Source organism: Eublepharis macularius, chromosome 5 (assembly GCF_028583425.1).
Source record: "Eublepharis macularius isolate TG4126 chromosome 5, MPM_Emac_v1.0, whole genome shotgun sequence".
NCBI classification, from domain to species: Eukaryota; Metazoa; Chordata; class Lepidosauria; order Squamata; family Eublepharidae; genus Eublepharis; species Eublepharis macularius.
The window spans coordinates 143,411,783-143,533,678 of NC_072794.1; the positions used below are offsets into that span (position 1 = coordinate 143,411,783).

The 121,896-nt window shown below is 44.5% G+C and overlaps 2 protein-coding genes across 2 annotated transcripts in view; one reads left to right on the top strand and one right to left on the bottom strand.

Annotated features, from left to right (window-relative positions):
• Window positions 1-3,856, bottom strand: part of LOC129330411 (waprin-Enh1-like) — a 4,078-nt gene extending 222 nt beyond the window's left edge. Inside the window, exons 1-3 of the mRNA XM_054980439.1 lie at window positions 3,781-3,856; window positions 2,602-2,739; window positions 509-642 (exon numbers count right to left, since the gene is read on the bottom strand). Coding sequence (XP_054836414.1) covers window positions 509-642; window positions 2,602-2,739; window positions 3,781-3,856 — 348 coding nt within the window. The remainder of the gene's footprint in view (window positions 1-508; window positions 643-2,601; window positions 2,740-3,780) is intronic.
• Window positions 3,857-26,764: 22,908 nt separating this feature from the next.
• Window positions 26,765-100,558, top strand: KCNS1 (potassium voltage-gated channel modifier subfamily S member 1). Its single transcript, XM_054980440.1, has 5 exons — window positions 26,765-26,839; window positions 59,954-60,069; window positions 66,291-66,825; window positions 88,863-89,855; window positions 100,109-100,558. The coding sequence occupies exons 1-5, from the start codon at window positions 26,765-26,767 to the stop codon at window positions 100,556-100,558; spliced, it is 2,169 nt and encodes a 722-aa protein (XP_054836415.1).
• The last annotated feature ends 21,338 nt before the right edge of the window (window positions 100,559-121,896 follow it).

A 121,896-nucleotide genomic window follows, 5' to 3' on the forward strand; every position in this document is an offset into this window, starting at 1 on the left:
TAAAGGAGGGTGTGAGCAAGCACAAAATGGCTGCCTCAATAGGTGGAGCCAGCCACAAAATATAAAGAAGTGAGGTTATGCATAATTCTGAGAGTAACATTTCAGCATTTTAGTCCAAAGCTTTGCTCAACATGATGCTTTTTAAAATAAATATACTTTTTAAAAATATGTCCTTCCTTCCTTCAGTCTCACAGTGGCAGCTGCTGCCAAACCATTTTTTAAAAAAATCTATACTACCAAATCTCTAATGGCCAGTCAGAAGCTCTGCTGGGCAAAAGCCCCACCTGGCCCTGCTCACTTTCTAAAAACATTTGGCAAGCACCACAAAAGATGTCAGTGGGCACCATTGTTCCCAAAAGCACCATGTTGGGGGGCCCTGACATACATCACTGGCTTTGTTAATGTGCTAAAGCAACACATACCTTAAAAAGACAGCTCAACGCACGTTCAGAGTATGTGAGCCTCTTTACTGTATATTTGAATTCGGCCTATGGGGCACACCTTTTACAGGTAGGCAGATCTTATTCTTTCCACAAGTGGAGGCACAGCACTTTTCTGTTCTTGGACAGTCATAGTCATTAGTGCAAAGATCACCACCTTGTTTACAGAAATATTCATATGTGGGGCAGCTCCCAGGTTTCTCTGCAACAAAAATATGATAGAATGATTAATATCCAGAAACCATTTGTATATTTATTTTTGACTACATTGCAAATGTGCATGCCCAAAGCAATATCTGAATGGTGGTCTTTGAACATCTCAGTTCTCTTTTCATATATATATTGTGTAGGCTCCATTCCTCCTAAAATATGCTGTACAGCAGACTCCTTGGGGCATGCTCTTTCTTACAAAAAGGCCACTGGTTGTCACGACTGGATGTTACTATTGTGGAGAAGGGGAAGAGCATTGTTCTTGGGCTGGGAAGATCTGAATTCACTTCAGTCTCCAAGAGTCTCTCTACACAAGACATCTTAGATGGGAATGTTCAAGTGACATTTTCAGTGTGGTCTTATATTCAAGTGTACTCTATCTCTCTAGCAGTGTGTGTGTATCCACAATGGGAGGACAAGTGTAAGATCTTTCACTTGAGCGTCCCTATGTAAGATGCCTTGTGTAGAGAAACTCTTAGATGTTACGATGAGGAATTCCTAGAACCAGGGCTTTTTTTCAGCTGGAACGTGGTGGAACGGAGTTCCGGAACCTCTTGAAAATGGTCACATGGGCGGGTGGCCCTGCCCCCTGATCTCCAGAGGGGAGTTGAGATTGCCCTCAGTGTCACACAGCGCGGAGAGCAATCTCAACTCCCCACTGTCTGGAGATCAGGGGGTGGGGCCACCAGCCCATGTGACCATTTTCACCGAGGGCAACCCACTGAGTTCCACCACCTCTTTCCCCAGAAAAAAAGCCCTGCCTAGAACAGGTTTATTCCAACCCCCCTAACTTTCTGCTCATGTAAAAAGATGGTCCTGAATATCGGAGGATGGGATGTGGCCTAGGAGGGCTGTACCAAGAGGGAAGATGGCTAAATTTGTTCCCCCAACACTTTTTTGCACACATTGTCATGGATGCCCACCAGTCTGGCAACCTTTGACTCTAACATTTGCTGTGATCATTTACTCAGCCTCGTGAAGATACAGAAAAACACTAGTATCTGCACTATGCAATGCTGAATCACACTGGTGTCTGAGCTGTTTGCATTAGTTATGGTTGTATAAAGCCCAAGTGTCCTGTTGTCTGACATCATCTTGTTCTCCTGAGAATCAAGGCTGAACAGGACACCATGGAATTGGAAGATAAGAGTGAACTTTGTATATGAAAGAAAAAGAAGGGTTTTTTGAGAAGGAGAAAGAAGTATGCACTAGAATAGGAGACAACATGGGATGCTATGCCCCTCTTTATTTTGTATGTAGACTTGCACTGCCTGTCAGTAAATACTTTACAGACATATCTTTCTTGAACCCAATCTTTTAAAGGTTTGAACAAACGTTAAATTGGGAACAGTTCCCTTTTTTGCAGAAACTGGCCCAGATCACTGAGACTTCTCCAAGAGGGTTCTTAGGTCTAACATCTGCACCTTCTCTATTGGGTATATGTCATAATATCCTTGCTCCTTTAATGGAAGAGCTCATGCAAGAGAGGAAGGGGATGATTCCTACTGATTTAAGCAGCAACCTTACTAATTGCATCCAACTCTGGTCCTTCTTCATCTCTCAGGAGAGTTGGGAGGTGGTTAGAGCTACATGGAGGCACCCATTCTGTGAATTCCTTCCAATCACACCCTGTTTGGCCACAAAGTGCATTTGGTGGCCTTTAACAAGTTGCTGCCTCCTTGTAGAGTTACTGCAAGATTAAGATGGGGTAGCCCCAGGTCTTCTATTATGGTGTCCTTGCAGAATGGATGGATGAAACCCAAAGTTATAAACATGCCTGAAAATGTTTCAGTTGTGCCAATTCTATTATAGATTGCAAAGGGGAGATAGATAACTTTCAGCTTGCTCGTTTAATTGATTAAAATGCCACAGTAAAAGAAGAATTTAAAATGCTGACAAAGAATTACAGGAGCTGATGGGCTCCTGTAATGTACTTAATCATATACAGTACCTCGTGGATCTCTGCAAACTTTATGACAATTGAAGTAACAGCACTTTTGGTCTCCTGGGCAGTCATAATCAATACTGCACAGATCAACTTTTGGTATAACACACTTAAAAAGAGCTGGGGGACAATAACCAGGTTTGTCTGGAACAAAAATAAAAAGAACAACACTGTTAGCACCTTTCCAAATGCCATAATGAGGGTGAATGAGACACAAATGGTAAGCATTGGGTGAATCAAACACAAAAATCCTTGAGACATTATTTTAAAAAAATGGTCACAGTTATTGTTGGGCTTTGGAACTTTTTACCTAAGCAGTCAAAGGCTGCAGGATCAGAAACTGAACTGAGATGCCAGTATATGCTAAGAGTGGCACAAAGACCTAAGAAAGGCCATCCAACAGAGACAGCTGGACCACTTCCAGATGCCCACGGAGACTCCAATGACTGAGTGCTCCTCCAAACAAACAAAACATTCTGCACATTGGAAAGGAGGGGAAATTAGCTACAGTCCTTCCACTGCTAACTTCTTATGAGAATGCTTATTCTATTTCCAGGACGGATCATGGAAAAGAGATGTTAGCCTAACCTCCTCTCTAACTTGCCAGTTTTCCAAATGTGGAAGTCTCAGTTAGGGAACATACCACCATGTGAGCACTCACCTGCAGTCTGAAGTGGTACAATCGAGAATTCAGATTCGGGGTGAACATATGAAGGTATATCATAGTGAGTCAGAATATTGGCCCATTAGTATTTTATAGTCCAATGAGAGACTCTTTTTGTGGCCTCAGCCACAGATGGGTTTTTCTCAGCACTTGCAACCTTTAACAAAAGATGCCCAGGACTGAAGCTAGCATCTCCTCGTGATGCAACACATGCGCTCTAGCACTGAGCCATATTATTTAGTGTTGTGCATTGGAAGAAGATGATGCATCCATTAAAAACGCATTTATCATGCAATACTATTCAGGTCCAAGCCGATTGAAACCAATTGTTTGTACACTGGAAGAAGCAGGTGCATAAGCATCCATTAAAAGTCTTTAAGCCTAGTAAGTCACAGTAGGTTGCATCTCTCTTCCTCCCTTAATAGAACTATAACTTAAAGCAACTTCTCAAACGGAACCAGTGCCGAAACGATGACCTTTCCTAAAAGATGAAAGGGGAGGACGTTTCCTACAGAACTTACCACTTGGAGGCACAGAACATGTAAAGGCCATCTGGGTCCAAAGGGCCAGGAGACCCGCCAGGAAGAGGGTACTCATGGTCTTCATGGAGTTTCAGAATCTACTTCTGAACGTGGCAGATTTATATTTTAAGTTCTCACAAAGGGCGGAGTTGGATCACAAAAGGGAGGAGCCCTAATTCACCATTGTTAATGAGGACTTTGTTTGAAGGATGCATCCTTCTAAGTTCACTGAAGTCAGTGGTTGCAACTCTTCTTAGGATTGCGCTGTTAATCTTGTATTCTGATACTGATCACTGACCTACAATGCAATTCAGTCAGGGTTGATGGTCATCTTTCAATGACTTTTAGAATGCTATTTCTACAAAGGGGGGAAACCCCACATATTTCCTTGACTGCTTTCTGGGTACATTCCTTTCCATCTGTTCCTTTTCTTGTCAGAACTGGTAGCCGCACACCTGAGCAGGACAGAATGGGGTGAGGAAATCATCTACTTGATGTGTCATCCAACTCACACGTGACAATGGGGATACTTTGATTGCCTGTATCTAATTCTGAATCTGGCCCGATGCGGATCGATAGACTCAGAGAACTGGGCCTGGTTCAGATAACGGGTATTCTTCTGCACATCTGGGAGGCTCCCCCCCAGGATTGCAGAAAAATGTGAAAACTCCTCAAAATGGAAGGGGGTTTAATCCACCCCCCAAAAGAGGAATGTTGTCTGCTTGAGCACCAGCTACATAATGGAGCATCTCTCTTGGGGTGATTGTGGGGCAGATGGAAGAGCAGGAGCTGCTGCCACCCCCTAAGCTGGTGGGCAAAGGACAGAGAGAGGCAGAACTGCTATCACATGTGCCAGGTAGGAAGGCAGGCAGGCGGGAGGAGCAGAGAGCTGCAGCCGCTGTGCCACGTGTATAAGGCAGACTGAGGTGGCAGCACAGTGGATGGACAGGGAGGGGCGGAGGAGTTCGAGCTGCCCCCACTGCATGAGCCAGGCAGCTGTTCGAGGCAGCTCTGCAGGTAGGCATCTGGCTGGCAAGCGGTGGCCCAGCCGGTGGGACGAAAAGGATGGGATCCCCTTGTGCAAGTCATGCCCATCCTTGCTGGTTTATAACATTCTCACTGCCTGGATTCTCACAGACTTTCACAGTTCTGCTCAGCAGCATCATGGGGTGCTAAATGGTATGAAAGGTTTGTATTAGAATTACATTCAATCAAGGATGAATGAAAATGGCACAATGAGCGATGAGGACTTTGTGTTGTGTAAATCAGCCATTCAGACATTGAGACAAGATGAAAATGGAAGTTTGTATTGAGCCAGAATTAACACCCCTGAAACAGGAGATCAGACTACAGAGTTGGCTTCTTTGCTTCCATCACTGAAACAGAGGAGAGGATCTGTGCTATTCTAGGTTGGTTAAATGGTTTTCCTCTGTTTTCCATTTAATCCTGTATCTGCATCCTGATAGGAACACCAATTTCCCATCTAAAACTTCCATTCTTCTTCCAGCTACCAAACTTCCATTACATTCAATGATAGCTGAATGTGATTATGGGAAGTAGTAGCTGAACATAGAAAGCTACATCATCCTGCCATTTGTCCATCAAGCTCAGTTCTGTTCACACAGAGAAGGTCTTTCCCAACACCTATTCTGAGATCATTCAGCTGGAAATGCCAGGTCTGACCCACTCCCTCCAGCAGACAAACCTCTGCCATTGCACACTCACCCTCCGCGTTCATATTTGCATCTGGTCAAGGAAATAAATGGAGGCTTCAGACCTGTCCTTTTTCTCTGGGAACTCCTGTGGGGCTTTCTAGACTTGCAGAAGAGGTGCCCTGAGGGACCAGTTGTTATATTGGTTTAGAATGCCGGGGGGGCAGGGGCTTGTTGTATACCACCTCCAGGTCAAAGGACACTCAGTGAATATAAGGATTCAAGGCCACACCATCTTGTCTGAGGAAAGGACATACCTTTCCCTCTGGCAATCTAGCCCTGTCTGAGTTTAAAATCCAGCCTGGAACAGTCTTGGCTATTCAAACTGATTACTTTGGAGCATCATCATGAAGACACTGGTTGGCTTCCTCCATGTGGGACTCCTTGTCTTCTGGTTAGGATCACCAGGTGCAGCAGGAAACTCTGTACCAATAGGTAAGTTCAGAAAATGGCAAGCCTATGACATCCTATTCCAACTGGCAGCAAATGGCCAGAGTAAAAGCTAATGGGAAAGAACTAATGTCTTACAGAAAGCTGCTGAAAGGAAAGGGGTGGTGGAGAGTGCCCTCAAGTCATAGCTGATTTATGGTGACCCCTGGCAGTGTTTTCATGGCAATAGACTAACAGAGGTGGTTTGCCACTGCCTGGCTCAGCAACCCACGTCTTTGTTGAAGATCTCCCATCAAATTACTAACCAAGGCCTGCACCAAACTGAATGTCTAAGGATAAAGACGAGTCAAATTGATTGACTATATGATGAGAGTTATATTGAATTATATTGAATTATTATAAGAAGATAGCAATATATGGAGCATAAGTTAAATTGTTTGACTTAAATGAATGTATGATTTACATGGTTTATGGTTTATAGAAATATTTGAATTATAGAAATTGGGATAAATTGTCTATCCAAGATGGAAATAAGGACTTACAGTTTGGGTATAGAATATTAAAAATAGTTAAGGATGTACTGCTTAGAATAAAGGAGAATATATATTTGTTTTAGATAGAGGAATCAAATAGAAGTAAGGGAAAAGGGACAAGGGGTTGGAAAGCTGTTGGAAGTCAATAAAAGGGGGGGAAAGGGAGGGGGTTAGAAATGAAAAATTGGGGAAAATTGAATGTAATGTAAAAATAATGGATTCTAACCCAATAAAAAAATTTTCAAAAAAAAAAAATTACTAACCAAGGCCAACCCTGCTTAGCTTCTGAGACCGACAAAGATCAGACTTATTTGGGCTATCCAGGTCAGGGTGAAAGTGTTAATGTATTATTAATGTTGTATTTTTATTATAAAACAGGGAGACGCACAAGAGCTCGAGGATGCTGTCACCCATTTTCCTTCTCCACTCATCTGGTCACCTTTTTATTTTCTCCCCAATCTACATAATCATCCATTTTTCTCCTCCCCTCCTCAGTCCAACCAACTGACCAGTTTGTCCCACTCTGCCTCAGATTTATTAAGGACATTTATTCCCTGCCTTTCTCCCCAAAGGGGACCGAAAGAGACATACATCATTCTCCTCTCCTTCATTTTATCCTTACAACAATCCTGTGAGGTTGGCTAGTCTGAGAATGTGTGACTGGTCCAAAATCACCCAGCAAGCTTCCATGTCACAGTGAGATTTAAACCTGATTCTCCCAGACCCTAATCACTGTACCATGCTGGCTCTATCTTTGTTACTTGTTTTCTCACAACTTTGTTTATGTGATAGCTACATGTGCTCAGACATTGCAGGTTGCTTTTAAAACTGTTTTAAGTCCTGCTAAATACTAATTACCCAGCCCTGGGTTGATCCCACCATTGTGAATTTTTTATCCACGCATGAGGGCAATCCAATGTTGTTAGATATTTGATTGTAGATTGTTTATGCAAGGTGATGTCCTTCTGCCCTTCTGGGGGAACTAACCCTGATATGAGTACATCAGCAGCCACTGGTACTGATGCTCTGATATGCCCATTATTTCAGGGCAGAATTCAGGCTACCGATGTAATCAGCCGTAAATCATTCATTTCCTTAGTTTATTGCTTTCAGATGTTTAAAACTGTTCTAACACCACAATAAAAGTCATTAGTCAGATATTATCTGCAAAAAAAAAGGTTGCTTAGATCTTTTCAGGTCAGCCATATGCAAAAGTATAAATAAAGACAGACAATAAGCTTCAAGAAGTACGAATGTTAATAACTTCAATCCTAATCGAGTTTTCATCTTGCGGATGATTATCATCATTCTTATTCTGCGGCAGAGAAACCAGGCTTGTGTCCAGTAGCTCCATATTTCTGTCCGTTACATGAACGCTATTGCCACGAGGATTCTGACTGCCCAGGAGAGAAAAAATGCTGTCTCTGGTGCGGAATGGTCTGCAAAACACCCAAAAAAGGTGCTTACTAGAGTACTTCTATTAATTTTTGATCATTATTTTATCGGGATGACTTCCTAGTCACTCTGTTTTTCTCATCCTGATCAATGCAGTTACGCAGCATGAATTTCTCTTGTATAAAATGTAATGCAAGCATCGCTCTTGGTCTATAGTAAAACTGTGAAAGGATACTTTATATCAAAGACTACTTTTTCCACTATGAAGAGGTAGGAGGGAAATTTTTATTATTTGTACAAAATTCTATTTCTAAGGGTGGTATTTTATCCTTTCAAAGGCAGTTTAAAAGCTTCTATAATAGTCGTCATAAGTCAGTTATGACTTGAGGGCACTCTCCACCACTTCATAATACTTGAAACAAAGGCTGTTAATAACTTGCAAGTTATCCAAGACTCACAGATCTGCAGACAAGATGAGAACTTGCAAAGGGTTCCTCAAGACAGAACGACAAGACAAGACAGTCGCCCTCCGCAAGTCCTCTACATACAAGGACCCCCTCTGAATATTTACTGAATATGTGGAGAATGACAGCAGGCACAAGTGCACTGGCCCTGCCCTCACCACTTTGTAAGCACTGGCTTGAGAGCACAGCGTATGTGTGGACACAGCGTAGAGGCAGTGTCCGCACATATGCTCTCTCTTCAGGGCAGATCTCTGCTCTCCGAATGTTGCCAATCATGGGAGGGAGTCAATGCATTCATGTTCAGTCAATGTGTGGAGGGGTTCTGTGTAGAGAGCTACTGAACATAAATTAAGCTGTAAGGAAATAGAATAACACCACCTACTGGTTGTAGGTGCTGCTTATGCAATCATTAAATTAAAAAAGGTAAAGGTAGTCCATTGTGCAAGCACCAAGTCATTACTGACCCATGGAGGACGTCGCATCACGACGTTTTCTTGGCAGACTTTTTGTTATGGGGTGGTTTGCCATTACCTTCCCCAGTCATCTACACTTTAACCCCAGGAAACTGGGTACTCATTTTACCGACCTTGGAAGGATGGAAGGCTGAGTCAACCTTGAGCCGGTTATCTGAACCTGGCTTCCGCCAGGATCAAACTCAGGTTGTGAGCAGAGCTTATACTTTGTTTTTCAATCTTCTTTTGGTATTTCAGTTTGTTTGTTTTTTGCGGGGGTGGGGGTTAACCATGTTTCTGCTGTTTAGGTAACTATGTTAAAATTTTAGGGGTTTGACTTTGAACTAGTTTTTGTAAATTGCATTGTGACTTGGAGAACCAGTTTGGTGTAGCGGTTAAGAGTGTGGGACTCTAATCTGGACAACCAGGTTTGATTCCCCACTCCTCCGCTTGAATCCAGCTGGGTGACCTTGGGTCAGTCACTCACAGCTCTCTGGAGCTCTCTCAGACCCACCCGCCTCACAGGGTGATCATTGTTGTGGGAATAATAATAATAACATACTTTGTAAACCACTCTGAGTGGGTGTTAAGCTGTCGTGAAGAGCAATATATAAATCAAATGTTGTTGTTGTTCTTGATATTATAAAAACCATGTTAATGAATGCATTTTTTAAAAAAATGACATTTAGAAATAGCATAAAAATTGAATAATAGTATAAAATTTAGAAACAGTATAAAATTTAGAAATAGTATACCAATTGAAGAAATAAATAAAAATAAATAAATAAAACAAATCAAAAGCATGGGATGGCCAGTTTCTTATTCCAGAATTAAACACATATTCTGCCCTTTTCTTTGTTGCAGTGAAACCAGGGGTATGCCCAGTGGATGATCTCATTGTCTGCTTGAAACCAAGGCCTCGTCATCTGTGCAAAAATGACTTTGACTGCCCAGGATATCAGAAGTGCTGTTTCAACAAGTGTGGGAAATCCTGTGAGGATCCCTGAGAAAGGCACCAATTATAATTAAAGAAGTGACATGTTTTATGCAGTTCTTTCTCTCTCACAGCCTGTGACATCTCTCAGCTCAAGTGCAAGCCACGTACAAACAAGCCATTTTCACTTGAACAGATTCTACAACTCACTTCTTCTAAGTCTTCCTTTACTCAGAAAGGCTTTATCCAATGGAGAAAAACTTATTCTTGAGGGAGAAAGACCTAATCTGTTTATACACATGATAATAACTGGCTGTTAGTTTTAACACTGTGATTTTTCATCTCCATTAAAAGATGGCATTTGATTCAGAAATCCATTTCCAAACACTTCACAACTAAGTGGGGAGTGTTACCATTATCACTTTGGAATTTAACAATGTGGAGAGAACACTATGTGTAATACCAGCTACAACCAGTGCTGTCTCTCTTCTCTTGGACTCAGGGAGAAAGGACTCAAGGAACATCATAGTCATAACTGGTGCCACATATTAAATTCTCTGCATATAGTATAAGATCTGCAGCATTTTTTAATGATGTGTATCATCAGTCTTCTAATACCTTCTAAAGGGGCTTCAACATCACCCCCTCCCCTCCACTGAGAGAATATTTTCACAGCTATTTACGAAACTTCAAAAGTAACTAGTCTGATCCAACCATCCTCTTATTTTATTCTTTAAACATGGCACTGAGAACATATTCACAGCCACAGTAAATAGTGGCCAGGCGTTCTTGAGGGGCATATAATCTTTCAGCATGCCCAAATTTGTAGTATAAACGTAGCCCAAATCTGTTGTGTTAAGAAAGCAGTAATAGATTTGAACGGAACTTCAGGTCTGTGCCAGAAGATTTTTCTAATGTTCACTGATAACAATTCTTTTCTCCATGGAAAAGAAAATAACTTCCAGATTAGCTCACAAAATGTGGCATAATTGCCTTGGAAAACAAGGCAGTGGCCCCCTCTGCTGGCTCAGAGAAGATTCAGCCATCATTCTAAGTACTCTTGTTTATGCTACAGTTTTGTCAGGAGTAATTACTGAGTCTCTTTGTCCTTTTTCTAATTGAACACATTAGTAAGATATCACAGAGACTAGGAGTGCTGCTGAGTGGAGATATGCCTGGAAGATAAACCGGCATCATTATCCCCAGCCACAATTCATTATTTGGACTGAATAACAATTCTGAATTCAATCACCTCGGTGCAACATGGCTAGTGTTGGTTAGTCTGGGAAGAACCAGATTCATACCCCTTCTCAGCTGTGAAGCCTGGGCTACTCCCTCTGTTTCAGCTCAATGTGTTTCAAGGGGTTGTTGTTAAGATAAAATGGGAGGCGGGAGGCAATGACTGCAGCCTCACGATCCTCGGGAGGGGATTAATAGAGCGGAGATCAACTGCTGGCTCCAGACATGTTCCAATTTTTTTAAAGGGTATAATGATAGGCTAGACTGGGCTGGGCTGTCACTCCATAGTCATTTAGCTTTTATAATAAATACACTATGCAAAATCCTAATAGAACAGCCTCTTTCTTAACCAGTCCCCTTCTCCTCAAGATTCAACTATACAACAGTGCTCCCTTTGAGGAAGAGAGTATTGGAGGTTATTTTTCCCATTATCGGTTTCATCACTGTATAAAATATGAAATCAAAAAGCACACACACACACACACACACAATTGGTAGGTGCAACACACATGAAAACGGCATTCACACAAGGCCTGCATCAATCTCTCACTGTAGTAGTAAGTGCCATGATACCAAAATTTACATAGGTTTATACAGGGAATATCAACTGTGAAAGAGCATAGAGCTGGCCCAAGAATTTTGGGTGCCATAGACGTGAGTGCCCAAGTTCCCCCAAGTTCCCCCCCCCCCATGTTAGGAGAGCAAGATTTTCTTCATCAACTTTCCCTACAGAGAACTAGCAGTGTGGGGTTCTAAGATCGTCTGTAACCACATGTGGAAAGCTCCATGCCAATCTTGCCAATCTTTTCTCAGAGCTGCTGCCCTCAGTTTTATTTTTACAAGCAACACTACCAAATTTCATAGCCTGTGGTTGACACTTGAAAATGAGCATTTTGTTTGCCTTTGTACAAACTGAACATATGAGTCATTGCTTTTATAGCATTTCCCATTTCATTGTACTGAAAAAAGGGGAAAGCTGGGGGGGACGGGACTTCTAGGCAGTGTTCTAAAATATATTCTAGACATTTTTTATTTTCCTAAATAAAGGCAATAATCACTTGTTCTCAGACTTATAGTGTCGTATCAGAGACAGCAGGTGGAGTGTTCATTAGTAATATAGAAAATTAATCTTATAGCCATTATTTTTTTCCTATAAAATGAAAGGTTATGATGTAATTCACCAATTCTTTTTATTTTCTTCAATAATCCCGCATAAACCATACTTTTCCTACAGATGCTGGGCTGCTACATTGCCACCAGGGGGCGGTATGTGTCTGAAATATACAAGTAATTATAGTTTTTTAAAATATATATATATTTGTGTTTTCCTAAAGACTCTCAATTAAAGTTTCTGGCCAGTGGTAGCTAGTGCCCAGTAGGGCAGGTAGGGCAGAGGTCAGGGCAGTAAAAGTTGTGTGAAATCAGAGCACAGTTGTGTGAAGCCAGGGTGCACAGTGGAGAGAGTCAAAGCAAAATAACTCTGCTTTTATTCCTTGTCCTTTGCAATACTAAGAACATTCAAGCATCAATATATCAAATGTATACAAATCAAAGATGGAGTGCTCAGCTTCTAGTTTAAGGAGATCTGTGGGCAAAGGAAGAACTTTAATCTGGATGTATCGCCCATATTGCATTTTACTCTGTTCTGTGGGAAGATTTGAATGAATTTACTCAACACTCTTTTATACATCTGACTAATGTATTCACTCCCATTCACTCTCCCCACTGTGAAGCAGATTTTCCTGCCTAAATTCTCTTTGCCTGCTTTGGTTGAGCAGTCCCAAATAGCATGTTAATATTTGTTGTTTGAAAGTCTGTTTGACCTACCCTGACAGTCAAATATAATTTTGGCTTCTTAGCCCAGCCCAGGAACTTGATGGGGAAAAGCAAGAGCCCTCTTCCTTTTTGTGGGAAATGGCACTGGAGAGTGTATAATGTTCAAAAAGAAAATAACTTTATTTAACAGGCAGAGATTAAGTGTAGTCAGGGAATGAGAGTGCTGAGTACAGTAGTACAGAATATAGTATTCTGTACTAGTAGTACAGAATATACTTTGAGTAACAGGCAAAATAGTTTCCTTGAAGCTTAGTTTCTTATAATTTTGGTTCTTAGCAGTGAAAGGTGTTTTACTTAATATTTTAGTTACAGCAACAATGTTTCTTCCCAGAGATTCCTATGATAGCTCAGGTTTCCTGGAATTAGTTTAAAAGTTTTCCCTTCACAACAAACCTGGGGTCCTCCTCAGAGCAAAACCCCCTTTAGAAAGGGGGCAGGAATTAATCTTCTTCTCCTAAGAATATATAACCTTTTTTCTCTTGGCTTGAAAGGGAGTCTAAGCTACTTCCAAATCCCTCTTGCCAAAACACACTCCCAGTTCTATGGTGTCTGTGTCAAACAGGTTTCAGCTTCCATGCTACCTTTCTGACACTTATACCAAGAATTCTTAAACTAAATTTTCCTTCAGGACAGTGCTGTTACAGTAAAGGCAAAAATTTCCTCTGCCCTTACTCCAGAGGAGAACCTGTCTGACCTTCCCTGTCAGACTCACACACAAACTCTCTCTGAACAACCTTCAGCCCTTCATCCAGGTTCTAACTGATCAATCAGAGAGGAAGAACCAGCCTGTCACTCAAGCTCTCCATTCCAAGCAAGAATTAACTCTTTCCCTCCCGGATCTCTGATTGCAGCAGTTAGGAAACCTGCTTTCAAGTGCAGTCTGTCACAATGTTTTTGTGTCTATTTTGTGCTGGGTCAGGTATTTTTGATTTATTAGCTATATTGATGGGGCACTTTGTATGAGATATATATAGCACCGAGGAAGGCCCTGGAGCCAAAATGCATCTGGTTCTAGTTCTATTCATATGTGGATAAAATGTACAAATATACTTGTATATATATTAATTTACTAGAAGCTAAAATGACAAAACTGAGGCTATCGTACTTTGGTCACATCAAGAGAAGACAAGATTCTCTGGAAAAGTCAATAATGCTAGGAAAAGTGGAAGACAGTAGGAAAAGAGGAAGACTCAAAATGAGATGGCTTGACTCAATAAAAGAAGCCATGTCCTTCAGTTTGCAGGATCTGAACAAGTCTGTTAATGATAGGACATTTTGGAGGTCTTTCATTCATAGGATTGCCATAGGTTGGAGGTGACTGGACAGCACATAACACATAACAAATACAAGGGTACAGTATAAGGACTGTATATGTTGAACCACACTGTTGATGTTTTTAATCATACTTATGCACTTTTATTAGTTGTATTAAATTACGTACCGGTGGTTAAATCATTTGTATTATGTTTTTAGTTATAATTAATTCACATTTTTTGTTCCAGCCTCTTTGGAAGCCTTTATGACACCTGAGTGGATCAGGTGATACTCCATACTTCTTGTCTAACCGTCAGGTTAGGTCAGACAGACAGATTCATTTATTGTATGTGGCCATAGGCCTTAACAAGTTAAAAATGAATTTACAGTTCTGAAATTTTAAAATTTCTAAAAATTACATCTTTCTCAAGAAATTCACATCCGGACACAGAAATTACCTTTCATTTCAACGGACTGCTTTCTTAAGAACCACATTTGCACCAATTTTTCTGGCAGCTAGAGCAAAATTTCCATCCTGTTGGAAACACTGGATTCCACATTTGACAGTGTGGCAGAACGGGACCTTTCCTCCCACTGGTAGATCCCGCTCTGTCTACCTCTCCCTTTCTGCCTCTGGCCAGGCACCTGAAGGGGCTGTCTCCCTTCCCTGTCTCCGGGTATTCGCTGCCACCACTGTCCCTGTATGGGGTCCTGGTTAGGTGGGACAGCCTCCTAACCCCCCTCTTCTGCTAGTGGGCCCAAGTGCTTGGGGGACTATGTGGAACAGAAGAGCTTTCCTCTGTCTATCTCCCTCATGCCCTAATTAGATATTGTGTAGGGCAGGCCCAATCCTTTGATACCTGGGGTTATGCTAGATCTGCCTCTTCCCTCAGAGCCATCTCTCCCTCAACTCTCCAGCCACCAACTGTCAACTTCCTCTGACTCGCTCTCCCTCCAATCACATTCCACTCCAGAACTTGCCCCTCCCCTCTGCAGCCCATAGAAAGGTAACTCCAGAAACCACAAGGGCGTTTCTCCATAGACAGCATAAATTTTAATTTGTTGGAATCAGAAAGGGAATGTAAGCTCTCTAATGTCTTTGCCAGAAATTTATTTCTGGACTCCAAGTATAACGGGCAAACCAAAACATAGTAGGGGAGATCTTCCACCAAATTTCCACATATACAAATGTGTTATTCCTGGGGTGTTTTTAAATATCGACCAGTGAGTAGCTCTATTGGCATAGTTTGGAAACACAGCAATGTAAATGCTGTCCTGAGGTTGTGTACTATTATAGTGGCCAAGTGTGAGGCTCTAGAATGATATTTTTAAATAGTTTTATACCATGGAGCAAATTTTGATTGAACTACTAACGAATAGTGGATTAAAGTGTCCCCATTATACACCTATTCCCTCAAATTGAGATTATTCCCTGAGGGCTGTAGCAAATCATCTGGAATGGTATAGCAGGAGATAATATTGTTGAAAAATTCAGTGCGGGCTTTGTTCTTACTTTGCAGCAGATTAAAACTACCAGGCCAGGTAGGATCAGCAGTTTAGGCTACCCAAAAGCCTCTGCTCCTTGTTATGGATTGTCTCTTCCCATTCTCACAGTAAGTAAATAAATAAATAAATAAAGTTTGGATTAAAGTGCTTCTTGTGCAGCTGGAAGAATGAATTCCCATTAGAAAGAGACAGAATGGATGAGTAGAATGTGAAATCAGCCATTCACTAGTTGAATAGTTCACTTCCTTATCAAGGGGAACTATTATCAGCTATTAAGCTGACATCTTCATATTGCCGCTTGATTTCATAATAATGCCATTATGGTGGCTCTTAACAAGATTAAATTGCTAATTGGTTTGATTAGGTTCAAGCCTCCAAGCGTAGGATGTAACACAGTTTATGTCGTTAGACAATTGGAAATGGCTAGAAATGGGAGGGAAATAAGGGGTTTTTTTCTGTATCAAAAATAATACGTAATGAACGCTATTCACTTTTTGCTGATTTCTTGCAAGCTCTTCAGATTGAATCCAAAGCTAATGTTTAAAAAATATTATGGGCTTTCCTTACCAGTTTTGTAGTACAAACGATGCAGAGCTATTAACTAGATTGCTCTGGAGGGAAATTCCATACTTTCTCCTGGTGTTTCTTATGTGGGGAAATCATACTTAAGAACTTTTTATTTAGTCATTTAGGAAATTTCTACACTGCCTCTCCAGAGAATCTGCTCACAGCAGCTTCCTAAGCAAAACATAATAATACATAAAACACCACAAAAATAATTAAAATTATCAAATATTAAAAACTAGCAAGGGCATAAAAGCAGCAACCCCCTCCCACTCATACACATTTAGCAGCTTAGAATAAGTCTCATAAAACAGTTCTCAGGCTACAAGCAGACTGTAAAAACCATTTAAAAAATTTCAGCTCCTTAACCGAAAGCATGGGTAAAAGAAATGTTTATGGCTGGTGCCTAAAAGAGAGCAGAGCAGGTGACAGATGAGTAAGGATGCCAGCCCTCCTTGGAACAATGCGGGGGGCAAAGGCTTCTTGAATATCACTTCCTGTTTTGAAACAGGAAGTAGCATCATGACAGTCTATGAATTTTAAATTCCTAGAGCATCATGATGTCACTTTATGGTCTGAAACATGGTACTCCCACCCCCATTACCCTCCCTGCTGCTTCTCTGAATGTAGGCAGGGGACAGGGAGCATCACCCCCACCCTTCATTGGTCCCCCACCATTTCCAGGAAAGTGGCAAACCTACAGATGAGCGTCAAGGGGAAGGCCACCACTGACGATGCTTCTCTCTGGTTACTACTTGTCTGACCTCTCAAGGCAGAGGACACAGAGAGCAGTGCTTGTGAGGAGGATCCTCACTGGTGGCCTGGGCAGTACAGGGTGCATCAGAAGGAGAAGTGATACAGGGACAATCTCCCACACTGGCCTACCTGGGACCATGGTCCACATGACTCATGATGACCTGTTCCCATACCAGAATAATCATGTCTGTTCTTCTGCACATGGTGTCCAAAATAAGCTTCTATGCCCATATTTATCATGGGTATACCTCTATGGGGAGAGTGATGGCCACAATCTCCCTTTGATGTGCCAGAGCTATTCAAAATCAGAAGGCCACTTGGGGAAAGTGAATCTTCCCAAAATCACAGAGTTAAAAATGAGATATGCTGGATTTAGTCTCCATGATACAGGATGAAGACTGAATTGCTTTATTTTTTTTTTGAGCCTCATGCTGAATTCTTGCATAACAAAACCGACATATACCCAAATGGCACTGAGTTTGGCACACCCCAGGCCAGCCCACACTCCAGCCAGTTCTTAAAGCTGGCTGAAATCCAGTACATGTATGAAGCAAAACATTCACAGGACCACATCTGTGTATTACAGAAACTGGTTGTGAGAATAGGCTCTGATGATATTATGTCCATTTTCTTGGAAGTAACACCCATTGATCTTAGTGGGTCTTATTTCCAAATAAATGCCCACAGTTTTGAGCTATTGTCGTCCAAACATTTGTTTTTCATTCTTGCTCCAACCAGAGGAGGGTTCCTCTGTCCCTCCTCTGGTTGGGACCTGGGAATGGCTCTACCATTGAGTTTTTCATTGCTATTATCGTTGCCATTTCAACCATGGCCGATTCCAGATGGCCAGAAATAGCGTTTTGCCCGCGCTATTAATCGCTTACCGGCCACGCGGGTATTTTCGCCTCCATCCGCTTTGTCTCGTCTTCATCCGTTCTGTGCCGTGCCGTTCCGCCTCCGCATGTTCGCATGGCCAAGAGAGCGACCCCGGGATTGGTTCTCTCCTCCCCGGCACAACTGACGTGGGGGGCCTTCATTTGTTCGCATCTCGGGGTTTTTTTTTAATTTCTTTCCCCCCGTTTTGCGCAAACGCGCAAACGCGCACATGCGCGAATCCGCGGCATCGACGATGCGGTCAATGATTGGTCCGGGAGATTCTCGCGAAGTACATTGGTCGATGGTTCCACTCTAGATTCTCAATTGCTAATCTGGTACGTGCTGACTGTTGGACCCTGAAATGGCGCCCGGGAGAGAGCTTTTCCTCGTGATGGCGCAGGTGGTGATTCTCCTGCTGCAGAACACGGTCTCACTTTGCCATGCGCATCTGCGGCACATTTTGAGGAGGAGAAGGGCTGCCCAGCTGATTTTCCACAGCGAAAAATTGGGTACAGCTTCACGTAGGTCCACTTTGCGAGGGATCCGTCTGCGGCAGCGATGGTATGTGCTGGCGGACATCAGAGAGCACAGAGACTGCTGGGTATACCCCCGGAGCCAGGACTGGTGGGAGCGCATAGCCCTGCGTGTATGGGACGACACACATTGGATTCAGTGTTTCTGGATGAGCAGGGGGACCTTCAATGAGCTGGTGGATGCCCTGAGGCCGACCCTGGCACGCCAGTCCACCAACATGCGTGAGCCCGTGTCCGTGGAGAAGAGGGTGGCGGTGACGTTGTGGTGCCTTGCCACCGGTGCATGCTACCACGTTGCAGCAGATCACTTCGGTCTGGGGCTGTCCACCGTTTCGGATGCTGTGCTGGAGGTCTGCTTCGCAATTGAGAAGGAGCTACTCTCGAAGACAGTGTGCCTCGGGGACGAGGTCGGGAAGGTGAGTGATGGCTGCAGGAAGGGCAGGGGGTTTGCGCAGGCTGGAACAAAGGTGGTTTGTGTTGTTTTCCGTGTTCCGATGGTGCGCTACTGCGCATTTCCAATCATGCGTGTTTCTGGTCTCTGTTTCAGATAATGGATGGGTTTACAGCGCTGGGGTTCCCTCATTGTGTTGGGGCGATCGATGGCACTCACATCCGCATCGGTCAGCCCCGTGGGAAGCCGGACCAATACGGTAACCGAAAGAACTACTCCTCCATCTTGCTGCAGGGGACAGTGGATCACACCGGCCGTTTTGTTGATGCAGAGGTGGGTTGGAGTGGCAAGAACCACGACGCCTTCGTCTTCCGCAACTCGGCTCTCTGTGCTGCAATGGACAATGGGGCTTTTGTGCCTGGGAATCCTTCCCTGACAGTGAATGGTGTTTCAGTGCCACCGCTGATGATCTCGGATGGTGCTTATCCAATGCGCCGGTGGCTGATGAAGCCGTACGGAAAATTTGCTGTCACACCGCAACAGAAATACTTCGACCGCTGCCTGGCACGGGCCAGGAACAAGGTGGAATGCAGTTTTGGTCGTCTGAAGGGACGCTGGCAGTGCCTCCTCCATCGGCTGAAGGCCAGAGAGGAGAACGTGGTGACCATTGTTACCGCGTGTGTGATCCTGCACAACTTGTGCGAGGCCAAGGGACATGCAGTGCTTGGTTCACTGACGGATCCCATGCCCTTGACAATGCCCGGGGATGGACTGGAGTATGGGGAGAACGACAGGGGGATGCTTGATGAGGGGAAGAGGGTTCGTGACGCAATGGCTGCATTCATGTATTCCAGGTGCGGACGGTGATGCTCTGGCTTTCTTTGGGGGGAGGGAAAACCCGTATCCCAAAAGTGCCAATATTGCAAGGAAAAGTTTGTCCTGCCAATAAATGGTTGTTATTGCAGTCGAACATTTTTCGCTTTCCTTGTCCGTTCCTGGGTGCGGGGGGAATGCAGACCCGGCAGGTTTTGGGATTGCCGCCTTTGCGCACTAAGTTGCATCCCCCCGCAAATGCGCAATCGCGCGCCAGCAGGCGAATGTGCGCTCCGTGCCACCACACATTTTCTGGTGGCCCCCGCCATGACCATTCCTCCTTTGGGGGTAGTGTTGAGGCGTGCTGGGAGGGCAGACAAATACGCAGTGCTAACTGGGATCCCTCCATTACTTTATGCGGGTCACCGGCACATCTAAGCCGGTGACTACAGAAAGTGGCATAGCCGTATCGGTTACCCCGTTATTTGAGTCGCTTGCATGTTCCGGTTTGCAGAAATGCGCAAATGCGGCGATACACTCATGCTGTCAACCCTTGGGTGAAAATTCTCGGGGAGTGAGGGGGTGATCGAGAAAACAGTTAGCGAAAAATACTGCGTGCTGCTGCACTATGGGGGCGGGGCGCTGCCGCGGACCTCGGTGGAGGAGAATGCTGGGGGGCCGGTGGCAGCTGCTCGGCAAAGCAGGGCAACGGGCACCTGCACGGATTGCCGCTTCCAAAGTCGCGCATGCGCAGTTGCGCATATCCTTACAGTAGCAGCTAAAAAAATGGCCGCCAGCAAGGGCCGCTACTGGCGGGATCTGGAGGTCGAGGCCCTGCTTGACCTCCTTCTGCAGAGTGGGCGTGCCAGCCGCATCATGGGCAGCCACCACCTGCCCACAAAGGCTATTTTCTCCAGGGTTGCCCGACAGCTGGGTGCGAAGGGTTGGCCCAGGACCGCGGACCAGTGCCGGTCCAAGTTTAAGCGCGTTAAGGCCGACTTCTTCGCAGCCCTGGAGCAGTGGCAGGGCATCCCAAGAATGAGCGCCAGGCCGCCGTTCTTTGAGGAGATGCGACGGCTCTGGGAGGCGGCTGGCAGGCCTAGCTGGGAGGACCAGAGGCAAGCAGGTAGGTGGAAGGGGGGTGGTGAGTGGCAGGCGGCAGGGCCCGTTTTGGTGGCTGGTGAATTGATCTCGGCCTGGTTGCAGTCTTGCCCTCCCGTTGGCGTTCTTTGCCCTGCCACATATTAGGGTGTCAGTGGTGCTCTGTTGAGGCCCCCAGCACTGCCATCAATCCCCGGTGGCCATTCCAGACAGGCCAATGATGCCCAGGTGGCACACAGACTTCCAGGTGGCATGCAGACAAAGTCACAACCCCTCCCCCCCGTCTGCCAAAGCGGAATTTCCCAATTTGGAGCAGGCAACCCTATTCTTGGCTCACCTGGGAGCTGTAGTTTCCATACTAAGTGGATGCCCAAATAAAATAACGGGCTGGGGAAAAGTTAGACATAGAAATGTTGATGGTCAGGGCTATAACTTGGAGAACAAAGCTTCGCTGGTCTATTGACCTTCACTTTCACTGAAGACCCACGTTTGTGCATCTCTTGCTGGATACACAGCCACACAGGCCCTGTGAAGAGTGCTCCTAAGAATGTTTTTTTAAGAAATAGCTGCCCCTGGGTCAAGTAGTTCTTATTTCTAGTAAGCATTTTTAGGACTGCACCTGCTGTTCTGTGCACACATACTTGGAATTAGGACCCATTGAACTCAGTAAGACTTCAGCAAACATGCACACAACTGCAGTCTGAAGACTAGGTCACAACCCCCTCCCCCCCCCCGTCTGCCACAGCGACAAGGTGCCTTGAGGTGCGGAAGACCATTGTGCCATTGCATGCCAGCTGTGCACCAGAGATACCAACAACCCACCCCAATCTCTTGCAGCTGCGATGAGGGCGAGGGCACGCCCCAGAACTGCAGGGCAACCCGAGGAGGCGGCAGAGGCGGAGGAGGAGGAGGCAGGAGAGGCCGAGGAGGAGGAGGGTGCTGAGCGTGGGCCCAGGATCCGTGAGGAAGAGGCGGAAACTATGGAGGAGGCGCATGGAGGTGAGAGGTGCTGCACAGATGATGGCAGTGAGTGCAGCAAGGTTGGGGGGGTGGGGACTCTGGCCCGTTCGCTGATCCATCACGCCCCAATCTCTTGCAACAGGCCAGGGGGAGCAAGGGATTCCGCCAGCCGAGCCACCAGCAGGCGAGGAGCTCGTGGGTCATGAGGAGGAGGAACAGGAATGGGAGGTGCCACCTCCACAGGGAGAGGAGTGGCTGGTGGAGGTGGAGTTGGAGGGACCTCAAGGTGAGCGGTGAGCAGTCGTGCCGACATCGCCACAGCTGTCCTGCGGCACGGCACAGTGCTGCGGCAAAACGTGCGCCAAGATGGGGTGGTGGGGGTTGAATGGGGGGAAAGGAGAGGAAAGCTTGTGTGGTGTGGGGGTTGGGGCCCACGTTCTCACCCTCACAATGCCTCCTTTCCCATCTTGATTGCAGATGCACGGGGGCACGAAGGCCGTGGTGTACCTGAGGAAGCAATGGAGGGGGCGGCCAGGGGCTCAGTCGTTGCTGGGCAGAGCGGGCAACCACCTTCCGCTGCGAGGCGGCCGACAGAAGAACTGGGTAAGAGCAGGTCCCGGCGCACCCTACAGCCACCTGCGCAGCACCACAAATGGCCGTAAGGTGCATTGTGCGCATTTGTGCGCAGCTGTTGTGAACCAACTGTTTTTATGTATTGTTAACAACAACATGTTTCAAATCTATTTATTTAAACGAAAGATCACTTGAGCACAGAGGCCCGCCCCCAATGCTGGATTAACAGCTGTTACCATCTTCTCGCTGTCCACAGTGTCGGCCCCTGGCGAGGGGACTCCCGCCACCATGGAGGAGCCAACGACGAGCCGAGCGGCGGCCCATACACCGGGTACCCAAGAGGGGAACAGCAGCATCCTTGAAGCCATCAAGGGCCTGGAGGGGCGGATGATGCTCTCCCGTGAGTGAGTCCATGACTGCCTTTCTGGGAGGCCTGAGCTCACACTGAGGCAGTCCTCACCTCTATCACCGAGCGACAGAGAATTCCACACGCAGCTCTCTCCAAACCCTGGTGGTGTTAAAGGAGCGGCCACAGGCTGGCAGGTTCCTCCCGGCATCTGCCAACTCCACTTGTGTCGGCAAGGGACAGACCGCTCCCTGACAGTGTGTGGCTTTGTTAACCACTGGGGAACAAATTAGACACATGTGGCTGCATCTGTCCATGTGCTTCGCTTGTTTGCAATCTTAGGTTTTCCCCGGCTCCCACTTCAATTTAAATAACCCCCCCCCCTTGGATGGGAGGCCTTCACCTATGAAGAGAGGGGCAAGGAATTCTAGGCATGATGGGGATGTGGGGGGGGGATGCGGGAGAGTCCCAGGCATAAGAGGCAGAGATGGAGTGTGGCGGGAACTAAGGACAGCAAGGGAGAATGGCCGGGAGTTCCAGGCATCAGGGGCAGTGGGGAGCATGGGAGGGAGGCCAAGACATGAGGGGCTGTGAGGAGAACGGTGGGGAGTTCCAGACGTGAGGGGCAGAGAGGGGCATGTGCGAGAGTCCCATGCAGATAAAGGAGTGAGATTTGAACTGATACATATCTTTGTTTTGTCCACAGTGAACACGCTGCAGGGCAGGATGGACACCGTCGAGCGCCTCCTGCTCTACCAGGGTCGGAAACACCGGGCGCTCGAGAGACGTGTGTGGGCCTTGGAGGGACAACTGTCCGCACTAATGCCAGCGGCCACCGAGCAATGATGGGACTTTGGGGGGCGGGGGGGGATCTGTTAAGGTTGAGTTTTTTCCTGTTAAGTAAAAGTTAGAGTTGAAAACAATGGTCTGATTGTCCGTGTTTTCTCGATAGGTGGTGGTGTGTCTGGGGTGGTGGGGTTTTGCGGTCTTCTGTCCGTGGGGGGGGGGCTGGGGGAAGGTTGGGCAGAGCTGAGGGAAAAGGCGAGACTCGTCTACAGGGTTAGCCGATCCCTGGACCTGCCCACACAGGACCGCTTGGGGACACCCTGCCTTGGCTGAGGACGGGGGGAAGGTGGCCGGATGATCACCCCCTCATCCACCTCCCCCTCATTCAGCGCTGGAGCTGTGAGGGCGTTGGATTCAATCACCAGGGGTGGCCGCTCTGGAGCTGCTACCAGCGGTTGCTGCATCTGGAGCATGGCCTCTCCAAGTGTTTGCAGCGTGCTGATGGCGGCACGCATCACCTCCAGGTTCTGGCCCCAAGCATTCTGAAACATCGCCTGCTCCTGACGGGTCACCTCCATGAACTCTTGGCGCCACCTCTGTGCCTCGGAATGCTGCCTCTGCCGCTCGGCGATATCCTCGCGGTGCTGAGTGTCTGCCTGGCTCATCATCCTGTCCGTGGCCTCAGCGCCACCGTGGGCCCTCCGCTTGCGGTTCCTTATTGCTGAAAGTCGTGTCCCAGGGGACAGCTGGGCCGGATTTGGCGGAGGGCTGCCTGGGGGGGGGGGGGTGGAGAAACAGCCCAGAGGTGAACACAAGGCCCCACCATTCCCCGGCCATGGTCCCCCCATCAAGCCCTCGGACCCCAACTTCCCAGGCGTGCGGCATTGCAAGTGTGCGGTACCTGAGACGCCGCCGCCTGGCGAGGGCGGGCTGTTCTCCTTATCCAGATTGTCCTCCGTGCTGCTTCCCGAGGCGGACTCGTTCTCATCTGCGAAAAAGGCAACATTGTCAGAACGCACTTTGGGTTACCGGCAGAGGGCATGGCTGCACTGATTGCTTCCCACCAACATTTGGGTGGGTGCCTGATGAAAAACACCATCGCTTTGGAAGAAGAAGTGCAGCCGCCACCGTTCCCTCAGAGCCCCAAGCAAGCTGATGCCACAATTCAGGCCCACAGCGGGAAACGCATTCAAAGTACATGCCTCGAAAGAGCACCACAGTGCTCTTTCTTGCCGTTCCATTTGCAGAAATAAATGATCAGCCCCGAGGATGAAGCACACTCAGATAAACAGCCACTTGGGGGGGGGGGTTAACTGGAAAGTGTTTGGCCATGAGGCTGACGCATTAGCAATTCTCACGCCATTATCTATTGTGGGCCACAGATTGAGGTATTGCTCCGGTGGCCACACTATCCTGTGCTGGATGGGCTACTCTTGGACATGTTGAGAAGAATCAGCATCCCAAGCATTAATTTGGCACATCCACAACATGGAGGCAGCTTTGCATGACACTGCATGGCTGTCCCCCCGACACCCACTTGCCTCTCCTTAGCCCTGGTGCACCTGACCTTGCCACAACTCAGGCAATTGAAAACCAACACCGGTGGTCTGCACAATGTGGACTTTCAACGTACTCCCTGGGAGCAATCCAGAACAAGCCAAACAAGCCCACATCATTGCTCCTGGGATTGCAGCCGCTTTTATTGGCCATGTACTGCCTGGCCTGCGCTTAGAGCCGACTCTCAGTGCACCACCGCCCCAGAAACTTCCAACTGCTTTTGCCATCCCAGCGGGGTTTTTGGTGCCATCCCCCCCCCTAGGACCCCCTGCAATGGTCTCCCGACAAGCCGGCAGCAGCACGAGCACAAGCGTGTGTACCTGTGCCTGCGTGCTGTGGTGTCTTGGCTGACGAGATTCCCCCCCCCCCAAACAGCCGTCCAATCGGGACACAAGTCTGCGGGGCCAAGGTCAGCGACACCTCCCGGGGTTGGATTCTCTGGGAGACAAAATGGCGGTCGATAACAAGGCCTCAAGTATTCAGTTCAGGAGGGTCGCACCAATGCAATTGCGCAAATGCGCAACATGGGGCCGGACACTGCTGCATGCCTTGAAGCTGATTATGCATCTGCATGCATTTGCGCATTGGCGCGGTTGCGCAAATGGCGCCAGCCCCTTTTTTAAGGCTACATTGTGGCTTCAGAGAATCCAAGGGCTGTGTGCCTGACCGGCGGACTTCCCGGGCCCCCCCCCGGACCACCAGCAAGGGACTGCCCAGCCTGTGCCCTGAGCCAATAAACAGAGCACCCACGCCCCACAGAATCCCAGGGTGCATAACTCGACCCAGCAGAGCTGCTGGTGCGCCCCCCCGCCCCCCTGCCCGGCAAAGCACGGACCATTATTGCGGCGGATTCCCAGACCAGCCCAAGCGATTCCCGCGCCCCCCCTCGCCTGTTCCCCCCCCCACGTACCCGTTCCCGCCAGTCCACTCAGGGTCGCATCAGGATCTCCACCGCTGTGCAAGTGGTCATCGTCCACGAAGCCACCATGCCCTGGGAACAGAAGTAGGGCCAGCCTCGTCATATTGCATGCTTTGATCACACCCCCAAAGCACCACCCCCGCAGAAACCGCGCTTGGACCCGGGCCCCCACCTACCTGATGGAAAGGGGGTCGATGTCCTGAGATCGTCCGCATTGATGGTGACGAGGTCATGGCTGAAGAGCTCCTCCGAGCCCTCCTGAAGCTCCAGAGGGCCTTCCCGGGCCCTGCCCTCCACCTCCAGCACTATACTCCGAGCCAGCCTCTTGGGGTTAACGCTTGCATCCCCCCTCAAAATGCTGTCCAGCTCTCTGAAGTACGGACAGGTTGGTGGCGCGTTCCCTGAACGGCCATTGTGGGCCATAACCTTTTTGTACTCCAGCCGCATGGTTTTGGTCTTGGAGCGGCACTCTGTAGCCGACCGCTTGTGGCCCCGCTCAGCCATCTGCCTCGAGATTTTTTGGAAGTAGTCCATGTTCCTGTGGGTGCTTCGGAGAGCTTCCTGTATCTTCTCCTCCCCCCAGAAGTGTAGCAGATCCACAATCTCTCTATGCCGCCAGGACACCCCCCGCTTCCCAGCCACGTCCCCCCCACCGGCCATACTGCTCCCGACAAGGCGATATTGCTCTAGCACAAGTGTGTGTGACTGTGCTCGAGTGCTGTGGTTTCTCAGCCACCGAGATTCCCCCCACCCCCCCGGATCACCCGTCCAATCGGCACGCAAGTCTGCGGGGCAAAGGTCAGCGACACTTCCCAGGGTTAGATTCTCTGGCAGACAAAATGCCGGCCGGTAATGAACCCTCAGGTGCGCATTTCATGAGGGTCGCACTAATGCAATTGCGCAGATGCGCAAAATGAATCGAAAAACCACGCACCCTGATCATGGTTATACTTTTGCGCATTTGTGCAAATTCATGTCCGCAGACGCGCGATTGCGCAAATGGCTCCTGCTTTTTTTTAAAAAATGGCGATATTGTGGCCGGCCACCCGGCCACCCGGAAAAGGGGAGTTCCTTTCCCCCCATGATGGATCGCCATGAAGCGGCAAAACCCGCCATGCCGTGTTCCCACTGTCCGCTTATATAGCGCGACGGAGCGCCATGGACCGCAGGTAAGCGGGGACGGCAACTTGCGGGTTTTAACGGGTCTTAACGCTTGAAAAGCGAAATCACTCGCTTTAATTTTGCCCGTCTGGAATCGGCCCATCTCTGATGCTCTTCCATGCTACCTTTCTGGCTTCCTATCACTGTGATGAGAATCATGAAATTGTTCAAGGTTCCATGACAATGACTTGCAAAGGCAGCCATATCACCTTATCAGTCTCTTTTGCTGTTCTCTACCTTTTCCAGCAGGATGTTGAGGGTCTGGCAGAGGACCCAAATTCAGAGAAGCTCTGGAAGCAGCTATTCAGGCTTTTGTGTTTTGCTGCAATGTTGCCAAAGCTATTTGTAGCCTTTGTTGTGTCTGGCAGAAGGACGTGGGTGCTGCAACCAGAAGAAGATGTACTAAAATGATGTTTTTAATAGGTGAGACGCTGAAATGTGTCCAGACATAGCAGCCGTGTTTTTTTGCAGCCCAGAAGCTCCTGGAGCACTGAGCATCAGAGCAGTAAGAGGCCCGCTGCTGATTTTTGTTGGCAAAGCGCACACAGCTCAAAGGCTCTACAGAATGCAAACCCAAACCTTAGAAACACAAACAAGAATGGTTGTTGGGGGTTTTCCGGGCTGTATTGCCGTGGTCTTGGCATTGTAGTTCCTGACGTTTCGCCAGCAGCTGTGGCTGGCATCTTCAGAGGTGTAGCACCAAAAGACAGAGATCTCTCAGTGTCACAGTGTGGAAAAGATGTAGGTCATTTGTATCTACTCAGGAGGGGTGGGGTTGAGCTGAGTCATTCTGTAAGAATGACTCAGCTCAACCCCACCCCTCCTGAGTAGATACAAATGACCTACATCTTTTCCACACTGTGACACTGAGAGATCTCTGTCTTTTGGTGCTACACCTCTGAAGATGCCAGCCACAGCTGCTGGCGAAACGTCAGGAACTACAATGCCAAGACCACGGCAATACAGCCCGGAAAACCCCCAACAACCATCGTTCTCCGGCCGTGAAAGCCTTCGACAATACAACAAACAAGAATGCTAGTGATTGTTCCACCATTTGACAAAATCCAGAGTTTATGGGGCTGTGTGGTGTAGTAGCTAAAGTGCTGGACAAGGAGAAGAGAGACACAGGTCCACCTCCCTATTCTGACCTTTGGGGGCAGGAAAAGGGGCAAAGTTGACACCGTGTGTGATGCTTCATCAGCTCATCAGCCAACACTCTGAACTCCCCCCCCACAACTGAGCATCAGCTGATGCACTAATGTCAATCTGGGCTTTCACCCAGATGGAACGTCAAGATGTCACATGATGTCGTTTCCACCACCAACACCAACACCCTGGAGTTTTCCAGCTTGCCCAGATGTGTGGACGGGTGAGAGGGCAGTCCCAGCGAGGGATTGCCTGCACAAAATGGGCAAAGTGCAAGTCTTGGCAGTGTGGTGTAGTAGTTAGAGTGCTGGATTGGAATCTGGGAGACCCTGGTATGGAACATCCCTGCTCTGCCATGGAAGTTTGCTGGGTGACTTTCAGTGCAATCCTATGCAGAGTTACTCCAGTCTAAGCCCATTGAAGTCAATGGCCTTAGATTGGAGTGACTCTCCATAGGATTGCACTGTTGGTGCCAGTCACTCTCTCTCAGCCTAACCCACTTCACGGGGTGGCCATTTTGTGGATAAAACAGAGTAAAGAAGAATGATGTTGTAGATCATTTTGGGGAGAAAAACAGAATATATATATCAAAATCAATTAATTAAAATATGTATATCTCACCTTTCTCCTCAGACTCAAGGGCACTTATATATGCAGCAACAAGTTGCAATGGAAAAATAAAATAATATACAAAGATTACCATTACAAGCAAACATTAAATCAGAATCAAAGCAGAACCTTCCCCAAGCAATGATTTAATTCTTCATAAAAAGCTCTCTTTGTTGCTGTTAGTAATAAAATCTATTGCAGGCCATTATAATCTTAAGGTAAATTAAAAACATAAAATGCAAGAGTTAACATAACAAAATAATAAAAACAGATCAGATGAAAATTAATAAGGAGCAAAATAAAGATATCTTGTCCCCAAAATACTGATTGAAATGCAACAAATTAGACCCCAAGAATGACTTTAGCTCAATATTTCATAGCAGTCTATGCAAACAATGAAGCCATGAGTGTGATGTGCAGGTCTATATCAGCTAGAAGAAAAATCAGGCTGGCTAATATTGCCATGAGATATTTAAATCTAGACTCCAGACAGAGAGAGCAAGATAAAACATAGCAAGGAAGATCCTCTATTTCTGGGGCTCTGTACAGGGCTGGTGCCAGAGTTTCTGGCGCCTGAGGCCAGGGACAGCTTCAGGGCTGTTGCTGCCCCCACACATGAATGCGCGCACCTGGACTGTGTGAAGATGTCACTGCATGTGATGTCATCACACAGCATGCCGCTGCAAGCCGGCCCCATTGGAGCAGCAGGCAGCTGGGATGGCGCACAGGTGGCCTCCCAGCCCTCCTGCTCAATTGCCCCGTGCTGCCCCAGCCGCCTGCTGTGCTGGGCCCGCAGCTGTGTCCAGGCGGCGGTAGCAGCACAGAGCAACTGAGCAGGAGGGCTGGGAGGCTGCCCGCTCAGACTTCCCTGTGCTGCCACCGCCAGCACGCACTCCCGGCCAGGCACAGCAGCTGCGGGCAAGGCGCAGCAGGCGGCTGGGGTGGCGTGCGGGTGGCTTCCCAGCCCTCCCGCGCATCCGTCAGCGCTGCCGCCACCAGCTCCTCAGCACAAGTCACCACCCCCAGCGCCCCCTCCAGCACCTCAGCGCTCAAGGCGGCTGCCGGACTCGCCTCCATGGATGCACTTGTCCCTGGCTCAATAGCAACATTAAGATATAATGGGATAGCCCAATGTGTGTCTCCTCGAGTGTGAGCATATCTGCACTTCTTACTCACAGTAGCAGCCCGATTAACCATCAGTACTCTTCTGTTGTCACATTCGATGATTCTGCTCCCATATAAACTGAAGTGCATCTTCTACATCTCCGGCAGTTGCAGCAAACTCCATCCAGGACACGAACAAGCATATTAGTCTCATCGTATGAAATATATTACGCAGATTCCACTCTGGTTCACTGCATTTGTATTAGGGATCAGGAGGTTCAATCCAGCCTCCTAATGGTCTTGCTTGGCAATCTTCAGTTGTCAATCCAGCAATGAGATATATATGTAAAGAGAATGGCACCTGTTTCAATAGGAGTCCTCAGCAGGCCACTTTGGCAGGTCTGAGCCATGGTCTTGATCCACCCCTAAAGCTAATCACACAGAAATTGAGGTGCTGGCCTGGAAATACTACGTACCAACTAGCATGGGACTTACTGATTGCACGGTTGGATGAATGCCCAATATCAGAGCTTTCATGCAGTTGTAATGTTCTTTGCTCCATCCCTTTTAAGACACGTAGTTACGTGCCCTTGACTGCTGTCCAAAGGCTTGTAGATAGCATACTAAACAGGCTGAAAAGTATTACATCTAAGGCTTGACCCAGACAGCCCCACGTGAAGTCTGCCTTTGAATTCCATCTCTGCCTGTGCATGATTCACGTCTTAATTATTATGCATTCCTGTGGTATTTTGAAGGTAACTGTGCAGTCTGCCAACAGAATGAAAAGTAGACCAGTGGACTCATTGAGAATGGAAATTCAGAAAAATATAAAGGTGGCCCTTGAAGACAGATATTACAGGCACTCACAAATCCATCTTTGTGTGGCATAAGTGCAATGCAGGTAGCAAAAGCCTTCAGAATAATTATAGCTTTGATCATGGATCTCTCATCATTTCCTTGCTCCTCACTTCAGTTTGTTGGCTGCCACTTGTGGCAGGGTAATGCTTTCCTCAATGATGCCATGATCTGAAACTTCTTCCTTTAAATGTGATCAGGGAAATGCAAGAGAAGACATGGGCTGGCAGCAGTCACACAACCACCAGCACCCTATCACCCCATTGCAAAGACTGTGAGAAGGGTGAGTGTGCCCCAAGCACAATACGACAAATCAAGATGGAAAGGTTTTCGCTGGGCAAATAAATATGCACATAAACAGCGATTGGAAACAATTAAAAGCTGATTAATGTGGGAGGAGAGGAGGCAGGAATCTAGCTGGAGAAGAAGAAACTGTGAATTGTACATCCCTGGGCATATTGCTAGTGCTACCACAGAAGGATCCCTGAAATAATTTTTATATTAGGGCCAAAACCACCTGGTTGCATCCAAGGGAGAACTGCCATTTCTATGCCTACCTTGGACCTATGGCCACATGACTCCCTCCTTCCAAGCCACTTCCATTAACAGCTCTCAAACCTGAGTGCACTGGAGAGAGAACTAAGTCCCTCTTCAACAGCCTTGCTTGGATCTACGGCTATTTGGCTCCACACCAGCCCAGAATGGCCCAGGCATTTCATCTTGTTGTCAATGAACAGTCATATAAGTTGCTGAGGGCTGCTCCCACACTTCATCAGATATTGCATTATCATTGATCCAGAGGAGTTAGCCGTGTTAGTCTATAGTAGCAAAATAGTAAAGAGTCCAGTAGCACCTTTAAGACTAACCTAACCAACTTTACTGTGGCATTATCATTGTATTCCAGCAGTCATCCTCAAGACAATGAACAGGACAATAAGCTACGATTCTTGCTGCAGCACAACAACAGTGCCATACCCAACATTAAGTTGATGCAGCCTGAGAGTTACAACTAGGTCGCTGTGTTGGTCTGCAGTAGAACAGCAGGATTTGAGTCCAATGGCACCTTATAGATCAACAAGATTTTCAGGTTATGATCTTTTGGGAGTCAAGCTTATACCCTGAAAATCTTGTTGGTCTGTACTCAAATCCAGCTAGCCTAAGAGTTAGTTCCTGAACTTGTGCATTTGCTTCTTCCCTTTGTGTTCCCATTTCCTTTTACATGGTGTGTATCAGACTATAGGATCCTGAACAGGAAACCACCCTGAATACAATGGAAGAAAGACAATATTGTAGGTTAGCTTTGTGGCCTGCTTCAGCCCCCCTGATCTCCAGACAATAGAGACCAGTTCCCCTGGAGAAAGTGGCAGCTTTGGATGAGGGACTCTATGGCATTTTATTATCCCACTGAGGTCCCTTCCCAAACCCCACTGTATCCAGACTCCACCCCAAAATCTCCAGGAATTTTGCAACCTGGAGTTGGCAACCCTAACATCAAGAGCTCAGCCAGGCAGATTGTTACTCACAGATGATGATCACTGGTTGATAAAAACTAGAAAAGAAAACTAGACACAGGCCAAACACTCCATAACTGGTCCTGTTCCTAGGACTCTCCCTCCTTTAAAACTTGCCTCTTACTTCTACTGCTGTAGCCTAGTGGTTAAGTGGTTGGGTTGCAAATCAGCACTCTGCTGGTTCAAATCCTTGGGTAAGCCACTCCTCTCAGGCCCCTGCTCCCTAGTTATACTGTGGGGATAATAAGAACACTGACTTTGTTTACTGCTCTGGGTAGGGCATAAATCTGTCCAGAAGGGCAATATATAGGCACATTGTTGTTGTTAGCTACTCCTGTAGGGGCATAAGGTAGATACTAAACCTTACTATTAACAAACAAAAAATTAATAGACCAGATAAGACACTAGAAGACTGTGACCAGATCTCTGCAGCTTTTTAAAAAGATCTATTTCAATCATAGTTTAGAGGGAAAGTAGCTAATCTGGACTGAGGCCATGGCAAGAGAACAGGGTTAAGCCTCCAGAAGCCAACCCACTCCCTATGCTGATACGCTGGTTGAAATTGATCACTTCTTCAGGGGCTTATTAGCCCTGAAAGGGGGCAAGACAGCGTGGGTTTATTTTGTCCATTCCAGGCTAATAACTGCATGGGTAGTCAGCAAGATGATGCCGCAAAACAGCAAAATGATACATGAGACTGAATTAAACCCTTTCCTTGCACTGTGGTCCTGATGTGCTTAGAAAATCTGTTCATGGAGCTCCCAGTATCACATTTATTTTGATTAGGGTTGCCAGGCCTTGAGGCAAAGATGAGGAACACACAAAGCTGCCTTAGATTGAATCAGACGATTGGTGCATCAAGGTCAGTTCTGGAGAAAGGGGGAGAAAAAGGAAAAAATCAACCAAACTATTTGGATCATTAGATGTATACTGTACATGCGGCTACATTTAAACAGATCATGAAAGAAATTGCCAGTGTGGACTTTTCATTTATGTACAGTGAAATCAAAATGAGTTCACATACTTCCTTCTTTGGAGGTTTTTAAGCAGAGGCTAGATGGCCATCTGACAGCAATGCTGATTCTGTGAACCTGGGCAGATCATGCAAGGGAGGGCAGGAAGGGTTACATCTGTGCTTAGTTCTCGCAGCCCCTTCTTACATTCTCAGGGGTCACGTAGCAATTTTCCCCAGGCCAGTTTGGCTAGGGATCCTAATGGTGTTTTGCCATCTTCTGGGCATGCAGCAAGGGTCTCTGAGTACGTGGGGGGAGGGAGGTAACTATGCATTTCCTGCACTGTGCAGGTTGGACTAGATGACCCTAGAGGTCCCTTCCAATCCTATGATTCTATGATTTCTGCCTGCAGAGAGTGCTTGCAACACCAAGATGGTGGCTGAAGGGGGGGGGGGGTTGAATTGGCAGAGTACTTTAAAATAAATCCCACTTCAGATTGCATAGATAATTAAACATTATCTAAACAGGAATATGAGTTACTAGCAACAAAGCCTGTTGTGGGAAAAATACAATGGGGTCTAGAAAGGTCAGGGCAGGTGGGCTGGGCATTGCTGCCTCCCTCGTGTCCCGATCTGGATGGGAGGAAAGCAGGGTGGCCTGGCTGGGCACTGCCGCCTCCCCCGCTCCATGATCTGGGAAGAGGGAGGGCAGGGAGGCCAGGCCTGTGCCACATAAAAAGTGAGTCATCGCCAATAGACTCCCCTTTTATGTTGTAGTAGATTCGTTAACAAATATGATGTGAAGGAGTGGAGAGAGACTCAAACTATAAATAAATGATTGCATCACTATAATCAGTGAGTCAAGTGAATTATAAATGACAACTATCTTAAAAATCAGTGAATCAAGCAGACTATAAAACATCTTCAATAAACCTGGACTTCCGGTTTGGGATTCATGGAGGTCTAACGCAGCTCCATTTGTGGAGCTGACCGGATTGCCGTTTTAACCGGCCGGAGGGGTGAAAATAACCCGCGGCCGACTGCTCTCAGGCGGGGAGCAGGCAAAGAACGCTCAAGACCCTAGGGTGAGTTAGATCTCGGACGAGGGGGGGCTCTACACAAGGAGTCTCCCCCCTGATCCTTGAGGTCCCACCTTGCGACGGGTCGGCTATAATCTCTGCGGCAATTTTGGGGCCAATTCGGCTGGCATAAGACCTACATACCCAAGCTTCGATCGGGGAGGGAAGTCGAGAGGAGAATTTAAGATCGAAACAGCGATTACAACCCGAGAAAGCTGGAGAGAAGGTAAAGATCGCTATCTCTTGAAACGGGACAGATTGACAAAAACAGAGAGGAAAGAAAGTAGACTTTTAAACTGCAACAGACTAGTGAAAAGGAGGTGAAGACTCGGCAGGAGTTGTATTTTAAAAGAGACTAAGTTTAAAGAAGTTATTACAAAAATCGGACTATTGTTTTGAATACCTGTGGTTTTGGAGCTGTGGGAAAAAGACACCATCGCGAGACCTGCTGTGGGAAGACGGGAGACAGGAAGTGCGTAACAACAATAGAGTGGCTGGAGGGAAGCGGCCCTTGCCAAAGGACAGGAAGTGGGGAATCGCCATCTTTGAAAGTGGAAGGGTCGTGGCTTCAGCGGAAGAGGAAGTAGGCCATCTTGGATTATAATAACATAGAGAAACCATAGAGAAAAGACGCCCGACATTTTGGATATAAAAAATTAATTTTGGCAAAGATTGGGACATTTAAAAAAAAAGGAAAACGTTTAATTATACGCCACGGAGCTGAGGAAGAGAGCAGATTCGTGGGAGCGAGCTAAAGCAAGCCCCACGATGTCGAAAAAAGAGTGGCAATCGGCAATAGAAAACTTGGACAAAAAACTTATAGACATGATGAAAGAACTAAAGGACACGAAATTGGAGCTTATTAAAGAGGTCAAGGAAGTTACACAGACAGTAAAGTCGGAGCTGTCAGAAGTGAAAAAAGGTGTGGAAACGATTAGCAGTGAATTACAAGGAACGCAGCAGAGAGTTAAAACAGTAGAAGACGCGATGGAGAATTTAATAGACACGCAACAAACAGAGATGAGGCTGGTGAAGGGGAGGATGTCAGTTGCAGAAACTAAACACATGGAGAAGCAGCTTCGTTTTCGTGGTCTGCCAGAAGTGGAAGGGAAGTCAGCGCAAGAACAGATGACTGAGGTGTTGGCTGATTACCTGGGGAAGGAGGAGGAGGAAATTGTGGCTATCCTAGATGTGGCGTATCGTGTGAACTCGAGAATTGCAACCCAGAGGAAACTACCAAGGGATGTGATTGTGCAGTTTACAACTAGAAATATGAAAGAGAGGATTGTGACCAAACAATTTCAAGATCCATTGGAGATTGATGGCAAGACGATTATTATAATGAAGGAACTGCCCAGATCAGTGTTATTGGACAGGAAAAAATATAGAGTGCTAATTCAGACTTTGAAGGACATGAATATCAGATACAGATGGGAGTTACCGGAAGGAGTGTCCTTTGAGTTTGGAGGGGCAAAAAAACGTATCAGATCTGAGCGGGAGATGGAGAGATTTATCAAGGACAATGAAAAAGACTTACCAACAAAACCATGAATATGGAGTGTAAAGTATTATCTTGGAATATAAATGGACTAAACTCACCGAATAAGAGAAAAAATATTTTTCATTGGCTACTAAAACAAAAATGTGATATTGTTTGTTTGCAGGAGACCCACATTAGAAAACAGGATGTAAAATATTTAAAATCTGGAAAATTGGGCAAAGAATTTGTAGCGGCTTCCAATAAGAAAAAAAGAGGAGTGGTGTTGTATATAAAAGAGGAGCTGCAGCCAAAATTTGTTATGAGAGATGTGGAAGCTAGATTTGTAGCAGTGGAATGTAATTGGAACTTAAAGAGAGTGTTGGTAGTCGGACTTTATGCACCTAACGGTGCAAAGGAAAGCTTCTTTGAGGACTTAAGGAAGCACCTAGACGATCTTGTATATGACCAGATAATTCTTGCTGGAGATTTCAATGGAGTGACAGATTTGGAATTAGACAAAAAGACTACAAAAGCACAAAAGAAAAGAGGACTATTGCCAAAGCTTTTTTTTGAGTTGATTCAACAAGAGACTCTCGAAGACGTATGGAGGAGAGAATATCCTAAAACCAAACAGTTTACTTTTTATTCTGCAAGGCATCTTACATTATCAAGAATTGATATGATCTGGGCCTCAAAGGACTTAGCGCTATGGACTAAGGAGGTAGAAATAATGCCGATGGTAGGCTCAGATCACAACCCAATTATGTGGAAATTTGGAAAAAGGAGAAAAAGGAAAGCCTGGAGAATAAATGAGGACCTGTTACAGGAAAGTGAGAATATGGAAACATTGAGAAGAGAGACTAAGTTTTTTATACAATACAACGTGAATAAAGAAGTACCAACCAGTAAAGTTTGGGATGCGTACAAGGCGGTTGTAAGGGGCATACTAATGGACTTAAATGGTAGAGCAAGGAAAAAGAAAGAGGAGAAAAGACAAGAGATTGAGGAGAAAATAAAGGCCAAAGAAGTACAGTTAAAAAAGAGACCAGGGAAAAAGAAAATACATCAGGAAATCAAAATTCTTCAAGAACAGTTAACAGCAATGAGTAACAAAGAATTGGAGTGGAACCTTAAAGGACTGAATCAAAAAGCTTTTGAGGGTGCTAATAAACCTGGGAAATATTTGGCATGGCAATTAAAGAAGAAAAGGGAAAAGAAAATAATAAATAAAATTTGTGAAGAAAACAAAACGTATTTGGAGCAGACTACCATTAGCAGAGCCTTTTATAAATTTTACGCTAAGCTGTATAATAAAAAAGAAGTAAACAAAGAATCAATAGCATCATATTTGGAGAAAACCAAACTTCCAGAGATCTCGGAAGCTTGGAGAAATAAGTTGAACAGTGAAGTAACTGATGAGGAAATAAATATGGCAATACAATCCGCAAATCTAGGAAAGGCGCCAGGGCCAGATGGACTTACGGCTAAATTTTATAAGACAATGGCCAATGAACTGGCACCATTCCTAAAAGAGGTGATGAACGGAGTTTTTAGGGATCAAAGAATTCCAGACACTTGGAGCGAAGCGAATATATCATTGATCCCAAAAGAGGGCCAAGATCTGACTAGCGTGAAAAATTACAGGCCTATATCACTACTCAATAATGACTATAAAATTTTTGCGAAGATATTGGCGGAGAGATTGAAGGGGTGGCTCTCGGAAGTCATAGAGGAGGAACAAGCAGGCTTTTTGCCAGACAGACAAATAAGAGACAACTTAAGGACAGTGATCAATGCTATTGAATACTATGACAAGCGTTGTGACAAAGAGGTTGGTTTCTTCTTTGTAGACGCTGAAAAAGCGTTTGACAATTTAAACTGGGATTTTATGTTTGCCACTATGGAAAAGCTACAACTGGGAGATAGATTCGTCAGAGCAATCAAGGAAATCTATAGAGACCAGACTGCAGCAATTGTAGTGAATGATGAATTGACCAAAAAATTGACGATTAGTAAAGGAACAAGACAAGGTTGCCCGTTATCTCCATTGTTGTTCATTTTAGTATTGGAGATTCTGATGATACAAATTCGACAAGATGAGGAAATACGAGGAATAAAAATAAAGGACTACTCATATAAGGTCAGAGCATTTGCAGACGACATAATGTTAATTGTAGAAGACCCATTGGAGAACATGCCAAAAGTGATAGGCAAGATCAAGGAGTTTGGAGATTTGGCAGGTTTCTTCATTAACAAAAAGAAGTCAAAGATATTATGCAAAAACATGACTAAGCAGAAACAACAATTGTTAATGGAAACAACGGATTGTGAAGTAACTAGTAAGGTGAAATACTTGGGAGTTGAGCTGACTGCAAAAAATATAGATTTGTTCAAGAATAATTATGAAAAATTATGGACTCAGATAGAGAGAGACTTGATCAAATGGAATAGATTGAACCTGTCATGGTTGGGCAGGATTGCAGCAGTTAAGATGAATGTGTTACCAAGAGTAATGTTTTTGTTACAGACAATACCAATCATCAGAGACTCTAAACAATTTGAAAAATGGCAGAGGAAAATATCAGATTTTGTTTGGGCAGGCAAGAAGCCTCGAGTGAAAGTAAAAGTTTTACAAGATGCAAAGGAGAGAGGCGGAATGCAACTGCCCAATCTGAGACTTTACCATGATGCAATCTGCCTAGTTTGGCTAAAAGAGTGGATGACATTAAAGAATAAGAAACTATTAGCCCTAGAGGGATATAAAAAATTTTTTGGATGGCACGCATACCTATGGCATGACAAAGTAAAGGTCAACTCGATGTTCCTGCATCATTTTGTAAGGAGAAGTCTATTTACAATCTGGAAGAAGTATAGAACTTACTTACAAGAAGGAACCCCCTTGTGGGTGGTTCCATATGAGGTGATAGATCCGAGAGCTGTGGATAATGAACAACAATGTTTAACGTATAAAGAAATAACTAAGATTGAAGTATCTAAACTTAGAATAAAGACGCAAGAGGAACTATCACCTAACTATGACTGGTTTCAGTATAGACAGATTAGAGACTTATACAACTCAGACTTTGCAAAAGGGGGCATACGAACAGAGAACTCGGAACTAGAGCAGACCCTTCTTAAAGAAGACAAGAAAAGAATATCCAAGGTATACCAAGTATTGCTGAAATGGTATACTGAGGATGAGATAGTTAAAACACAGATGGTGAAATGGGCTATAAATTTCAATAAAGAAATAACAATGGAGGCATGGGAATACTTGTGGAAAACTACAATGAAGACAACGACATGTATTAATATTAAAGAGAACATTTTCAAAATGATCTATCGTTGGTACATGACACCAAAGAAGATTGCGCTAGGGAATTTGAATACTTCTAATAAATGCTGGAAATGTAAGAAACATGAGGGCTCCCTCTATCATATGTGGTGGTCGTGTGAGGTAGCTAGGCAGTTCTGGGGGGAAATAATAAGAGAAATGAGTGAAATTTTACAGTTTCAAATAAATAAGAACCCAGAACTCCTGCTGCTAAACTTGGGAATGGAGGGAATTCCAGCCCATCATAGGACGTTGATTTTTTATATGACTGCAGCAGCTAGACTTTTGTATGCGCAGAAATGGAAAGTACAAGAAGTACCAACTATTGAAGATTGGATCTACAAATTGCTGTATATGGCTGAAATGGACAAGATGACAAGAAAACTGAGAGATCTGGACTCAGGGCAGTTCAATACAGACTGGGAGAAGCTGAAACAATACCTGGAGAAGAAATGGGAGGTGGGAGGAAAACTGTGGCAGTTTGAGAACTACTGAAATATAATAAAAGTATAAAAGAGAGGGGTGACTTTACCGGGGGAGGAAGAGAAATGTGAATTTATAAGCAGTTAGATTAATTGATTGAGATATATATAGATATGTATAGGTCAACTGATAGAGAATAATTAATGATAAGGTTTAAACATGAGGATTGACTAACAAGATTTATATGCACCAAACTGAATGTATAGAAGAGTTAAATTGATTGAGTATCTGAGGAGTTATATAGAATTACCATAAAAAGTTGAAATGAGTAATATATAGAGAACAAATCAAATTGTTTGATTTAAATGTGGGAAATTTTTATGGTTTATGATATATAGGTTTATATAGAATTATTCAAAACTGGAAAATGGGATAAATTGTTTATCTAAAGACGTATAGTTTGGGTGTATAATAATTAAAGGAGTTAATGATGTACTGCTTAATATAATGGAGAATGTATATCTGTTTTAGACAGAGGAATTTAATAGAAGTAAGGGAAAAGGGACAGAGGGTGGGAAAGCTGTTGGAAGTCAACAAAAGGGGGGGAAAGGGAGGGGGTTAGAAACGAAAAATTAGGGGAAAATTGATTGTAATGTAAAAATAAAAATGTTCTAACCCAATAAAAAATTTTTCAAAAAAAAAAAAAAAAAAAACATCTTCAATAAACCTAATAAAGGTAAAGGCAGTCCCTTGTGCAAGCACCGAGTCATTACTGACCCATAGGGGGACGTTATATTCTTGGCAGACTTTTTACGGGGTGGTTTGCCATTGCCTTCCCCAGTCATCTACACTTTACCCCCAGGAAACTGGGTACTCATTTTACCAACCTCGGAAGAATGGAAGGTTGAGTCAACCTTGAGCTGGCTACCTGAACCCAGCTTCTGCCAGGATCGAACTCAGGTCGTGAGCAGAGCTTGGGCTGCAGTACTGCAGCTTATCACTCTGCGCCACGGAGCTCTTAAACCTAATATACCTCCTAGATTTCTATTTTTAAAAAAAGATTCAAGGAAAATTTATCTAGATCTTCTCCAAATATGTAATTGTCACCATTTAAAAGAAGAATATATTTTCCTAAAAAGAATTTATTAAAAGCATTCAAACAATAGTATCTTATTATTATTAATCCCCAAAAGTCTTTGCTGTTAGATTCAAATGTTATCATATCGTGTATTTCAGTGATTGACTGAAAAGTTTTTTAAAATGAGGCTTGTAATCTGCCTAGGCTTGCCCCCCCCCCCCGCGGCCCCACCTACTTGGCTGGGAGTGGGGAGGTACAGAGGTGGAGAGAAGTGTGTGCAGTGCTCCCCCACTCCCCCACACTGGAGCTACGCACTGAAGCCAAGTGCTGCAAAAACTGCCCCTCTGGAGGCAGTGTTTACTGAGCTCCACTTCAGCATGCTCAACGACTCCACTGTCATGCTCATTTTCCAACGTGACAGAAGTGGAACTCAGTGAAAACAGCCTCCAAGGGGCAGTTTTCACAAAACTCAGCTTCAGCGTGCACCATGAGTTCTCCATTGTACCAGAAAATGATGGGGGAGCACTGGACTGCACTCATGTCATGAGTGCACATGGGAGGTGGCTATTCCACTATCCCATCTGAACCCCTGCTTTGGCCCCAGGGGCCCTGGCAACCCTAAATCTGCCTTGAGAGCCAGCTTGGTGTAAGAGCAGCAGGACTCTAATCTGGAGAACCTATTCATCTGCAGGACCTATTACAGTTCCTGTAAAATGGAAATTTTCCGCCAGGCCTTTGGCTGAGGACCAGCGGGTGTCCCTTCTTATCCTATCTAAGATCGCTGCCTCTTCTATGACTGCCCTCGGCTATGCGTTCTACCCACAGCTACTTATACAGGTCTTTTATTAGTATCCAAAGTCGCCTATGTATAATGTCGCCGGAGTATTTTAATATAAGTTTTAAAGTGTGTTTTTAAAGGACTATTAATTTATTGTGTTTTAATGATGATGTGAGCCACCCTGAGCCCATTCGTGGGGAGGGTGGGATATAAGTTAAATAAAATAAATAAATAAACAAACCGTATTTGATTCCCCACTCCTCTTCTTGAAGCCAGCAGGGTGACACAGGGTGGGTCAGTCTCAGCTCTCTCCGAGCTCTCTCATCCTCACCCACTTCACAGGGTGATTGTCATGAGGATAATAACATACTTTGTAAACCACTCTGAGTGGGCATTAAGCTGTCCTGAAGAGCTGTATATAAATCAAAAGTTATTATTATTATTAATCCCCCAAAATGTGATATAAATCTGCACAAGGAAATGGACACCTTCTGCATAAATCAATTGGTATATCATAAATCCTACCAAGTTTATGTAGAGTTATGTACCAGCCAAATAATATTCTGGAAAAAATGTCTTTACACCTACAGATTTTTTTTTTTAGTACTCCTTCCCAAATCCATTGCCAAGTTTTTAAATTAGTGGTTTTTGTCTTGTGTATGTCTTACGTATTTCCTTTTTTTTTTTCTACCTTGATTATCAGGGAGAAGAGATTGTAGTTCTGCTGCTTAAGAGTTGGTTTTACAGATTTACTTCCCACTGTATTTCTACATTTTCTTTTTATGCTTCTACAGTTTTATATTTCCATATTAAAACTGTATTTTATGGTCATTTTCATATGTTGTCAGCCCTTCAACAAACCCCCTATCTAGTTGAAAGAGGGAAGATGTTTAAAATAATAATCTCATCATCTTTATTGCATTAGCAAAAAGCCATAGCAACAATACAAAGGGAAATTAAATGTCCACCAAGATCATTTTAAAAATAAAATAAATTTTCTGGGCATTTTCACAGAAAAGATTAAGATACAAAGTCATCATTTAAATATCTAATAATAAAAAACTATATAATCCAAAGGCCAGTGACCCAGAGTAGAGCAATTACTGATCAACCATGCTTGGATCAGCATGCCTTATTGTCTTTTTTTCCTTTACGATGGTGATGGCAAACATTGCCATTTGGAGAGTAATGGATTTGTTCCTATCTGCCAATAATAAAATTAATTTCTTCTGGTCTGACCTTCCTGCTAGATAAGATATAATGGTCCTCAGATATCTGCTCCGCTCAGCCACAAATCTTGGACACACTGAAATATGACATGGGACAAATCCTCAATGGACCTATAATCACATGAGCATACTCTTTCACTATATGGAATCCCATTAAAGCGGCCTTCCAAGACTGTGAGTGGTAGAATATCTTGGCGTCTTAGTGAAGGCCTTTCTGCATTTATAAGGGGAGAAAGATGTAACTTCCTATAAAGTTAGGTTGTTCTCAAGGTGCCTACTAGTCTGGCATCAAGTTTGAGCACTCTGGTCTAACCAGAGATCATTTCGTAGAATAAGAGTAGTACAAACTCATTAGTATAATTAGCATATGCCATGCCCCTTGATTGGGCCGAAATGGCCAGGATTTGGCTGCTGCCAGACGGGGGAGTGTTCCCCCACCTGGCAGTGGCTCGATCAGGGCCATTTTGGCCCCAATCCAGGCCGAAACGGGCCCAAAATGGCTCAAAATGGCCATTTTGGGCCCGTTTTGGCCTGGATTGTGGCCAAAACAGCTGGGATCAGGTCAGCACCAGGCAGGGAAGGGTTCCCCTGCCCGGTACCAACCGGATCTGGGCTGTTTTGGCCCCAATCCGGGCCATTTTGGCCCCAATTGAGGCTGAAAAGGCCCAAAATGGCCAAAAGTCAGGTGGGCAGGGCCACCTGACTGTTGGGGGAACTGCTGGAACAGCATTCCAGTGCGTTTCCCCTCCAAATGAGCCCTGGGTCTAACAATCTTTGCTTTACTAAGAGTTTGGCTGCATAGAATTCAAGGGTCCTCAAATATTCTTCTGAGAACTCTAGGCTAGCCATCTCAATACAAAGCAGCACCAATTAATAAACAATTCCTGCCATTGGTTCTATCAGCATGCACACACTTGAGAATCTTCTTCTGGTACTGTAGGCCATATGCCTAAAGAGACAAAACCTAAGATAATTCCCCAGTCATCTCCTTTCAAGCTCAAATCCCCATAGGAAGATCAGAAACTTGCCCCTAAAGGGATTATGCAGGACAAAACAATAAATACCTCTCACAATAAAAGTCCTACAGGAGTTATTGCCAGAAATTACCACTCATAATAATGGGTGTTTGTCCTTCTAAAGAGCTTTGTATATAGTTCTAGTTACCTTCACTCCCATTAGAAAGCTCAGTATGTTTATACCAACTCTCAGCAGGCTAAAAAGGGAACGCTTATAACAGAAACAAATTATGACCAATAAATAAATAATCTTGAAGTTTGCGCAGAGAAGGGCATTTCTATATTTGACTTAGCAAATTCCATACTTAAAAAAGCAACTTCTCGGCAAGTTCTTCCTTTCACAGAACTCAGTTTGAAGCTCCAAACAGACAAGAAGAAGGGACTAAACCCAACAGCATTGTATGCTTAATTACAACTGAGCAAGGCCCCAGTTCAGATAGAACCACATGTGGGGAGTCTAACTCGTTCACCACTGCATAGTTTTATGAATCACAGCTGGGCCCCTTGCACTGTTAGAGAGAACAAAGATGGCAAAATATGGGACCCGTCTTTGTTCCTTTAAAATGTTTAATAACAGCATAAGAAGAATGGCATCAGAAAAAATGCAGGGGGGGGAGTTAATGCCCCTCTCTTCTCTCCAAATGGCCACAACCACAGCTTTCTTTAAGAGACAGAGAGTCATCGTCTCTGTCAAATCTAGCTCAGCTCTTGCAGGAAAATCATGTGTTTACTGGAACGTGTCTTTTATCTTGCCATTCCACCAAGGACCTCAGAGTTGAATGCATATTTCCCCCCTTTTCTATTTAACGTTCACCACAACCCTAGGTGGAGAGAGAGTGAGCAAAGTAGCCCAATGTCACCTAGTGGTGGAGTGAGGAGTTGAACTTATGTCTGTCTCCAGTCCCAGTCCAACACTGTAACCTCAAGACTAGATCTCGATGCAGCTGCTTTCATTGCTGAATACCAACATGCCTAATTTGACAAGACACTGGGAATACCACAAGCAAGTTTTCCAAACATGTTAGCTCAAGCAAGCTGAGATCATTAGATCTCAGAAGCCAAGCAGGGGCAGCCTTGGTTAGTAATTGGATGGGAGACTTCCAATGAAGACCAGAGTTGCAGAGGCAGGCAATGGCAACACCCCTGTTAGTCTCTTGCCTTGAAAATTCCAGCAGGGGTGGCCATAAGACGGCTACAACTTGATGTCACATTCCACCAGCTGTGAATTTTTAAAACCCACCCTTCCTCCAAGAAGCTCTATCCTCAGACAACTCTGTGAGATAGTTTTGACTGAGAGAGCATGATTGGCCCAGGATCACCCAGTAAATTTCATGGTAAGTGGGAATTTGAAAATGGGTTTCTTCAGTCCTAGCCCCACACTCTCACAGCTACACCAAACTGGTATAAATAGCAGCCGTATAGAGTCTGATCTGGAACAACACCAAAGTAAACCCTTCCCCCAGCATCATTGTCCTAGCTTGAAATGGCTTAGCGAGCTTCTGTTTGCCATGTTGAAGGGAATGTTCAGGCAGTATGAGGGAATCTGTATGTTTCCTAAAGAGGCAAAAAAGCAGATTTGTAAGGATATTTCAGGCTGGGGAAATAGCATGTATGGGAAGACCCTCCCCAGGGATTAACTCTGCATGGCTCCAATTTACAAAGAAAAATACGGAGGAGAATGATGAAGGCTGCTTTGGGTCCCCACTTCCCACTTAGGAGAAAAGCAGGGTATAAATGAAATAAAGCAACAACAAAAAAAAAACCGCTTGGAAGCTCTGATCACACAACTCCCAGAAACACATCCAGTTAGCCTCATGACAATGAGTAGCCAGTCTAACCATTGACCCGTTTGTCTTCTGTCAAAGAAAACATGGGCCATTTTCACACAGCTAAAACCTCCAGAAATTCGTGCAAAACTCATGGCACAACGGTGTTTTCATAGTGCAATTTCCCATTTAATGGCACAATTTCTGATGTCATCGTGCCATTAAACAGGAAATTGCACTATGAAGATGCTGCCCCGTTGCAAGTTTTGCACGATTTTCCAAAGGCATTAACTGGCATGTGAAAACGGCCCTGGTATGTTCTTGAGTATGTATATGCTACAGCGTAAAAGGGTTAGTAGGGATGCTGCTGTAACACTTCACAAACAAGTCATATTGTCAGTCATAAACAACAACATGGTAATCTCACTGGCAGCTTCCCTGACAATCAAGTTTTCACTGTTGTAAAAGTCCAGCCCACAATCACAGAGACAAAGGACCAGCTGTAGCTATAAGACAAGTCTGTCAGCAACAGTTTGATAGCTTCATTCAGGAAAGCAATAGGCAGTTTAATGTGTCTATCACTCTACAAGCTGATGTCTCAAAAGCTTTTAAAGACAGGTCAAAAACAACATTTCAGTAGTATAAACAGTTTTTAAAATCTGAAACATGTCAATAGCTCATTTCTGACCCATCAAGAATTGTATTTCAAAACTTTGAGGGGCAATGTCAATTTTTAAGTTGAATATTTTTATTAAAATTAGGCTGTTAAAAATACAGAGGATTTTGAGCTAGTTTCTCTCTCTCTCTCTCTCTCTCTCTCTCTCTCTCTCTCTCTCTCTCACACACACACACACACACACACACACACACACAGATCTATCACTGCATATGCATATGTATGTTGTTTTGATAATAAAGATAGTAGTGATTGTCTCCAAATAAACCAATCATTGCTTTGAAGTATTTCTATATTTTATTGAGTGTAGTTTGTAGCACTCAGAAGCCTGGTTCAAAATAGGTTGTCTGCTGGTGAAAAAGAAAGGAAGAGGTTCACTTTGACCAACAAAAAAAGAGTGCTGATGATTGTGGGACTTGCATGGATTAAAACTATATGAGAGTGGGAGATATAATGAAGGCAATTGGGTAAGATTGTGTGGAAAAGCTGACTGGATCTAGCCCAAAATTAAAACCCCACTTTCCTTTCATGACCATTCTAGGCATACTGGTGGTGATTCCTTTTTGACAAGTAACTACAGGAGGGTCTCTGCATAATATCATAAGATATTTTCACCCCTCACATTGTAAGGCTATTCCAGATAGTCAACAGTTTCAGTTTTTGCCTCAAAACTAGCAATTGGGTGAAATAGATTGTGTGAAGCTATTCTCCTTTTCCTCCCAGTACTGATAGCGCTGTTACTTTCCTTGGCTGCTTCTTCCTCTTCCTCATTTAATCACATGGGTGATTCCATCCAGTTGGGTTTACCCAACTGAATGAATGGAACAGTGCATAACATGTAATATGAAGTGAAAATTAGGTTACCTGTCACCAGTAGAAGCCCTGACCTGGCTAGCTGATCTCATCAGATCTCAGAAGCTAAGCAGGGTCGGCCTTGGTTAGTAATTGGAAGGGAGACCTCCAACAAAGACCAAGGTTGCAGAGGCAAGAAATGGCAAACCACTACTGATAGTCTCTTGCCACGAAAACCCTGCTGGGGGTCGTCATAAGTCAGCTATGACTTGAGGGTACCACATATACACACACCAGAAGAGAAAATCATGTGGGTCAATACAACCAATCAGATTTGACTATATAATGTCAATGGGGACAAATGAGAGAAGAGGGCAAGCAGTTAGGAAGAATAAACAAACCTTTCCCACAAGGACGACAAAATCACCAAAAAAGGAAGGCACCGCTTGAACATATTGATTTTAAAAAAATGTGTTCTGAAGTAGTCCTATTTATGGGCATGACCCTTGGAAAGAACATTTCTTCCCTCTTGTGTGTGTGTGGGGGGGTGGATGTTTGAAAAGTAAAGGAGAAAATACATGTTGACCAGTTAATATAATTTCAAGCAGAAATAAGAAATAGGTACAAATGCTGTGAATTAATTTCTACATGTATTCAAGAGCTATAATATTATGCCTAAAATAATTCCATTGTAACATTCCACGGTTTCCTTTCTTTCTTTCTTTCTTTCTTTCTTTCTTTCTTTCTTTCTTTCTTTCTTTCTTTCCTTCCATCACCCAGTGGATTCAGTGTTGTAGCGTATGTGTTTTCTCTCCATGGGAAATGACCAAACCCCAAAGGGAGGGCAGGGAAATCCCATGAATTTGGGATGGTTGAAACACAGCTCTGAGTTTCAGCGCAAGGAACTCTTCAAACAAACCTGACTGAAATGTCAGTCTGTGCTCTAGCTGATTCCAGGTGCATCACCGTGCCAAAGAGCTACACCCTTCCACTGCCATCCCAGAGCCGATGGAGAAAAGAGTTTCAATGCAAACTCCCAGGAAGGGCACTGTGCCATTGGACAGTGGAGTAGACAACGGATTGCAGCAACACATTGTGGGATTGCCTCACTCCTGGCCAGGCCAATCTACCACCCCTTTTTTTTCATTTGCAGGCTTTATGTGGATTTCCAAGAGACATGGAGCAACCACCAGGAATGCCTGGGTGATCATACACAGAAGGCATCTTTCCATAGTCTTGTTCAGCCATCAACCATTGAAAAAGTGAGTTTCACAACTTTGGAGCATCCGCAAAGAGTGCCTATGTGAGCATGTGCAGGTGGCGCCTTCCCAAACTCCTGGCTGAACAGCAGAGGACACAGCACAATGCAAGATCAGGTTGTAACTGAAATCATGTTACTGCCTGGCAGGCTGACAGCATAGTCCATTAAGCACAACTTGAATGCAGTGCAGTAATGAAAATGGCACAAGGCAGCAACTAGAGAGTTTGCACAAATTGAAAATGGTATCCATTCAAAGCAACTGATTAGTTTACTCAGCACCGAAAAGCAGTGAAGTCAAACGGAACAGTGAAACAAGAGGAAGGCATGAGGTCAAGATGCAATTAGTGCTCTTTTGGGGTAGCTCCCCTTTCTGAATAAATGCTGCTCATGTAACATGGCAGAAACAATAAAGGCAAATACAGAATTTGTCTTTGGAACTTGGGAACCGAAGGATGCTCTTGCACTAGACTTTTAGTTCTCCTGGACACTCTCACTCTCTTGGATTCATCCTAGCGGCCCTAAAAGAGCTTGAAAGAGTTTTTTCTGTTTGTTTATTCATTCATGGATTGGGGCACATAACAAAAGCAAAAACAAACATATCTGAAAATATTTAATCACATTCATAGAACTTTCTTTGGCCTTTAAAAAACAGCACAAACAGTGAAGTCCTATGTTGCTTCAAAAAATGCTCAAGCATGGATTCTGGTCAGTATGTGGCTGGAGGGTGCAGCTGCCAAGAACTCCGATCTGTGCATCAATGTCCTCTAACCCTGACAGACAGAAGTATTATAAAGATGCCTTCAATAATTACTCATCATATTTCAATCCTGCCCTTCCTCCAGAGAACTAAGGGCAGCATACCTGTTTCTTCTTCCTCACCTCTCCTTTTTATCCTTATAACAATCCTGTGAGGTAAGTTAGGCTGAGAAAGAGAGAGTGATTGGCCCAAAGTCAACCAGTGAGTGTCAAGGCGGAGTAAGGATTTGAACCCACATTTTACTGCTCTAACTACTGCACCACAGTGGCTCTCAAAGAAGTGGCTTCATTGATCTCTGATATGGGACAAATGGGAGGAGGCAGGCAGTGTCTTTGGAGGGGGTGCTTGAATATGGAAGTTGCACCTGTTGAACCTTTATGCCATCCAGGACCAACTTACTTGCATTGAACTTTCAGGACTAGCTCCCTGTGTCTGCACTGCAGTGCTGATGCTTTGGTCTTGAGCTTGTGGCTGTTCCAAGCCTTTCCATGCAATGAATCCATAAGAATTTTGTGCAGGGCATCCCAAATGCCTTTACATTCTGATTCCCCTGCCCAGCCAGCCTTTCTACTAGAACCAGCTGGGTGAGGATATACAGGAAATAGAATCCTGCAGATGCATTAACAACATTCTTTAACCACCACCCCCAGACTTAGCAGCTACATCACTGAAGATGGTGCCAGCAGCCATTGTACAGGTAATTGAAAACTACGGGAAATAAGATGCTGTTGTTGCTGGAGAGAGAGAGCACACGCCAAGCTCTCTGCTGAGTTCAGAGCTAGGATCGTGCCATGGGAAAAAAGATAAGGCCTGCCTTGATTATGGGAGTATCAACATCTGGAATGGAAAGCTTGCTTGGTCTCTCCCCTCCCCAGGAGCCTCCATGCCTGCAAGGCAGCTCTGATAAAGCTGATTCCAGCAGGAGCGCAGGTCCTTTTATGGTGCTCCCACCAAAGCTTGTTTTGTTTTCTAAAACTGAAGCCTGTGACTGAGGCAATCCCATCTGAACAGTCATGCAACACAAAGTAAGATTAGCAAGAGCATGGCCCTTGCTGAAGGATGCTGGCAGCCTCTGAGGCACTGAACTTTGCAGACTGAAGCTGGCAGTGCTAAGTATCAACACTGGCCCTACATACCCCCATAAAAATCCTTGGTGTCTGTTCTGCCTCGCCTAGTATGAATATGCTAGTATGACCCAATGCACAGAACAGCACGGGGCGGGGTGGAGGTGGGGGTCAAATTATCTGAGAACAAGGATGAGATATTGCTGACATTTGCATCTCTAAACTGGGTGCTGAACTTTAGAGAATGCAGGCTCAGGTGGCTGAACCACTGATAGCCTGGATTGTTTCCATTCTCTCCCCTGCCTCTGTTTTCCATTTGGGAATATTTGGGTTCTTCACAGTGCAACCCTAAGCAGATTTACACCCAATGAGTAAACTCTACAAGTACCAAACCTCATCCCCTAGCTGCTATTTACATTTTTAAGAGAAGCGTGTGGTAGATTAACAACAGCAATAACAATAATATCAATGATAATAATAATCACCCTTTTGGGCAACTTAATGCCACACTCAGAGTGGTTTACAAAGAGAGCTCTGAGAGGGCTGTGACTGATCCAAGGTCACTCATCTGGCTTCACATGGAAGAGTGGGGAATCAAACCTGGCTCTCCAGATTAGAGTCCTGCTGCTCTTAACCACTACACAAAACTGGCTCTCAGGCACTTCCTAATATCTCTGAATCTTAGCTGGCTGGCTCTAGGTGTGAAAGTAACTTAAATTTCTTACCAGTCAGGGAGCTTGGAGCAAAAGATCAGAGGTACCATTTTGGCCATTTTCTTATTGGTCCTTTGAATTAGCCCTTTGTAGATGAGCCAATATTATTATCATCCACATACTGCTGATGCAGGGTTGAGGCTCAAATACAGTGCCTGCTGGGGGCAGGAGATCTCCCATCCCTCCCTGAGGCCTTTGCCCACCAGCACTCCAGTGGCCACTGAAAGAAAAAAAATTGTAAGAAGTGTCTGTGAGTGATGTTGTGAGCGACATTATGCCTCTTAAGTTTCCAGCAGTTCCAAGAGGACTGATGTTGCTTCTGGGTTTCCCTGGAGATGATGTTATGGCTTCAGTGATAGACAATTGTCCCTTCCCATGGCTCCACTCCACCTGGTGTCCTGCCAGTTGCCAGGCCAAGCATGACAACCTTACTTGCCTAAGACTGTCGAGTAAATTTGTGGGTCAAGTGAAATATGAATCAACAAACCTAGGCTCGCAGATGGTCAACAACTATATCACATAAGCTCAACCAACTAAGAATTCTTTTTCTTCCTTCTGAAAATGTTGATCCTTATGATTTTTTAAAAAAAACTAACTTTATTACCACTGTGGCGAAACGGGGCCTTTCCTCCCACTGGTAGACCTCGCTCTTCCTACCCCTCCCTTTTAGCCTCTGGCCAGGCACCTGAAGAGGCTGTCTCCCTTTCCTGTCTCCAGGTAGTTGCTGCCACCACTGTCCCTGTATGGGGTCCTGGTTAGGCGGGACAGCCTCCTAACCTCCCTCCTCTGCTAGTGGGCCCAAACAGTTGGGGGACTATGTGGAACAGAAGAGCTTTCTTCCTTCATACATTCCAAAACTCATTTATTTAACTTCTAACTATACACAGGCAAATATACAGTGAATGGAAGGAATAATAAAACAGAAACGGAAACCCCTACTCTATCTCCCTCATGCCCTAATTAGATGTTGTGTAGGGCAGGCCCAATCCTTTGATACCTGGGGTTACATTAGATCTACATCTCCCCTCAGAGCCATCTCTCCCTCCACTCTTCAACCACCAACTGTCAACTTCCAACTCCCCTCCACCAACTGACTCACTCTCCCTCCAATCACGTTCTACTCCATAACTGGCCCCTCCCCTCTGCACCCCATAGAAAGTTAACTCCACAAAGCAAAAGGGTGTTTCTCCACAACCACGATCCAGTTAAAAGATGTCTTGCCATCCAGTCTTTATTAGATGGCCTGGAGCTTCTGAATGAGCTCATTGATGGCCAGCTCATTTTCTTTGGTAAAACAATAGATTCCTCTTCAGAAATGTATAAATGGATGCAGAACAAGCGGAGAACTCCTCTGCAACATCATCTCAATGTCTCCATACTGTTTGAACAGCCCAAACATTAGTCAGCCCAGCCAATGAGGTTTTGCAATTGATTCTATGGCACTCATTGAAGGCTCTGGTTTCATTTCAGCTGCCTTTCGTTTCCTGTCTATTTAGGCTTGTGGGCTATTTACTTATTCATGATAATTACTCTTTGCCACTTCCAAGTCTCAAGGTCACCTAGTCAAGGCTTCAGGCTTGTCCAGATAACTTTTTTAAGCACTAATATGTCTTAGCGTTTTTTCTCTCCCGTTATTCACCACTGAGGTACCCTCTTGTCTCTCAAGTTTCCAAGTTCCAGCAAAAGAGGACAATCCACCATTTTGGACCAACTCTGAAACAAGGGCGTTTCAAGCATCTTTCCTTGATGAGGGAGGTCAAATTGCTTGGCATCTGACCTGGTTGCCATGCAAAGTTTCCCTTTTTAGCTACAACAGCATGAGTCTTGGAGGGTGGGGGTATTTTCTCATCTGCCCATTGTTTTGTTTCACTCCTTATTGTCAAGGCCACCCATTTCACTGCAACTAGAGCTTATTTCAGCCTAGGATTTCATCAGGGCTACAAAACAGAAAGTGGAAGAATGGACATAGAGAGCATAGCCTGGCTGAGTGTGGCAACTGATGGGAAGGCTGGGGGCAGGGACAAGGGGGCATGCATGTGACATGAGCAACCTGGAATTGACAAAGAGTAGCTCTAGGAATCACTGGAAACTCTATGGTAAAGCCACAGAGTTTCTGGCAATTCCTAGAGCTATCCTATTTCAATTCTGAGTTGTACCCAGAACTGACATAGCAGGATTGGCAATGTTGCTGCTTTTAATGTTATTTTTCTCGTGCATGCTCAGAATAGCAGGAGTCAATAGAACTTGCTGGCAGGAGGTCTCCCACCATATCAGGAGGCCTGGCAAGCAGAAATGAGATGTGGGAGATGGAATTTCACTTCTATGCCTGTCAAAAGAGAAACCCAATGGTAAGGGAAAGAGGTGGAAAGGAGAGCAATAGATGAAATAAACAGAAAACCAGTGACACCTTAAAGATGAACAACATTTATTCACCTTAAAAACGAACAATTTTTCAAGCATTAGCTTTTGTAAGTCACTCACTTCTCCAGATGCTATGAAGACAAAATCATATCCCACATTTATCAAGAGATAATTACCAAAGAGGGCCAGGGAAGAGTTGGGGCAGAGAGACGCTTAGTGTGAATCCTGTCATAAGTCTTTCAGGTTTAGGGTTAGGGTGATTCTCTGCGTAAGAGACTGGAACTGACTGCATTGTTACACATAATGGATGATGAGGGGGTCAGAGGTTTCAGCCTCTCGCTCAAAAGTGTAATCAAATAGGATAAAAACAATTAATTGAAGCATAAGAAACTTAATTAGTATCAGTAAAAGCTTATATGACACGTGTTAGGAAGAGCCAGTTAAGGTTTCTAAAAAGGGAATTCTGTTGAGGTAACAGATATTATAGCAGTAAGTTTCAATGCTTTCCCATCATGGCCTGCAATATTGCCCAGGCAAAGTGGATGAACATCAGCTTCAAGACTCCCAATGATTTTTCCATTTCTTTCCAACTGGAGAAGATGGCCCAGAAGGAACCCTGGTAGGTGCCTGTCCCAGCCAGCTGGGGAACAAGCAGAGCAATCTCCGGGCATTGTTTCTCCTGAGATTGTTCAAGAATTAGAACTAAGGAATATCCTGCTGACCCTGAAGATGTTCTCAGCCTAGTGACCTGAGAGCTCTAAATAAATATCTAAACACATCTATTTAAGGGTAGTTCTCTGTTCATTTCTTTGGTCTTTATAGGTCCTTGGGGGCTTACCCTGGTCGTAAGGCTTCAGCAGTTTGAAGAATTCCTCAGGACAACTGGATTTCATTTCCTATATCTTAACAATGGCATTTTTTAAAAGTTCATGTATCAATGAAGTTGGCTAGTGCAGCTATTCTGAGTATCCCATGGTAAAAAGAATAGGATTAAAGGAATGTTTTTTACTCGGTTGCTCCCCCCGTAAATTTTTGGTGAAGATGTAGACTTTATCACCTACTTTCAGGTTCCAGGGGGCAGAGCGTTTTCGATCTGCTTGTTTCTTATAGTCCTCTTTGGCTTTATCCAGGGTTCTTTTGATCACTTCCCACTGGTTAGTTAATTTAGTCCACCATTCAGTCAAATCCCCCCCCTTTGCTCTCATCCAGAGTGCATACGAATGGCATGGCCTTGCCCTCAAACCCTTGAGCAATTTTGAAGGGGGAGGCTCCCATGGAGCTGTGTATACTGTTATTGTAAAAATATTCAGCAAAAACTAGAAAGTCCGCCCATTCACTCTGCTGATAATTGATGTAGCTCCTTAGGAATTGTTCCATCACCTGATTAACACTTTTTGTTTGACCGTCAGTCTCAGGATAATGAATGGAGCTTAACCCTTGCTCTATCCCCGCCACTTGCAACAATTCCTTCCAGAACTGGCCACGAACTGTGTCCCTCAATCGGAGCTCACCTTATCAGGACACGAATGCAAACATACCACATGTTGCATGAATAAAGTGGCCAACTTCTTGGCTGAAGATAGTTTGGCATATGGTATGAAGTGGGCTTGTTTCAAGAATAAATCCACCACCACCAAAATCACAGTCTTTCCCTTAGAGGAAAATGAATTATGAAATCCATGGACACGGTAGCCCACGGCTGAGCCAAAGTCTCAAGAGGCTGCAACAAACTCGGAGGCTTCACTCCCCTTTTTTTCCCCATTAAACACACTTGGCAGGTGGACACATATTGTGATGCATCTTGCCTCATTTTGGGCCACCAAAATTGTCTTTGCACTAGGTGTAAGGTTTTCAGGTATCCAAAATGCCCAGCCAATTTAGCAACATGACAACTTTTCAGCACCTCTCCTCTTAGGCTGGCAGGAACATATAGTTTCCCTTGCCTATACCAGCCCCCATGCTTGCACTGTTCCAGTTCATCCTTGGGCATTTCCTCCCCCTCCTTTTCCACCTCAGTTTTCACTTTTCCTCCCACTCTGTGAGAGCAGGCTGCAGTGCCTTGGTTTTCGCCTGTCACCTAGTGACAACCGCCCCTCCCAGCTGGGCGGGTGAGAACATAGTGTCCTCCTCCTTTTGAATGTCATGTTGGGGGAAGCGTGTCTTACTAGTGTGATTTCCCAGCACGATCCCCTTTAATGGCATGATGATGTCAGAAAACGCACTATTAAAAGGGATCGTGCCAGGAAATCATGCTAGGAAGATGCTGCATGCCATGAGTTTGGCACAATTTTCTGGAGGGTTGGAGCATGTGAAAATAGCCCATCTCTGATAGTCTCTTTCCTTGAAAGACCCAGCACGGGATGCCATAAGTCAGCTCTGAGTTGACAACACTTTTCACCTCTAGGATAACAGCATAATTCCCATTGTCCAGTTATTTATTTTATTATTTTAGTATATTTTTTTATTCTGCCTTTCTTTTAAGAAGCTCAAGGTGGCTTACTTTGTTCTCTGTTCCTCCCTTTTATCCTCAGAACATCTTTGTGAGGTAGGTTAGGCTGAGAGACAGTATCCAAGATCACTCCACAAGCTTCATGGTAGACTGGGGACTTGAACCTACCTCTCTCAGATCCTAGTCCATTATAAGTCCTAATATTTATTTGTTAAGTTATTGAATTCAAAATTTGCACTGCCTGTACCATTGCTTGAAAAAGATTCCATCTTAGCAAACTTTAGCTTGATCTTGTACCCACCCCCATTTTCATCTCACACCAGCACCTTAGGAAAAATACCTTCCTCTGTAAGATCAATGTTGATTAGAACTACTTTTGGAACACATGGAAGAAGAGTTGGAAGGAAAGATTCTAATGATTATAAGAGAGAAACTCAAAATGAGACTGAAATCAAAGATCAGAAAGAGGATATTAAATAGCATAAGAATATACGTGAGCCTATTCAACAGGAAATGAAAAGCAAGAAAAATCTATAGTTACAGTGAAAGAATTAATTAAGATTCAGGGAAGGAATTAATTCATTGAGGAAATGTAGCAGGAATTATATCAAATCCATAGTATGCTGGAGAAGGTAGAAAATGACCACAGGCTGCTGAAATGGTTAATAGTAATAGCTGATGCGCTATTTAGTGTTTGTATTGAAACAGATACTCCATTTGGGATTCCTTCAAAATACACAAGAGAATGTAAATTTTCAGGCTGTGATAAAAATAATCATGGTGAATTTCCTCATGGAAGATAGTTTCAGGTGGGTAGCCGAGTTGGTCTGTAGTTGAAGAGCAAGATATGGGTCGTGTAGCACCTTAAATACCAACTAGAGTTCCACGGTATGAGGTTTTGAGAATCACAGCTTTCTTCATCAGATACGAGGAGCAAAAAAAGCTTTCTCCACTCGTCATATTTGATTAAGGGAGTTCTGAGTCTCAAAAGCTCATACCCTGGAAATCTAGTTGGTCATTAAGGTGCTACTGGAGCTTGCTATTCAGAGGAAGGAGAATATCTTGCTATTCAGAGGAAGGAGATTCAGTAACGAGCAGATATCATACTTCTTCACGGTGGCTGATTTGGTGGCCATAATATTACAGAGACTAAAGGAATAAATTTTTTTGACAAAAACTGAGGAGAAAAATCTCTTCCTCAAGCCAGGAAACATGCTGGGTGACCTGAGGCCACTGTCCCTCTCTTAACCTAACCTACCTCACAGTATTGTCACAAGAACAAAATGGGGAGCAGAGGAGAATATGTGCAGGAATGGTGAAATTGAAACATCATTTCCATAATGATAAATCTTAATGGGGTTCCTCTGCCTCAAGTTTTGCTTACATCTTTATTTGCAAGCCCAATTAATGTTTTAAGAAATAAAATTAAAGGAGTGAAAATATGAGGAAGGCAGTGAAAATGTTTTTTTTTTTAATTTACCAAACCAAATGAGAGAGAAGAAAGCCCTCTTTGCATATCAGTCTCCTGTTTGCAAAGGATCATCTAGTGTTTCTATACGAGCAGGACACACACAGCTTGATCTTCCTCTGACAACTCAGGTGCCTTTCACAGCCATAGATGGTACCAATATCAGCATTGCTTGTGAGAGAGCCTGTGCATCTGTGCACATGCATGCAAACATTTCTTATACTCGGTTAGAGGCTTCTAGATTCTTCTACACAGATTGATAAATTCCTGGAGATTTGGGGGTGGAGCCTGGGGAGGGAGGGACCTCCACAGGTAAAATGCCATAGAATCCATTTTCCATAGCAGTCATTTTCTCCAGGGGAAGTGATTTCTGTGGAGTTCAGTTTTAACCCAGGGAGATCTCCAGGCCCCACCATATATATGTGGGAATTACCATGCACCTGGAAACATTGCTCTGGAGAGACTAAACAACAGATAAAACCTGGACTGTTAATATTCCACATATTGGCACTCAATGACACAATCTGTTCAGTCTTTGGAATTAGCCGGCTGATACTTCATTATGTTTGTGTATGTTATGTTTAATGAAAGGGCATCAAAGCTATAGTTCACCTAGGGCAGCAAAAACTCTTGGGCTGGCCCTGCACATTCTGATTGGAATTTCCGCCCTACCCTCAGCTGCTTCATATCTCAAAATGGAAAAAAGACAGGCACAGAATGGGCACCTCTTTTTCCCTCTCTCCTGAGACTTAAAGCAGTGTAGGAGAAGAACGTTTCTTATCAGAGGAATGGTATAGTGGCGAAGAGCTATGCACATCTCATTCCGCTGCACCACATCCCCAGCCCATATCAGAGACTACCTACAGCTGCTCTTAAGGCTAAATTCATGGCTGCTGTGAGCCACCACTGCCCATCATAAGACAGAGAGACATGTTCACATAGGCAGGAACAAGAGAACACTTGCTACGTTTTCAAGTGAGGTAAAGGATGATGGATTCCTAGAGAGGCTTCTAGCAGTTGCTGAAGCATGCGATTACAGACATTGTGCTAGGTGGAGGCAAAATGGGACAGGAGGGTTGTCTGGCTTCCCAGTCCCCAGAGCCACATCTGCCCACAGAACTTTAACACACACACCCACTCACCCCTCCTTCTTGATGGTTCTGGCCAAATTACAAGACTGGAGATACAATCCCAGATTCCCCCGCTTCATTTGTAGCTTGGCCCTAAAACCCCCACAGACAGTGCAAGGCTAAGCAGAGTTACTCCAGTCTAAGCCCAGTCCAGTCTATTCCACCAGCCTTAGGTACAGTAACTCCGCTTAGAATTGCACCGACAATCTGGAACAAGACTCTTGGAGAAGACTTCCAAACGTTACAACTGATTCAAATGGAAAAATCGCTATATCTGGAATAATTGCAGTCAATAGCTAAAAGAGAAGCAGAGAAGTTACTAAAAAGCAGCTGTAATTATAAGGAGGAGGAGGAGGAGGAGAGGAGGAGGAGGAGGAGGAAGCGTGGTAAGCATGATCAGCCCCTGACTCAGAATAGATACTTCATCTATATATTTACCTCTTGGAGCAGGATAATTAAATTCAGAGGCAGATGTTTCTAGCTGAGCTAAACTTTTGCTCGCACCCAGGAAGCTGCAGTCTCCTGCAGTGGCAAACCCAAGAGACCAGATGACTACATGGGGAAGACTCACTCAATATGCTGCAGGTGGTGCCCAGAGAAGAAATGCAGTATCCCATCTTTCTAGAGGGAGTTCATATCACTGCAAACCACAGCTGGGCACCAATGAATTTACTTCATGACTTGAGAAGAAAAAATGAGAGGATGCAAAAGATGAGACCCATGAAAATCTCACAGGTGAATGGGAAGGAATTGAGCTTAGAGAACTACATCATCTGAAACAAATTCTCCCATCCCTCACTGCCACTTCTATACAGTGCAGAAGGGTAGTCCTGCTTGCATCTTTTAGTGAGGAGAATTAGGCCTGCAGAAGCCATGCCAAAGAGCAACTTCTGGCCATGAGAGAAGCCTCCCTTGCCACTGCAAATAATGTTTTTGGAGAGGAACCAGCCTCGGGGGCACGTCCTCTGAGCTCCACTCCCTCGACTTCTTCAGACCCCCAAATCAGGGCTACTTGCTTTTCTTCAGTGTGCCAGCCCAAGTTGGTTGAGGGCTGGTCTCTATATATCACTCTCCACACGTGCCTGGGGTGGTTCCTGGCTGGCCCAGTTCGTTTTGGATGTCTGGCTTGCAGGCCGCAGGAGGAAGGCTAGCAAAGAGGAATGCTGGCTTCTTCTCCCTCACCAGTTACCTCCTCCAGCATCTATTTTACACACACATTACTGAGAAGAAGAAGATCCCAGAAGGTACGTGCAGCAGCATGAGAGCAATTCATTCATTTATTTATCTAGTTCATTTATACCCTGCCTTTCTCCCCAATGGAAACCCAAAGCAGCTTACATTCCTCTCTCCTCAGTTTTATCATCACAACAACCCCTTGAGGTAGGTTAGGATGAGAGTGTGTGACTGGCACAAGGCCACCCAGTAAATATCCATGGCAGAGTGGGGATTTGAACCTGGGTCTGCCAGATCGTAATCCTACACTTTATCCACTACACCTTACTGGCTCCCATGCACATGCATGTCTAAAGGCAAAACTCCTCTTGGGCAAGATGCATGGGAGAATTGTTCCAGAGCCCTGGAAGGCAAGCCTCAGTTGGATGACTATTCAGGTTTGTGCAGGGCACTGCTGCTGAGGGGCTTGTGTTGAACTAAGACCAACAAGACCCATGTTCAAATCCTCACTTTGCTATGAAGCTTGCTCAGTAACCTTGGGCCAGTCAGTCTAACCTTTCGTGCAGGGTTGTTGTGAGGATAAAATAAGGAAGTTAGAACCAAATGCATTGCTTTGAGGTCTGTGGAGGAATGGCAGGATTCAAGCATACTGGAGAGAAAGAACAAATACAGAGATGGTTTCTCCTGCATGACTTCAATAAACAGAAATAGCTTCCAGTTTTGTGTTTCCAAGCCGTGTTCATTGTGATGCAAAGCATTGCCCAGATGTCACATATTGAGTAGACCTAGCTTCTTACGGTAAGTATCAGGTCACCTCATCACTGGCTGGAAAAGGGCACTGAAGCGGGCAAGGCTGGGTGCACCATGGCGTGACTCATTCTGTTCTTTGTGATGACTGCTTCTGTTTCTACGCCTCAGTGCCGGAGTAGAGAGAAAACGGCAGCAGGACGTCTCATCTCCCATCAGGCAAAGAATTCTATATTGGTGAATGTGGGTTTCCCCAAGAAACTTCCCTCGGCGCTGGAAGGAGGGAGGTAAAGGGAGACACCCGAGTACAACAGGGAAAAAGAGGAGGGCTTGCGGATAAAGAAAAGGCAAGATGTTTTCAGCTGACCTGCTTTTGTACTTGATTTTATCTCTGCGTCAGCATGAGTGGGTTCAGAAGTCATGTTCAATACCCATAGCTATGTTCCTTTCTAAAACGCAAAGTGGCATCTGAGTTAATCAAATGAGAAGAGAGATTCTTGAAGGAGAACAGAACATGCTTGGTTTGTTTTTATATTCTGGGTCCATTTTAATGCAACCTTTTTTTCTCCAGGGGGGGATCCCTTGTTCAATTAACATCCACAGCCATTCTAACAGGGCTTTTTTTCAGCAGGAACATGGTGGAACAGAGTTCCAGCACCTCTTGAAAATGGTCACATGGCTGGTGGCCCCGCCCCCTGATCTCCAGACAGAGGGGAGTTTTGATTGCCCTCCGCGCTGCCAAGCAGCGCTGTCTGGAGATCCGGGGGCTGGGCCACTGGCTATGTGACCATTTTCGCTGAGGGCAATTTAAACTTTAAAAAACTCCCCCCTTGTTCCAACTGACCCAAAGTGACGTCATTGTGCAGTTTTGAGTTCCACCACTGAGTTCCACCACCTCTTTTCCCAGAAAAAAAGCCCTGCTAACCACAATATTTTGCACCTCCTCCTGATATCTACATGTCAGACAAAACTGTTTCCTTTTGCTATGCTGAGCAGGATGGTGTTTTTTTTAAAAAAATGGTCATCTTTAACAAAATCTATTTAACTACATCTGTGCTCTGGATCAATAAACTATAGATCCAGATTGGCTGATTTAACTGATAGCACCATGCTTTAAAAAGAAGTTTGTTGATCCTGGAGCAAAGGTGGGTTCTAAATCACTACGAATTCTAGCAAGTAATGACCAGATCTGGACTGCCCATTTCAGGGAAATTTCCAGGTTGGCCACTGCCCTGCAGGACAGCAGAGGGGCAAGTGGGCCGAAGCTCCAGCAACTCTGCTGGTATCGCAGGGGCAACTTGGGTCAGATCCTTCCATGGCAATAATAATCAGAGTCAGTTTACCAGTTGATTCCTCCCACACTGCTGCCTCTTTGCAGGAAGAAGCAATGGGTGAACTAATAGCCACTCTTGGCACCACTGAACTGAACAGCCCTCACGGCACTGACTTGTAGGGCTGCAGGAGCCCTAGCCTTGGTTTGCCATTTGGCCGTTTGATTCCAATTACAGATTGATGAGACACACAACCAGAAAGACTGGAAACTTAATTCCAGAATATAACAGCAATGAAGAGCTTTCTGTGAGTGTAGTTACCGTGTGAAGGGATCCATGGCCTGCTGCAATAATTTACATCACAGCACACACCATATGAGATAATAACATTGACCACTGAGGAAGTCCCTTAGGCTGAAACACATGTAGTCTTCTTGTGTTGGTCATTTGGCATGTTTATCAACTGTGTTTGGAGAATGTTACAGCTTATCTAAAGCTTTCCTATGTAGCCTGACATTCAGGCCCTTCATTTTTAATTTTATTACTGTGTAAGCTGTATAATAAATATTTATTTTGAATGTATTTTAATGGTTGTCGCTAGACCCTTGTAGCATCTACGGTTTGGTTTGCCACTGAGCCATTTTAACTTTGCAGTCCACTCTTGGCAATTGTTGATAGAGCTGCTAAGAGGTGGCTCTACGAATCAGGAAGTGCCCTGTCCCAAGCACTGTTTTTGTGTTACTTCATTAATGTACAAGAGAGGCAGTGTTTAGTAGTGGTTAGAGTGTCAAATCAAGATTTTGGAGACCAAGATCCAAATCTCCATTCTGCTATGGAAGTTTGCTGGGTGGCCTTGAGCTAGTCACACTCTCTCAGCCTAATCTACTTCACTGGGTTACTCTGAGGATAAAATGGAGAAGGGGATAATGTTGTATGCTACTTTGGGTTCCTTTGGGGGAGAAAAGTAGGGCATAAATGAAGTAAATAAACAAACAAATTTCATTCTTGGAGTGAAATTTCAGGGGGAAACCATTGTTGAGATAATAATACAACCTCACAGGATTGTGGTAAAGATTGCAATAATATATTGCATATGAAGTATCCTGAGTGCTGGAAAAGCAAGCACTAAACAAATGGTAGTTATTATGATTTAGATTTGCCAACTTTTGGAACTCGCCTGCATCGCAGTATCTTAACAGAAACTTGATATGCAATTAATGTGCAGTCTGATGTCAGGTGCAATTAGCAAGCGATGCTTTTCAGTGCGGAGATGTGATGAGAGGTACACCTCCCCATATGCGCACTCTTTTAACTCATCACTAAAGAGCCACCACTGGATTAAAGACCTGATCTGGAATGAGTCCTTTAAATGTCATTCATCAGCTTCCTGTGGAGTAAATCTTTCTGATAAAATTACCGTGTGAAAAAAATATAGTAGTCTTAGCTTGTGAGATAAAGTTATAGACTAAAATGCATTCAGGATGCTGCCTCTTCTCATTTCCCTGAACGGCAGAGAAATCCCCAAATTCTAATTTATCTACGTAATATTGCTTCAAGTGTCTCCTCTTAGTTAAATTTACATGCCTTTCCTTCCTTGCCTCCAAGCTGCTGATCCATCCATTCTTAATTGCCATCAAAATAAATAACTTTTGCATGATCTCACAAGACCTTCTTCTGAGGTCTCTCTTGACATCTTCCCTGTTGCCTACTCCTACAACGGCTAAGAAGAAACATGCCCTGGTGCTTCCCTGTTACTAAGAGCCACTTTAGCTGGTTTCCCCTGAATTTGTGGGGAAAGGAATAAATAATAGGGGGACACAGGATGTCATGCAATGCACTCTTTTGGCATGCCTATTTTTAAGTGCATGATCTGACCAACTTTTCAGCCAGCCTTTATAGCCATACCTTTCATAGTGGCTTCATGTACAAACATTAGGAGGCAAAAATGTTTAATTCCAGGCTTTTGTAAACTGCTGTTAAAGATATGGCCCAGGGTAGTCTAATTTTGTGAGATCTTGGCTGCTAAGCAGCATTGGCCCTGGTTAGTACTTGGATGGGAGGCCACCAAGGAAATCCAGGTAAAGTTTCTTCCCCGCCTGCCCTGCATAGGCAAGCAATGGCAATCTACCTCTGTTGTCTTTTGTCTTGAAAACCCCATGGAGTCAGCATAAGTCAGCTGTGACTTCACAATATTTTCCATCACTAAAGGCACTAAGGCAGACAAGGTTTTTCTTTTAGATCAGACGACAACTGTAGTGCATGATCACATGAGAACCCTAACAATGTATACAAGAATGCTGCCTCTGCATTAAAATTAATAATAATATAACAACAACAGCGTGCTTATATGTTGCCCTTCTGGATAGATGAATGTCCCACTCAGAGCGGTGAACCAAGTCATTGGGGGTTTTTTTTGTTTGTTTAGAAGAAATTAGAGCTTGTTTGACAACACAGTGCTAATTTAAAACAGCTTTGAATGGGAAAAGGCAGGAAGGAAGCTTCGGTGTTGCTGGTTTACTTTTTGCCAGGGTGGCCTTAAGCTGTGCATGTTAATAAGGTCTTGCACTGGGGCAGGGCTGGAGGGTAGGGAAGAGTGCTATCACCAGCTGGAAAAAAAATCCATTTCCTTATGGAAGCACTGGACAATCTATTCTAGTGTAGCTATTACCAGTCCATGCTGTTAACTAGACAAGCCATTCTTCTTTGCAAGGTGGCAGTTGCCTTTGGAAGAAGTTATAGATCACTCCCTTTTGCGGTAGCACAAATAGAGCAGTATTAATAATAATAACTGTGCTTTTATGCTGCTCTTTTAGATAGATTAGTGCCCCACTCAGAGCAGTGAACAAAGTCAGTATTGTTATTATCCCCATAACACAGCGGTGGGTGGGGCTGAGAGGAGAGGCTTACCCAAAGATCTCTGTTGAGCTCATGGCGGTAGTGGGATTTGAACCAGCAAAGTGCTGATTCACAGCCCAACCACTTAACCGCTATGGTGCAGCAGTTCTGTGCCAGTACCGTCTAAATTCTGTCCCCCCAAAACCCTATGCATCAGGAATCCCCATTCTGCAACCAGTATAAATTATGCAAATACGTATAGTTTCTCTTATTTTTCATAATTGTACTTTTGCCAGTCATGAGGATAATATGAAAAGTTGCGTAGGGCACTGAAGCCCCACTGCCAACTATTCTGAAATGTCAGCAAGCGCTGCCGGCACGGATATCTTTGAAGCCACAGGGGCTCGGCAAGTTACTTTCAAACAAACTGAAACTGAGATTCTAAGCAAAGTGAATATCGAGGACTTGTTTTCATGAAGTTGTAGAATTACTATGTGCACCCAGCCTTGCCTCATACAGCAAAACTAGGAGCAGGAAGAAGAATTGCCTAATGCCATTTCAGTAGCAGTGAAAGGAAGCGAGACACCACTTTTCTTTACAAAATGAAAGCTAGGAATTCAAAGAAGCATTACAATGATAGTTCCAGAGGAGTTGGCCGTGTTAGTCTGGACTGTAGTCGCAAAATAGTAAAGAGTCCAGTAGCACCTTTAGCAACTGCTAGTGTTTTAAAAATTCCTGAAAGAGCCCTCTCTCTGGTAATGGGGGAGGGAGAACTCAAGTGGTTTCCGTGAGAATGTGCCTGTGTTAAAAACGGATTGCGCTGCACTGCACCGTTGGGAAGGGATATCGCAAAGCAATCTGAAACTGCAGCCTCCTGTTTGCAACCAGTGACCAGGACACAAGCCAGTCCAGCAGGTGGTCACCCATCCGTACGCTGGACCCAACCTGGCCATCAGTGCAAAAGGGCCACTAAAAAAACATGTTATGTATTTATTTATTTATGCTCCACTTTTCTTCCCAATGGTGGTTCTTTCTCCTTCCCTCTATGTTATCCTCACAACAACCTTGTTAAGTAAGTGAGGCTGAGAAAGAGAGACTGGCCTAACAAAATTTGTGGGCGGATATGAGTTTTTGTTACTCATGAAAGCTCACACCCTACCACAAATTTTGTTAGTCTTATAGGTGTGACTAGATTCTTGCTCTTTTCTACTGCTGCAAACAGACTAACATGGCTACCTGTCTTGGCCCAGGGTCATCGCACAAACTTCCATGGAAGACCTGAGATTCAAACCTGAATCTCTTCTAACCACTAAACCACGCTGGCTGTAATTATTTAAAGGAAGAAACAGAAGGAAAGTATCTCAAGATGCTTTGGAAGATTAAAGGTAAAAACTGAGTTTGTTTTTAAAAGTTTGCCCAATATGTTTTGAGTTTACCATTCTTTTTCAAGAAAAAATTCACTTTTGCAACTTTTAAAAAAAGAAACAGCCTCTCTCCCTGTCCTTATTTTTGTTCCTGTTGGTAAAGATAGAAAATAAACTCACAAAGAAGTCAACGAGCTTTAATATTGAGCATGTTAAAAAAAAACCCCACTATCCACTTTAGATGTTTCGTCTCTCTTTCACTGGTGTATTTGGATCGCATAGCATAGTTTTAAAATAACATACAATTATGTAATGTTTTCTTTTCAGTATGGAATAAGCAGACAAGTTCTCAGGCCAGCGGATGACAATCCAGATAGTGTTCTAAGAGGCTTAGTGGGGGCAGCAGGCCAGGCAAAGTGAAACCACCAGCTCTGTGATGGCCACATGCCTGCAACCTAACACAGAAAGTGCTTTCAGCCATTGCTTTTAAAAACTAGAGGGGCACCATGTTTGGAAAGGATGGTATGCTTGAGAACCTCCATTACATAAATCAACAATTATGGCACTGCAAACTTAGTTGCCTGCAGTAAATTCAAAAGAATCCCAGAATAGACCAGTAAGGCCCGTTTGATTCCCCCTTATGTAGCATCCCCGGAAAAGTCCCCTCTTCTCGGATCCTGGAGCGGAGGGGGTGGTCTCTTGCGGGTTGAGAAAGAGCAGGCAGATGCCAGTTCTCTGTGGCTGACCTTTCTCTGCCTGGCAATTAACTGCGCCTGTCTTGAGAGTCTGCAAAAACGTCGTTCTCTCGTTCTGATTTACAGATAAGCGCACAAAATGCAACCACGATTTGTTGCGTGGCTTTCCGCCGTGCTTTCCATCCCCTCCCCTGTCTCCTGAGAGCCCGTCGCTCTTAATTAATTGCCTTCCAAACGGCCCCCAGCGCGGCGCAAGCGGCAGCACTCCTAGGCACTCCGAGCCCGCGGGGAACGCGTCTCTCCTCTGCTGCTTTGCTCCATCTGCCCCTCGGGCTTGAACCAGCCGAGAGCAGCTTCTCCGGGCTGGCGAGGGAGAGCGCGCAGGCGGGCCGCGGTCCTCGGCGCGCTTGCTCGCCTGCTTCTTCTTGCGGAGAACAAAGCGCGAATTTGCAGACGGTTCCCGGCGTGGCGAGCAGAGCCTCCAAAAGGCAGAGAATGGCAACGCTCCGCTTAGTCCCGCGGCGCCTGCGGAGGTGTGCCCCGAGCCCTCGGCCAGGCGCGCCGCTGAGTGGCTGGAGGGGTCCCCAGCGAGCGGAGGAGGACGCTGGGCAGCCGCGGCGCTAAGCTGCCCCGGTCGCGCTCCGGATCCGGGTGGAAGGAAGGAAGGAAGGAAGGAAGGGCTGAGGCTCCCGGGCGCCTCCCAGCTGAGCCGCACATGGCTCTGGGGGAGCGCGATCGGCGCGCCGAGAGCCTGCAGCCTCGGCGAAGCATGTGCGCGCTCAACTCCGCCCGGAGTCCTCGACCGGGGCGCAGCGGCTGAACGCGGTGCTCGGCAGAGGGGCGCGCTCGCCGCCACCTGCACGCTCCTGAGCCGAAAGGTAGGTACGCGAATCTGGGGAGCGGGGAGCCCTCGGGAGGCTGCCTCCTGCTGGCCGGGGGCGCCCGGGACTATCCCCCCCCCCAAGCTTTCAGGTAGGGCTTTTTCTTCCAGAGGAGACATAAAGACTTCGAGAGGCAGCTGGAGTAGTAGCTAGTGTGGGACCAGAAACTGGGAAACCCAGATTCGAATCCCCACTCTGCCAGGGACGCTTGCTGAGTGACCTTGAGCCATCATACTCTCACAGCCTCACCTACCTCTCAGGGTTGTTGAGAAGATAAAATGGAAGGGAGGAGAATGATGGAAGCAAGTTTAGATCTCCAGTAGGAAGAAGGGTGAGTTGTCTAGTCCAGCCTACCCATACAGTGCTGGATTTGAACCAGGGCTCTCTGGCAGGTAGCCCCCACCCAGACTTCTTATTAGTGCCAGAGAGCGGCTGTTCCCTCCACCCCCATCCCCTTCTATTTGTAATGCCATTATTCAGTGCTGCTGGGACAATAGGCACCCCAACCCATTTTCAATGCCAGAGCCCAGTATTCTTGTGCTAAAGTAAAATGTTACTGACCATGTACAGAGTGCTTGTGTCTGACTACTAGGGGAGGGGTTGTAATGTGACGCTTCAATGACTGTTCATGTGTTCAGCACCAAGTACCCGAGTTCTCTATGGAAGCAAGATCATATAAAATACTTCTGAAAATGAAAGCCTTTCTGGGCATGTTCAGAGGGCTGTTAGCCAGCCTCTATCCATCCTGGGCTATGGGAAAGAACTGTCATGTTAGGTGATGTGGTGTCAAGGCAGACTTCAGCACATTTGAGAAATTAAGCACTTTGTTTAAAGGTGTCTTGCTGTGTTCACATGGGCACACGCACAGAGCCTTTGCTGCATGCTTTCTTGCTTTCTCCCCTGAAGGCTCCTGCAAACTTTTCCAGCGGTGTTGAGAGCAGAATGTGCCGGCTGGTGCTGAGTCTGTCATTGGACAGAGCTGGCACTGCCTCTCAGAGGGGTCATACTGCCCTTCGTAGACCAATGGCCTGACTTGGTATAAGGCAGTTTCTTGTGTATCCTAGAATTTGAGCCCCATGACAACTAGCTTGTCTTCCCTGTTTATTTGCTTATTCTTTGCGTCCCACATTTCAGCCAAGATTAGCTCTCAAAGTTAGTTACAACAGTTGAAACATATCACAAAGAAAGTTGCGTGTGTGTGTGTATGGCAGACTTTTCGGACCATTGGCAGTCAATTATAGAGTCTGGGTTCTTCTCTCCAGTGGAAGCATGCACTCCTTGAGGCTGGCTGATGGTAAACATGCCAAGCCATGGAAGCAGCTCTGCTGTGAAAACTAACGTGAGCCTTCTCAAGGATAACTGTGTAGGGAGATGGGAATCCAGAAGCTCTTGGCTTTGCCATGTCTCTCCAGCTGAACTGAGCACTGCCCCTTCCTCTCATAAACATAGTAGCTAGTTCTGGCCCTGCAAGATGCATTAGCACAGCGCAAGCAGATTCCCACTGAAAAGTCCTTTTGGTGCTGTGCTCCCAGTGACCTGATCCAAATGCCACTGAGAGTAAGAAACATCTGTGGATCTCAAGGATGTTGGGACCAGTTGATTATTTGCACAAGTGTGCCTTTGGGGCTCCAGCATTCTGGTTCTATGAGTCCTAGAAGCAAAGGTGCTTCTTCACAGCCTATACTGATGCACCAGTAGCTTATCCAGCACATTGCATTGTGGGTAACAAATTCCCACACTCAATTTTGCACTAATGTACAGAAATGGGAGTGTGGGAAGAGCCTGTGCAGTCAGTGATCAACTTAACGAGTTTTGCTGAGGAGCTGACGTGAGATAAAGATGATCATTCATTCGCTCTTTATTTATGGTCATTTGACCAATCATATAACGCAGTTACACTAAAAATAGAAATTCAAGACATACAATAGAACAACTAAAAGAATTTGAACTTAAGATCTAGCTACAGTACAATATAATTTCCGAGATCTGAATATCACCCAACAGTATCTGGCTATTTGATAAGTAACCTTGGCACTCTTATCAAATAGGAAACCATCAAGTCTAGCTTTTTCAGTGAGATCAGAGATTTTACCTAATAATGGTGTGATCATCTCATCCCAAGCTTCCCTATAATACGGGCAGCTAAAAAACGTGCTCTGTAGTTTCCACCTTTCTTAACAGACAGGAGTAAAGCCTTTCCAGATAGAGGATTTTATTGTATCTGCAGAAGGAAGGGCCAAGCACCTTGCTAGGGTGAACGCTCTTCTGAAACCATTTATTTCTAAGGATGTTAAGTAAACTGACAGCTTATTTTGAAAATTTGACCACACATCCTCATTTTGTAAGCTAGCAATATCAGTTTGGCATTTTATATCCTCATTCTGTTTGGCTAGTCTCTTTGCCTGATCGTAACCATAGGATAGGAGGACATGAGGAGAAAAGCCAGTTCTAAAAACGGAGCGGTTACAGAATCTTTCTGGGCATGGCCTTGTGAATGTGCCTGGGTCTTGAAGTTGTGTATGTCTGACTGGTAAAACCAGAAGTTTATTAAGAACTGGGGAAGGCAAAGGCAAACCACCCCATAAAAAGTCTGCCAAGAAAACGTCGTGATGCAACGTCCCCCCCACATGGGTCAGTAATGACTCGGTGCTTGCACAGGGGACTACCTTTACCTATTAAGAACTGCAGGTGACTCCTCCGTGGAATGAAGAAAACTGAGGAGACAGTGGTGCACCCTGGTCTCTGCAGCTCAGTTGCTTTTTGTTTGAAGGCGAACACATTTTCTTGTCCTTTTAAAAACAGCAGGACTACAGCTGGTGTTGGCGATGACCAGCAATGTGGTTCTTGGGACCACCAGATGATGTTGGACAGCAACCAAACCTGCCCTTGGGAATGAAATAAAAATACAAGGAGAATATATTTCTGCTTCCTTTCCTCCGGTTCTCCTCCATCCTACTTCATAAAGTGCAAAATATGTTCATCTTAGCTTGGGGCTGTCTAGTGTAAGATCAAGGAATAATATTAAGCCTGGATGTGGCCCATGGCATCTCCACCTCTGTGTGATTATGGAACCAACAAACAGCACTTTGGGACTGGGCCATTGTTTCTAATTGATAGCGAGTCTCTGCTTTATTGCTCCCTGCATGAAAAAGGTAAAGTGAATCCCTTTTGTGCCTGCTGCACATCAAGTGGGGGGGAGGGGTGCAAGAGAGGACTGAGGGTGTGTGTATTTAGAGCAGCTTTTCCCCTTCAACCCATGATGCTGATCTTCTGCTTGGCAAGAGGCATTCTCGATCTCCCTGTGCCACTGGTGGTTTTCTGAAAGCTCATTAACACCCTTCCATTGCCTGCTTATGAGAGCTCTGTCATGTCTGCTCTCAGCTGCATATGCTGCCTCATCCTGTTGGAGAAGAGCATGTGGGTGGTGCACAAAACATCAGTGTTCCTAGTGGCTATGGCAGTGGCATTCCTAACTGCACCCAACACCCAACACCAGGGTGGGGTGCTGTGATTGCAGGGGGTGGGAGAGCTTGAAAGTGGGCAAAGGGTGGGCAAGTGGGGGCATGTGAGTGGGAGAGCAAAAAGGGAAGCCTAGTAGAGAGCATGGGGACAGTGCACTCTCTTTCCAGGGCTCCCCAAAACCTGGAACCAGCCCTAATGGTATTGAACCATCTTTGGGGCTAGGATGTGTGGCCTGTCATGCAAAGGGGCAGTTCTACGAACGGTGGCTAATATCATCAGCCTCTTCTCCAATTCAGATTAGGCATATAGGTGAAAAGCAGTATGGAAGGTGTGAAACAATTCGTTTTGCCTGCTCTTGCAACCACAGGAAGAGGCTTAGAATGGGCAGTAGTGGCCTTTGGTCAGCAGCAAAGGAGATTTAGATAACAGAGGAGTCTAAGCCGGATCATTTGGAAGCTTTTGGAGGAGAAGCGTGGAGGGAGGAGGCTTAGATGGCAGGTAGCTGCTCAAATCTAATATGTGTGAGGGACCTGCAGGTGGCACAGGTGAAGGGTCTTTGGCAGGCAAAAGGGTGGTGTATCGTGAGAAGGGATTTTTTAAAGCTCGCTGCTGCTGCTGCTGCTGATGACCTCCTCCTCCTCCCCAAATCTGAGAGGTGATAGGGAGAAGCCTCAGTATGGTCCTTTGACCACCTTGTCAGTGTCTCCAGCATTTGCACCAGCAGAGCTGGGATAAAACTTGCAACCTCAAACTCAGGACACAAGGCTGGTTTGAAATGAGACTGCAGCGGATGGTCAACATTCCCTACATGGGGGTTCACGGCAATGCTGCTTCCTTGCTTTGCTGCAGAGCTGAGACCTGAGAAGCTTCACAGAAACATGGGCTGAGCGTGTCCTGTGTAACACAGGAGACTGTGTTCACTGGGGAAAGGCATCAGTTATGGCTCGACTTTGACCACGTTCTCTTTTCTTGGGCCATCACGTTCTTGAGATGTATAATGGCCATTTCTCCAGCACCTTCCCTGCAAAGAACTATTGAAAACTCTGGAAGTGGGGGTACTTCCAGAGTGACTTTCTGTACCCTTTCAGCACCAACTCATTTCTTTCTTCATCATTTTCACAGAAGGTCAAGTCAGCATAAGTTAGGTTCTTATTTTCATCTTCTCAATGGCAATTCTGTGAAGCATGTTATGACAAGCCCAAAGCCACTCAGTGAATGATGTGGCAGGGCAGAGATGTGAACACAGATGATCTCCCTGACCACTGTCCAAACACTGTTCTCACTTTCAAAAAGACTTCTGCAAACTGTGTTTATCAAAGGTAACTTTGGTCATTTGTCAGGCTCTTAAAAAGTCCTGGTCACCAAGTAATTCATGATCATGTATCTTAGACTTCCACTGGAAAACTAAAGCCTAATTTTATGTAGGATCCATTTATATCAAACTTGGGTAAGAAAAGAGCAAGAGTTTAGTAGCACCTATAAGACTAACAAAATTTGTGGTAGGTTATGAGTTTTTGGGAGTCACAGCTCACTTCTTCAGATACAGCTAGAATGTGAGTCCAGGGAGAGTGGAGCGATTACAGAAGCCGAATGATAATAGCCAGTGAATGACAATAGCAGGCGTAATCGAATAGGGTGGGGTAAGCAGAGGGGTAGTGTGTGTGCAGAGAAATCAGCCTTGGTAATGAGACAGGAAGTCTATGTCCTGATTCAGCCCAGGTGGATGCATTGTCTCAAGCTTCATTACCAGTTGCAATTCAGTCGTCTCTCTTTCTAATCTCCCTTTGAAATTCCTCTGCAGGAGAACTGCTACTTTTAGGTAATCCTTGGAACTGCCACTATTGAACTACATATATGCATCACTGAGTTTATCAGGAAAAGACCTGCTTTTTGGATTATTTATGTTTTATATGGGTACACTCTAACTTGCATGCATAATCAGTATCATTATAATTATTATTATAAAATACTCCATCTTTCTCACTGTAACCCAAAGTGGATTACACAGTGCTAGTGAAATATAATATAATCAACTGCTAGGACATTCACTGAGCAAAATACAATAACCAACAACAGTTAGGACAGTTAGTGGGCTGATACAATCGGGAATGGTAGCAGAAAATTTGAAACAAGCACAAAGCTGAGGACAGAGATACAGAGGTGGGTATCGTCTGCATATTGTGACTTTAGTGCTTAGTGTTAAACAATTGTATTTATCTCTGTATTCTAGTAGGCAGAACTATTGCTTAATTTGCAGAAATAAAACCTCTAAGGTTTGGGTTATAATGCTGAAATGAGGCTGTGGGCTTTGGTTAACATGACATAGATTACAATTATTCAAAAATTTCTGGATAAAACCATAGCAATCTTAACTTTTGAATTTCAGGTAACTTGGCTGCCATAAGATGGTAGCTCTTCTCTCTGATACTCTTTTTTTTCGGAAGGAAAATGGGCTGTGTGTCTTGAGTCTCGCAACATGTAGAAACATTCTTGCCAAATAATTTGAAACTTACCATCAAAGGCTGCAGTTTTTTGCTCCCAGGTTTGAAGGGGTTATGAAAAGAGCATCATCGCTCATGGTGTGTGTGTATCTTTTTTTCAAAGTCTGTCTGTGGCAATCTCTGTAAAAGAAATGCATAGGTAAACAATACTTACAATGTAAACAGTTTCAAGCGAGCAGCCATATTGGTCGGAAGTAGGAGATGAAGAATCAATTGGTTGCAGAGTGCTAAGTGTATATGTGGAAACTAAAAAATAATTGAAAGATCCCCCGTGGCAAAGCTCCATGCAAAACACATAAGGGTTGTACAATTATTAAAGATTCCTTGCCTCTGCACTAATTGTTTCTTCATCTTTGTTTTGCCTTGGTGCACCACCCACCCACCCCTTCTTCAATGAAGTAGAACAGCAAGATTTGAGTCCAGTAGCATCTTAAAAATTAACAAGATTTTCAGGGGAGAAGCTTTCAGATCTGAAGGTAACTGACAAGGGGAGCTTTGACTCTTGAAAGCTTATACTCTGGAAATCTTGTTGGTATTTAAGAAGCTACTGGACTTGAATAACACCTCTATGAGATCACCTTGAACTGTTTTGTGGTGCAGTTATGGTCTTCTAAGCCCACTGAAGGCCATAGGATTGGAAGTCTCTAATGTTGCTTAAGATTGCATTGAAAAACTATTGTTATATATAATGAAATGGCTGAATGCCAATTATATCTTTTAAAGGTGCCCCTCCAACAATCCAGAAAGCTTCCTCCTCTTTTAAGAGACCTCTTTGTTGCCGTTTATGACGGGAGTTCCTGCCCAGAACATGTTACCACCTCTCTGCTTCTTTAAAGGCCAAGTTCAAACCTTTCCTCTTCTGTGACGCTTTGGGCTCAGTCCTTATCTGCAACTGAAACAGATTCTCAGTATGTCAGGGAGGTAGCTGTGTTGGTCTGTTGCACCAAAAATAAACAGGAGAATTGTGGCAACCAACTAACATCATTTTCCCCCCAGCATAAGTGTTCATAAACTAGCACTCTTTTATTCACATGTACAGAGTAGATCCCTTGCAGCCATTTTGTGTAGGAGGTATGAAAACAAACAAACAAACAGCTGGGTCGAGGGGACATAAAATGCAGGGTGAAATGTAATGATACGCAATTCAGATCTAATCAAGAAAAAGAGACTATTCACTAGTTATGCTAAGCTAATGCCTAGGTTTTCCTGAAATTCTGAAATTTCATAGTGACATTAAAAATTCCAAGTCTCTGTTCAACCCGGGAGGAAATGTGGAACTTTTGAACCCTAAATAGGTATAATTACATTCTCATGTCTTTGTTAAAATTGTAAACTCTTTAAGGAATTGGACTTTCTAAAGGTTACTTTGTAAAGTGTTACAGATGGCGACTGCCCTATAAATATAACTCTGACTCCGCTGAAATCAACAAAGATTGTCTTTTTAGTAATTAGGGCTTTGTCCTCCAAGTTGGGTTCGCTGTGAGGTTTTCCTACAGGCAAATGGCAGCGCTTGTAGCTTGAAATTACGATCATTCTTCTGGAAGAAATGGATTAGTCACTGCTTCACTGAGAATACAGCCCGTGCAGAAGTTAATCAGACAGCAATATTCTCCCTTGTTTGCTTTTGCAGAAATGATCCTCTTACTTCCTCCCCCCCCAACCCCCCCCCCCCGTGTGTGGAGGGAGTCGAAAAGAAAATCGATGATGCAGCGAAGCTCTGTGGTTTATCACAGGCAGCGGTAGCGCTGCAAGATGTGCACAAATCACGGAAGTTCCTTTTTATATGTTTAATACTTGTTATTGGAAAAAAATAGGCGTGGCTTTCTATAGCTGCAGCAACAGAACACATTTGCTGGCTCAGGGCAGTTGTGGCTTCCATACCTCAAATGTCAGTGCAACCCCAAGCAGAGTTACTCTAGTGTAAGCCCCTTGAAATCAGTGGGCTTAGACTGGAGTAACTATGTTTAGGATTACACTGGGCGAGGCTTATACACAGTCCCCAAGTTCTTGATTACTGTTTGCTCCAATCTGTAATCCATTTTTAAGACTTAAAACCTATTTAACCACCAAACTGCTTAAGACAGCACCCTCATCATCACAAATGCCTTCCTGTGGAATGTTCAGCTCCCCTCCCTCCACAACATGGTGTTCTCCGTCTGTTTCAAATATTTAAACCTCACCTACTAACTGAAGTTCTCAGGGAAGCTGACAATGTATTTAAAACAAACAACCAGCTTTTAAGTATAACAGTGCAATAAGTCTGCTGGAAGTTATGAACGGCAGCAAAAAAATCAACAAGCCAGTCTGTTTACAGTTGAATAAACACTCAATGAGCATTAATATTCTTGTCTGGCACCCAAAACTCATCATCAGCTAGATGGCAGGAGTTTGTAGAAGGCATCCTCTCCCCATGAGAAAGACAAACTGTGGTGGACATCCATCTTGCCCTTGGAGAAGGTGGGGGCACCCAGAACTGGACATCTGATTAGGATCACAAAAATCAAGCATGTTTTTTATGGGAGCGTTTGTTTGTTTGTTTGTTTGTTTGTTTGTTTGTTTGTTTGTTTGTTTGTTTGTTTGTTTGTTTGTTTAATAGTCTGCCATTCTCAATGAGACCCAAGGCAGATTACACAATGCTTAAAATGCCTCTGGTTCCAGCTTCGAATTGTGCCCAGAGAAAAACTTTTTCAGTACTAGCAACATATGCTAATTCATATTTATGTTGCCTTAATTCCTGGTCACTGGAGCAGATTGGGCCTGTGCTCTGTCAGCTTGAAGGGCCACATCCCATGTTTGTTGTCTAATTATTTCTTTAGCTCCCAGGGACTCAAGATGCTTTGGGACTGGGAGGGTAAAACCACAGAGTTGAAATTTTTCCTCAACAGCTCTCACCTATCCTGAGTGATAATTATCTAGGAGAATTAATGAGGTTAATCTAGGCAAAAGAGGGTAAATATTAATTTGAGCCAGAACCATAAGGCTTGAAACCAGCCATGTGCCTCAAGCAGAACCAATCCTGACTGTACTCTGAGAAAGGCATTGGGCGCACAGCACAGATCCCCAAATACTGATCTAAGACATTTGGATTCTATTGCTTCTAAATTGTGAAAAATTGCTTCTAATTTTGCCCCTGCAGACCATTTCTATACATTAGAATTCCCTAAATACCACAGAACCTTTACCCTGACCCACTTTAATGTGCTACCATCCACCCTTCTTGAAGAGAAAGATTCACGTACTCCATGCTCCCAGCGTATCTGCTCCTTTCAATCAGGTACTTTTGTGTTGCTCATTTTACAGGGACATTCAGAAAATATATTTTGTTCCAATCTTGTCAAAGTATTCAGGCAGATCTGACAATTATTATTCTTCTCTTATCCTTTTTGATCGTTTTGACGAAACCACCACTAAGGTGGCAAAATTTTGTGCCTGGGGATGTTCAACAAGGAAACAAATGGTCTAGAATTTTAACAATTTCATCATTATTAACTATGATATGAATTGTTATAGAGTGTATTATTCTTTTCCGTATTCTTTTTTCTGTATTGTTGACTTGTTTGTAGTGCATGGCTACAAACAAGGATTGCAACAAATAAAACTGAACTGAACATATTTATTTAGATACTTATACCCTAATTCTCTCCCCACTGGGGCTCAAAGTGGTCTACAACATCATTCTCCCTTCTTCAGTTATATTCTCATTCAGTTCTTCAGTTATATTCTCATTTCCAGCAAGCTGCCGAGGCAGATGTCCATCTGCCAAACCTTCCAGGAGGTGAAGATGAAATTAACAAACCCTCTGAGGGTCAAGCTAGAAGTGACGAATTACACCTGAATGGCAAGTGAACAGACTCACATGTATTACTCCCTGTTCACTTACGCTCCACTTGCACTCCACTCGATCACATAGTGGAGCGCAAGCAGAGTGCAAGTGAACAGGGAGGAATACATGTGAGTCTGTTCACTTGCCATTCAGGTGTAATTTGTCACTTCTAGCTTGGCCCTGAGGAGCTATCTCTACTGGCTCTGTGTAGAGAGGTGAAATTGACTGTGTTTCCCAGCTAATATTGTGTTTCCCAACACTTGAGCATCCTTGTATAAGATGTATCGTGTAGAGAGACACACTGGCAATCTATTCTTGTTAACAGCTTTGTAGCTGTATTCTGAACTGACTGCAGGTTTTCAACAGACTTGACCTCCCTCCGCCCCGAAAACAGACATCTAAGCAGGATGTTATTGGTGCATGGGTGTCTGTCACCAGATTACATCCTTCTGGCATGCTAGGAAACTGTAGAAGCTTAATTATGCAGACCTCTTAGCCCCAAATGGAAATTAGAGAGTGATGTCTTGGGTCATCAGCAGTCTGCCACTTTCCTTTTGAGGATAATCTGCTACTTCTGAAGCATCCCATGGAAAACATTAATATCTTCTAGATATACCACCAGTCACTTAGTGGAACCGTCTTAGTAGAATGAGCAAGAATCCAGTGAGGCTGCAATTGGACACATCTCCATGGGCACACTGCCTATCCCTGAGGAAGAAACAAATGGAAAGTGAACAAAGTAAACATGGGGAAAGGGCTGAAACCTTGTTCAAACTGTGGCATCCCACTGAAAATGGATGCCAAGCGTTACCCACCAAATATTTTGCAAATGCCTTTGCAGTGGGCCTCTGAGGTTTTTTTAGTTCGAGGAGGAGCAGTTGAGGAGTTAAATAACCCTTTTGCCAGCAGGAATAGGACAGTCACTGGTGTTCCACACATTCAGTAGCAGCAGCAAGGAAAGTCTTTCCTTCAAACCAGTACTTCCAATGGGTGCTGTGCTCCAGCTGGCATTCTCTGCCTGGGGTCTAGTCATCTTCCTTCAAATCAGAACTCTTTAGCAAGGATAGCAATTTTTCAGCTCACAACACAATAGTGTTTTGTCGCTGGGAAAGTGCTGCTTTTTCCCCAAGCGCATGTTGCTATTGCTGTGCAGAATTTTATCTGTTTAGTAGATTTTTATCTTGCAGATTCTAACTCCACTGGCTTCTGAGGCAGCTGACAGTTAGAACTGTCTACAATAAAATAAACCGGATTTCTAGTATAAAATCACGATGATGTGAAAAAGCCAAATTAAAGCCCAGGTTAAGATCCCGGTGAGCTGCTGTGCAAAGTGCATTCTAGAGGTAAGTCACAGCTACAGAAAAAGCCCTGTTTGTTGATAACCCTCCCTTATCTCTATGGGTAAAGGGCAAACAGGGCAGAATATCTTAATTGATGGGCAGATCCACATGGGAGCAAGCTGTCAGGCTATGGATGACAGGATGCAGCAGATAGATTTAACAGCAACAAGCAGGCTGTTAAATACCATGGTCCCAGCTCTGTTATTGCAGCTCGGTTGTGGACAGTGCCCCCGATATTGCTAATACGGCCCTCAAGAAAACTGTTTCATTTATTTATTTAAAGTATTTCAGCAGTTTTCCCACCAATGTGGGCTCCAGATGATTTACATGCATAAAATGACAACAGTGAGTTAAGAGTGACATTAGAAACCAAATGCACCATTTCAGCATCAATGTAAAATCAACAATACAGGAACTGAACAACTCATCAGAATAAAATAAACAGAAAGCTCTTTGAAATAAAATAACACTAAGAACTAATAGGAAAGTAATTGCCCTCGCTTCCACTAGTAGCCCATTCTGGCTGTCTTTTTCATGCCTACATCCTTTTCAGGCATGATGATCAAGTGTCCGAAAGGCTCAAAAAAAGAGAAGGTTGTGCTTAATTGAGATTCTCCCCATATGCGCTGTCACCATGTTGAGTGAACGGGGAAGCGTGTATTTTTGCCATGAACACATAGAGTTGATATATGTGCACATCAACCCTAAAACATTCACTGGTCAGTTCTCATGTACAAAAGCTATGCAAGCATGATGAATATCTGCATTGCACCTGTTCTCACTGTAATATTTCCCACTCTGGCATCTGTCAGGTTACTCTCTCTCCCAACTTGTGCAACTAACCAACAAGCAGGTGAGCAAGGTACAACTCTACCCAGAGGCTAGGGCAGAAATTATTTTGTCTGAGGGACACCCAGCCTTCGTTTTGGGGATCCCTCACTGCCCCCCCCCCAGCTCTCTTAAGAACGTTGGAGAGATTTTTCCCTTTAGTAACTACCACCACCTCCTGGAACTCAGAGCGGGACCACAAGTGACGCCTGACACAAGTTGGACACTTGCCAGCTTCCCTCAAGTTTTGATGGGAAATGTAGGCAGCTTGGTGGAATGTTGGACAAGTGACAGTTGAAAAGTCCATTGGACAGCAGTCAGAGAGTCAAGCTGCAAGACCAGGATGCCTACATTTCCCATCAAAACTTGAGGGAAGCTGACTAGTGTCCAACCTGTGTCAGGCGTCACTTGTGGTCCTGCTCTCAGTCCTCTCACTGGTTTGATGCCAGGAAGACCATCAAACAGGGCAGTTTGGTAATGTGGGCAAAGTACGGCTGGCAGGAATCATATCAGTCTCTTTAGCTCTTAAACAATATAAAGCCTTATTTTACCATCAACATTTCTATAAGGTAAACAGGGTATAGATATGAGAGTGCCTGTGCTAAGAAAGAAGTTAAAACAGAGTAAGATTTCTAACCTAACTTGGAAAACTTCAGTTACTTGGCATTTGCTTTCTTCCTTTCTTCCACCAGGCTGTAGCAAATAGGTGAATATTGTAAGAAAACATAGCAGAGTTTGTGCAAAGATTGCGCATTGGAAGTAATGAGAATAGACACACACACACTCCAGTATAGCTCTGTAAAATTGCTTTACTAAAGGATAAAAATAGGGTTACATTTGGAGAAAATAATAAATTGCTAAGCTGACTACATCTTGCTAGAAAAGTTACTTAGAGAAGACTGGAAGACAAAGTGGATAAAGAGCAATAAAACTTCAGTACATAACATCAATTAATTGCCCCCAATAAACAAACTGCCTAATAGAAAGTCCTAATCCTACTTCATTAAGCTTAGTGACTCCCCTTTCTATGGAGGGAATCGTATTCAAAGCTCTAATGGTTACATTCAAAGTATGTTTACTAATTAAGTAGGTAACACAAACAGTTTAACTCTTTCATGACTGAAATGAAAACACTTGCTAAATCCCAACAAATATGTAGTGGAAGCCCCCCCCCCTCCATCATCTCTTTCTTTCTCTTACACATACACACCCGGAAACAAATAGAGCTCCTTTTCAGCCCCCCCCCCAGTGCGTTTTGCTCCTGGGCCAGTCTGAGCTCTGAAATTGTGATTGCTGGAGCAGTCAATGGCCCAGTGCTACTCACCTCAGAGGGATTCACCGTTTTCCCCACAAGATGCAAACACATATTGAAACTGGGCTGGGGGAGATGGGATCTTCCCAGCCTGCCTGTCTCCCTCAACGCCAGTTCCTCTCCATCAATGTCAGGCCTTCCTAGGATGAAACACTTTCCCCTGTTCTCATCCATAATACAAAATGGCAACCATTCATACTGGGAGGATCACGGGTAGCAAACACTCCCATTATGTGTGGTTAGTAGGCATCCAGTATGTGTGACTGTAATTTCTGAAAAAGACATTTAATTTCATTTTTGATGGTGCAAGGAGGGAGTTTTGCAAGCTATGCGCTCGCCCTACATTTTTAAAACAACAGCACTACTATTCTTACCCCTGTAATCCTTTTCCATTTAGGGAGATTTCATATTTTAGCGTTTCATTCATATACTGGTTGTGCGCTTGCACCCAATTCATGCATATTTGCAAATGCCTTATATGAACGAGGAGACTATAAGTGGAGTAGAAAATTATTCCTTGTTCCCCTTTGCTGTCTTGAGAAAGCCACAATCTCTTGGCCTTAGTCTGCCTTGGCAGACAGTACAGGGTGCTTGTTACAGAATGCAAAGCCTCGAAACACTCTGAAATACACTTTGAAATGCTGTAGAAATAACAGTTATTTCCATACTTGCAGCTGGCAAATGTTTTAGGAAGAATAGGAGGAAAAATCACATATCTTTGTGATTTTGTAATGATCAGGGTAGGAAATTGCAGTCTCTAAAAACTCCTGGCTCGATCTTTGCATTTCACCACTTTCCGCCTTCGTCTGAATCACAAAGGTGCACATCTCTGGGCAGTTATCTGGCTGTTTTATTACATAAAGCAAAATCCATGTAATACCTGTTATTAGGACCAACTAAATCGACTCAAAACATCATGCAAGCTGTCAAACTCATCAGAACTAGATCGGGCTAAATGTTACAGAGAGAGAGAGAGAGAGAGAGAGAGAGAGAGAGAGAGAGATGTATTCTGCTTTGCTTGGTCCCTCATCCACATACTGACCTTCCTTAGCTTCCAGTAACGTCCAAATGTCTTCCTTAAAGAAGTAATAACAGGAGCAATATTATGTGATGTAATTTTTTTTTTTTATGTATAGCCCCTTCATCCCAAATATTGGAGCAGGCAGCATATGTAGTAAAACCTTAACAACACAGAATAAAACATGACTTGACTTAGATTCCGTTGTGAATGGAGACTCCAGCTAAACTGGATTTGTTGATGAAAACATGAAGGCGAATGGACTTTATTTAGAATTGCAGTGAGATATAGACTTGCAGAAGTCACCCATCTTCCTAAAATATCATCTGAGAAGCAAGCTTGTTATATCTAACGCGGGATGCAACAGAATACCTTCCTCTGCAGTTCAAAGTTTCTTGGTAGATTTCCAGATCCCTCCATAAACCACACGCAACCTTTTCCTGCCTTAGCATCTTGCTTCGCTGCCCAGTGAACCTTTTTAGAACACTGAAAATGTAGATGTTTTCAATGTTCTAAAAGGCACATCCCCTAGGGATGTCATTGCATAACATAGTGAGGAGGGCTTTGCGGCAATGTGGCTGAATATGTCACTCGAGGAGAGTTCGTGTCTAAAAATTCGATCTGCTCTTTTCCCAGTTGAAGGATGGGGGCTCCCCTCTTGGAAGATTAATAATTAAAACATATGATTTGATCTTGCTCGATAAATTTCACACGGAATCAGAGTACTGACATTATGGATATTTGCAAGAACCTCAAAGCTTTAGCAACAGCATTGCTTTGAAGCCGCTGAGCTGCAGAATATTAAATTGGATGTTTGTTGAAGCATTTTAGAGGAGGGAAATACCCCTGGAGTAAGAGAGCTTTTAGATGTGAGATCTATCAATTTGTGATTGTAAAGGTATGCTTGATTTGTGGGGAAATTGATGGTGGGAGCTTCTGAGCTGGACCAAGCCTTTATGGGGGAAAGACATTTATGGGAAGAAGGCAGATCTGTATCTTGCCATAAGAGCTCCAGTTTGGTGTAGTGGTTAAGAGCGCGGGACTCTAATCTGGAGAGCCGGGTTTGATTCCCCACTCCTCCGCTTGAAGCCAGCTGGGTGACCTTGGGCTAGTCACAGGTTTCTGGAGCTCTCTCAGCCCCACCCACCTCACAGGGTGTTTTGTTGTGGGGAAAATAATGGCATACTTTATAAACCACTCTGAGTGGGTGTTAAGTTGTCCTGAAGGGTGGTATATAAGTCAAATGTTGTTGTTGTTGTTATAAGCTCTTTCATTCAAAGAATTGGATCCAGCCAGCTTTTCCTCTTTGTCTCAGCCTCCTTACTACAGCCTCCACCCCAGATGGGTTTTGTCCATGCAAGCCCCATGATCACTAACATGGGCCCCTCCTTTCAGCTAAGGAAAACCTGGTCAAATCCAACCCTAAAAGATGAAACTGTTTGATTTAGGATGCAATCTTATGCATAGTCAGCAGGAAGCAAGTTGCACTGAATATAGTTGGCCTTACTTCCAAGCAAACCTGGGGTCTTAAACTCTCTCAAAGCCCTGCAAATAGCTAATGGTAGTCTCCTTTGCTCACTGTCACCAAAGAGCTTTCTTCTTAAATGACTCTTTCACACACGTTGCATACCAACAAAACCTGAGTTTGCTATTAAGGGTAAGTTGAACAGAATGTCTTGGCCAACCCCAGTTCATTGCTCAGTGTACCAATATAACAATACCTGTGTCCAAAGACCCATTTGTCACTTTCACACCTTGCATTTTTCACTGCACACTTTAGAACACTAATATTGGCAGTCCTTTAACCTGGAAAGCAGCAACGTCCTGGTTCTCTTTCTTGACTCCCATGCCAGCTGTTCGTGTCCATGGCAAGGGAGAGAGCAGTGCCTCGTGCCAGCCTAGAAAAAGCACTGCAGAACTATCCCAGTTGCCTTTCCAGGCTTTAATGGATGTGGGGCTCCATCTCTCAGCAGCAGGACTGTTTGGGAGGGTCAACTTTGTACGAGCAGAAGGTGTGACAATTGGTACTCTGTATGACTTTGATCAAGTCACAGGGGGTTAAAGTTTAGAAAGAACTCAAGATGGCATGGCTTGATTATCCCCCCAGAGCTAGCATTGAGAGGAGATATCTATTTATTATGCTATCCTAGTGACTTTCAAACTTTTTATAAAACAGGCACAACCGTCCAGTGTTGTTTTACAAAAAAAGATATGATATAGTGATGAACTAGAATACTATAGAAGTAGCATCTGCTATGACAAAAGCAGACAAAGAGAGGTGCAGTTTACATGGGGCCAGTGTACTGGGGGAAGAGGGCTAATGAGTTTTTTCCCCTCGTGTCATTTTCCTAATTTCATCTCCCCTGCTCCACTACTGTTTGCATATAGGCACAATGTCTCTTTTGCTTGCAGGGCAACTAGCTAAGATAGTGGGGATTTTCATTGGGAAAACTGTAGGAGGGGCTAAATTCCCATTACTGAGCAGCGCAGCTCCAAATCAGTAAGGAAAGTACCAAGTTACAAGTTGTGTGATTGTGTTATGTGCTATCCAGTCACTTCCAATTTGGTAATTGCTTTTTGTCTTCTTCTTGTTCAGCTGTAATCTTGATTTGGCACATTCTCCCTTAACCTTTTTTAGTAGCCATTTCAAGTCCTCACTATTTTCTGGCAGTATTGTGATGTTATAATTGTTAATGTTCTTGCCACCACTTTTCATTCCACTTTCATCTAAATCTTATCTAATCTTCCTTACAAAAGTTCCAAGTTACCTGATCTGAATTGGCAGACTTTTCTGGTAAGTTTTCTTTCCAGAGGAAAAAGGAAAATTCTCTCCAACCGTTTTCCCCACTATCATGACTAGGAGGTTATTTGTCTCATGTTGGTCTAGAAATAGGTTTTCGAGAGATGATTAGACGCAACAATCACGTGACCACCAGCAAGCTCTTTGAAGGTTTTATCAGGACTTTCCAATTTTTATTGACAAAATAACATCTCAGATGATAAGAGCAGTAGGATTAAAAAAGATCTGGGGTAATTAATATTTTCACTTGGTGCTTAAAGCTTAAGAAACAGGATGCCAGGTACTTGAAACTAGGAAGGATTTCCAGAATCAAGGCAACTCTGGAGAAGGCCCAGTCTCTAGTTAGCACTGTCCAGTGCTCACCTCTTACCTCTGAAGGTAGAGGCACAGAATTCAGGCTCCCTAGAGAAGATCTTAGCAAGCAGGCAGGTTCATATGTGTGTAAGTATTCTGGTCCTGGACCATGTGGAGCTTTCGTGATCAGAACCTGCACTGAAAATGGTGCCCTGAAACAAATTAGCATCCCGTTCTTTTGAGATTGTATGGATTTGTTGTCTGAAATTTACAGCAGTCAACAATCTTTCCATATTCTGAAACAACCGGAGGTTCTGAACAATCTTCAAAGGCAGACCCATGTAGAGTACTTAAAAGTAATCTAACCTGGATTTGGATTTGACCAGAACACAAATAACTGTTGCCAGACCTGACTCTCCCTTGGTAGCTACAGCTCTGATTTTAACAATTCCTTTTGTCCTTTAAAGTCCAGCAATTGAAGTGTTTTGTGGGTTCAGCATCGAAGGATGAAAGGGCAAGGGCAGGTGGCACAGATGCACAGAAATTTGTTGGAAATAAAAAGGCCACAACTTTATTTTACAGCTCATGGAGCCTTGGCACAGCATAGGGCATGGATCCAAGCATTGGCTGACCCATCTGCCAGCTGATAATCCTCTCACCCTTCAGCCTGCCTGCTGAAAGGGTAAACCATGGGATGATAGGCTGTGGGATTCCACATGGGCACAAACCTCTGTATGGATCCCCGACAGCCCCTGTCTCTGCAATGCATCATCCCAAGAGGATCTCCAAGGATGGAGAAACTGGACTCATGCCCTGTTTCCCCCCCCCCAAAAGGATCCGTGCCCATTCCTAAAACTGCCCCTCCCAAAGTTGTGACAAAGAATAGCCGAGAGCATAAAAAACCACATCAACACCAAGACATTACAGATCCCCAAAACAATACTCAAGCAGACTTTTTTGTCTTAAACCCAAGAGCCATTACAAATGCCAAACAATCCTTAGAAACAAGGGTGGGATGGGTAGGAGGCCAGGTCAGGAGTGGAGTGCTGGGAGCTGCCCTGGACAGCTCTGCAAATTGTTCCCAGCAGGTGGACCAGAGGGAAAACTTTGCCTTCAAGTTCTGCTGGCAGGAGCCCGCCTAGCTGGCCAGCTCACCACTGATTGGCTGGCTGGAGATTTTGCATCTGGGACTGCATGTGCAGCCCTGCAGAAGCAAATGGGAGCTGCCAAGCCCCCCGTGAAGATGGCGGTTGCCATGTGCTACCCCTCCTCACCCTGCAGACTGCAAAGGAGGCCCTGGGTAAGTCTGGGGCTGGGTGCATATAAATAGTTTTATTGTTGGTTAAATTGCTTTTCTGGCACAGAGATTTGGGCATTGCACTTTGTGATACATGACTCATGGCTTATGAACATACAGTGTTGCCTTGTGTTGAGTCAGACCGCTGATCCTTTTATTTGGCTACTGAGCAACTTTTATTTGTCTACTGAGCAACTATCTTCTTTTGAGAGGGAAAACCCCACAGATGCCGGGGATTGAACCTAGGGCCTTCGGTATGCAAAGTATGAATGATACAAAAATGAGATGGAATATAATATAGTAATTTTATATGCTCTTTGCAAGTTCATATCATTTATTTGTGAAGATGTGGGCATGGGGGGCTACTCCTTTTCTCCCCCCCCGTCCCAGTTTTCTGTATTTCATAGTCTATCAATGAAGCAACTGAAGTCAGGCATAGCAGGCGGTCCTTTGATGTATGGCTTGGCATCATGCTTTCCCTTGGCTGTGTCAGCAAAAGCTTCCTTTCTGCTTAGACCCGACACAAATTAAATGGGAGAATGACTGGCTGTACCACAGATGGCTTTTAATTTGCTGAGTCTGATCACTTTGTAGATGCTCTTTAAAAGGCTAAGCAACAGGAGTGGTCTCAGTGAAGGGAAATCTTCTCTACTGTCGTCAGCCCTGAAAAGTGCTGTATGGAGGCTGTTGTAAAATGCGGTGAATCTGAGTTGTCCCTGACAGGGTGAGAGAGTCCCCCTTTGCCACTTGTGGTGCATTTTGCCACCTGTTTTGTAGACCAAGGCTTATTCCACGTTACTGTTTTGCTCTGTTCTGGATTGCAAACAGGAGCTGTTTTGGATGATGACATCAGGTATTCGTGACTTTCCAACATTCCTCTCACTTTGCTGTGAACTTTCCCAAACTTGCTTTAAGACCCTCTTTTTTTAAAGATCACAGCCAGTGTATGTTTGTAGCCATGTGGATGGGAAGATGGAGAATCTCTTAGGTCCCACACACATTGGTGCCATTTTTCCTACCCCAGTGCCCCAAAGCTGCCACTTCCTCCCCTACACACCAGAGGACATTACAGGACTTTTTAAACAAGTAATTGACATACCACCATAGTGATGTGTCAATTACTGACATCTGTAAAAAGCTGGATAGTGGCAGATGGTGGAGAATGTGGTTGTAGGGTGCCAAGGCAAGGAAAGAGCAGGAAAACTGCCATGTGGGTGCCCCTGAGGATGCCTTGCAAGAGCAATGACATCCCCATGGAGAATCGTTGCTGTGTAGAAACACCCAAGTTTGCTCAGCCTGCAAGCTGTTATTTTTAAATAGGGAACTGGCCTTAAGGATGTGCAGCTTCTTGCTTGGAGTCACTTTCAGTTGGACTCCTCCACAAATGTAGACTCACCAGGTTGCATCTTACCACTCTGCTAATTTATTTATTTATTTTTATTTTATTTATGTCATTTATAGTCCACCTTTCTCACTGAGACTCAAGGCAGATTACATAGCATGATATTAGTACAGTCAATATCAAGGATGTTTCAATAAGCAATGGCATAGGGTAAATAAATGCAAGTTTACCAAGATATAACATTAGCAAAACATCCAATACAGAGTTGAAGAAATGCTGAAACAGAGCATAAGCAATTCTAGGACTGACATTAGACAACATAGAACTACCCAATAGGGTCATACTTAAAGCAACAGATAGTACATAGGAGCACATGCTTAAAGTATCAAATAGTGCATAAGGCAATGGAGTGGTGAAATCTATGGTCCCTAACTCCTTAGTGAAGCATCTCTTTGAGACCACTTCTCTACAATGCAGCTTTCCTATCTAAGTAAAAAGCCCTTTTGAATAATTCAGTTTTGCATCGTTTGTGAAAAGCCAGGTGAGTGGGGGGGGGGGGGTTGTCTCCTGACCTCCTCAGGCAGGCCCTTCCATAGTGCAGGGGCCATCACAGAAAATGCATGCGTATGGGCAGCTGTTGATTTCGCCCGTGTGCAGGGTGGCACCTGCAGGAGACCCTGTTCAGATAAGCAAAGCTGCCATGAAAGGACATAGGGAGAGGGGCAGCCCTGTAGGTGTGCCAGACCAAGGCCATGAAGAGCCTTGTGTGTGATAGCCAATACCTTGAACTGAACGTGGTAATGGATAGATAGCCAACGGAGTGACTGCGGGATGGGAGTGATATTCATGCTTCTGCTCGCTCCTGCAGATCTGTCTTCTTTCCCGAGGAGCCTTCCTTAGTGGGAGAACCAATTCAGCCAGGGGGAGGCTGCTCCTTGTGCTAAAGATCCATCTTGTTTGATATATGAGCTGGAACCTGTTCCCACCATGAAATAATCCATGGAACAATCCTTTGTTCCAAATGACACATCAGCTTTTCTGGCCTTCCTTTTCAGGCACAGTTGTTGAGTTTTGTATCTTTCAGACAACTCAAGCATGGGGCATTGGCCTTCATCTCAAGCATCATGAAACTTGTTCTGTGAGCCTAACAGATTTGTTTGTCTAACAGAAGCCTTCCGTGCTGCAAGGCACATCTGCTTTGGAAGCTAGGAGAGTTCCCAAAGCACATCTCTTTGGAGCAAGGGAATTCAAAACTTCTGCTGGGCTAACACAAGCCCCTTAAGATTATCTAAGTAGCAATTAGAATCCAGGCCTTTGTTTTCATTTGGAGCCTGGAGTAACGCTTCTCTGCCTACTGCATTTCTGCAATAATACTTTCTATCCTCAGCTGCTTTATCTCCCCCTTCTGCAGATCTCCAGAAATAGGTTTAGATCCTCTTGAGTTTTTCCATGGGTGGAAGGATTTCCACTTGCACAGCACAACTTTCAAGCTTCCTCCCTCCTGTGGCAGCTAGAAAGTTATGCTTCACAAGCGGAAATCCTACTGCCCACTGAAAAGCTCCAGGGGACCTAAGCCATAGAAACAGATTAGGAGAGGGAGAAGGGGGATCTAAGAGAAAAGCAACTGACAAGAAAAGGTTAAGCATTCCCTTCGTATTCTCCCCTCTTTTCCACTGAAATCTGCTTTTGGCTAGAAAAAGCAACCATCGGTGTTTGAATACACATTTGCTTGTAATATGTTGGTTGACTGTCAGCATCCCTCTCCGTTTTGTATGGAAGGTCTGGTGCAAGGCATTCTTAGCCAAGGGAGCAATTTGCCTTGTTTATTTCTATCAAAATGAAGCAAAACTATGCTTAACTAGGCAGGTGATTTTCTGCACACACTCCAAGCATCTGTGTTTTTATTTTCTAATTTAGATGCTTTAGCTTCAGCTGGAGAATAGCAGTATACAAATACCTTACGAAGAAAAAAACACCTCCTGTCTTTTGTTTTTCCCTCTCTGTGTTTTGACTGCAGGTCCAATTAGCCCCAGCTTTTCTGATCATGGTCAACAAGACATTCCATTACTGGGATCCCGCATTTGAGGATGGTGTCATCAACATCAACGTGGGGGGTCTGAGAAGAAGGCTTAGCTCGAGCGCCCTCTCCAAGTTCCCGGACACCCGTCTTGGGCGCTTGCTTTCTTGTGACTCTGAGGAGTCTATCCTGCAACTGTGTGATGACTACGACGTGGGTGCCAGGGAGTTCTACTTCGACCGGAACCCAGGTTTCTTCCTGTATGTGCTTCATTTCTACCAAACTGGCAAACTTCATGTTATGGAGGAGCTGTGTGTCTTTTCCTTTTGTCAGGAGATCGAGTACTGGGGCATCAACGAGTTTTTCTTGGACTCGTGCTGCAGTTACCGCTACCATGAACGGAAACTGGAGAGTCGCCATCACAGCTGGGATGAGGAGAGTGAGGTTAGCAGTGTGGACACGTCTCCAGATGAGATCTCTGATTTTAATCATGACCTCCTCCGCTACAGCACTCTGCGCTGTGGCAAGCTGCGGAAGCGCCTCTGGCTCACCATGGAGAACCCAGGCTACTCCATCCCCAGCAAACTCTTCAGCTTTGTGTCCATCAGTGTGGTGCTGGTCTCCATAGCAACCATGTGCATCCACAGTATGGCAGAGTATCAGCTGGTGGACGAGCATGGCAATGCAATGGATGACCCCGTGCTGGAATACCTGGAGTACTTCTGCATCTCCTGGTTCACTTTCGAAGTGACATCCCGCTTGCTGCTGGCACCCAACTTGAAGAAGTTTTTCAAACATCCCTTAAATCTGATTGACATTGTCTCAGTGTTGCCTTTCTACTTCACCTTCCTGGTGGATGTGACCGTGGGGAGGGAGTCCGAGATAGGGAACCTGGGCAAGGTGGTGCAGGTGTTCCGTCTCATGAGGATATTCCGGGTGCTGAAGCTGGCACGGCATTCAACAGGCCTGAGGTCTTTAGGAGCCACCTTGAAGGTAAACCTATTTACCTTGTCTCTTAGGTTCTTGGGGCTAGAGCTGCTCATGGTTTCATCACTGAGCCTGAGAAATCAAGAAGTCACAGGAGCGGCTGAGGGAAATTCTCACCAACTAAATTTTGTGGGGGGAAATTGTGGCTGATTCAGAACTAGTGATGGTTAGTCATATTTTTGCATCTGGGATCTTCATGTGCACCACCACTAAGGTGGGATAACTGGTTATAAGCCACTCTGTGGTCCTCAGAGGAGAAGTGTGATGTGAATGACACAAAGCATATTTGGGAGATGACCATTTCACCTGGCCTATTTTCACACATCTTTACCCTCATGCAAATTTGCACAAAACTCACGGAATGACAGCATCTTCATGGTGTGATTTCCTTCATGATTCCGTTTCATGGCATGATGACATCAGAAATCGTGCCCTGAAGACATTGTCATTCCGTGAGTTTTGCGCAATTTTACGCGAGGGTAAAGACATGTGAAAACAGCTCTGTTTTCTGTGTACTTCTGACTGTCTTCCCCTCAGCAGCACCAAGTATGCCAGGCTTGTAATGTGTAGACATGAAAACATAGTTGTGGGGTTCCTGGAAGCTGTGCAGAATGCCTTAATTTTGGCTGCCTTTGAAGTTAAATGAGTAATCTCCCCGTCCTGATATTTATTATTTATTGTGCTCCAGTGTTTGTCCCATCAAAGACAGAAAGAGAGTCTTAACATGAAGGAACAGAAGAAAAGCTTGTTTTTCTGTAGGAGCCTTATTTATAGACTTTATCAAACCTTGATTTTTAATGAACTTATCCATCCCTTAAAGTGAGATGGGTTAAAAAGCCAAAACTTGGTTTTGCTCTGCTAAGTCTTCAGTCACTTTTGTGTACATCCGGCATGGAAGGAATGAGGAAGTACGCAAGCCCAACAATAAACCAGGTGTGTGCTCCACACAAATAAACTCTGGTTTGTTTATGACTCTGAATACCACTTAGGTTGCACAGAGCATTTTCACAATCCTGTGCTCAGCCTTCTGTTTGCTTAAAATATGGATTAATTTCGTGGAGGACAGACGTAAAATTGGGATTGATGGAGGGGCGTGTTTTTGCATCTTGAAATGTTAAGGCTGGTACTTAAATAACAATATTTTTTCTCACTCTGTTGAGCTCATTTGCCTAGGAACAGGCTGCCATCCACCCTAAGAGGGACCTGCAAAAGCTGACATTCAGCTGGCACCAGAAGCTCCTTGGGGCCAGCTGGGTGTATATGCATGTTTTGACTGCTGGAGCTCATGGCTAAGTTGCTGGATTGCTTGCAGTGTCTGAGGGACCAAAGCTTGAGCCACTGCCAGTTACAGTGCATAATACTGACTTTCATAGACCAGTGGTCTGACTCAGTACAAGGCAGTTTCATATGTTCATCTTGATGGGTCAAAAGTTTGGCAGTCCTGTGCTGTGTGAAGCAGCAGTTGGAAGCCTGGCGAGAGACTCGTTTCTTGGGCTTTCATGTCGTCTGTGCTGCCAACTTGCTGAGTGACACCCCAATGTGGATATTCCTGTCTCCTTATTGCTGTCAACCACAGCTGTGAAATTGGGATAAGGGAAGTGTCTCACTTGAGAACATCTGCTGCTGCTTCAGATTTAGACTGATTTTCCAGACACACAAATTGCCGAGTAATGCTCATCATAATTGGACTCCCACCGTGGGAACTTTAATTCTGACAGAAAAGTAAGTCATCAGGACTGCAGGGAAAAGAGGAGCCAGACTACCTGGGAAGAGGTTACGATTAACATCTTTAAACATGCATCCTTGATGCTGTGGTAAAAGCACATTCAAGTAATTGAGAGGACTGCCCCTGAGCAAGTGCTGTTAGGGGTTAAATTCTGGTAGTATCCAAAGCAGAAAACAGGAGAGAGGCCAACTGTTTTGGAATAACCATATCCTTTGAATAAATGTATTCATTTATTTCATTTATACCCTGTCTACCCACTAGGGACCTGAAGCAGCTTACATCATTCTCTTTGCCTCCATTTTTTCCTCACAGTAAACCCTGTGAGGAAGGTTAGGCCGAGAGAGAGAGTGACTGGTCCAAGCCAGGTTTCTGGGGCAGAAAGAGGACTCAAATCTGGATCTCCCAGATCCTAGTCCATTCTCTAACCGCTACACCACACTGACTGTAGATGAAATGACAGGTGAAGTGAGAATGAAGTGAAGCACTATGGGCACTTACAAATCAGTGGATATTAGTTTCCTCCCCTATTGATACCATTTACTCACTCTCATTTTCCTGAGAATCAAGACAGTTTATTCCCACATTTCCCCTATGTGTCGTCATCCCCCCTCAAAGTGTTGGTTTATCATGATTGTTTTTCTTTTATGTTTCTGATGTAACTGCAGCATGAAGCTTTGAGGAATATAAACCAGGTCTTGTCTGGTTTATAATGGTCGGAGATGGCTTGTAAACCTGCTGTTCTCTCACACACGCTTGTCTGACTAGCTGCATTAGCTTCATCTTCCCACTCTGTTCTCTGGTGAAACTGGGAGTGTGGGATTTAAAACCTTCTCAATTTCACCTGGTTATCTGTTTTGTTTTGAGGAACTCTTACTGAGTGCATCAACTGCTACACACATGACTTTTTATTTATGTTGAAACATCCCATTCCACAGAACAGCAGCAGAAAATGTAATGAATTGGGCAAGGAAGAGAGACCACACAAAAACCAGGACAAGGCAAGCAGGTAGGATGGCAGTCACTGATGAGTGAACAAACGGACCACCCTAGACTCTTCTGTTAACAAGTATAGTTGGGTAGACACATGTCTGCTAAATATGTGACCATGTGACTGATGTCTGCTTCCAGTTGACTTCAGATTCATTCCAGAGAAACTAAGCATAAGGGAGAAACCTCTCTTCTGCCACCTCTCACTCCTCTTCTAGAAGTGCTGCAAGCTTACATTCTGACACACAGCATAAGGAGACACACACAAGTCCTTAATAGATCTTTAAGCAACAGAATGAACCCCCTAGACAACTTGGAATACAAGATCCAGAATAGTGAAAGTAGAGCTAGTTGTATGGAGCTGGAAAGAAAATGCACTAATGCAGTCAGAACAATATCAAGCGCATAGCACCAAATATGGGAATGTCTGCAGTAAATGTAAAGATTCCAAATGCCCACACACAATGTACAACATATACCTCAAAAGGAAGGGCATTTGGAAGAAGAGAGAAAGATGTCGGGGAAAATGGATTATCTATCTATCCAGACATTTCTGCATGGGGAAGTTATCTGACATGGCGCTCATCTGAGAAGCTGATAAGCCAGGAGGTCCTTGGAGCTAAACAAACTAGAACACTTGCTGTTCAGTCCCAAAGCAGAGTTACACCCTTCCAAGCCCATTGACTTCAATAGACTTAGAAGGGTTATTTCTGTTTAGGATTGCAAAGTTGGAGTTCCAAGAGGGGTGCAGGAGTCAGAGGAGGGCACTGGGTAACAATCCAAAGAGAGATCTAGGAAAGAGCCCAGAAAAGAAGCACATGGAAGTGGTTACCTGAGGAGGGATTCAGCACAGCAAGGAAGCTGACATTCAGGTACATAGCTATGATGGACACCATCCCCTTTTACTCTGCCACTCTGAGGCAGACTTTCCCTTTTACAACTCAGGTTTCCTGAAGTTAGCTCTCAACTGTTTTCCTTTCACAACAGACCCAGGATCCTCCTCAGAGCAAAACACCTTCTAGACACTGAGCAAAAATTAATCTTCTTCTCCTAAGAAAAATTAACACTTTTTCACTTGGCTTGAATGGGAGTCTCCACTTACTAGTCACTCACTCTTGTAAGAAACACCTCCCCCTCCCAGTTCTATCATGGCTATGTACTGTCTCAGCTTGTACTGGCTTTTATACTTGGAATTCCTAACTAGAATTCCTCATCAAGACAAAGATGTTACAGTTAGGGCAAAAGATTTCTTTTTTCTCATGTCAGAGGGGAACCTGTCTAACCTTCCCTATCAGACTCTCAGACACACTACTGAATTCAAAACCTGTCAGCAACCAACTCTCATCCTTGAGGCTGGTTCTGACTAGCTAATCAGAGAGGAGGGAGCAGCCTGTCAATCAACCTCTCATTTGGGCAGTTATTAACTCCTTTCCTTCCAGCTCTCTGATTGCTGCACTTAAGAAACCTTCTTTAAAGTGCATTCTGTCACAGCAGCAAGTAGAACACCTTGAGATTTGATCACTGAGCACGTAATAGGGAGATTGTTGAAGGACCAGGTATAGGAGAAGGGGAAATAATAGGAATAAAGCATTTTATTTGCTGGGTTTGTAAATAGGTGAGAAATCCAGATGAACCTGATTGGTTGGTGTGGTGAGAGAGTTTCTATGACATGGGAAGACTTCCAAATAAGGAAAGGAAGAGAAGGCTGATTCACAGCCCACCCACTTAACCACTATGCTACAGCAGCTGCCAGACTGGGACCAAGGAAAAGCCAGGCTCAAATTACTGCTCAGCTATGAAGGCTGCTGGGTGTCCTTCAGCCAGTCACTCCTCTTCTCAGACTAGTCTACTCATAGGGTTGTTGTGCAGGACTTAAACAATGAGAGAATTTTGTATGTTGCATACCCTTCTTCCCCTTGGAGGAAGAAGGGTCAGGTAAAAATGTAATGACTTGGATCCTGAGTGGGATTTCCTCAAGTCTGCCCTCTTGTTGCAAGGCCCAACCCCCTACTTCAATTTTCTCCGTGGGGAGAGAGGAATCCTAGGAAGATCAGTGTGTTTGTGTGGGGTGGGGGTGGATCAGAGGTCTGCAGAAAGAGATGGAAATCTGCAAAAATGTCTCTCCCTTTTTGTTGGTGAAAAATTTCTGCAGGATCCAACCCATCAATTTGATAGGTGTGTTTGGGCTTTGCATCAATGGGGGATTAGGTCTAAGGCTTCATTGAAAACATAGCTTTTGAGGAGGGCTTTGAAACAAAGATAAACCAGGAAGCAAAGGTAACTGGGTGATTATTCAGGAGAAAAGGACACATTTGGGATGCTGTGCAAGGTTTTAAGGGCACAGCTGTTAATAGAGGAACATAACCTGTTAGAACTTTTGCTTGGAGGCCTATTTCTCACTGCCCCCAGTGTGTTTTATTTGATTGTCTGTGAGTTTTCTCTCCCCGCCCTTCACACAGCCAGAGGAATAAGAGGATGAAAGTAAAACTAATGGCTGCTACAAAAAGATAAAAATGTGTTTTGATCCACAAACCCAGGGCCCATTATCTTCAAGTGTAAACTGCATGCTGAGATCTTTGTCTAGCCATTCCTTTGCACATGCACACACATCACCAGGGGTTCCTCTCTATAGCTAGTTGCCTCCCAATTAATCTTCTTTCTACCTGTTTGTGCAGCTCGGGCCATATTTCTGGCTGGGCTCTACTACTCTTCACAGTGCAGTCCTAAACCAAGTACCATCTTTCAAAGGCCATTTACTTCAATGGACTTAGAAGGGTGTGACTGTGTTTAGGATTGCATTGCAAGCTGTCTTATTTGACTATTTCATTCTGTGTCTGGGTGTCACTCTGCTACCCTCCCTTCCTGTCTGTCACTCCCTGCCTATAAATAACCAAATCTGACAGATCTCGTTTAGCTCATATGACTTTGTTAGCCCTCCCTGCTGCCATATAGGAAAGAAGAGGGTCTTCCATTCTCTACCTGACATGCTTGAGCAAAAACATGCGTCCATGACATTGATGGATGGGCTCATCATCTTTTGACAATGGCAGAGGATCATTTGGTGAAAGTGTCAGTTCCAGCAGCTGTCAGCTAGCTGAGTCAGTTTTGGTCCTCTGCTGTGCAGCAGAGAGCAGTTGCTGGAGAGAATAATAATTTTTGGGTTTCTCTTTGAAGGAATGATGGGTGTGTCTAAGAGTGTTTGTCAAGCAATGAAGACAGGTGCAAAAGACTTGGCAGGGGGCTTTGCCTTCACAAAGGGATGAGGCTGTAGCTTAGTGGCAGAGCATCTACTTGGCATGCAGAAGGTCACAGATTCAATCCCCGGCATGTCCAGTTAAAAGCCTCGGGTAATAGGTGATGTGAAATACCTCTCCCCGAGGCCTTGGAAACCTGCTGCCAGTCAGAACAGATAGTCTGGACCTTGATAGACCAGCGGCCTGACTCAGTTTAAGGGCAGAAAAACGTGAGGCTTCTCAAGAAGAGAAGCTTCAAGAAGCTCTTAAAAGCTGTGCAGATTTCTTTGAGTTGGTTATACTGGACTTGGTAGGCCTTGCTTCTGAACAGCCAGCTATGCATGTCACAGGCCTAAATTTGCAAAGCTGTTCTCTTGCAGCCTCCCGCTCCAGAGTAGTGTGGGAAGGTGATGATGCCCTACCTTACAGGACTGTTGTAAAGAGATACTCTACAGATCTCTCGACACACTAAGTACTGGGGTGGCGCTAATCTTCCAGCATCTAAGTCAATACAGCTGCTGTGGGTGGCCCGAGTTGCCTTAAGGATCCTTGCTTGTGAAAATGTTCCTTATGTTAAATCTTTGAGTCTTACGCTTTTGTGTATGAATGAGGAAATCCTGGGTTCAATGATTGAGTCCTTTGAGTGACCTCTGACCAGTCACTGTCTGTTCAATGTCCCTCAGATGGTTGTTGTGAAGATAAAATGGGTGGGACGAAACAAATATGTGAGCTTTTTGGAGGAAAGTTGGGGTAAAAATGGGGCAGATGGCATGTTACTGGGAACGTGGCTGACAGCTCAGCCCACAGTTACTGTGCCACCTCAGAGGCCTGGCATCAGCAGGAAGCATAATCAGGTATTTGTTGGGGCCCGTGCATCATAAGGGGGCCCGTGCGCTACTATCCCTTTCCAGCCTGGGCCCCTGAAATTGTGGCCGACATCGCCATTCAGTATGTGCACAACTTTAGCCTCCCCTGCACACTCAACATGGTTTTTGCATCCTCAAACCGCCCCATAGAGCCATTATTGGTTCTATTGTAAAACTCACCCATTACTTTCACAATGGAGCCAATAGCAGCTCCGTGGGGCTTGAGGATGTGAAAGCAGCATGGTGGGACTAAAGCCATTTCTCCTTGTGTGATGTGGTTGCAAGCAGGAAAGAGCCAGCGTGCATCTAGGAAGCATAAAACTCCCATTGCACATGTGATACAAAGTCCTTATGTTGTCTCCCAGCAAACACAAGGACTTTGCAAAGTGTAGATGGAGCTTCTCTCGCTGTCCTAAGAATGGGCACTGGAGATTTGTGCCACAGGATGAAATTGGGGTTGGCAGCCAAGATAACTTTAAAAAGGGATTAGACAAATACAAGATGGGAACCTGCAAGAATCATGAGGGGGGGATTCTATCCTCCCCTCCAGCCCAGCTGCACCTAGTTTTACTGCAGTAATGGCAGCAACTCCCCGCCCCCCCAAGCCTGCCCAACCCCAGATTTGGCGCCCATCCTCAGCATGCCTGACACCAGCTTTGCAGTGACAGCCACTCTCCTCCTTCCCTAACTGGGCATCCTCCTGCGTGCCTGCCTGCCCACCCAGCTGCAATCACAGGGCAGAGGCAATCCATTCTACCCCCCCAGCCCAGCCACCCCTAGTTTCACCAAATAGGGTATTCCCCCCAGGCTGCCCACCCCACCCTCATTACACACACACACACACACACACACACACACACACACACACACACACACACACACACACACTACACTGCTGCAACAGCGGACAGCAGCAGTGGCCTCCAAAGCTGCCATTTCGTAGAGGAGAACTGACCTTTGTATAGGGTTGTCAACTTTGGGTTAGGAAGTTCTTGGAAATTTGGGGGTGGAGCCTTGTAAGGGCGGGGTTTGGGAAGGGGGAGGGACCTCAGCAGAGGATAGTGCCATAGAGTTCACCTCCCCAAAAAGTCATTTCCTCCAGGAAAACTGATCTCTTTCATCTGGAGATCAGTTCTAGTTCTAGGAGATCTCCAGGTTTTTCCTGGCAAATGGTAATCCTACAATGATTCAACTGAAAACTCCATGTTCGGATGCAAAGCATCTCTCAATGGCCAATTCCTCACACATTGGATAATGCACTTCCAATTCTCTTTACAGATCATTTGGAACGGATTTTTTTGTGTGCAGAACAAAAAATCCACCTTGAACGACTGATAAAGTGCATTGAAAGTGCATTATCCAACGTGTGCGGAATCAGCCAATGCCAGTTGAGAGCAGTTGAGGCTTTGGTCCTTGTGCCCTGCTTGCTGGTCTTCCAGGGGTCATCTCGTTGGTCACCTTGGGAAACTGGACGCTGGACTGGCAGCGACCATTGATCTGATCCAGCCAATCTCTTCCTTGTGGTGCCAATGAGGCTCCCAATAGTATTTCCAGAGTCAGTTGGTTTTGTTTATTAATTAATCAATTGTTTATATGCTACCTTTGGGCTTATAAAAGCCCCCCTTCCCAAGGCTGCTAACAAAAAAAATATACCTTTAAAAAACAAAGCTAGTTATTAAAACCTACAAGGGACAAATAACAATATTCAATTGCACAGTGTAGGAAAACTGGAAATTCAACCAGATGCAGCTTCTCCTGTCTCTGCTCTCCCACTGCAGGAGAAACTTTGCTCCTCGATCTTCTCCTTTCGACTGCATTATAGAGGCCCATGCTCCAGAAGGCACTCGGATCAGCAACCTCCTTGATCTTCCCAGTGGCTGAGTTGGCATCCCCACCCCCCCTCCCAGCATATGGCTCTGGCATCATTCCAGCCTCCCGCCCTCCTCTTTCCAAGTGCCTGCTCATGAGCTGTGAAAGGGAAGACAGTGACAGATATTTATTTATTTGCCACCAGTAAATCAATCCTATCCCTGCCAAATACTGCAGACACCAGACGGGTGTTTGTCGCAGCTAAATACCAACCGGGACTGCCAGCCCATTGCACGGCTGGCACGGGTGCCAATCTGGAGCCCAGCAGCTGCTTTGGCCAAAGAGAAAACCTAGCAGCACCAGACAGATTCCGTCTAGGCCCATATTTTGTCCTTCAGGGAAGGCCCGGCTGCAGTGATGGTTGCCTGCAGCTGGCTTTGCATTAGTCACGGGGATATTGGTCTGCAAAGCACTTTGATGCATATTCTGAGAAAAGGCTCAGAAGTGTATTGCTCTGGAAGGGTCCTGGGGTCCCCAATGAGCAGATACTTAGCTGGCAGAATTTCTGATGCTGGGGTATGTGTATGGGCAGGAGGGGGGGGGGGCGGAGTTCCTCCTGAGGCTGCAATCCTGCATGCAGTTACAGGGCATGATGAATCCCAGTGAAATCATTGCAATACAAATAGACTAAACATATGTAGGTATGTAGCTAATCGCTGCAGGAGGCGTTCTATAAATGATGGGAAAGACTGCAAAAGTCATGTACTTGCGAATATGTTAACTTCCTGCTTTCAAAAAAAGAACTTTTCCCTTTAAAAAGTGGGAAGGAACCACAAATGTGTCCTTTTATTATAACTATCAGGAGCAGTACTTGGGGGGGGGGGATACCTGAATCTGTAACAAATGATCGCAAGTGTTGTTGAGCTCCCAGTTTTCAAGGAAGCTGTGCATTGAATTGAATTCAGTCTCAACAAAATGTCTCTCTGCAATGTCAGCTTCCACTGGGAATGATTTGCTGGGGCTCTATGGCATGCTGACATTCTTCCAGTTATGTGGTTAATAATGAGTTTGTAACAAACCCTTGTGCAGGCAGAGCCTAAAGACAGAACTGTAGGTTAAACAGGGGTTTTCTCATGATGCTAACAGAGGCAGGGGTGAGTTGACACATGCAGTGGACTGTCTGTGGGGTGGGGGGCATAGACAGTCCACTGCATAGACATTCCTGCTATTTTTAGTTCAATTTTTTTCTCAGTTGGGCTCCAAGACCAGCAGAAAACACAAATGGAGACAAAACAAGCTTACGGAGGGGGGATTTTCAGGGGAGAATTGGTGGCTGCAGGAAGACAATTAAACACCCCCCCTCACTTCCACATTGGCTTAACTCTAGCAAATACAGGACTAGAAACATGATCGCTATGGTATAGTTCCAGTGGTCTTATGATACTTGTAAATATCTACCTAAAGGCAAAATACAAATAGGAACGGCCCAGTTGTAAGAGATAGAACAGCCGGTCAAATTATTATAAAGTGGAAGAGTCAAATATTTGCAGCTCTCGTTCATAGTATAGCTCACGGTTTTTGGCTCTGAGGTCTAACAGTCCACATCTCCAATGATCTTTCCTCTGTTTTCCATTCCAGCACAGTTACCGAGAGGTGGGGATTCTGCTGCTGTACTTGGCTGTTGGAGTGTCTGTTTTCTCTGGCGTGGCCTACACTGCAGAAAAGGAGGAAGATGTTGGCTTTGATACTATCCCAGCCTGCTGGTGGTGGGGGACGGTTAGCATGACAACAGTAGGCTATGGAGACGTCGTGCCTGTTACCATCGCGGGCAAACTGGCAGCCTCTGGCTGCATCCTGGGTGGAATTTTGGTTGTGGCACTCCCCATCACCATCATCTTTAACAAGTTCTCCCACTTCTATCGCAGGCAGAAGGCCCTTGAGGCTGCTGTGCGGAACAGTGACAAGAAGGACCCCGAGGATTCTGATAACTACCCCAGCCAAGAGTCGGACATTCTTAGTGAAGCTTTTCAGAGAGATGATATATCAGACCATGGTGACCTCACCAGAAGAATCCTTCCAATCCACTGAATGAATTGGGGGCCAGGGACTGCACTTCTGCTCCAGCATCAGGTAGCAAGCAAGAAGCAAGCATGATGGTATCCATGTATCTGCCATTAATTTCTTGCTCCCTAAACACTTGTGTGGGTCCCCCAGAGCCCATGCAGTAGAGCCCTACTGACTTTATGTATCTGGATTCTCCGTAATCCTCCAATATGCTGTACACTGTGACTAATTGGACCATCCTGCGCTCAAGGGACACTTGGAGCTAAGTGACCGAATTACTATGCTTCTCAGATGCAGTCCACATTGCAGCCCTCCTAAGCATCAAAAGAGGGTAGTGTCACTATTACAAATACTTTTTTAATGATGCCAGTTTCCTACTGGGAGGCAGTGCTGCTGGCATCTCTCTGCAAGAATCTATGACGATATGCCAGGGCATTAGGTGTGAATCAGATATGCAAGACTGGAGAACAGCAAACAAACAACCTGTGCAACCAAATATATATATTTTTAAGGATAAGATCTCCTTTTTTTTGTTTCAGTCAGCTTCCATTCCAGTCGCTACTACACAGCTCCTCTTGGCCCACTCACAACTTTGGGTCTGCTATAACCAAATGCTCTTCTACCATCCATCAAGTAATTGTTTCTCAGTGTGGCTTCCCGCTCCCAGCTTTTTTTAATGTCCTGAAATCCAGACTATCTCCAGCTGTTGCCAAAGAGACCGGATGGGGTTGTGAAGATTGTCCAGAGTGCTGTGAGACAAAATTATTTGCCGCTTCTACAAAACCCAGAGGTTCTAGAAGAGGGACTTTCTTTTCTTGGTTGGCTTGCCTTACAAAATGTCCAGCCAGGTCCGAGAAAGATAGCGGAAGCTTCCTGCAACCTGTTTAGAGTAGTTCTAGAAAGATCCAAATGACTCCAAAACTAGTGAAGAAAAACGGGAGGGATTACGATGTCCAGGCATGCTGGAAACAGCCAGAATGGACACGGACCACTTGTTCTAATCATTGTAGGGATGCAACTTGTAATGTACTTTGTCAGTTTTCTATCTTCAACCCTAATGCCATAGATGACCACAATCATTTGGAGTGTCTCCATGTTTTATGTTTCTGGCAGCAGCTGGAGATGGTTTATAGAGCACTTCTTGCAGTGATGACTATGCACACAGTAAGCCATGCCATGGTTTCTGTGGCAACCCCGTGGTGATTGCAAGGTTTGCTCCACTTACTAAATAGATTGATTATTCTGCACTGATCTCGGTGTGTATCAAAGGTCAGAATATTCAGCAGGTGTCCTTGAAAATGTTCTGTGCATTAGTGCGGGCATTTACCTCATTACTGAAAAACGATTCATCTTGCAATACTTTGTTTATAAATGGAAGTTCCCTGTTTCAATGTGCATTGTAGAGGGGGAAGAGGAACTCTGGCTGCTTTCACACATATTGGATAATACACTTTTGGTGAACTTTAGCAAGTGTTTGCAACTGGATTTTCCTGTTGCAGCTGGGAGGTAAGAGAATAGCAGTGGTTTCATAAGGGTGTTTTTCTAACTCCATCTACACACAACAGAAAGAATCAAACAAGAAACAGTAGCTGAATACCTTCAGGATTACCAGCTACAATTTCATGAAGTAGGGAGCTAGTCCTGAAACCCAACTCTTCTTCAGGCTGGGTGTTAAACCAAAATACAAAAAAAGAAAGAGGATAGGGAGAGAGATGTTGTTGGATATAATGGAAAACTTCATTCTGCAGTTTGGAATAGTTTTCAGATAGAGCACAGAAGGTGTTACACAGGTTGACTGAGGTTAGACTGTGTCTGGGTCAACAAAGATCTAGAACTGCAGAAAGGCCATTCGGAGTAATAGAGGAGTGGCTACTTCTCCTCTGGAAAGTATAAAAGCCAGCAATTACTTGGATCTGTCTCTTGTACTTAGCAGGCTATATGGGGCTCGTGTAACGAGGACTAGTGCTAATGGTACACTGCCATGATAATAGTAAAGAGTCCAGTAGCACTTTTAAGACTAACCAACTTTATTGTAGCATAAGCTTTTGAGAACCACAGCTCTCTTCATCAGATGCATCTGACGAAGAGAGTGGTGGTTCTTGAAAGCATATGCTACAATAAAGCTGGTTAGTCTTAAAGGTGCTACTGGACTCTTTACTATTTTGCTACTATAGACTAACGCAGCTAACTCCTCTGGATCTATGCCGTGATAATGAGAGGCTCGAGCTTCTAGGAGTAAAGAAGACAGTTCCTAGTTACACCATTCATATTTGCTTGTGTATATGTTGCTACTTTGTATGGTGGCCCATTCCCAAGCGTGGTATAACACATGAAAACGTAATCACAGCAACTTCTACAATATTTGATACTGACATTTTCGGCCAGATGCATGCTCTGCAAAATAACTCACCTTGGCTGCTTTCACATGCATGTGTGAAAATGTGGCTCCCCCAGCAGCAAGCAGTGCAGGAAGGGGCAGGAGCCATGTCCACACATAACCTCATTCCCATCCCGCTCACTGTTGCTGCTGCTGCTACTCCCCCTCCCCCTCCCATTACATTTGCACAAAAACACAGACATGACCGTGATCATGCCAGGACACCCCCACAGCTCTGGAGCACCCTTTTCCCCTCACTTCCTCTAAAAAGTTATACTGCAATGCTACAGTGTAGCTTGGCAAGGAATTGTGGGAGGGGGGAGCCCTTTAAAAGGGCCAAAATGGCAGTGGGCAGCCTAAACTTACCGAGTTGCCTGCTGTGGAGGGCAACCTCTCACCCACCCACCCACCCCCACTTCAGCCCCCATCCTTGTTCAATGGAGTGGCGGGAGCCAAAATGGTGTGGGGGGGAAGCACTGCCCTATGATGTTTTCCATGGACTCCACCCTCCAGATACTCCCAGCTGGCAATCCTAGAGTTGCCCCCTACCATTGAAAGCAGAGCTTAGCTCTGCACTCCTGTGGTGGTAACAGAGGGAACGCCTGCACAGATACTCCCTTGCAGTGTTCTGCCAATCTTGAGCCACATTAAAATAGGTGTGCCTTCCTCCCCCAAACTTAAAGGGAAGAGCCTTGAGAATGCCATGAATCATGCTTTGAGTAAGCACGATGATGTGGGCATTTCCCCTTTAATGAATGGAGCTTCCTGCTTTCCATCCAGGGGGAAATCTCCAGTGGAAGCAGCCCTTGTGGGTCTTGTAGGGGAAAAAATAGTTGTTTGAGGCCTTTAATGCATGTTCATCCCTCTAATGTGAGATGCAAATTTCTAAAGTGGCCAGGCATCAGTCTACCTAGTAATGGTGTTTGGATTCAGAAGTGAACCAGATCAATAACTCTCAATTAACAGCAGATGTTATTGGTTGTGTCTATCTAGCATTGCAGGCCAGAAAATGCGGTTTTTAAATTCCTTTCTGGGAAGGACTTTTTTTTTCCATTTAGCAGCTGTGTGTAAGTATGTAGTACTACAATATGATAAGGAACACACTTCTTCAGGAATACCTTCTCATCTTAGAGAACTGTTCCACCATAGTTGTTAAGTGGCTGGGCAGCAAATCAGCACGCTGCTGGTTCGAATCCCACTACTGCCATGAGTTCAGCAGGTGGCCTTGGTTAAACCTCTCCTCTCAGCACCAGCTCCCCAGCTATGTTGTGGAGATAATAACAACACTGATCTTGTTCACTGCTCTGAGCAGGGCACTAATCTGTCTAGAAGAGTGCTATATAAGTGCAGTTATTACTGTTATCTTAAGAAGGTAATAAGCTCAGGGCTTTTTTTCAGCTGGAACGCGGTGGAACGGAGTTCCGGAACCTCTTGAAAATAGTCACATGGGCTGGTGGCCCCGCCCCCTGATCTCCAGACAGAGGGGAGTTGAGATTGTCCTCCGCGCCATGCCCATGTGACCATTTTCTCCAAGGGCAACCTACTGAGTTCCACCACATCTTTTCCCAGAAAAAAGCCCTGAATAAGCTTATTCAGGATGAAACTCAGCAATCCTATCAAAATATGCTGCTCAAATGTTTGAAGTGGTGGAGAAGTCATGTTCAATTTCAGTGTGGTTATTTCAAAGGTTGCCAACAGGCCTGGAGAAAAAAGTTTGGTCCCTTTAATAGCATTTTAGTCAGGTATGAGTCAGCTAGATCATCTAAGGAGCTTCATGGCAAAGTGAGAATTTGAACCTAGGTAATGTTATTTACCTCCATGACATGAAAATTTCAACAATCTATTTCCGTACATTAAGCCTTTATTAAAGGAACAGCACATTTTTCTCCAGGCCAGTTAGCAATCCTAGTTACGTTAGAAACGTTACTATTTGGATTGAAGCACAGTTACCTGATCTTCTCCGAATCAAAAATGTGTTCTGATGGTTCTGATGTCTTTTTTTCCACTGAACACTACAAGGTCAAAGGTAAAAACATAATCTAGGCTCAGCTGTTTAACCAAAGACATCCCTCTAAGCAGGTGAAGCCCCGAAAAGGAAGCTCAGTGCACATATTAAGAGGAATTCATTCAGTTGGCAGGTAAGTTCTGTTTCAATTTAATTGCTGTGTAATGGAATTTGCCCAGAATTTCCATTTTGGATCATTCTAGGTGTCAAATAAGCTTGCTGCTCTTGTGTGTTATGAAGCCCTTTTCATTAGACTACATGGTATAAGGAAACATCCCAAATGCTCAGATAAGCAGAAGGTAAGCATTGTTAATACACTGAGTTGAATGGGAGATGCAAACAATTACAACAAATCTATAATTCTCTGCATAACCATTTCAAAATGGGTCAAAAGCACTTCTGGGTATGCCATCCATGACCAATCCTTGCCACCTACATACACCCATTTTGGTCTTCCACTTGTTTATAACCCCTTCATGTGGCAGGTGTGACCTGTGAGCAATTCATGTTATTTTGTGTGTGTGTGTGCAAAAAAAGATCAGTTTTTCCAAGAATCTTATCTTTTGTTTTATGACCGCTCTTCATTGTGAGCCTAAATTGTGTTCCCAGTTACATCCAAATAAATAAGCTGCATTTACAATCCATACGAGAGACCATCCATGTGGTCTCTGTGCCTCTTAGATGGAGAGTTGGTAATCTAAAAGGTTTTGGTCTTGAAATATGCATATGGTTAATGTTCTGAGTGCTTGAAATATGTGTGTTGGCTTCACTGGGAGTTCATTGTGTGTGAATCTTTAGGAGGAGACATCGGTTTTTTTTGTAGAAAGTAAATGCTATGGTTGAGTCAGTGAATCTGAAAGGCAGTGTAGCTGAGTTAATTTACCTTTTCATTGGACTAGTTTGTTGGTGACCATGTGCAAGTTTTCCATTTGTATGTCAAAGATGTTATGTTCACTGGAGCCCTCAAGTAGGTTTTTAGAGTGATGTTAGTATGTAAGAGACATGTACTTAGCTTTGGAGAGAGCTGCAATTCATAATTTTAATGGTATTATCTCTTAAGCAGCAAAGATGCGAGCTCTTTTGTCTCTCTTTAATCACACAGGTAACATCTACTGCGAACCCCACAGCAATGCTTGATCATGTAAAGCACTGGTTAATATGATTCTTTTCCTTCCAAAAAATAGAGTGGTAATACTGTACATAGTGGATCTCTGCCTAACTCTCTCCACGATATGTCGAATATTCCATGCTAGAGATTATCTTTATGATGGAGAAAGGGATGAGCTCTCCCAGTATGCAAGCAGTGGTCACAATATACACATGAACTGGGACAGGGTGCTGACAATGGCCGTTTCCACACGCTGTTAAAGAGATGGCCCACTCACTGAACTCTGGCTTTTTTTCACTCACTCGATACGTCTCTGATTTCAAAGCGGAAGCAGGCAGTTTGGCTTCCATTTTTTCGTCGTCTTTTCTGAGAACAGAATTTCCCAAACTTTCCTATGCCAACTAAAAGATGCCAAAAAAATGGAAGCCGAACTGCCTGCTTCCGCTTTGAAATCAGAGACGTATGGTGTGAGTGGAGGAAAAGATGCCAGAGTTCAGTGAGTGGGCCGTCTCTTTAACAGCGTGTGGAAACAGCCAATGTGAGTTGAGAAGTTCTGTAGCAGTTCAGAATATAGTAGGGTACTAATGCAATTATCCCATGTCTGGCTTGCAATTCCACTGCCTACCACACTTACAATGCCACAATTCCATCCACCTTTGATGGCTTTGCTATGATGACTGCTTCATCATAGTCCATATGAGCTCAGGTGAGTGCACAGTTTCCTAACCCCACAATTTCCTTACATGGATTGGTCTTCATTTTCTTGTACTGGATAGCCTGTTGAGTATCTCAGACCATACATTACAAAAAAAAAGTGTGGTTTTCATTTGCCTGGTAGCTGGATCTTGGATCACTAAGGTTTTGTTTTAAATAGGAGAGTCACCAGGAGACACCAGGATTGTGCAGGTTCTAGATAGATTAAGAAGTGAGACACACACTAGAGTGGGTAGTGCCACATGATAAGAATGTCTCATGTGATTCCTCTCTCCAGAAATTATTAGAGCGTCATATAATCATAGGGATGTGTCAACCACATTGTTTTGATAATGTTTGAATGAGGCCTAGACCAGGGGTCCCCAACCTTGATGAATCTCTCTGAACTTTTAGAATTGGAGCCAGCACAAAATGGCTCCTACAGGATGTGGAACAAAATGGTACAATGCAGGAAATTGCAAAAGGTTGGGAGATCCCAGGCCAAGCACTTTCCTATTTCTGAATTGGGCACTCCCTTCAGGCTGGAAGGTGACACTTCCTGGGGTCTTCTGTTCCAAAGAGTAGAGGAAAGTTAAGATTGGCTGTTTGCTTTAGGGAAGAAATTCTTTGGGGACAAGGGAAGTGGCCCCAGGAAATACATCAGTGAATGAGAGACAGAAGAGCTCGTGTCTTTGCTACTTAAGAGATGGTACCACTAAAATTCTGAATTGTAGTTCTGTCTGAAGCACAGCATGACATGGCACCCACTGAGCACCCTGCACTAGGCATTGGCAACTGATTGGGTGCTGCAGCATAAAAAATAAACTCATCCAAGTAGTGGTATATCAAATTATAATGTATTCTAACAATAAAGAAGATGTCATTCCAATATCTAATACAATTTTGATCCTGACAACCTTGAGCAATAATAATAGCTATTCCGATTTTTCACTGATGTGTCTGTCATAACTTCTGACTCCTCTAGGGCTACTTCATACATAATCTTTGCTTATTTGTTTTCTGGATGTGACAGCTAGTTGTTTAAGCAGTTAGAGTAACTGATTTAAAAAACATTTTATTTTTTTTTAAAAAAATCTTAATACAAGGCTGCATTCAGACTTTGCAGGAAGTGTGGGATCATGTCTGCTGGTCCTACCCTAATATATGCTTGACCCAATTCATGAACAAGACCCTAGGCCTGGGATCCCAACATAGTGCCAGTAAGTGCCCACTGACTCTATTCCTATTGCTCAGTTACTAACAGTGCAATCCTAAGAAGAGTTACTCCACTCTAAGCCCATTGAAGTCAATGAGCTTAGATTGGAGTAACTCTGCTTAGGAATGCACTGTAAGTCTCCCTCCCCATTGGCCTTTCCCATCATGGCTCAGCTAAGCAGTGGAAGAAAAATGAGAAGGAAATAAGGGTCAACAGTTGGCAACATGCTGATGTTACTTCCTGTATGACCGGAAGTGACATCAGTGTGTTAATGGCAATGTCATTATATTGTCAACAAGCCCTCCTCACAGTGGTGAGTCTCCTGACAGTTGCCAGCTTTGTGCTGACAATCCTATGCCCACTGAGTGTTTTTCAAAAGTGTGTGAGGCCACATGGGGCTTTTTCCTAGCAAAGCTTTAGAGATCTGATTATTGGTGCAGCTCTTTGTTGGTGTAGTGGTTAAGAGCAGCAGGACTCCAATCTGGAGAATGGAGTTTGATTCCCCACTCCTCCATTTGAAGCCAACTGGGTGATCTTGGGTCAGGCACAGCTCTCTCAGTGCTCTCTCAGCCCCACCTACCTTACAAGGTGATTGTTGTGAGGTTAATGAATGATAACACACTTTGTAAACTGCTCTGAATGGGTGTTAATTTGTCCTGAAAGGTGGTATGTAAATCAAACGTTATTATTATTACATATCCAGCACCAAACCCAGGTTTGCTAGGATAAAAATGGCTGCCATTGCCTATGTGAGGAAGCTGTCTTTCCCCCATCAGACCCAAAGTGTGTGCTTATATAACAATGTCCACAGAAATGCCAATACAATATTCAAAACAGTAGGTAGTTTCTCTACCTTCTGTATGTATTACATTACTTCCCTTCCCCTCCCCACCCACCCCACCCCCATTTCATACCTGTAGGACCTTCTCTGGATATAAACCCTCCATGCTCCTTCCAGCAACTACTCCTCAAGGTTACCTCTCATAGGGAGGTTCAGTCAGCATCAACCAATTCTAGGTCATTTTCAGCAACTCCTCTTCTAATCTGTAATGTGTTACCTCAGAAGTTAGGTATGAACCCTCAGATATTTTAAAGCTGCAAGACGCAGGAGACCATTTTGTTGCGCTGTTGATTTATTTGCTCTGAATAGGTTGTTTTAATCCTGGATGATGTTAGTTTTGTTTTCATGCTACATGGCGGTTTTATGTGAACCACCTTGGGCCCCTGGGGAAAGGTGGTCTGTAAGTACTTTTAATAAATAAGATTTCACAGTATGAAATATCTCCTTAGCCAGCTTACTTTGCAGATGAAAAAAAAGGAGAGAAACCTGGGGCACGGGGTACTGTGATGGCCAATCTTTTCTCATTGTATGTTCCATTTAAAGTCCTATCCAAAGTCAAACCAAGGCAGCAGGAGCCCTCTTGGCAATTTCATAAGACTCTGAATGTATTCTCCAAAAGGCTGGTAAATTCAAATTAATTAAGTAGCATTTCCCTTCAGCGATGGGCTTTGGGCCCAAGGATATGGGAACCTTTTCTGCTGGCAAAGGCATGTGATGCTAATGAGAAATCACTGGGATGAATGGACTGTGGAGCTTGGGGGCTCCTTTAAGCAACAGGAAATGTAATGTTCCACAAGCTCTCCTAAGAAGTACTAATCCAATCCAATAGAGCAATGTTGTGTGCATGCGCCAAATCAGGTTTGTATGAATGTAAAGTGCCATCAAATCACAGCCGATTTATGCTAACCTCAAAGGATTTTCAAGGCAATAGATAAGCAGAGGTGGTTTGCCCTTGCCTGCCTCTGTTTCGAGACCCTGGGCTTCCTTGGTTTTCTCCCATCCAAGTACTAACCAGGGTCTATCCTGCTTAGCATCTGAGATCTGATGAGATCGGGCTAGCATGAGGCATCCAGGTGAGGCCATCCAAGCCAAATCAGATACCCCCTATATTCTGTGGAAAGAGCATTTTATTGCATCATCTGCTCTCTTAATTCACAAGATGTCAGACCTCTACTCAACTGGGGAAAGGAATTTGGCTGGGAAAAAAATTTCCTTGCAGCCTGAGTAGAAATTGCACCTATTAAAGCATGCCCAGCATACAATCTATTCAGGGTACTACTCTGCCACTTGAGGTTTCTTTCTCTTTCTTTCCCTAGGGAGATATTATTACAGCCTGGTCATTAATATCACTGAGCACTGGGTACAGGGAATTGATTCCAGAAATTGATGTATACAATAGAACAAAATTTAACTTAAAGTATACTCAGCCAACAAAAATAAGAAAATGCAACACCAGCTCTAACTGTTGCTGTTGCTGCATGTACCCTGCAATTGTTACAATTGTATGCACAAAGAAAAAACAGCAATTGGTGCAAAGGGAAGACTCCCTCATAAATTAAGATTCTTCCCTTTGCCAACAATTGCTGTTTTTTTCTTCATTTTGCCTTGGTGCACCCTCGCCTCGCCCCTTCTTCTACATTTGTACCCACCACATACACTTTCCCTTGGCTGCTCTATTAGCCAAGGCTTTCTAAGCCCTATTTCCTTAACAGTGTTTCCTTCACACTTTTCTTCACCTTTCTCCTTCTATCCAGCTCTTCTGACAGACCTTAATAGAGTCTAACCCACCCTCCTCAGTCATTGGTGTGTCAGGAAACAAAAAGGCAAGGGAGGGTGAGAGTTGTACTTGGCCAGACACACCAGGAGCAAGCTGAACTCCAGCAGTGCTGCTAGTATCTCAGGGGCTTGCTTTGGATAGGAAACCGGTCCAACATGCTCAGCAAAACAATGTGGTATGCCCAGGGCTTTTTTTCAGCAGGAACACGGTGGAACGGAGTTCTGGAACCTCTTGAAAATGGTCACATGGCCAGTGGCCCCGCCCCCTGATCTCCAGACAGAGGGGAGTTTAGATCGCCCTCCGCACCGGCTGGTGCGGAGGGCAATCTAAACTCCCCTCTGTCTGGAGATCAGGGGGCGGGGCCACCGGCCATGTGACCATTTTCTCCGAGGGCAACCCACTGAGTTCCACCACCTCTTTCCCCAGAAAAAAAGCCCTGGATTTGCCATAGGCCGCACTTGTGCTGGGGGCTATCTACTCCACAGTAATGTGTAAAATGTCCTACACTGTTTTCCAGCAGCAAGTAAATCATTGTTGTGCGACTCACTGCTCTCTCCCCCAATATGCACCACACACACACACACATGACTGTTTTTCTAGGGGTGGAACTTAAAACCAAGGTTTGATTTCTTCTTAGCTAGTAGATGGAGGGGAAGTAGCTGAGAGGAACTGGTTCCGACTGGAAAGAATAGACTGTGCAATGCTGCTTAATGCTGGCACAGATATCAGCATCTTAGGGCCAAGCTAGACATACAGGTTTTTAAAGAGTTGGGTTTGAGTTCCCCAGCCCCTTCTCCCCCTGCGGAGGCATTCTGAGGCCATTTATTTTTAACAGCTTTATTTTTTAATTTTTAACCGCTACTCTCCAAAGCTGCTGTGTAACTGCAGGAAACTCAAGTTGGGTCTAGGGAACCCAGACCCAACTCTTTAAAAACTTGCATGTCTGGCTTGGCCCTCAGAGGAGGGCCATAATCAGTGAAGGGCTGTGAGACTGCTTCCTGACCTTTCCTTTGTGCACTTCTGCAGCTGCCCCTTATCCAGAATGCTATTCTTAGGGTTTCCTTTCTTCCTGCCACTTCCCTTTGCTCTGTTTGTTTTTCTGCCCACCATGAGGGCTGGACATGCTTTCTACAATCTCTCTCCATCCTAGTTTAGATAGATAGCTAAAAGCCTTTACTGTGCCTTTCCAGCCTAGAATGGAGTTCTCTCACAATACAGAACTTCTATTTCTTTGATGAGACTTGCAAGCCTCAATGTGAACTTATTCCTCAAGCAGTCAGACTATAGAATTTCACTGTCCAGAGACTCAGAAAAATGGCCTCTCATTGTTCTCCCAAAGCCCACAGTATGAACTGAAAGCTGAGCTGAGAGCCAAAACACACGAGAAGAAATACCCAGGTTCAGCACATGTTCTCTTACCTCAAGGTTTGCCGGGATCTGTAGGCATCCTGGAAGCTTAAAGTTTAGCATTTACAGAGCAGCAGGAAGGGAAATACAGGCGCCTTCCCCTTCCTGCTGCTCTGTAAATGCTAAACTTTAAGCTTCCAAGACACCTACACTTCCCAACAAACCTTGAGGTAAGAGAACAAGTTTAGCTAAACTTTAAGCTTCCAAGACACCTACACTTCCCAACAAACCTTGAGGTAAGAGAACAAGTTTAGCATTTACAGAGCAGCAGGAAGGGGAAGGGAAATACAGGCGTCTGTATTTCCCTTCCTGCTGCTCTGTAAATGCTAAACTTTAAGTTTCCAGGACGCCTACAGATCCCGGCAAACCTTGAGGTAAGAGAACACGTGCTGAACCTGGGTATTTCTTCTCGTGTGTTTTGGCTCTCAGCTCAGCTTTCAGTTCATACTGTGGGCTTTGGGAGAACAGTGAGAGGCCATTTTTCTGGCCTCCCAAATTCAAGAGCAGCAGCAGCAGCAGTTAGGCAGAGACGCTGAGGTGGGGAGGGGGGAGAAGAGCGATAGGAATAGAGAACTGATGACCTTTCAGAACTAGTTGTGAGATTGATGTCACCCCCCAGACATTTTAGCAAATGTCAGCATGGTTTGGCAAATGTGCTTTTCAACAGTCACACTTCTTACAATGTTACGAGTAAACCTTTTGTGGCAAATCTGCAGCCATGCCCTTGTGTTAAACAAAGCAGGGTCAAGATTTGTTGTCCTGCAATATTTATGACCCATGGGGGATTTCAGCCCAGTTTGTCTACAGTAGTTGTAGCCATCGTTCTCCCCATAAATGCTGTGGAATGTTTCTCTGTTGACCTAAACTCACTTGGGGGGTGGGGGTGGGAATCTGAGAGTTATTCACTAAAAAAAAAATCAGTTCAGTTTGCCTTGGGACCTGCTTTTGATTGTTTGGGCAATGATGGAGAGCAGCCAGCTTCTTGGAGCACCTTAGCCTGAGAGATAAAAAGGTTTTTCTTTATTACTTCTGGCTGGAGTACCTGTGTGAGCCTGCACTGAATTATTCCCATATTATCATGGCTCACCAGAGCCCTGGGCTGTTGTTGTCTATAAAAGCACAGAAAGCACTACACAATGCTTCCCAGGACCCATTTTTAAAGCCAATCTATTTTCAACCCAGCCTGTTGGGCTGTACATTTTTTTTAAATCCCTGCTTCCCTTAGCACCCATTGGGATATTCTTCAAAGGATGTGGAAGTTTTTCTCTTCAAAGAGCTACCCACCATGCAGCTAGGCAACTGCGATACAGATAATATAGGCACCCCCCGCCCCTTCTGATTTCTTAGATTTCCAAAGAAAGCAAACAAGGAAAGGCCGTGAAGTCTATGGTAAGCTTACATGATTTCTGCTCCATGGTATTGGAATACTGAAGCAGAAAGTGGAAGTCGTGTGGAAATAGCCAATTAGCACAGCCCTAATGGTTAGATACAAAATTTTGTCAGCTGTCACAATTGCCCTCTGATAATATATTGGCCCATTTGTTCCCCTCCTTAGTGAGGCTGCTGCTGACCAGAGTTCTCCCTACTGCTGATTGCTTAGACATCATGTAAGCAAACTCCTTGCAAGCCTGCTGGAAATCAGTCGCCTTCCAGTTTCAGATGGTAAATGGCATTGAAAGTCACTTGAAATAGGGAAAGAGAGTTTCACTTGGCATCTTGTGTTGTTTGCTTTTATGCAGTAAGACCGATCCAAGGGTAGAACAGAAATATTTTCAATCAGTCGTTACCATTGTATGCTCAACAGCAGACTTGCAAATAGTCTGTTGCATGGTTGCCTCAGGTGTATAAGAATTGCAGCTGGGTGAATAGGAAGGGAAACATTTGCAAATGGAAAAGGAGCGGCTTTGTTCTATCTCTTGATGAATTACGAAGAATTAACGTAGGCATCTATAGACGTGGATTTTGTGGGCTTAAAGTTATTGGGAACTGGGCAAGGGTACGCAAAATGATGTTGAGCATGTGGGGATGCAGCAGTGCTGAACATTATTAGAGGTAAGATAGGTGTCACTGCCAAGAAAAACAATGGGCATACAGCCACATATTTCATTTCTAGTTTCTGGAATTAGGGCAAATGTTTATGAGAGGATTAGTCTTGAATTATGTTGCCTGTGTTACCTGGAAGCAAAGTGAGTGGCATGTATCATGCAGTTGTGTTTTGCCTTCACTTTAATCCTAGACAAGGCTTTCATTCTCTAAACAAATGCGGTCTTAAATTCTCAACCATGCTTATACCTCTCAAGTATTTCCCCCCTTACAAGATGTGATACTTCAGCCTCTCTGAATTGTGTGACTACCACAGAACCTGGAAATGGAAAAATTCCAATCTAGGGAATCTATTGATTCTTCAAGTTAATAGGGCAGAGTGAATGGACAGTTTTCTTTGAAGAAACATCTGCAACTGCCCAAGGGAACAAGGGGCTCCAGCACTGTAACATTTTGGAGAGTTTGTAACCACGGGCAACAGTTCCTAGAACACTTCATCTAAGCCAGTTGAGTTTATATATGTCTTTCTCTGTCATACAAAAATCCGCTTGAGGACAGTAACTGGGAAATCCTGGGAACAAATAATTGGCACAAAGGGCTGTGAAACAGATCTATACATTTTGGTGGGTAACCGTGTTGGTCTGCAGTAAAACAACAAGATCTGAGTCTAGTGGCACCTTAGAGACTAACAAGATTTTCAGAGTGTAAGCTTTCAAGGCTCAGAGCTCCCTTCATCAGTACCTATATAGATCTATACATTATAAGGCTGCACTGAACCACAAGGATCCTCTTGGTGACTGGTGGCTGAGCCAGACGAGTTGACACCAGAGGCAGGCGTGGGTCTGGGAACTTCTCTTGCTGCCAGATCCTACATGGAGAGTGCAGTTTACAGGGGAGAAGAGAGGGCAGGAGGTGAAATTATTATTATATAATAATTATTATTCTGCCTTTCTCACTGAGACTCAAGGGGGATTACACAGTGCAAGTCAATACAATCAGCAGCTAGGGCGTTCAGTGAACAATTCAATAGGACATGGGTTGCAGAAGTTTAAAATCAAGATAAATTTGAAATCAATTTGAAGTCAAAATAAAACATTGCTGAAACAAAGCATAAGTAATTAAACATGATATATTTAACAATGTGGCAGCTACCCAGTAGGAGCAAATCTACATCAACAGACATGACCCACTAGTATAGCCTATGGCCCCTGCCCTTTTACCAAAGGACCAAGAATGCACTGCCCACACTTCTTGTGCCAGTTAAGTCTGGAATTGTTGTTTGGACGGGGAAAGTTTAGAGTGAAGGAGGATTAAGTGCTCCTTCTCCACTATAAATCACATTCCCCTTAGCAACTTTGCAGCTGTTTGGCAGGGACTCAGGCTTAACATTATGAACTTAAATGCGTATACTTGGCCATAAATCCCATTGAGTTTTAGGTACACGGCCATAAATCCCATTGAGTTCAAAGGGACTTGCTGCAATCTTAAGCATAGTCAGTAGGGAGGAACTCCTGTTGAGCTTACTCTGAGTAAACATACTTGGATCACACAGTCAGGCTGCAACACTTACTTGGAAGTAAAAACATACACGGTCTTGCTTCTACAGAGATGGGTTTAGGACTGTACTATTAAGTCTTGCTCGTTCCCAAAACAGGATCCTATGTATTTCATACTCCTAAGGATCTCATGTTATGCTACCTTGGCAGCCATTAAACTATGACTTGGGCCTCCCAAGGGAGATGTAGATAGTTCCAGAGGAGCCACAGGGCAACTCAGCAGCTCTTTCCATTTCATGCCTTGAGTGGCCTAGGCTGTGGTCAGCCAATTCACCCATCACAATTATCTTGTAATGTTTGTTTATTGGAATACGGCAGTCTCGGTTTTGCAAAATCCAGAATCCCCTTTCAAACACCATTAACAATAGAGCTTATCACTAAACTGTGAAACGCTAGAAAAACAGTAAACAGCCCCGCTGGATAAAACTAGATCTTACCAAATCCAGCTCTGATAATAAAATGATGGATATAATATGATTGAGTACTGGAAGCTAGCCGGATAAAGGAACCAATAGGTACACCAAAGCAGCAAGGCCACAACAGAAAAACCAACCAACCGCAAAGCTAATAAACCCATTGGCGACCAAGAAAACTTGAGCTATGTCAACTCTAACCTGGCTCTTTTTTAAAAAAATCAATAGGTGAGGTGTCAGGTAGAGGGATACAGGTAATATAGTCCATAGCTGAGGCCCTCCAATAGAGAAAGACCTTGTTGGCTGCCCATCTTGCCTCCCTGGGTGGTGGCAGGGCCTCTGATGAAGCCACCGTTGCAAGCAGTTTAGACTAAGAAGGGGGGTGACACATGTGGGCACATGAAAAGAACTTGAACTTTACAGCAGCTAAACTCTTTAAACCAGAGATGGCCAAACTGTTAGACTGTCTCTGGAGGTGACCCCTGAAAAAATTTCATCTGCCCCCTGGTGGCCCTACTAAAAGTGTTTTTTAAAGTTTCAAGAAATTGACACTCCAGTTTTCAATGTTATGTCTTTCTTCTGGATTTGACATGTAGAAGTATCTGAACATAGTCAAGAAGCCTTTTTGACTAAGTGGCACCTACTTTGTTTCTGGTACTGGCTATCCCTGTTCAAAACCACTTTTCACAAGGACTCCTCCAGTCTTTTTTTTCCAAACCTACCATGAGCAAGTTATTCCATTGCCTACCAATTCTTACATTTCCTAATTTTCGATCTCTTTTGCTGAAGCTCACCTCCATTGCTTCACTTACCCTTTTGCTGTCGTTTCCTAAGATGGCCCATCCAATTTAACTGAAGCAAGCAGAAGTGAAGCCTAGTCATGCGTTTAGGTGTGCACTTGACTGCCAGGGAGACAATTAAATGCACATTCAATGACCTGTCTATCTTTCAATTTAAAAGGAAGGGAGGGGGAATATTTGTGGAACATTTGAATCATTATCCTTGCTACATCAGCAGGTATCATGTGTGTGCAACTAATGCATCTGTCAAAGCGCTGTGAGTGCTGAGAAGAGGGCGGAGGTGAGAAAAATCAAAGCAAATTTAAGTTTCTTTGGCCTGAGCTGCCAAAACCCACATTAAGCTGCAATATTGATGACCGAGGGCTGATCTAATCATTCCAGACCAGGAAAGTAAGTTAGAAATGATCAGCCATTCAGGATGCTGTAGCATTTGCCTTTAAAATGATGGGAAATGTTTTGGTTCCTTGAATGTTGGATTTGAGTTTGCCAGCAAGCCTGAAAAAAATGTCCTGCCTCTTTAATAGAGGCTTAGAGTGTGGGCAGCTAAAGCATTTTGTGGCATGGAGGTAAATAACCTTACCTAGTAAATAACATCCCATTAAATCTCTATTAAAGGGACAGGACATTTTTTTCCAGGCAGTTGGCAACCCTAGCAGCAGATCTTTAACTCCAGCAGAGCAATTTTAACTTCAATGGGAAGTTGTAATGCACAGTCCAGCTGTAAATCTTGGGCTCTCTAGCTGCACTCCCATTAAAAACAATAAATGTTCACTTTTTAAAGAACTGTTCTAGGAATACACATTTATGATGCCCATCTTTCAATCATTTGTGTATCCTTCACCTTTGCTGAATTATTATTATTTTTAGATTTCTATTCCGCCCTCCCTGCCGAATTGGCTCAGGGCAGATCACATCATTTAAAAACAATAAATGGATGGAAACAATGAATGAATGAATGAAAACAATGAATGAATGGAAGAGGAGACAGAAGGAATGAAAAGGCTTCTGTCTGTAGAACTCCCAGTTCAGTACATGATAATTAAGATTGTGAGGATGGAATGCTAACATTTTTGAATAAAACATATTCTGATAGTTTGATTTGGTTATTGTTTTTTTAAAAAAACTTTCAAGAGTTTACTACTATAGCAGTACATAGAAATGCTGTATGCCAGGGCTCCCTAACTTTGTTGAAGGTTTGGGAATTTTGAGGCACCACAATAAAATGGCCATGCGGGAAAGAATAAGGTTGCCTGCCTCTTGCCATGACTCTCAGAAGCTTTTGGAGGGGAGAGCTTGGCTAGGGGGAGTATCACAAACTCTTTAGCATCTGGGTGATACAAAAGTGCTGTCACGGCATCCTTGCTGTATCCCCTCTCCCCAACTTTTCTCCTGCTGCTCAATTGATCAAGTGTGGGCAACTGAGGGTAGGTGTGGGAGTTCACCTGTCCTCAGGCAGTCACATGATAAACCTAGGGGAGAACCAATCACAAAATGGCTGCCACAGGGTCTGGATCCAATCACAAAAGTCAGGAGGTTCAAGCCAACCCTTCTCCTGTGATGGATGTTTCTAAATGGGTACTCCCTTTAAACACAAAAGTGATGCTTCCTGGGCTCTTCTGAAGCACCTCCTACTCCACTAAAGAGGTGTTTTGCTGAAGAAGCAAGTGGCTGCCGGGAAACACATCAGCAGGGGTCATGGCACTCACAAGCACAATGTTGGGGGTTACTACTATAAACTCGTTGCCCCCCCCCAAATTGTCCTTTAGTAATATGAATAAAACAAGCTGCTTATTACAGGAAAGACCATCCCCTAAATGCTCACTCAGTAGCCATGTAAAAAACGGAATAGGTTTAGAACCGGAACCTTATGGTTATGCAATCCTCCATTAGCTTAACTAGGACCTTTGTGTCTCTAAACTGATTTTATATACAACTTCAAGGTTTGGGATCTTGAAACCAGAAGATACAAGTGTTGTACAAATCAGGCCATGGATATGAGTGGGAACCCCTTCTCTAAGAGCATTGTATTGTGAGATGCCCCTTGGTTCCAGATTTCCCTGTTGTCCGGCTCCTTATGCCCATAAACACAAGCATTGAGCCCTTTATTTTTAAAATCACATTTTTATTGTCATGTATGTTCCCTGCTAGTTACGGGGATCTTAACATAGTAACCGAACAGTCTAGCAAGCAATCTGCCTGAGCAAGCAGCCTAGTGAGGAAGAATCCCGTAGCTCGAGCACGATGTACACCTGTGCTGTATAAAGTTCTGCTGGGTGGGTTGTGGGGGGGGGAATGAATGGGGAGGTACATCTCCATCCAGAGCTTCCAGTTGTTATGCATAACTAATTGCCCAGGATAACATCTGTATCAAAGCCATTACTCATCTCTGCTCTCCCTCCTGCCCAGTTTGTTATAAACTTATTCCATTCTTGGCTCTGGAGAGTTCACGTCTCTCTTCCTGGCATTCACTCCACCAGAAGCTAACACCACTTTTGCTTTTTTGCTTTTTTTTTAAATCACAGGGGTGCTGAATATTGTGCTGTCAACTGAACACTAGTGACATCTAGCATGGAGGCAAAGGGATTTTCAGCTTTTACAAACTGGTCCTTTTGACACCTTTGTATTTATATTTGTGTGCTGGGGAACTTTGACAAAGCTTTGTTTTGAACCTTCAGTTTCCAAACTCAGGGTGGGAGTTGTGTGAATGCCATGTTAAGGATATTTGCTAATTTGCCAAAAAACATTATAGAATATTAAAAATGACACCACCAGAAGTAGACCCTGGCTGGAGCCATACCTGTGGGTTTTGCTGCTACAATGCCATAGATACCTGCTGGTCAGAGCTGCCAAAGCTTTGGAAGTTACGTATCACGCAATGTTCACAGACATTCTCACTGCTCAAACAGAAACTGTCACTGTGAAAATCTGTGAGAATAGCATTATGTTGATTGGAATGATTGAGTGCAAGTCATAAATTAGTTTTATAGATACCCAAAAAATCAGTGTTCAAAATAGATCTTGTCCTGTTTGAATCCAGAAATGGCCATTCTACACCATATAATTCTGCATCAATTAGAATCACTGCCCAGCTATGCGCTCATAGTGCAATCCCGGGCAGAGATACAAGCTTCTACACCCCTTCCCTTTAATGGATTTAGCAGGATGTAACTCTGTGTTAAATTGCACTTGACTTGAAATGATGCTGAGTCTCAGGCTTGCTCGGCGGTCAGTCCCTCTGCTTTCTAGATATGTTCATGGGTCCCTTCTCTCCCCATAGTACTTCACATAGTTAGGAGAACTCTGGCTCAAAATATGCTCTGCTGCTGAAATAAAAGGTCATATTGTTTAAAACATGTTCTTTCCGTTTATCTGTTTATTATTGTTTATGATACTCACCTCAATCCCAGGGACATTTACTTTAAAGTAAGCCCACAGAGGGACTTACTGCTAAGAAAATGCGCACAAGATTACAAAGCTAATTTCTTTAAAAATACATTTGGGGGCCAAACTACATTTTATGCAGACCATCCATGATCGCATCACACACACACTTTTTTTTTTTTACTGATAGGGCTGTCATCTTTCTTTGGGAACAGCTTCACACTTTCCCTCCCCATCTGTTTGTCACCATGTCATTTTTTCCATTCAAAACCACCATTCAACTACTCTTTTGCCTCATATGAAGCATAGCTAGTATATTATAGGTAGTATAGTAGAGTGGTTAGAACATTGTGTTTTGACCTGGGTAACCCAAGCTCAAATCCCATAGTGTTATGAAGCATTCAGAATGGCCAAGCATAGCCTCCCCGTAGAATTTTGAAGCCAAAGTCCTGCTTTTGAGCTCCTTGGAAGAAAGGTGAGATGTAAATGAAAGTAGAGATCAAGCTGAAGTGACTTTTTTCTTTATGTTGAAGTTGCTGTGAAGCCATGACTACTTGGGTGTGTTACCATGTGTATTAGTGCTAGATCATTTTAACACCAATATGCATAGCTTGTGGAAAGGTTCAGTGGTAGAGCATCTGGTTTGCTGCAAAAGTCCTAGAGTTGATCTCCAGTTCCAAGGATCAGATAACAGGTGATGTGAAAGACCTGAGACCTTGGAGAGTTACGGCCAGTCAGAGTGGAAAATACACACCTTAATAAGACCTATAATCTGTTTCAGTATAAAGCAGCTTCATATGTATGCAATTCAGCACAGAAACTGATAGCCACGAAAAAGGTGCAATTCTCAGACTAGCACAGAAAGAAAAGTTAGACAACAAATAGCCCAGTGCAATTAGATTTTCTGCTGGAGGAAAGATCTCAAGACAAGTCTGATTCTTTTCGCCACTGAGGATTAGTTTTGAATCAAAACTTTGAGCTCCTTACAATGTTCCATTTGTCAAAACAAACCTTATTCTTACTGGAGGCTTTCCTGGCCCCCAGCCCTGCTTCTGTTCCTTTGTTCAGCCCCTTTTCACTTCTTCTCTTTGTCTAATAGCTCTGCATGGGCACGCATGCATATGCACAAATGGGGGGCTGAATCACAGGCGCACCTGCATCACCTGATCTTCACTGAATGACTCTTGGCTGAACATGTGAACTACCTCCTTAAGAAAATATGGTGTTCAAAGTGTTGAGAGGTGCTATGAAAGCTCTGTGTGGCATCTGAGTTGTGGTGGCCCTTTCAAACATGGGGGAAGCCGTTGATATTGCAGCTATATGTAGCAACAACTGGGAATGTCTGAACTCATTCAGAATAGTGACTAAAATTCCATGCTGTCAAAAAAAAAAAAAGATTCCAGAGTACAGATAATGGGTCAATAAATTGATGTTTCCTTAAACATGCCTAATAGTCATGTAAAGACTTTGAATTCAGGTTTACTTAACTGTACACGCCAGTTACTGTTTCTGGTGACTGCCTGTTCCTGTGATCACAAACACTGGCTATATTAATCCAAACAGGAATTTGGGCACTTGAACCAATCTGGGCGTTAAGTGTTTATCCACCTTTGCTGCTGCTTGGTTGTGAAGAATCGGGTCATTCCATTGTTGGCCCTTCAGAACTCAGAAACTGAAGCATTCCCTTATCAGAACAAACCACATGCTGGCTCCAAGGGAAACATGCAGCCGGACAAGCCAGGCAT

Coding starts and splice junctions, on each gene's coding strand:
- KCNS1 (XM_054980440.1), top strand. CDS start 26,765: ATGAAGCGGCAAAACCCGCCATGCCGTGTTCCCACTGTCCGCTTATAT. Junction 26,840..59,953: donor CGGAGCGCCATGGACCGCAG/GTAAGCGGGGAC, acceptor TCTACGCCTCAG/TGCCGGAGTAGAGAGAAAAC. Junction 89,856..100,108: donor CTTTAGGAGCCACCTTGAAG/GTAAACCTATTT, acceptor TTTCCATTCCAG/CACAGTTACCGAGAGGTGGG.